The sequence below is a fragment of the Nelumbo lutea genome, chromosome 1 (assembly GCF_056320005.1).
Source record: "Nelumbo lutea isolate HS-2025 chromosome 1, American lotus-T2T, whole genome shotgun sequence".
NCBI lineage: Eukaryota > Viridiplantae > Streptophyta > Magnoliopsida > Proteales > Nelumbonaceae > Nelumbo > Nelumbo lutea.
This window is the reverse complement of record NC_142684.1, coordinates 190,846,798-190,990,976: the sequence shown is the minus strand read 5'-3', so window position 1 is coordinate 190,990,976 and position 144,179 is coordinate 190,846,798. Positions and strand designations below refer to the sequence as shown.

At 37.6% G+C, this 144,179-nt stretch overlaps 7 protein-coding genes and 1 long non-coding RNA gene across 8 annotated transcripts; 4 read left to right on the top strand and 4 right to left on the bottom strand.

The window, feature by feature from the left end:
• Positions 1-3,767: 3,767 nt before the first annotated feature.
• Positions 3,768-7,676, bottom strand: LOC148880025 (large ribosomal subunit protein eL24-like). The gene is made up of 5 exons (XM_088961821.1): positions 7,587-7,676; positions 5,755-5,830; positions 5,498-5,599; positions 5,219-5,367; positions 3,768-4,105 (listed from the first exon to the last, which is right to left on the bottom strand). Exons 1-5 carry the CDS (start codon positions 7,595-7,597, stop codon positions 3,952-3,954), a joined length of 492 nt encoding a protein of 163 aa, XP_088817947.1. The 5' UTR covers positions 7,598-7,676; the 3' UTR covers positions 3,768-3,951.
• Positions 7,677-22,899: 15,223 nt separating this feature from the next.
• On the top strand, positions 22,900-29,689 carry LOC148880024 (homeobox-leucine zipper protein ANTHOCYANINLESS 2-like). Its single transcript, XM_088961820.1, has 9 exons — positions 22,900-23,821; positions 23,998-24,209; positions 24,313-24,430; positions 24,542-25,219; positions 25,384-25,485; positions 25,580-25,795; positions 27,337-27,511; positions 27,598-27,965; positions 28,558-29,689. Exons 1-9 carry the CDS (start codon positions 23,654-23,656, stop codon positions 28,957-28,959), a joined length of 2,439 nt encoding a protein of 812 aa, XP_088817946.1. The 5' UTR covers positions 22,900-23,653; the 3' UTR covers positions 28,960-29,689.
• A 28,697-nt stretch (positions 29,690-58,386) lies between these two features.
• On the top strand, positions 58,387-71,560 carry LOC148880023 (shaggy-related protein kinase epsilon-like). Its single transcript, XM_088961819.1, has 13 exons — positions 58,387-59,026; positions 61,886-62,140; positions 62,261-62,353; positions 63,940-63,999; positions 64,104-64,376; positions 64,514-64,588; positions 66,677-66,733; positions 66,804-66,944; positions 69,230-69,280; positions 69,362-69,457; positions 69,665-69,748; positions 70,771-70,873; positions 70,971-71,560. The coding sequence occupies exons 1-13, from the start codon at positions 58,967-58,969 to the stop codon at positions 71,030-71,032; spliced, it is 1,410 nt and encodes a 469-aa protein (XP_088817945.1). The 5' UTR covers positions 58,387-58,966; the 3' UTR covers positions 71,033-71,560.
• Positions 71,561-74,137: 2,577 nt separating this feature from the next.
• LOC148880022 (Tetratricopeptide repeat (TPR)-like superfamily protein) lies at positions 74,138-77,296 on the bottom strand. Its single transcript, XM_088961818.1, has one exon. It carries the CDS (start codon positions 77,002-77,004, stop codon positions 74,476-74,478), a length of 2,529 nt encoding a protein of 842 aa, XP_088817944.1. The 5' UTR covers positions 77,005-77,296; the 3' UTR covers positions 74,138-74,475.
• Positions 77,297-87,339: 10,043 nt separating this feature from the next.
• Positions 87,340-97,804, top strand: LOC148880021 (E3 ubiquitin-protein ligase XBAT33-like). Its single transcript, XM_088961817.1, has 10 exons — positions 87,340-88,857; positions 88,951-89,010; positions 89,288-89,359; positions 89,515-89,699; positions 89,969-90,129; positions 90,222-90,280; positions 90,371-90,417; positions 90,523-90,666; positions 94,253-94,344; positions 96,913-97,804. The coding sequence occupies exons 1-10, from the start codon at positions 88,681-88,683 to the stop codon at positions 97,452-97,454; spliced, it is 1,539 nt and encodes a 512-aa protein (XP_088817943.1). The 5' UTR covers positions 87,340-88,680; the 3' UTR covers positions 97,455-97,804.
• A 4,339-nt stretch (positions 97,805-102,143) lies between these two features.
• Positions 102,144-103,801, bottom strand: LOC148880020 (CEN-like protein 1). Its single transcript, XM_088966651.1, has 4 exons — positions 103,276-103,801; positions 103,063-103,124; positions 102,892-102,932; positions 102,144-102,761 (listed from the first exon to the last, which is right to left on the bottom strand). The coding sequence occupies exons 1-4, from the start codon at positions 103,660-103,662 to the stop codon at positions 102,544-102,546; spliced, it is 708 nt and encodes a 235-aa protein (XP_088822777.1). The 5' UTR covers positions 103,663-103,801; the 3' UTR covers positions 102,144-102,543.
• A 12,773-nt stretch (positions 103,802-116,574) lies between these two features.
• On the bottom strand, positions 116,575-117,846 carry LOC148880019 (uncharacterized). The gene is made up of 3 exons (XM_088975829.1): positions 117,618-117,846; positions 117,295-117,512; positions 116,575-117,003 (listed from the first exon to the last, which is right to left on the bottom strand). Exons 1-3 carry the CDS (start codon positions 117,844-117,846, stop codon positions 116,575-116,577), a joined length of 876 nt encoding a protein of 291 aa, XP_088831955.1.
• A 4,042-nt stretch (positions 117,847-121,888) lies between these two features.
• LOC148880018 (uncharacterized) lies at positions 121,889-123,227 on the top strand. Its single transcript, XR_016105845.1, has 2 exons — positions 121,889-122,417; positions 122,508-123,227. It is a non-coding gene; the product is annotated as an uncharacterized LOC148880018 (long non-coding RNA).
• Positions 123,228-144,179: the final 20,952 nt, after the last annotated feature.

Here is a 144,179-nt window from a genome sequence, read left to right as displayed (position 1 = left end):
CGCTGCACCAATGAGTTCCACCATCCTCTGAGTTGCAGGCCGCCCAGGAGCAGGTCAAATGACGAGTCCACCAGGCAGTTCTCCCCCAGGCAGTTCGCCACTAGGCAGTTCACCACCAGGGAGTTCACCACTAGGCAGTTCTCCACCAGGCAGTTCTCCCCCATGCAGTTCGCCACCAGGGAGTTCGCCACCAGGCAGTTCGCCACTAGGGAGTTTGCCACCAGGCTGTTCGCCACCAGACAGTTCTCCCCCAAGGAGTTTGCCACCAAGTATCTCTCCACCGGGAAGCTCGCCACCAGGGCGCTCGCCACCAAGCAGTTCTCCACCAGGGAGTTCGCCACCAAGCAGTTCATCACCAAGTAGCCCTCCACCAGGGAGCTCGCCACCAAGTAGTTCTCCACCAAGGAGTTCCCCACCAAGTAGCTCATCACCAAGGCACGTCACCATTGGGTCAAATAACGAGGTACTTAGCCAAAAAAATTTATACATCACAAAAAATTGGTACGTAAACAGAAACGGTTACATCAATTGGCGCCGCCTGTGGGAACACACTACAAAAAACTAAGTTCTCATCCTACTAAAGCTAAGTTCTCATTTTACCAAAGCTAAGTCCTCACTTTTTAGAAATTGAAGCTATCGCTTTATAGTTTACATTTTTTATGAGCTCGAAGACTATGCAGGGAGCTAACAGACTAAGTAGCTCTACCAATTCAGATAATGCCTCATCAGTCCTCTCCGCAAGGTCCCCCCTACAAAGATGAAGCTCTTCGTGGCTTCTGCGGGAGTTGGTGGCCAACAGACTACATAGGCGCCCTTACCGGTCAAGCCTTCCAAGGCACCCGTGTGAGCTGGCGACCTAAAGTTAGTAGTGCTGCCCCCGAAGATCGATCTCCTGGTAGCTTCTTGTAGGAGTGGGTGACCGGCATTACGAAGCTAATGCAGCACAATCATAGCTTGACACCTCACAGGCAAAGCTTACGGGCCACATTACTGCTTAAGACCCGGTCGCCTCTCCGGAGCGGGCAAAGTCAAAAAGGAGTAGACTATGAGTCACTCCCAAAGCCTACGGGCCACATTACTGCTTAAGACCCAGTCGCCTCTCCGGCATGGGCAAAAGTCAAAGAAGAGTAGACTACGAGTCACTCCCAAAGCCTACGGGCCACACTATTACTAAATATCCAGTCACTTCCTCAGCAAGAGCAAAATCAGCAAAAGTGAACTATATGTTGCCCTAGAGCCTAAGGGCTACACTACTGAACTGGAGGAGACCCCCTCGCCTTACTGGCAGCTTACCACATACAGGCAGCTCCTGAAGCCTAAGGAATTGGATCAGCACTTACTAGCTCGTCGGCTTACGGGCCAAAAGAAATATACTCCCTTCGCTAAGTTACTCTCAGCTCGGGAGTGGGGACAATTGATGAGGACAGATTTGGCCCTCCAGTGAAATTGCGACACGTGGCACCTCGTGGCAACAAGGCAAACACTCAAGCAACAACTTACCAAGTTGGTGTCCCACCCGGGCACCGGTCTGGCTGGCATGGCGCGACCTGCATGCAGCCTACGGGCGACCTAGCACGGCCCGCACGCAACCTTCGCGTGACCTGGCCGGATCAGCCTGGCACATGTTCCGACCTGGCAACCCGTAAGATGCCCACCGATGAACCATAACGGCATACCCTACGAGCTCGGTAGCTCACCAAGGAGCTCGCCAAGGAGCTCGGTAACTCACCAAAGAGCTCGCCAAGGAGCTAGGCAGCTCTCCAAGGAGCTCGCCACCAAGGAACCAGGTAGCTCGACATAGCTCCCTCGGGCAGCTCGCCACTTGTAGGGTAGCTCGGTACAGAATAATAGTTTGGCATATCGTAGGAAGATCTCTTGCTTAACAACCTGGCCTAAACACCGACCGCCGACTGACACAGGCGCCGACCTGACAACCTGGCACAGACACCGACCCGCCGCCTGACACAGACGCCAACCTAACAACCTAGCCCAGGCGTCGACCTGGCGTCTAACAACCTGGCCCAGGCGCCGACCTGGCTGCCTGACATAAGCGCCAGCCTGACAACCTCGAGGAGTTCACCACCGTACCCCGGTTCTGACGGGATATGATGAGTCTTACCGTTTGAAGGCTTTTCACCCACCTAACCCGCGAGAACACCACTATATAAGGACTCCGACCCCCAAAGCCAAAAGGGGGGGAGGGGGGGAAAGGATGGTAACCCCTGCTCTCTAGCTCTCTCATTTCTCTCCAAGCTCTTTGTAATCAGAATGCTAACTTAGGCATCGGAGAGTCCCCGCTGGGAAAATACCCCCGGGTCCTCTGATTCAATTCTCGCAGATCCCTCAGCTCCCGCCGCCTACAAAGGAGAGGAAATCACCTCATGCAGAGGGCAGTCGGGTTGCGCTGCACCAGGGAGCTCCACCATCCTCTGAGTTGCAGGCCGCCTAGGAGCAGGTCAAATGACGAGTCCACTAGGTAGTTCGCCCCCAAGTAGTTCGCCACCAGGGAGTTCGCCACCAGGTAGTTCTTCCCCAGGCAGTTCTCCCCCAGGGAGTTTGCCACCAGGTAGCTCTCCACCAGGGAGTTCTCCACCAGGGAGTCCACCAGGGAGCTCGCCACCAAGGAGCTCGCCACCAGGCAGTTCTCCACCAGGGAGTTTGCCACCAAGCAATTCGTCACTAAGTAGCTCTCCACCAGGGAGCTCGCCACCAGGTAGTTCTCCACCAGGGAGTTCGCCACCAAGTAGCTCATCACCAAGGCACGTCACCATCGGATCAAATAACGAGGTACTTAGCCAAAAAAAATTATACATCACAAAAAATTGGTACGTGACCAGAAACGGTTACATCAAAAAATGTGGTCACTTTCGCACTTACGTGTTCATATATTCTACCACATGGAAAACTCAACTCTAGCCCGCTGTCACTTTTGAGATGCACTGATTTATTCATCATCATCATCAATTCTACGAACTAGATTATTGGTTCAGCTTGGTAGATCAATTTGATGGCTTAAATTAGTTGAAATCGCCAATCGGGAGGTGATTCAGTGGGCACGTTAGATGTATTTTTTCAGTAGAGAAGTGAATTCAATTCTCACAACCACCGAACTTTGAAAAAGAGAGATTATTAGTGTGGTGTGCACTATTCAAATATCCCCCCATGGGGATCCCTATCACCAAAATACCAAAGGAGACAATATTTGAAATCTTGTTAAATCAATTAAATGATCTAGGAATCCCTTTTACTGGCGCCTCGGAAATTAAGCTTGGTTTGGAATGCTGTTTGGATAGACTATATCAGTAGAAATCCAGGTTATCATTTGTTTGAATCAACTTATTCTTGCCCTTATTTCTCTGTCCATTTCCATTTAAAAGCCCCACCCTCAGCCATTCCCCATGTCATCAATACTTTGACACAAGTAGTCTAAGCCTGCAAGGAGTTAATTTCTTTGGAATACACGCAGTAGCTCACTGCGGAAATATGAAATTACAGCCCCCCTAATTTATTAATAGCTCCCCATATAAACCGCATCGGTTGACCAATTCCTATACGTCGGGGACCTAGAGCTCGAGGCCCAAATGAATGATGAAGAAAAACTCCTCATCAATTATGACTCGCAACAATTCTCACCTTTCACTATCATTCTCACCAGATATATTTCTTGCATTATAAATATTAGTTTCTCACTTCACCTATCAGAAAAAAATGAATATTTCTTTCAAAGAACTCAAACAAAAGCATTTTGTTTCTCTCATAACACCATGTTTTCGACCTACTTGACTGATCCCCATTAATGTATAACTTAAACAACAAAGTTAATAGCAACTCGATTCAATTTGCAGGATTTAAGGAACAACAAGAACTCAAACATTTTACCAAAATCTATCAATCCCTACAAAGCCTTAAAAACATAGATGTGCCTAATTCTCTACAACATCTGCAATATGTTCAACGCTTTCCACCACCACCTCCAAGTTTGGGGCCCTTAGGTCCAGCACCCTTGGGCATACCCTTGCTTTGAGTCTTCTGCGTCTTTGACATTATTTCTGCTTTCTTTGCCTTCTTTTCATCCTTGGTCTTCTTGATCCTCTCCTTGATTTCCCTGGCATAACATCAAAGCATTCAGTGGCAATAAAAAATAGTTCGGATTTGACACATGCCCACCTTGCTTACTGCCGACTGCTACTGGCAAATAAAAAAATGAAGCCCTTGTACACATGGCAAACACCCTATTAAAAAACTGATTAAGATACTTCTAGTTAGAAACAAAAAAAAAAAAATGTGTTGATCACTGTTTTTAAAACCGGACCAGACGGCCAGACTGGAAAAACCGAGAACCGGTCCATTTTCCTCTAAAATCACTTTTTCCTCCAAAACCGTTGATTTTGGTCAGCAAACTGCTGAACCGACCGGTTAACCATTTGAAACGTTTTGACCGTTTTCCAATTTTTTTAATTTTTTAATTTTTAAATTTTTTATTTTTTGGTCAGAACAGGTTAGCCTTTCGGGTCGAATAGTCAGACCACTCGAAATGGTAAACGGACCCCTGACCGGCTCGGTCTCTGGTTCGTTTTTAAAAACCATGGTGTTGATAGAGATACCCATCCTAAAAGTTCTAACTGAAACCAAAAGTTACCATCAATAAATTTGGGCCCCATGCTAAATCTCATAAAGAAGCAAAACTGATTAAGATACTTCTAATTCGAAAGCAAAAAAAAAATGTATTGATATATATATATCATCCTAAAAGTTCTAACCGAAACCAAAAGTTGCCATCAATGAATTTGGGCCCCATGCCAAATCTCATAAAGAAGCAATATTTATCCTACACAAGCCCCTCTCTTTATATAACTCCTCAACCCAAAAGAAGAGGGTGTTATTTCCTATCAGATACAAAAAAAAAAAAAGAATTGGGAATGTGGAATCAGGGTTAAGGCCGTCAATGGGTCGAGATCTGACAGAACAGAACCGACCAAACCCATTAAACCCATTATATCATCTCTGGTTCTGCTCTTTTATCTTTGATTAACCATTGGGGAGGCTAGTTCTAATTAAAAGAACGTAACAACAAAAAAACGGTTAAAAATATTCAGTTGTTTTTTATCAGAGGCTGATAATATCTTTGGGTGCTGAGCACAAGATCATTTGCTAGTAGTGGAATGAAATTTTAGGGGAAAACCCCAAACAGTGAATAACAGCAGAATACTAAGCATACCGCAGGGCAGCCTCCCTCGCAGCATCTCGGACCTCAGCCTTTTCAGTTCTCCTCTTCTGGATCACCTCCAAGGTTGCACCCACAATGGACCTTGAGTAAGGTTTTTTAGTGGTCCGACGCCTCTTCTTTACAGCCTCAGCAGCAATGTCCTGTGAGTACAAAAGGAATTGAATTCAGGTTAACTACAACGAACCAAATAAACAATAAAGTGAATAGCAGCAAAGATGAGTTTGCTAACAAGAGAAAAAAAATGAACTTGCATTTCAATAATACAGTTACCTTCTTATGCTGCTTCCTGTACATGGCTGTCCAGGTAAGCTTCGATGGCTTCAGTCGGTTGTGGAAGTACCTCTTGCACTTTGAATTGGCAAAGAGGAAAACCTATGTTGAAAAATCAAGAAAGTCACAGTATGAAATTGGTCACACACAGAAATGCATTCTGACAAAAACAAGAAATAACTATGAAGTGAGTGCACTAGTCAATACATACCAAAGAAAAGGAGAAAAAACAAAAAAAAATGGCAGTAAAATCTTACCTGCGAATCTGAACGAACAAATCTGATACCCTTACCAGGATATATCTTGGCACCGCTGAAGCGGCAGAGTTCAGTCCTGAAATGCCACAAGTGCAGAATATAAGATCTAGCAATTATAGGTGCCGTTTTACTTTGTAATCACATCTAACTATATGGGCGCTCAAGCACCAACCCAGAAAGCCATATGGACACACAGTAATTCGTGTGACAATCTGCATGGTGCTCCATGCTCCATTAAATTATTCATCTAGTTATTTGTAGTTTGTCATTAAATCAAAACTCGGATGCTAGTTCCCCATTATTGAACACTAACACCAAAATCCAGAGTTATTGAAAGGCAGCATCATGCATGTTGCACTAGTTGATCACCCCCAAAAGAGCTATACCAGAAATCCATAGTCTTACAAGTAATAACTTGTGCAATGGTGAAGATCTAGCAATGCCCCTTTCCTTCTCTGGTGACAATTAACACATATAGTGTGGATGTTTGAGATTTAGAAGACATAACATCAACAGTAAGACCAATTTTAAGTTTGAGTAACAAACAAGTGCTTGTACATTCTGACTACAATGATAAATAACTAATTTAACTACTTGTATGGATTGAATAAACAATGTGACCTTAAGGCTGTGTTTGTTTGTGATACAAACGCAAATATGTTCTATGCATAAATACCCTTTTTTCGGTTCAAGGATGCAAAGTAGGTTTTAAATTCTAACCCATTTTTGTCCTCTTCCTGTTTGTTTTAAATTGATGCAAAAGGCTGTACAGTGGTCTATCTCCAATTCAATCAGCTCAAGATTCAAAAAATACAAATTTGTACCCAAAAAGTAGGTACAGTAATGCATTCTCACGCTACGAAAATGTCAAAAAATATATTTTTCCTCTCCTGACCGTTGCATTTTTGTATTTCAAACAAACACTCAAAAATCTGAACCGGGGCGCATGAATACCCAGGTTCTGTGTTTGTATCACAAACAAATACAGCATAAAAAGATAACATTTACAGAACCAATTAAGGATAAAATAATAACCAAACAACCTATTGATATCATCATCAAGGATAACTAAAATCACCACAAAGTTATGATTGAATTTAATTAACTTTAAATTAGTTCAGTTATCCAGATCCCTGTGTCAAGCCACAAACAGTCAGCAATAGGAAACATCATCAAGGTTTTGGTATGGTAATCTATTAGGAAATCTTAACTGAAATGGAAATAAACACAATTTCAAAATATAAGTTATTGATTAAATCTAAAAGGTCGTTAAATCGAAACAAGATTACGATTAAGAGTGAATCTTAAATTCTTATATCAGTTCGATTATCTAGATTTATGTGGTGACCCACTAGTTTTTTAGCGAAGATACCATTGTAAGGATCTTAATACAGTAATGGATGCAATTATAAAATAGAAGTGATTGGTAAACGATTCAATCTAATAATATCCTAAACATTATCAAATATTCAGACTTTGAGAGAAAAAGGCACCAGACAAAATCAATAGCTGACTCACAAAATTCATAAACCTCAAAGCTCATCCCCAATGAACGAGACAAAGTTCAGAAAGAAACCCCATTTGAGTACATATCTAGAAGATGTATTCATGAAATACAGTTCGCATTAAAGACCCAGTCCTAAACCTATGACGTTTGATATCATGTAATCGGTTTCTGGAGATTCCTAACTTCATCCGAACCATCCCAACAAGAAATTCAAAAATAAAATATGAGCGAAAGAGGGAGATAACAATCATCAGAATAATCGATTAGTCGAAAGAGAATGATTTTAACGGAGGATGAAACTTAAGGAAAAGGAAGGAGAACGCACTTCAGAACCATGACTGCTGCTGCTGTTGCTTCTCTACCTCTTCACTCGTTGCAGCAACCCTAAGAGCCAAAACCCTAAATGCGCCGAACTGATGAGGGATAGGACTGAACAACCTAAAACCTTATGATGGAATAGAATAGGATCCACATTGCAGTTTTTAGATCTCTATCACAAAGCTTTGGATTGGAATCTTTGTACAGAACGCAATAAATTGTATAGGGGATCTGCTGGAGTAAATCGAATCTGCATACATCATTTACACATTTTATTTTAAAACGTTGGATTATAATCTATTCACATGGATATGAAGAAATATGATCAACTCGCGATTAAAAATAGACAAAATGCAATCTACCGGAGGCATCGCACGAGCTGGGCTTGGGTTTTTCGAATGAAGGCTGGGCTCATTGAGCTTGAGTTGGAGCATGAGAAGGTACGAGGTAGGTCTAAGCTAAAATCGAGCCAAGCCCAACCCAACCCATAAATGCAATCTTTTATTTAATATATTTATCCCATATATGTACTTATTTAAATATATAAAATACCTCACTTGAGGAATCAAAATGACAAATGAAGCTAGGCCTAAACTATGCCCAAAGCTTGAGGACAAGGTTTCGTGTAGTGATCAGGTTGGGTTTGGTTTGGGTTCAGGTTGGCCCCATTTATTTTCATTTTTTTATGGTTATAATGTACTTGTTTCTTAGATTGAAGATTAGTGCTCATGGGCAACTGATTTAGAATATTATGTCTACAATATCAAAGTTATGGTGCTCTTGGGTAGAGTGTCAATTGGACTGCATTTCGTCCAATCCTATCCGGTCAAATGAGAGTCCATTATAAAGGACCAAGTTCAAACCAATTTAACGAATGTTTTAGATCATTTCAGATTGGTTTATAATGTTTGGACTGTCCAATCTGTTTAAATTTGTTTTAATTTAGATTAACTAGCAGAGGGGTTCACTCATAAACTATCATGCTCGAGCTCGATTTGAATTAATGACTTGAGCATGGTTCGAGTAAAAAGCTCGAAAGTTCGAGTTCGGCTATCATTGGCTACAAGTCTCTCAACCAGTCGAGGTGTCGAGCTAAGGTTTTCAACCGAGGTCTCCTTCAATTGTCGACTTGCCAAACCGAGGTCTCCATCCATTGCTAAAGTGTCGAACTAAGGTTTTTCTATCAGGCAAGGTGTTGAGCTAAGGTCTCCCTTAGTTGACAAGGGGTCGAGCTAAGGTCTCCCTTATTTGTCGAGGTGTTGCACCGAGATCTCCCTCACTGACCGAGGTGCTGAGCCAAGGTTTCCCTCAGTGATCGAGGTATTGTCTAGCTCGAGCTTGATTTGAATTAGAGACTTAAGCTTGAGCTCAGAAGTTCGAGCTCGGCTCAACTTGAACTCGACTACCTTTGGTTGCAGGTCCCCTAGTAGCCGAGATGCCGAGATGAGGTCTCCCTTAATTGGAGAGAGAGTGGCATTCTTGTAATTTATAAGGAGAGAGATGACAGGAGAGAGAGAGAGAGAGAGTGTTGGTAGGAGCATGATTTTCAAAATCGGACGGGACCAAATGATCGGGCTGGAAAAATCGATAACTGGTCAGTCATCCAAGTTCGGTTTTACTAGAAACACAAAAATTGAAATAAATGTTGAAAAGTCAAAAAACTGTTGACCTGGGCGATCTGATTGATAAATCGTTAGACCCGGGCAGTTGTTCGTGGGTTAAATTTTTAATTTTACTTTTTAAATAATAAAACAAAAAATACCCATTATATCCCAACCAGTTCGAATCCTTATTTGATTTCCCTTTAGCTTTAGGGTTATTTCCCATTTTCCTGAGTTCCCTCCTCACTCCTCTCAATCCTCACACCCTACCGACTGATCACATGCGGCGGCCATCACCTTCGGCGATACACATTGATGGCAACCAACAAGCTTGCAGTGGCAAAAAGTAACCCTCACCCCAGCATTTGCAGCAGCATCCAACAACGAGAAGATCCAACACTTGCAGCGGCAGACGGCGAGCTTGTAGTGGTAGACAGTGAGCTTGCAGCGGCACTCAGCACTCGGCACTTGCACTGGCAAGCCTAACCCCAACTTGTAGGCTTGCAGCGATAGTGAGTCCACTAGGCACTCAGCACTTTAGGCTTGTAGTGGCAACTTGCCTACGACCAAGCCTGACTGCTCGAGCCCACCGGCGACAAATCCACTATCACACCACCATTACCAGCACTCGGCAGTGAAACCCTAAAGGTATAAATTTTTTAATTTTTTGTGATTTAATTGATTTTTTGAATTTTTTTATTCATTTGGTTCATTAGCCCCATTTGTTCTTCATTTGGTTCATCATTTTGCTTTGGAACTGCTAGGTAGAGGCTTTTAGTGAATACTTTATAGTTTATAACTAGGAGCAGCAAACAATAAGTTAATAGATTTATTAGCAGAAATTTGTTGCTTGTATTTTTTTATCAGTTTCTTGTTGATTATATGCCTCGTTAAACCCTCAAACTTCGTTTGATGATCAGCAAACTTCGTTTGCTTAAATTTTTGCAAGCAATTTACTCTCATTTCTAATGGAGTGATTTTACATTTTTGGTTAATTATTTGCTTAAGTATATGCTTAACTATTTTTTGCTTATATGGAGCGATTTTACATTTTGGTTGGTTCTTTTAGTCAATGCAAGGTTTTAAATTTTATATTTTGTATTTGTATGAAGGGATTTATTTTTTAGTTGGGCTTCTTTGATCGAACTAAGATGATGGAACCTCAAAGTCCAAATGCTAATACATCTGATCGAACTCCATCACAAGAGCCCATTTCATCAAATGTTAGGGGAAAAACTTATTCTTCTTGGGAGCATGTTTCCCTTAAATTTGACCCTCTTAATGGATCAAAGTCAATGACATGTCTTTATTTTCAAAAGACTTTTAAAGGGGGAGGGATTAATATGATGAAACAACATCTTGCCCAAAGGAAATGTGAGATTGCAATTTGTCATAAAATACTCCATGATTTCAGGTTCAAAATGGAGCAATCGTTGAATGAAATCAATGACAAAAAAAGAAAGTGAAAAGCAACCGATGAATTTTGTTGACACTAGAGCACAATGTGGAGGGAAAGATAATAATGATATTGAGATTAGAGAAATAGATACACCTAGTACACATGATACCAATCATGGGAAAAAACCAACTACTTCATCAGGAAAGGGGAAAGCATTTTCACGGTTAAAAAAAAACAAAAAATTGGTTGTTTCAAAAATTACATGGAATAAAAAAAATTCAAAAAAAGGAGAAAATTTATTGGTCACTTTTTTAATATATATATATATATATTACATCATTTCATTATTAATTTTATAATATATTAAATTATTAATAATTTGAATATAATGTTTTAATTATTTTTCTACTTTGAAGAATTTTTTTTAATTTATTATATAATCGTTTTTTTAACTATTTAAATCTAGTTATGATAAATATTTAGTTATTTAAATATTTAAATAATCTATAAAATATTTACCTAATTAATATTTTATTTATTTAAATTGATAATTAGTAAAAAAATAATTTAAATTTTTAGTACATAATTTCGTGATGTATTTTGTAAAAATATAATTTTTGTGTTTTTAATAAATAGTTTTAAAGTTATTATATAATTTTGTTAGAATATTTAAATAATTGTTAATTTTTTAATCCAAACTTTTTTTAGATAGATATAGATAAAAAGTAGGGGAGATGATAAAAAGGAATTAGAGATAATTTAGGAGAAAAACTCCCTACTAAATTAGAGATAATTTTGGAGATAAATAGGAATTAGAGATAATTTAGAAGATAAGTTGATTTGGTTGAGTCGTAGGCTATTTGGCTAACGAAATTGACCTGGTCAAGTTAGAGAGTTGGTCAACTAAAACCGGCTAACCTTTTGTGAAAACCAACCCACTCAAGTTGTATCGGTTTCGGTCATTTTTTTTGTTTGATCAATCTGTTCAAAAGATTTAACTTAAAATTTTAATTTAGTTTTAAAAATTATAGTGCAATTATTAAATAATAATTTTATAAATTAGAATTATGATATAAAACATTTTAGACTAAGAAATTTGAGAAAATTCCCTCTTTTCCATAAAAATTATATTTAAAATATAAAATATTAATATATATCAATGATTAGGCTGCTCGATTTTGGTAGGTTTACCAATGGCCAAAGTAAAACTAATCAAACTTGGTCGAATTGGGAAATTTTTTAACCAAAGCCAACATAAAATACTAGAAAATCGATCAACTTGGGTTGAGTTAATCGGGTTGGCTGGTTTTATTAGTTTGATAAATAAACCTAACTAAAATTAATTATTGTTACTTTTATATTAAAAAAAAATTATTAAAAATAGTATATAAAATATGAATAATTATTAATTATTTAAAAGTTTGAAAATATAAAATAATTTTATACACTTGTGTGTTTCTATTAGGGTCATTTATTATAACACACATTTTAGGGATGGCAATTTTCTCCATCCCAAACCGGGACCTAACTTCCCTAACCTGATGGGGCTAGGGGTGGAGATTGTTTTGGTGGAGCGGGGCGGGGACAGGGATTAATAGGAATCCCCGATCGAGGTCGGCGATGGGGATTGAGGTACCCGCTCCACCCCGACCCCAATTATATATATATATATATATATATATATATATATATATATATATTAAATATACTATTATGTTATTTATATTATATATATTTATATATAATATAAATATATCAAGACATATTTAAAACATTATTTATAATTTAAAAGTTTGATTTATTTTAAAAAATACTATTATTTGAAAACATTTTAGGGATTCGGGTCCCCACGGGAACCCATAACCAGAGGGACCGGAGATAGAGGTTAATTTTAGAATCGGGGTCAGGGACGGGGAATATGATCTCCACCCTTTTGCCATTCCTACACACCTTATAGTCTTACATATTTATTTAAACCTATCTTATAGTTTTCATTTTACTAAAACATCCCATATATTATACAACTTATTTACTTAACCAACATTTCATTAAGGAGTATTTGTTTTGTCATTAGGCCCATGCTTTTTATTCCAAAAACACCCCTAACACTTTTTGGTATTGAAAACAAAATTAGCCAAATTTAGCAAATAGAGTGGTTGCCCGTGTTTCCCCTTGTTCGTGTCATTTCTCAAACCGTCTATTCTCAATCAGTAAAATAGATTTGTAGTAACAACAACCCCTCCAATCCATGTGGTAGTGGAGTTTGATGAGGTCGAAAGAGCCCTTGTACTTGTTAGGGGAGGAGAGTACATGGGCTTGGAGTTGTAGACTGTAGAGGGGGCAGAGGAGATGAACATGCAACGATCATGCTCTTGGGTCGGTCGAGAATGGGACTCTAGGGAGCATAAAGACCGATGCCTCTGCGAACAAACCAATTATGTGACCAGTAAGCCACGAACTGCCCCCAATTCATATCTTAGTTGACTCCTATCTTCTGTGGAGCAATAATCTTCTCTACCTTCACTTTATTCCCAACTATTTGATCATAACTTGTCATCGAAGATACAACCTCAATTTTGGCGAGTAAAATGTAGAGTATTGACAAAAAAAAACTCCTCCATCCAACATGTCATTGCCAATGTGGTTAAATTTGCACCCTTTCCCCATCTGTCTGTTCACGAAATGGAACTAACATGACACAATGCAGCAGTGGCCCAATGCCTTCACATCTCCAATCATGTTCAACACAATTAGAAGCAAAGAATCTAGTTAGTAATCGACCTCCATCGTGGATGGCTATAGCTACATTTTCCCATTGAGATCCAATCGGTGACAGGCCATCACAAAACCGGAAGACAAATAGACTTTTCCGTGCTAGATCTAGCCAGAGATGTAACATCGCCTAATCATATAACAAAACCAAGTGAGGGAAAGAGAGGGATAACGTCATTTTTTGTGTTGCTTACCTAAAATCAATTGGCAACAAAATCTTTTTTTTTTTTGCTTCCCTTATCGTCACTCAGTGATCGGTGATTTCATCCGTATATCACACAGATTTCAGGGTATTTATGGGTGAAATTCTTCAACGGTCTCCCTAATTCACAACCATCTCTCTCTCTCTCTCTCTCTCTCTCTCTCTCTCATCTATCTATCTATCTGTTCGGGTGGAATTCTTCAACGACCTCCCTAATTCACAACCATCTCCTTCTTATGAAAAGTGAAGAGAATAGGCAGTCTGAGAATGACACAAGGTCAATTTGCAGTTGATTTCTCGTAATCCATTAACATTGGCCTTATGACAAGAAAGGAAGATGGAAGTAAAGAGGAGAGGAAAGAAAGGGAAAGATGGAGACATTGAGAGGACAGAGAGGAATGGGAAGTAAAAGGGTAGTTTAGGAATTTGAAAAAAAATTACAGTCACATGATGTCACATGAGAACGAAGTATGACGAAAAATTAATAGCAAGGGAGGCTTTAGACAATTGTTAGAAATAGTAGGGGTAGTTTGAGATAATATGTAAACAGTAAGGGTGAGTTAATCAATTAGTTTATATATATATATATATATATATATATATATATATATATATATATTTATTTATTTATTTATTTATTTATATATATACACACAAATACACACATATATAGGTGCCAGGTGTGAGGAGCAATGTGAGAATGAAGTATGATGGAAAGTTAATGGTATATTTATATATATATATATATAATTGGATAGGGTGACCCGGATCTTATTATCCAAATTCGAATCTCGACATAGGTTGATCTGAATCTAACAAAAAATAAATTTGGATTCGAATAGGATCAAATCATGATCCAGTACATTTGCACCCCGAGGCTCAATCCAATATAATTTCATTACGAATGGACCAGTTCTAGTCCAATCCAATAAATGCTTTGGACTGTTAACTCTGCATTGGTCCAATTCAATATTTCTTGTTAGTCCGTCCAATCCGTCCAAACTGGTTTTGGTTTGGATGGGGTCCTATCCAAAACCGGACCATTAACATCCCTACTCTTGGGTAGGTTGCTCAAAATATTGTATTATTGTTAATAATGAAATAAAATGATCAAAATACTTATATAATATTAGCAATCTGAATTTCCTTCTCATGGAATAGTTCCACTGCATGGCTGGAAGTGTTGTAAGGAGAGTGTGAAGAGGAAATCCAAACCCCCCAATCCAGCTTGTGCAGGTGAGATTCAAACCCAAGTTGCTATTACAATCAATAGGAGACCTTACCAACTAACCAATTGACAAATTGCTTATAAATAAAATAACTTCAACTGTAAAACATTATAATTTAATAAATATGCCTTTGATTTGTATTTGGGGTGAATGCATATTTCTTTCAAGGGAAAATCTATGATACGAGAAAGACATGGTACTAGAAAAACTTTCACCAATTAAAGCATCTTATGAAGTTATAATACTGGTTTATTGGCTATAAGTTTTCTGGTATCATGTCTTTACAGTATCATAGTCGAACTCTTCTTCCAATTCGAGTGCACTGCACCTTTGAAGTTTTAATACCTTCCATCCCTCCTTGACACAAGAAATCCTGTGCAATAAGGTTAGAAATTAACACTCCTTTTCTTTTCTTCTTTTTTTTTTTTCATCTTTGCATTACTCCCTTCATTTTTTCCTTTATCTCATCTTACTAACCGCATTTGCTATTGTGTCAATGGCTTCATTGTTTTAAAACCCGACCCAAAGATTGTGTTGTTTTTCCCTAGTTCAATATGACAAGAATTCAACCATCAAGCTTAACAAGTCAACCCATGATGCCAATATGATAAAGTTTTCAAAATTCAGTGTTAAAAAAAAAAACCATTTTAATGGGTTTGATGAATCGATGGTTCAACCGTTCAGGTTTATTGGTCATTGATTGCCCCCCTTTGGTGCGTCTTTCCATGCGGTCTTTTGGATGTTTACAAGCCGGGCACATCGCACGCGGTCTTTTTCCATTTGGTTTGTAAGAGAACTAACTGCCAAAACCATATCTTTCATTTAATAATTGCACTATAACCATATCTATTGTCGTGGCCTCACCTTAACTTCTCTTTCATTTAATTCAAGATGAAACCATAACAATACATCGAAGACTGAGATTTTATGGTTTCGGCCTAGAGCAAAAATCATATCCTAACAAAAGTGATTTGTATGCATGCATGAATAATATGTATAATTAGGCAAATAATTTGACAAAACTTTTTGACTATTTTAAATTATTTGAGCAATTACTCAAACACCTTGTAGGCATAAGTGGTTCATGTGTACCTAAAGATATTTGTGGAGCTAACTACCCACTAACCAAACACACGCTATTTAAATGCTTTGCATGGAATTGGTTAGATGAGAACCTTGACCCCATCACCATGATATAACAATTAAATATGCTTGAATTGCTCTTAAGTCTTTCCATGCTTTAAATGAAAAATCATGACAAACTATTATGAGTTTTATGTCGTTTTAATCTATTCATGTGTTTAATGATAGACCACCATAAATAGTGGCAAATATGAAATAACTCCACTCGTGCACATGGGTCTAAGTATTTGAAACATCTTTTTACAATAATAAAGAGCTGCAACAAAATTTCCCTACTTGGTAGAACTTTCATTACCGACAATATCATACAATTTACATTTTTCAGCTTTAATATAAGCAATGTTAAACTACATTATTTGATACACAATTTCTACATATCTTGCACAAAGGGGTGATACTTCTTCTTAATAATGTTTTTCTTTCTGGCCTCAAACCAACTGAAGATAGGCTCGTTGGTGTGTTAGTTGGGTTGCTACAGTATTGACGCAGAATCAAGTCCTATAACCAACACTTTGGGGGGGAAAAAGGCATAAAGGAGAAAGTTATGGGTGAAAAAATCTTCATTTAAGGTAGAAGAGCAACCACCTTAAAATTTTATTACAATAATATAAGAGAACATAGCCTGCCTTGCCCATAACCTGAGAATATAAAACATTAAAACTCTCATTCCTAACCCACCCAAAGACAACAAAAATATAGAAGAGAACAAGGAAAATAAGATGGCATGTCCTAATTTGTAGTATTTAGGCCCCATTTGCTTTTCGATAAGTTAATTACCTGGATAGCCCATGCTTTTTTATTTCACAAGTAATAAGACAATAATTGTTTTAGTGATAAAAGTCCATTATTAAAAGGGGCCTTTTTGTCCCATTCAACTGTTGGCAACTTTCCCCATGTCAGAAAGTTATTTACCTGTCTAGGAGATAGATATCACTTATCCATAAGTGCTACCCAAAAAAATAATAAACTTTTCATGTTTCCACATAAATCTGAAAAAAGAACATGGATTTCTTAGTCAATGAGAACCAAAATTATTCATTGAAAGAATAAGAAATTCATGGATGGGTTTGATCAACTTTATTTCTTATTCAATGAAGAACCAAATGGTAAGAAATTCATATTTAGTCAAATTCAAAAAAGTCATTGATCAACAATCAATGATGGATCTTAAAATAGTTACATACTTATTGGTGCTCTATATCAGTACTCTTCCAGTATTTAGTCATACTAAACCCAAAGCTATTGCATCAATTCTTTCACTCAACAAACCACTTGGACCCATGACAGATGCCTTTGTATGGTAAGAACTTTAATCACAACCTCCATCCCTCAATTTGGGAAGAGTGCAAATACAAGGCTTAGAAATCCAAAATAAAATTGAGCAAGTTTAAATACCAGTCTGATCCAAAATTCAGAATATCAAACTTAAATAAGATATTCTATTTGAAATTTCAATAAATGGATTGGATATGGATGTAGCGAAATCAGATCTAAATCAGCTCCACTCAAGAGCATATTATAGAGATCTTAAATTTGTCTTAAATGACAGTTTCATCATATTTGTTACCACTTCCTTAGTGATCTAGTGTACGTGTACGCACGGGCCAAGTCGGCACACAGGTACGTGTACGTGTACGCACGCGCAATACACCGAATCATTTTGTTTTAATTGAATTATACCTTTTATTTTAAATTGTGTCTTCAATTTTGAATTTAGTTTTAAATTTAAATGTTTTTTCATATTACACATTATAGAGAGATAAATGGGTGAGGATAAAGCAAGGTGAACAAACAAAAGGTCCACTAACCCATACCACAAAGTGCCTACAATTCCATAGGTCTGGTTGGTAAGGTTTCAATATTAGATTAGGGTTTCATTATACATATATAGATAGATAGATAGATAGATAGATAGATAAATAGATAGATAGATAGAGAGAGAGAGATTAGAAAATAAGGAAGGTTATGTTGTGCAGTGTGATGGTGGAATCGGCCATTAAGTAAAACAACTTTTCATAATAACTAATGTAAGGACACAAATAACGAAGGCATCTATTTTTACAAAGCACTAAACATAGAGAGTGATAATTGTGTGTTCGAATGCAAAGAATGTTTTGATGCTCTTTTGGGTCGGGCAATGTAATGGATGGTTTTGTGGACCTATTAACGTTAATTATTAAAAGGGTAAATTTCTTAAATTACCCTCAAGGTTTACATAATTGACTAAGAATTGATTAAGTGTACTCTTATTGTTTAAAATAGTCTTTAATATAAAAAGACTATTTTAACCTTTAGATATATTTTTTGTAATATGCGTAAGAATCAGCCCTCTCGATGATCGAAGGCCGGCGACAGTTTGATGGAGATTTCAGGCATCAGTTCTCTTGGTCGTTGGAAGCATACCTGCCAATGATACCCCATCTCTCTCTCTCTCTCTCTCTCCATGCCATAACCCCATCGACAACTACTTGCCGTCAATGCCCCATCTCTCATCTCCATTTTCATTTTCATTTTTTGTTCCCTTCTCTGCATTCAAGAGATTCACTATTCTCACGCTCCATGACTCCAGTTCCGATGTTCCAATGATCAAGGCCCTGAACCGCTCGAACCCATCAAACCTCTACCTTCAATTTTCGTGAGCATCAGCTGAAAATTTTTGAGGGGGGGGAAGATTCATGTCAAGAAAAGCATCAATTGGCTCAATGAAGAGGAAGTGGAGAGAACCCTCACAGGTGGATGCTGCGACTAAGGGTTTTTGAGGGATTTGAGCTGAGGGTCAAGCCCAATAAAGGGCGCTCATAGAACTATTTAGAGAGGTGAAGCATTAATCGATCGTAAGTCCTGTACTGCCAAAGAGAAGCTATGCAATCGCTCTTCTCTAGCATAATAGAAGGACGCCGTGCTGGGATAAGCAAGCGGTGACAACTAGGTTCGTCTTCAGGGATTGATAGCTCTTCTCTAGCAGAATGAAAGGGATGTCATGCTGGGATAAGCAAATGGTGACAACTAGGTTCATCTTCAGGGATTGACAAGTGGGTCAAAATGGCTGAATCTAGGACAAGGTGGTGGGCCAACACCTGTCAAATTTACACATAAGCAGTGTTGAATATTTTGCAATCCATGGGGCAATCAGTGGCTGTATAGCATCCGAACTTTGTAGTTCTGATGGTTTCGGAGAAGAAGAGAACGAGAGGAAAAAGGAAGAGGGGAAAGGTCATAACTGTGATTCCCCTATAGCATTTGATCTTTGCAGTTCATAGTTCTTGAGAAGAGAATGAGTGCAAAAGGGAGAAATCTACAATTAAAGAGGGGAAGGCCAGAGGTGGAGGGTAAAATGAAAGAGGGAGAGGTCAGAGGTGAAGGTTAAAATTGGGATTTAAAAAAAATTGTGTTTATGAGTTTTAACGGAATATTAATGGAACCTAACAGTAAGGGTAGAGTTAGTCAATTATTTGAAATAGTAGGGGTTGTGTTAGTCAGTTTTTAAATAGTAAGGGTACACTTTGACAATTAACTAAACCATAAGGGTAGTTTAAGAAATTTACCCCTATTAAAAATCTTGATTACATTGGCAAGTGCGCTCATACTTTGTCTGTGGCAAATTTTTACGATAATGGTGATAATAAATAATATATTTCCAACATCTTCTACATTTTTTTAATATTTATATGCCTATAAAAATTATTCTTATTTGTCACACTTTTTTTTGTTTAATATGATGAATATACAATATTAGAGACATGCTTAAATATTTTCTACAAATTTTGTTGTAATCTTCTACGTTTTTTTTTTATATTTATATGTCTATAAAAGTTATTCTTATTTTTTCACACCTATTTTTGTTTAATATGATGAACATACAATATTAGAGACGTACCTAAATGTTTTCTACAAATTTTGTGAAACTTTGTACCCTTATTATTAGGAAGAGACCAAATTCATAAACATGAGTATTCTAGTCAATAATAAGATTCAATAAATATTCATGTGAACTAATACCTTAAATATAAGACCTAATGTGGAGATTTTGAACAAGGAAAAAAGTGATTTAGATTACATATCCCACCTTACGATTAGAGAGAGACGAATTTTAAAAATTGGAATAGTTTAATAAAAAAATAGTTACACTATCACTCATACTTTTAATAATAACTAGAAAGTGTGCACACGTGGTAATTCTAGATAATGATAATAATAATAATGTATTCAAAATTTTCTATGAACTTTATATGTTTTTTTTTGTTTTTTTGTTTTATTAATCAGATGTGGATTTCAAATCTAAATTTAATACATAAACACCTCATCTACATATGTGATAATTGGATCGAGTTGTAAAATTTTAAATATCATTGATAGGCCACTTGCTTGGCTAGATTCTTCTTTTAGTAATATTTAATCTTTTTAGTTTATCTTTTTTTTTTCGTTCATTTATCAAAAAAATGTAAGATTTAAATGGGGTAAAAAGTACTAGTTCAATTTATAATTTAGACATCATAATTAAATAGGGACTAAATTAAAAAATGAGTATTGATGAGCGGTGATTTGGCTCGACTTTCTAAATAGTGAACACGTGGATGCGACCTATTGATTGGACATTGACTTAGTATTTCCTATCACCTCAGAAGGTCAAGCCACCTTGGATGTCTCGGTCACCTCGGCCATGACCAAGATCCGAGTAGCTTGGGATAGTCAAACCTACCGAGGTGACACGTAGCAGACTTTTAGAAGCATGCCAGCTGTCTCGAAGCTCTTCGGGATCACGCCGCATGACTATGGATCTTATCCTCATCCCTCTCGGATCGAACAAACATGATAAGCCTTATCGGCTAGCATGATATCCACCTCCCAGTGTGGAACATACTCCTAACAGTGTGGGCTGAGGATCTCGAAAGTGTTTAGTGAGACCCATGACAACTCACCTATATAAGGGCACCTACCTTGGTGGTACAAGGTATGTGCTGTTTAGTGCATTATAGCTTTCTTACTCTCAAGCTTTCAGCTTCACAACTAGATACTAATTTAAGCATAAGAGCAACCATGCCGAGTGAGCCACCCCGGGTTCTCTGGACTTTAATGTTTTGCAGTTCAACCGGCCAACTAAGCAACCGGTGTTTAAGTTGTCATCTAGCTAGGAGCAACCAGATCGTGCACCATCAAGCATTTTAGTCACAAGAAAGTTTCACAATATTATTCATATTTTTAATAGTAGTGTAAATATAAAATAATTTCATTTTTGGTCAGTTTTAGATTATGTATTTTATTTTCATTACCAATAAAAAATAATTATTGTTTATTACACTTATTTATAATTTGATTAATAAAAGCATCATAAAAATATCTAACTTTTTTACATTTTTTTGTAAGTTTCTATATTTATTTATATTTAAAAATTTTATTATCTAACTATAACTACACAAATCTAATTTAATAATAAAAAATGGGAGTTAATAATTTAAGTATAAGACTTAAATGAGAGGGGATTAAATAGGGTAAGAAATAATAATTAAATTATATTTTCAACATTATCATTAGAAAATGACTAAATACACAATTATAGGTATTTTAATAGCCATTAAAACTGTAATAAATTGACTTTTATACCTTTTATAAAAAAAAAATAAAAGGTAATTTTAATAAAAAAATTCACAATCAATTTAAACTTTTATATTCAATATGGATATAGATTAGATTTTATATCGTATATATCTAAAAATTGCAATTATGGTGGTCATATTTTTGCCCCAGGGCAAAATCTTTTGATAACGTCTGTTAGTGGTGCAATTCTACTCCCGAATGTATTAATTTAAACTTTTCTTCAGTTCATTGCTACAAAATAGAACGAAATTTGACTAGATTAGATACGTATGTCATTAACTAGATTGGCTACGTATCAGGGGCTCTGTAACCATGCAATTATGTTATAAGGTAAAGGTTAAACTGGTCTTTTTCGCCGTTCTGTTCCTTGTGATGTGATTGTGGTTTCGCGCGCGAGAAATCCCAATTGCACACTGGACGCCGTAAATAAAGATTTTTATTTTTGTTTTAGTTTTTTTACATATTTATTTCTCTCTCAGAAATTCTGACGTATATAGACCGTTTTATTTATCAAGGACTGATGTAGTGTGAATTTGTATAGTATAAGGCGGTATTTATTGCTTAACCGACTAGAGGGTTGCAGACAGGTGCCATGTTTGTCTAATAAGATTTAGTCGGATTACAATCTGACGGTTGAGATTTCGAGTTCAGGTTACAAAACCATGAGCAAAAGAAGTATGCAACACATCCTTAATACAATAGTAAATGGTCGATTTCCTCGAAAAACGATTAGAAAACAACCTGTCTATCTCTTTCGGGTAGCTAGAAAATATTGCGAAACTGTACGGGCGCTACTGTAGTAGGTTGGCGAGAGTGAAGCCGGTGAAAGGACGGCGCAATTGCCGGGATTCCGTAACCTTTTTCCGGCAAACGGCGAGATATGTCAGTTACTTTGTTTGTCTGAGCAAAAGAAGGGTAGAGAGAGAGAGAGAGGGGGGGGGGGGCAGGGAGGGAGTAACAGGGCCATTGACTAACGAGGGCTATGTGGTTATGTGCAGACGTTTGTAACTTGTAAGTCAGCTTCGGATCTATTTTTTTGCTATTTAATATAATGCTGTTTACTTCTGTTTTTATAATTCTCATTTTGGTACAGATCCCCACGTCTGTCAAGGAGGAAAGATGAGGGAAGGAGAAGGATCAAAGGTCCACGGATTTATCTCTCTCGGAATTTTTTTACATAGAGTGGATATAATAAAAATATAAAAGAAAAGGGTTATTCTTACTCTTACTTGCAGTGAAAAAGGGACTCTTTTTTTTCACCATCACTGGAGAAAGAAAGTTGTTACTCAGAGGGAGAGAGAGAGAGAGAGAGTCAACCGACCCATTTCTTTGCCTTGGCTTTTATGTATTTGTAAGGCTTCGAAGAGTCCACATAGGCGTTTATCTATTTTGTTTCTCTCTGTGCTATCTTTAGGCCTTTCATTTTCTCTCTCCATCTCTCCGACTCATTTTTAATTTCTAGTCGTCAGTCATGGAAGCTTAGATAGTCAAGCATGCAGAAGAGGAAAATATAGGAGAGCAGCAAGCTAGGGTTTTCCTTGTTCGCCTGATATTTTAACGGTTAATTTATTTTATGGTTGGTTCTACAGACCGATAGGGTAAAGGGGGAGAGCGGGAGACGGGGAGAGAACGAAGTGTTAAGCAGCAATAAGGTCTCTTTGCTAACCTTCTTTCTCTTTCTTTCTCTCTGGAGCAACCTTTCTGCAGAGGAATTTGGAGACACTTGGCCTACCCTTTTGTCTTCTCTCTCTCTCTCTCTTGTTGGTTTACTTTGAGCTTCTTTCTTTCTTTCTTTCTTCTTCTTCTTCTTCTTCTTCTTCTTCTTCTTCTTCTTCTTCTTCTATCTGTTAACATATCTTCTTAGGGAGTCTTCTCGAGCTACCTCCCTCGCTAATTTCCATTTTGTTTTGGCTTTGCCCTTTTGTCTTGGGCGTGGTTTGCTGAGTTAATGAATTGAAGCATGTTTTCCGGGCGGGAAGAGTCATTTATCGGGGACGGTGGTGAATCGACGAATGTGGTTGCCGTTTCAGCCTAGAACCTAGTGCCTTCATTAGACCCTAATAACTAAATAAAAGAGGAGACTTTGAGGGGGAACTAGAAGACAAGGTAAGATAGGAACGGAGGCATATTTTCATGAGTTTTGGGGGTTTTCTTGATAGTAGTTCTGGTGGTGGTGGTGCAAGAGTCGTGGCCGATATACCTTACAGCAACATGCCTGCTGGTGCGATCGCTCAGCCACGCCTCGTCGCTCCGTCTCTGGCTAAGTCTATGTTCAGTTCTCCGGGCCTCTCTCTCGCTCTTGTACGAACCCTATATTCGCCTTTCACACATACATATATGTATATGTATATATATATATATCTTCTCAATTCTTTATGCGATATATCTTGGGCCTTAGTTGATTATCTGTGTATCTCATTTGCTTTGTTTTGTACGTCGGAACTAATCTCCTTCTTCATTACCGAATTTACGAGCAGCAAACTGGCATGGAAGGACAGGGCGAGGCAGGTCAGATTGGGGAAAAATTGGATTCTACCGTAGTGGGGAGGAACAGGGAAGACGAATATGAGAGCAGATCTGGAAGCGATAACATGGAGGGCGCTTCCGGTGATGATCAGGACGGGGACAATCCACCAAGGAAGAAGAGATACCATCGACACACCCCACAGCAAATCCAAGAGCTCGAGGCGTAAGATTTGCTTCGTTTATGCAATATCCATTTCTGTTGCTTCCCTTAATCTCGAAAATTTCGCGACTGAACTTTTCTTTTGTCTGTTGTTTGCTACTTTTAGTCTTTTCAAGGAGTGTCCGCATCCAGATGAGAAACAAAGGATGGAACTCAGCAAGAGACTTTGTTTGGAAAGTAGGCAGGTCAAGTTCTGGTTTCAGAATCGACGAACACAGATGAAGGCAAGCTTTCACTTCTCTCTCTCTCTCTCTCTATCACTTTTCCCTGTTCTTCACTGGAGTTGAGTTATTGAGTATTGATATCGAGACTCTTTATATGTTTGCTTAAACCAGACCCAACTGGAGCGCCATGAAAACACAATACTTCGACAAGAGAACGATAAGCTTCGAGCTGAGAACATGTCAATTAGGGAAGCGATGAGGAACCCTATATGCAGCAACTGCGGTGGCCCGGCAATGCTTGGTGACATATCTTTAGAAGAACAGCATCTTAGGATTGAGAATGCCCGGTTGAAGGATGAGCTTGACCGGGTCTGCGCCCTTGCCGGAAAGTTCTTAGGCAGGCCGGTATCATCCTTGGCTACTCCCATGCCAAGTTCCAGTTTGGAACTCGCCGTCGGCAGCAATGGTTTTGGTGTCATGAACCCTGTTGCCACAACATTGCCTCTGGTGAGCGATTTTGTAGGGGGAGTTTCTAATACGTTGCCTGTTGTGCCTCAAACCCGGCCAACACCTGGTTTGACGATTCTTGATAGGTCACTGGAGAGATCCATGTTTCTGGACCTTGCATTGGCTGCCATGGATGAGTTGGTTAAGATGGCTCAAAGCGATAAATCTCTTTGGCTCCCAGGTCTGGAAGGAGGGAAGGAAACACTGAACCAGGAGGAGTACATGCAGACTTTCCCTCCCTGTATCGGAATGAAACCTGCTGGTTTTGTGACCGAGGCCACAAGAGAGACTGGTATTGTGATCATCAACGGCTTGGCTCTTGTTGAGACGCTAATGGATGCGGTAATCTTCCAAACTTTCTCTCTCCATTGTTTCTGAAGGAATTATCCATATCTGGGTCATTTCTTTCATTATCTTTTAGAAATTAAAATTAGAGCACTGTATGCATAGCAGGTTCTAAATATTTGTTGTTGGTCGTTGTGTTTTTATTATTTCTCCTGGAATAGAACCGATGGGCAGAAATGTTTCCATGTATGATCGCGAGAACCTCCACCACCGAAGTATTATCAAGTGGGATGGGCGGAACCAGAAATTGTGCACTTCAGTTGGTAAGTCATCTGTGGGTTTTCCGGTCTATACTTTGTCCTTGCACCAATTAATCTCATTTGAATGAATCAGAGCAATCTGCATTTGTGACTGCAGATGTATGCGGAGCTCCAAGTTCTATCGCCGCTTGTCCCAATTCGCGAGGTCAAATTTCTTAGGTTCTGCAAGCAGCATGCCGAGGGGGTGTGGGCTGTGGTGGACGTGTCCATCGACCACATCCTTCGAGAAACTTCAAACGATCCCACTTTTGCGAGCTGCAGGAGGCTTCCATCCGGCTGTGTTGTGCAGGATATGCCCAATGGGTACTCCAAGGTGATTAAAAGTCCTGACTGAACTTTTCTCTAGCCCCTCCTCAGCTCTGATCTCTCCACTCTCGTTCTCCACAAATATATTATTACTCTATTGCAGAAGCTGAGCTTTTTAATTTAATAAGCTTACCCAAGTGGGCATTTCTCCTCCTTTAAGCCTTTAATGAGGTCCCTGATCTAACTCCCACTTCGGGTCTTAGTTGATGAGCACATTTAATTCATCTACATGAGGTATTGAGGTGAGTGAGGTAAAAGAGAATCCATGAGCCTTCTCACTCCCCGTGTTTCTTCGGCTCATGCTTCTAAGAATTTTGTTGGGTCTATTGTATTGCTCGCTTCACTCTTGTCAATCCGAAGTCCTTAATTTTTTTTCCGAAGAATCTGGACCTTCCCGCTGTTCCAACTTTTTTTTAGTCATCTAAATGCTGCATCTTCCGAGATAATAATCCAATAAGTTTCAAACTTCCACACCAAGGTTCATCACTCATCAGTGCAGTACTGTCTTTTTCCCCAATTTAATTTGTTACTTGCTTCGTACACCATCAAATCGAGGTTTCTCACATTTTTATATTAATCGAAGCCTCTACTACTCCTGTTTCTGCACCTCGAACACATTAATTTCATAGCCTTTATATCTAGGTAAAGCCTTGTAATCTTCAACTTGGTTAATTAAATATATATTTGATGTTTCTATTCCGATCTTCGATTCTCTCTGTCTCTTCTTAACCCTCCTCGATCCTCTCCTCATTATTTTTATGATTAAATTAAATCGTCACAGATACCATGCCATGAGACCATGAGACTGAGCATGATCTGGTTCCAGCCCATGTATATATTGTATTGTTTTCTTACTGCCGGGAGACCTTCAGTCAAGCTTCAAGACCCAGTCCATCCTGTATTTATGCCTATTTATTATTATTATTATGTATATTATTATTAGTTTAATTTTTCCAATTATCTGATTATCATAATCAAACTGTTCAAATCTCGATATCTTGCTGCCTTACTCCTAGAACCATCCACATCATCGCTCGCCCAGTCGCCCGTTCCCAAGGGATACTTTATTTTGTTTTCTTTTTCTTTTCTAATATTTATATACGTGTGTTAAAAATTTAAATAGCTCCTCCTGATTTTTATTGTTGAGACTTGAGACTTGTTTGGTGCAATGATAATTGATCGACTCTGATACTTGTCTAGATTACGTGATCATCTATACACAATTAGAAATCCATGTCTAAAAAAAGAAAAAAGTCGTCTTTGTCTCTCAGTCCTCTCTTTCTGGCTTTTTGTTTTGTTTGTTGAGACGTTTCAATGAAAATCGGTTCTGAGCAAAGTGTACAATGCAACGTTGACCAACCCATTTCTTTTCCTCGTTAGATGGGAGTTTCGTATTTTACTGGGATTGCCCTGTGGCATGAAAAGTTTCTTCTTTTTCAGTTTTTCTTTTATATGATTCTAGTCGAGTTTGCGTAATGCTGGAAATGGTGGTGCACCCATATTGGTTGCATGTCAGTGCGGATGGTTAACCTGTTGAGCTTAACGCAGGTGATTTGGGTCGAACATGCGGAGTACGACGAGAGTGCAATTCACCAGCTTTACCGCCCCTTGCTGAGAGCAGGTATGGGCTTTGGCGCCCAGAGGTGGGTGGCCACCCTACAGAGGCAGTGCGAGTGCTTGGCTATTCTGATGTCTTCTACCGTCCCGGCTAGGGATCATACCGGTACGTATTTTATGCTTTGATCAACAACTGGTTGATCCCGATTTGAGGCTGGTCTGATGATATTGTCAATGCATGTTGTGGTGCAGCCATAACTCCCAGCGGTCGGAGAAGTATGCTGAAGTTAGCACAGCGGATGACGGATAATTTCTGTGCTGGTGTGTGTGCGTCGGCCGTTCACAAGTGGAATAAGCTGTGTACAGGGAACGTGGACGAGGACGTGAGGGTGATGACCAGGAAGAGCGTGGACGACCCGGGCGAGCCACCAGGCGTGGTTCTGAGTGCGGCGACGTCGGTGTGGCTGCCGGTATCGCCCCAGCGGCTGTTTGATTTCCTGAGGGACGAACGTCTGAGGAGCGAGTGGGACATACTATCTAATGGAGGGCCCATGCAGGAGATGGCCCACATCGCCAAAGGACAGGATCCTGGAAATTGCGTCTCCCTTCTTCGTGCCAGCGTAAGTATTTTTCATTCATATATTATGTATTTGGTCTATTAAAATTGAACGCCCGCATTTGTTATCTCTCCACGGGTAACAGTTTCCGGCCGGCAGTGATGTGTATATCTTTCTGCCATGTCCCTTTATCCATAGCCAGAGGTAAGGGTAGTTCTCTTGTCCTTGGTGGGTCCACTTGCGTGTGTGAATTTTAGAAAGTTGGGGCATGGATTTATCTACACAAACACAACGCAGTGACGTGGCATGGACTCGGTTTTTCTTTTCTTTTTAACCCTTCTATCTGTCATCGCCTGAAAAGTCAAAGTAAAGGGGGACGCCTGTCACCTATCTGATTTATTTCTCACGTCAGATGGATGAAAGTTCCCTTCTTCTCTCTCTTCTGCCCGGTGCAACTCTGACTTTGTTTTTCTTCGCTGTAACGAAACCGACTGATTTCTCCGTATAAATGCTTCCCTGGAAAGGTCAGGTCCTCACCTGAAAATTAATTACATTATTGAAAGCTGAAAGCAAGCTGAGGGAATTTACTTAAGCTGTAATTAGTTAATTAATTTGATTTATCAATGTTTTTTATATATATTTCGAACTGTTGCAGGCGATGAATGCCAATCAGAGCAACATGCTGATACTGCAGGAGACGTGCTTCGACGCATCGGGGTCCCTGGTGGTGTACGCCCCGGTTGACATTCCGGCCATGCATGTAGTGATGAACGGTGGCGATTCCGCATACGTTGCTCTGCTACCGTCGGGATTTTCCATCGTACCAGATGGTCCGGGATCACGTGGTCCCACCAGCAACCACCACCACGGCCCCCTCGCGAATGGCAACGGAAGCTCGCAGCAGAGGGTAGGTGGGTCACTGTTGACGGTGGCGTTCCAGATCCTGGTGAATAATCTGCCTACAGCGAAGCTCACAGTGGAGTCGGTTGACACAGTGAACAACCTCATATCCTGCACCGTACAAAAGATTAAAGCTGCTTTGCACTGCGAAAGCTGAGGAGAGCCAAAGGGCAATCTTCGTCCCGTTCACACTACTAATAGCGGGAGGACTCTCTCTCTCTCTCTCTCTCTATATATATATATATATATATATATTAATCATATAGAGGTAGTTAGTGTAGGTAGAAAGGGAAAGAGAAAGGGGGGTGAGGCACTGAGGTGAATGAATGACAATGACCCCTTTTCAATCTTTCTTCAATCAAATTAAAGAGAAGCATAGTGTGGTGTGGGGGTGGGGTGGGGTCGGGGTGTCACTCACTCTCCTTGGGACAATGCTCACAACGGGGGTTTGAGTCAAGAACGAACCGCGCGCTGAGAATCCTTGCTGGGTGGTGAGACCGTGAGAACACAAGCAAGGTCAGGGCCAGGCCAAGTACGTGACTGTTTTTCCATCTCTCTCTCTCTCTCTCTGAAAACTGTCTCATAGCATCCATGTTCTTAACCCAACCCAAGGGTGGTGGTTCGGGTATTGACTCGTAGACCCGCGAGGAGGGTGTCTCGAGAAGAAATTTAATGTGAAAAAGAAAAGTAGACGTGTCTGTCTGGTGTTGTTTTGTCTTATTTTATTAATTTATTTTTCTTGAATTAGTGCTTGGGAGTCCTTAGAGATGGACGGATAGTGCTGGGTAATCGGCAGCATTTTGTTTTAATCTAATTAAAACTTGTTTTGTTTTGTTTCGGAATTAATGGAAATGTGTGCAAGTGTCGGGCTGTCTTATTGTTGTTAATTTCACTTCCATTTACATGTAGAAAAATTGTACGTCTGTCTTTCTTTGCCGTCGCTAGATCTCAAGGTGGTTGAAATCTTTGCTTTGCAGTAAGTGGTAAAAATGGTTGAGGGTTGAGAGTTGAGAGTGGAGTTGGGCGGTTGGCGGGAGAGGTGACTGTGTCTGGGCGGGTGGTGGCCTGGGGCCCGGGGAAGAGGGCAGTGTGTGTGGTGATATGATGAGGAGCGCTGGGGGCTGGGCCTATTTGCATTAAATGCGATCGTCTATTACGCCCGTGGAGCAGTATATCTCATTAAATTTTCATTGTCATGATCTGCGTGTACAAGTACTAATACTACCCAAGAAAATAACGCTGCGTGTCGTGTAAACTGTAAACCCACCCCCCCATTGTAATATTGCACCGCTGGGCAGTTGGCATTCAGATGAGGCAAATAAATCTCCATTCAAATTTATCAGATTGTGAGATAAGGTGCTGTTTGGCATGGGCATGCGATATATGTTTGTACATAGGGACGGTGGTGGATGGATCATGGATGTTATAATGTTACTAGGCCCATCTGGTTGACTTCAAACTTCCATGCCTAATTTGTGGGCCAGATGGTGACATTGTTACTTGCCGACCCAACCAGAGCGGTGGAGCCTCGAACCAAATCCATGGTTTCAGTAGCGGTTATCCTCTAACTAACTATTTAATTATTTAGGAAAGAGAAAGACTTGACTGGACTTGGGCCTTAGAAGTCGGAAAGATAACTCTAAGACGCCCACGTCGATATATGAACGGTTCTTATTAACCCAGCGGCTTCTGCCGACAATAAATTACTGTATAGAGCGAACGTTCACATTTGTTGCAACCTACTCGACCACTCGACTTTCAAGAGTAGCGCCGCGCTAAAACCATGAAACCACGGCCTTTATTAATGCATTACTATAACCCACCCCATTCCACGTCATTTCATCTGTGAGCCGCATCAATAAATCCAACGGCAGCGCTACTCCACCCGGAATAGCTGATTCCACGTCATTTCATCTCATTTCTTTCTCTTAAATGATTCTAACTTTTACGTTTTTAATATTTGAATAATCCAATGAAAATGTGACACATGGATATGTCATAAACTTTATTCCATGAAAAATGGGTTCAGTCTAGTACCCCCAAAAAAAAAAAAAATCAGTCCTCACAAAATTATACTCTTAGCCCCTTGACAGTCTGTGTATTGGAAATATTTTCTTATGAATAAAAATATATAAGTATGGAAATAAACAGTGCGAAGACGCTTTTAGGAGGACTAAATCCAAATTCTTAATCCATTGTGTTCTCTCTATAAATTCAGCACCTCTATTTTGAGGAAATTTCATCATAACAGGAGGAAATCTCCATAAGTTCCAGCACAATTTCCATATTTATTATTACGACAAAAAATCAACGATCAAAATATCAATAAGCCTGATACCATCAATGGTGTGTATTTATATGATTGATATATTTATTTTATCAGCTTTTTATAGAGATGTAAACCATCATCCAAAAGTTTTCAAGACCTGTATGAATTGATGTTTTTGATCTCTATCCAAAAACGTGGTAAATTAAGGTAATTGAAAAATGAGAGAGAAAAGTTGTAAGTGTAATTATAAAAGGGAGAAAAATCCAAAAAGACCGTAATTTGTTTGGTAGAAAAAGGGACGGATAATTAAGAAGGTATTTTTGGCTTTTTATGACAGAAGTGGATTTTGGTAATAAATCATTGAAGCTCTCTTATTAAAGACTTGTGCCAGGTTGGTCTGACAGCTAAGGAAGAGTTCACTTCATCTTTTATCAAACAAAAAAGAAGGTAAATTACTTATACCACCTTATGACTTGGGTGAAATACAAACACATGCCATCTGGTTTACTTCTTCTTCTTTTTAAGACTCACATGTTATTTATTCCATCCCTCCGTTAAATGATGCCAATTACTCTAAATTTCTAATATTGTGAAAGCATTTATTAAAGAAATTTATTGTGTAAATCAGGCAAAGAGAAAAAGAACAAAAGCAACTCTTTTTCATCCCTTGTGTAAATGAACTTTTGTTCAAAGCAGGGTGATTGAATTTCAAATATATATATATATGACTATTCAAAAAGTTTTACCTCTAGAACATGTTTTTCTTTTAATAATTTGGAATTACCAAAGTTCTGTTCTAAAAGTAAAAAAACACAAGTAATATACAAAATAAGATGTATGATAATTTTCTTTTCTAATAAAAAAGGAGAAAATTTGTCCCAAAATCAAAACCGGTTTGTTTTGCTCCATGCATGAAAATTTGTACCTCACTATCTCTTCAATTTTAAAGAGTTGTAGCTTCCATGTTCAGTTCAGACCAAAGTGACCTCTCTTTCTAGCATTAAAATGAACTTCAGAGGGAATACTACTAATACTATAACCATTGGTTAACTAAAGAAATATACATGTTTCATGCTTCAAAAAATCAAATGGACCCAGGAGATGATGAGGACTGATTTGGCCCTCTAGTGACAATGCATTATGTGGCGATCTCAAAATCTTTGCATGACGCCTGTTACTATGTAGGCGGTGACTTGTCTTAGGCAAAATAACGGAGACCTATTCAGAATCATGTCAGATGTGCTTTGCACGCCCCGAGGGCACTTTGCCGTCACTTCGCCATGGCCAACCTGTAGACACCTCGTCAAGATTGGGACGACCACCTTAGGACCGAGCTTGAGACCTTAGCATGAAGGGAGACCTCTCGTCAAGGTCTCACCGACCAGACTAAGGTCTAGGTAGCAACCTACATGACGCGGTGGTCAACCTGCCTACCTCTGCCAACCTGACAAAGACCCAGGTGGTGACCTACCTCCACCGGCTTGATGGCATAAGATCTCGACAGGAATAGGACGACGAAAGAGGTGACCTACCTCTATTGGCCTAACGGTATAAGATCTTGTCAGGACTAGGTTGGTAGAGGAGGCAACCTACCTCCACTGACCTAATGAAGACTTAGGTGGCAACCTCATCACGACCGATCTAGGGACCTTGGCATTAGAGGCGACCTCCCCCGAACCTTATTGACCTAACTTGGACCCAGTTGGCGACCTGCCTGACACGTTGGGCAACCTACTCCTTAAGCAGGCTATCATCTCCGATTCCCCAAAATCATGACGCCACATCGGAAGAGCTGGTTATCACTTCTCTTGCTTTAGGTGCAATTGGATAAATACTATCCACTTACATGGAGTCTACCTCCAAGCGTGAAACCACCTCCGAACAAAACGGATTGGAGATCTTGGATGCAATTCGTGAGCCTCACGACAACTTGCCTATATAAAGGTGTCCCCTTCCTCAGAATAAGTGCGCGATTTAACATTCACAACTCTCGCGCTTTTTAACTCTCTTAAAACTCTTCACTAATTTAAGTATCGGAATGCCCATACCAAAAATGCATAAATGAAGTAAAAATGCAAATATGATAAACTTTGGGCTTTTAATGAGTTGGGTTAGTGGGTGGGAAGCCGGTGGATTTCTTTCCACTTCAGAAAGATAAATAGATAACTGGGTGGTCGAAACGGAAACCCTTCAACGTGCATAGACTAGCTAGGGTTCTATTTTCTATAGTCCCCATGGCCCCCCTCAGTCTCAGCTCCCTCTGTAAGTGGAAGATTAACCTTTCTCTTCGGTTGGCATATTATCTGAACCCTGAGGCCTGAACAACAGAAACAAGAGAATAGCGCCTAGATTTGATCATCTAGTTGCTCAGCTTCCTTCAACCAAAAACCCTGCATTGATGAGTTAAGCACACGTGACTGAGGTACTCTAACCAAGATAAAGTTGGTTTCAGCAAAAGCCAAGGCAAGATGGTGATAGAAAGACTTGACTGATTCTAGTGAAGATTTGAAGTTATCACCAAGCTTTTTTGATTCTGCATGGCTTGAGGGAAAATCAGGGAGGATTATCAACATGACATGCAATGATGTTGATGTTTTCTTTCTATTTGTTGGTTAAGTAAGTTGACGATGATTTTTGAAAAATATCATCTCGATACATTCCATCCTCCCCCTCTCTCATGTATTGTGGTTACGGCAAAAGTGAAGTAAAAATCTAGAAGGAAATCTGATTGAAGGATACTCGCTATTACATCACCATGTCGTAAGTCGTAATTAACCATGGTCTACTGCCATTGTTGATTAAGGTAGTGTTTGAGAACATACATTAACTGATTTTTAAGTATTTATGGGTGTTTGGTAAAAAAGTGGGGAAAATAAGTAATTCTTTGAAAAAGTGACTTTAATTTGGCTTTTCTTTAAGTACTTCTTGAAAAAATACTCTAAAATAATAGGACGAACCAGTCCTTGACAAATTTGTATAATAACTAAAATACCCCCGCGAGGTTATACCTCCCCCTTTTCCACTCATTCGACCCCCAAACCCTAACAGCAGCGGTGCATCAATTGCAGGTCCACCGGCGATGATCGGCGGTGAGAAACCGTGGCCGGCGGACTTGCCGTTTGGCCTCTTTCCTCTATGTTTTGAAGTTTTTCTTTCATTTAATCATTCTTTTTTTTTTTTTTTTTTTGTTTTTCTAACATGAACTCTATTCTTTGTAGATCTACTATGAAATCTACTATTCGAACAACGACCACCGACAATAGGTTAGTTCTCTATATATAAATCTATTACCGTGAAATCTATTGTTGGTTGCCTGAAGTCTGAAATCCAAAACAGAACTTGATTTCAGATCTCTAAAACAGAGCTCGTTCTCAGATCTAAACAGTATAGGCACTCAACTCACTGATATATTTTTTATATTCGGGATATGGATTGATTGATATGTAGTGCAAATATTTTGCTTGATCTCAGATCTCTGAAACTTCTTTTGGGGTGCATGGGTTTTCTGATTTCATCACATGAAATGAACTTGTCAAACGTTTATGGTAAAGTATTTATTTTACCTTGTTTAATGATCAAAATAAGTACTTCTTTTAACAAGTACATAGGCATCAAACAATGCCTAATTAAGCTAATGACTAATAGGCAAGGATTAAAATATGGTGCATTCAGATATCCATGTACATCACTTCAATGTTTTTTTTTTTTTTTTTTTTTTTTTTTTTTTTTTTTTTTAAGATTAAGGCCCTGTTTGGTTCACAAGAATATGGGTCTTGAATCGGTATCAGTGTGGGCTATTTAGATTTTAATTGTTTCCTTGGGGAATCTGAATCTCATTTCCATTTCCAGTGGAATGATATTTCCCTATTTGAAGGAATGGTCATTCCCACCATCTCCCTTGGGAATGAAATCTCATTCCTGTTGATTCTAATTTCATTTCCATTCTTATCTGAATCAATCAAACTATGGGAATAGACCATTTTGATTCTTACTTGACTGCAAACCAAACTAACCCTAAAACTCTCTTACCTATATAATTAAAAAATAAGAAAATAAAAATAAGATGATATGAATAAACATCAATACACAGTAAAGCTCGCATGAGGGTATTGGGTGTATCAATATATTTTAATCCTTGCTAGAAAGATAACACATAAATGACTTGCTCATTGTGGATTTGGACGTATGATAATAAACCCAGATTTCCTATTCACTTTTTCTATATGCACTCTACCCGCTATGAATTGCAGCCATACATCTTATAATTCAATAGCGATAGTGATATATGACTGCAATTCACAGTTGATAGAATGTGAGTAGAGAGTAGTGTGCAGGAATTCCGATTCACATTGTGTTTTGTTATTTGGAACGTAAGCATCTGCTACATACAAGACTAATGGGAGGGCCAAATTGCCATGCGAACGGCCAATAAGGCTCGAAACCTCTAGCACACGGCTCAACCCATCTCAGCCCGGCCGTATTGCCGCCCCTTGAAATTCACGAACAATGAAAGCCTGAAATCTGAATGTGATCTGAAAGCTCTACACTGTTTCTTTGAATTTTCCTTGGTTGAGGTTGAAGTCATGGTGGCATGTGAATCATGTAGGTGTTATACGTTGACGGTTTGAATGGTCCCACCACCCGATAGTAACATCTCATCTGCTTGGGGAGTTTGATGAAGTTCGAAAAGAGGGTTCCATGCATCATCTTCTCTACCTTGATCCTTGAAAAAGGAAAAAGACAGCATGTGTATCGGTCCAATGCTTTGCTTTTCTCTTCTTTTCCCTCCTAACCTTGTTTTCACACAAACAAAGCATTCGACTGAATGCATGTTTTCCAACTGTTGGGTTGGTACTTTTGGGTTCACATGCTGCTGTTCTTTTCTGAGAGGGAAGGTTCTATCCTTGTTGGGACTTGAGAGACGATGTGGCTAATCTATACAACATAATCAATATACTAGTAGAAAAAACCCTATTAACTTTTATAGTCTATTTCAGCCCATTTGGCAGATTTAAAATTTTCAAATAAAAAGGTCAGCCTGAAAAAATCTGATACAATTCCCAAGGCACAGTTGCAAGGGGTGTGAGGACTGAATCCAAATTCTTCAAAAGAGTGGATGGATGAATGAAAAAATGAAACCCACAAAGAATTATGGCCTTACATGCGTAATTGGTACCAAATAACATTATAAAATGTACAAAGAACCTAAAATGTCAATAATATCAAACAAGTTGCCAGATAGGCAAAAAGAAAAACTTGTTTCTTTCATTGTAAGAAACGTCAAAATTACATTTTTTTTTTAGAAATTACTTTGACAGAACTCAATGTCACGAGTGTTGCTTGAAACGATTTGAAAATACTTAAAAAATACGAATAAAATATAAAAACCTCCCCTGTAAGTTTATTACCAAAAACCTGCAAATTACCTCCCTTCCATCTTTGTTCCAACAATGAAGATGAACACTTCAAAGTTATGAAATTGCCCTTACAATTTATTAGGTAATCTTTCAATATAATTTAAAATGACACATTTGTCCTTCTAAACTTCATTAGACCTAATATCTTTATAGAGTAAAATTATTTTATTCTCTTAGGGGTATTGTAATAAATTTTCATGTAGATTGATAGATGTAAGTGTAAATAGATATTTTTTAAAAAAGAAGGGAGGTAACTGCAGGTTTTCTCAATGCTACAAGTCTACAAGAGAGGCTTTTGTGAAAATGAAATCATAGACCTTGTAGGTCCATGTGTTTACCAGTACAGATGCGTACTATGTCCCCGTTATGAGTCAGGCCTTCTTGGTCTATGTGTTTACCACACCATACCATTACACATGGATGGAACTAGAATGCTTCTTGTGGGCCTAGGCCAAGTCCAGTCGTTTCTTTCAGCCTTAGCGTGTCAAAACGTTGGCCGGCTTGAGCAGGCCCATAAAACGCTGGAACCTAGTCTCTTGTTGACTTGTTCCAAGTATTATATCCAGATATGTGTGTGTTTGGACGGTGATGGCGGTGTCCGTGGCCGTTTAGTGGGCGATATGTCTAAAATTGTTCAGTCAATTCGTTTCATGTCAACCTCAAGGAAGACTTGGACCAAGTGACCCACTCTCAACATTCTTGAATCAGCTGACACTATATTCACATTTTTTGTTAGAGAAAGGGGTCACTGTAATTTTGGAGGAGAGGTTTTGAGATGCGTTTAAAGACATCGTCTTTAGAATGTTATTTGCCCCCACTCTGTTTTATTGAGTTTGTTGTTGGGTTATAGGCAAATCCGTTCTCAGGATACAACATAGCCTTGGGCGAGAATATTCAACCAGCAAAGTTGAAGAATCTCCAAAGAAACATTCTATGAGACTGTAACAGACCGGACTATGTGTGAGTGAGAGAGAGAGAGAGAGAGAGAGAGATAAAGTGATCTCGAAAATGTGTGTATTTTCATGCTCTTTAAATAGTTTATGAAGATGTATGAAGAAAAGGTAGGTGTCGGTTTAGAGAAGATACCTTGAACAGTTAATGACTGTTAACTTTGAATTGTGCCTCTTGATCACACCTAATCGAATTGTGACCATTGATCTTATCAACGGTGATCAATAGTCAGCATCACACCAAAACCAAAGCCGTTGTGTGAGCAAAGTGTGCTTCTAAAGTACCTCATTGTGCCACACACATGCACGCGTTATACAATATCAAACCCCCATACTCTCTTCTACTATTTCTAAAGAATGTAAATCAGCTCCTATTAAAATACTGAAAACAAAGCTTATAACTTTCTAATGCGGGACAAGTTCAAAACTAGATTTTATAAGAGAAAAGCTAATTTTTCAACCAAATGTGCAGGTGCAATTTCTCATGTAATTGACCAATCAACCCATTAGATTTAATCTCTTATGAGATTAAAATCCAACATTTTTTACATCCTTGCTCTTGAGGACTGAAAACTTTTGTCTTGGCTTGATCACCATTGATCTTCTTTAGTTCTATTGGAGTCGGCTCACATAATGCCTATAAACAAAATGTGCTTCTTTTTCTGTGAGTTAGGACTTGCTAGAAAGAAAGAAGGAAAGAATGTTGAATTATTTGTAAGAACGGATTTGAATTGAGTCGAATCGAATACCTGGTTTTATACGAGTCGAATTCAAATAGCTTGTGAAAAATTCGGCTCATCGCCACGCTTATACACTTGATATACAATTAACAATTAATTTAAAGGACATTGACCATAAAAAATTGCAGGTCAAATCTCAATCAATTCATTTATTTTTGAACAACATAATCCTTTTTTGGTTTAAAACAAAAAGAAATTCAAGTGTTACATTAAAAGTCAAGGCCGTGCTCGGAATCATGGTGTTATGTTGTCACATTGATTACAAGATAATTTGACCTTAACATACGAAAACCATATTTAATTGGGTTTCTGGCTGGTTTTAGTGGGAGACTTGGGATCAAAGCTCTCTGCTACTAGGGTTGGAGGGTTATAGGTAGGGCTACAAACCTACAACTAGGAGATCATTACTGCTTGGCCTAGCCCAGAAATTCTGGGTTTGGGCCTAGGTTTTTGTTTTCAAGTTGGGCCCGTGCCTGGGTTGGGCTTGCATCAGACCTGCCTATCTTTAAATATTTGTATATATAATATATATACATTATAGATTTATAGGTGGGATTCAACCTGAAATCAAGTTTGGTTTGGATTGGATTAGGTTAGGGTTGAGGGACTTTGGTTTAAGTTAAGGTTAAAGTTGATTAGGTTGGGTTGGGTTAGGGTTAAGGTAAATGTCCAAAGGGAGAAATTTCATTTGGGGGATGTATGGTGTGAAATGGTACTAAACATGTTACTTTACCATGTGAAGGCAATGCTGCAGCAGATGTTGTTAGCAAACAAAGGTAAAGAGCAGGATGAGTTGTTTTCTTATTCTTTTCCGTGTGATCTTAGTTGTATAAGCTATGTTTGGTTTGAAGGAGTGGGGAAAGCTATACAAAATCTGTAAAGGTTACCCTACCTTTTCCTACGTTTTTCTTCAAGCCAAACACAGTCATAGTTGTTTTCTTCCGTGTGATCTTGATTCTGCTGGAAGGGCTCTCCCATCAAGTTATAACACATGTCCAAGTTACCATCCTTATCTCCCTAAACTCTTAAAATATTGTGCACTGACCTAGATTGAGGATTGACAGTATACCTTTTTCTTATATACACACACAAAAGGCAGAATAACCAGAGGGGCCAATTATACAATTTTTACAAGGGTGTTTTTGTTTTTGCATGGGGTATCTTTTTGGCAAGAAAATACAAAAGATTTTTAAATAAAAAATAAATACTTCTTTTCATTTTAGGACATTAAATGGAGGAGTGTTAGAGAATGAGACATTAAGTGGGTTAGACCTTAGCATTCTAATGAGAATGACACATGTTATATGATGATAACATGCAATGTTATCATTTTAACATTTTAACATTTGCTACTTATTTATATTATTATTAAAAGTGTAAATGAAAGTGTGCAACTTTTGTTTGATTGAAGTATCCTAATTTTTGAATTTGGTTATTCTTTAATTGTAAGGTTAAAATGTAATTCAAGCAATCACTTTTTTCATCATTGAATATCTCTTAAATCTTATATTTAAGGATTTTATTTCTTAACTAGAATGCCTCTATTTTTGAATTTAATCTCTTTAAAATTGTGAGGGTACAAAATGTAATTTGAACTACTACATTTCTTCTTATTCAATGCCTACTCATTAAGTCTTACTTTTAGGGTATTAACTCTCACACTTTCATTGAATCCTATAAAATAAGTGTGATAAAGAATAATTGCTTTTATTGATGATAAAAATTATATACAAATTCGAAACCAATACAAAAAATGGAGTTGTTTTCCTATTTGGTGGTGAGTCAACAATTCAACCTTTTGGGGACACATGTGTAAACCCTTGATAGCCTAACAATGATACCTGAAACTCCACCGTCCAATCTGACCTCCAATCTAATAATCCAAGATTTGGATGATGTATTTACATAATCATATTGGATTTAGATTTCACTTAACCCAATTCGATTAAAATCCAAATCTGATTATATTGTAAAATTTATTGGCTTTAATATATAAAATTTATATAATTATACTTAAAATTATAAAAATAATATATTGTATTATATATAATAAACTTGGTATGTTATATTTATATTAATTTATTACATATAAAAGTTAAGAAGTAATTAACTTTTATTTTTTGGTATTTTAAAAAAAATCAATCCAGAGTTAGGCTAAATCTGCTCCAATTGAGTCTGTTAGAATTCAAATTCGAATATAAGGTCTTCAAATTCGATTGGATTCAGATGCAAGTTTTCAATAATTGAATTTGATTTGGTTTTTGCTGAATCTAAATTGAATCCAGTCCATTTATAACCCTAATCCTTGATGTCATAATTAAATAATAATAATAAATAAATAAAGATAAAACAGATAAAAATATAAAAAAGTTGTAAAAAACATTCGGAGACATTTCTAATATCATATATTCATCATATTAAACAAAAATAAGAATTTATAGACATAAAAACAAAAAGAAATTATAGAAAATTTTGAAAACATATTATTATCATCATCATTGTCAAAAATTGCCATGTACAAAGCACATACACACTTACTAGTATCATAAAAAATATTTAACCAAAATGTCCTTGCACCAATTTATTCAATTTTTTATTTTTTCGTAAAAGATTATTACAAAAAAATATCAACATATATTCTATACAAGCCCTATTAAAAGCTAAGATCTTAACATGTATGTGCTTTCTACCAAAAACGCCACAGAATCTTTATATAAAGGATACTTGTGGCTTTTGATGAGCTTGATATCTTGAAATTGGCATTAGAAATGAACATTAAATTTATCCTTGTTAAAAGGAGAATTATGGAGAACCAGCTACAACTTGAGTCAAGTTGTCGCTAACTGATTACAAATTCTAGAAACGAGACCAAAGTTTGACTTGGCTTATTGAGAAGTGAAGCAAATTCATAATTCAAATAATTTAGGAAAAATACAAATTCTAAGAACCACATTACACCTTAAAAACGAGCTAAGCAGTACTACAATGAAAATGGGAAATCAAATCTAGCGAGAAACGATAAATCCAGTAAGTTTTTGGCATCTATGCCGTTATTTGATAGATGTTTTCTTAGAAAGCGGTATTGTATGTATCTGTGAGGTTTAAGCACTGTTTTCTGAGAAAACTGTGTTGCCAATTAAGATGTTTTCTGGGGAAGCAACATCGCCATCTGTTTGGTACTAGTGCAACTGGTATATTATCTAATGCCACATCATTGTCATGACATGTTACCATTGGAAGCAAGTGCAAGAATCTCAGAAAATGTTGTATCTGACTTTCCTTAGACCACGCCTTCCCAATTTTGAAGGCATGGTTGTTTTCTTTCAGTGTTTTGGAAAAACGAAACCAAACAGCAATCCTTTTTTTACAGTAGCGCTTTTTCTGATGTGGCACCGTTTTTTGGGGCAACGGCAACGGCATTGATGCCAAATACCGCCTCAGACTTTCGTTTGTTGAAATCATGAACCACCTAACTTCCTTCGATCAAATAAAATAATCCATGAAAGCAGAGGAGAGGAAGGTATGACTTTGCGATCTACTTGGCTTGGGGGAAAAGAATTGGGTACTAGTGGAGCAGGAGCATCCCAACTCCAGCCGGTGCTTGAACGAGAGATGGAGCCAAACAATCAAACCATCATACAAAACTAATCGGGTTTTGTATGCATAATCACCAATTTCGAACTCAAGACATCCGTCCATATTCCAATGGGGCTAGAAATCCCAATCCCATTCCCATTTTGCCCCACCTTGTCTTACTTACAAATTGTTTTTTTTTTTTTTTATAATTTTTTTGAAATCTATCTAGAACTATATATTATATCATATATGTAACTTAGGCTAAAATTCTTGCTTTCACCCATGTTGGTTCAGTTCTCTCACATGTTAAGAGAAGGAAATAAATGTTTTGATTTTTGGCCAATAAAAGTATCAACGAAGCCAGATACATCCAATTAAAATCGATTTGTAACTCTAAGGTTATGTTTGGTTTAAAGGAAAATGTAAAAAAAGCAAGGAAAATGTAGGTAAACCTATACAAACCAAATATAGCCTAACGGATTTTCATGGTTTTGTTTTTTCTATTTTTTTTTTTTTGAGGATTTTCATAATTTTCCATTCAGCAGTCAAAAAATTGCCCCAATGGAGGCAAGGCAAATAAATGCATAGAAGGACAAGTCAAATTGTTCTCTCTACTAATTACGTGGCTCTGTCCCTACGCCTAATAAACATAGGCCTTAATTATTTGTTTCCTCTTCCCTCTATCATACGTCAAAGTATATTAGGTTTGGTGAACATTCTTTGTTTTGGATTTTGAATGCAGAGAATGTTGGTTTTATATCTGAATGTGAATGTTGAGTTTTGAAAATTGTCAATTGACCATTTTAACCCTAATTATGAGAGTATTTGTTTATCTATCTAATTCAATAACGAATAATTTATAAAATTATCATATAATTATCAATCAATAGTGCCATTGATTAAAATATAGTCTAAAATAATTAATTATTATTAATCACATATTAGTTATCATTATATTATATAGTTAATTAGAAGTCAGGTTAAAACCCCCTATTTCTAGATTTGAAATATGGTTAGATTTATGTGCTTTATTCAAATAGTTATACTTTCTTAATTTTTGGTTAACTCTCCTCCAACTCAATCAAATCTGTAAAAATTATATTTACTGGGTGTTAACCAGAGTTTTCATTGCTGATAAGCATTTGAAATCAAACATTTTCAACTTTCTTACAAAAATCAAATTAATCTTAATGTTTTTCCTTGATTCATCGTAAACATATTTCAAATAGTACATGGTAATACAAATATTTTGGCAAGGGGCCAGGGTGGGGTCGGGTTTTGTGTTGAAAAGGCTAAAAGTATTGAAATAATGCTGTCACTTTTATTCAAAAAATGGCAAAAATAAAAATTCTCAAAACTTTAAAAGTTAAGAAAAATAATCTTAATAAATTATTACCATTGCTAAATATTAATTATTTAGTAATTAACTACTTAATAAAATCTTAATAAATTAGTAATTAATTACTTAATCATTAAATAATAATAAATTATTAATAATGTATTAATTAGGTAACTATTGAAAATTAAGAAATAAAATATTGAATAGCTAATATTTTGTGAAAAATATTAATTATATAATAAATAACTAATAAATTAAGGTAATTAAATAATTATTATATGAGTAATAACCAAATAAATGATCTAATAGTTAATATAAAATATTAGTTAATTAGTTTTAGCTATCAATAATAAAATATTGATAAACAATAAATTAATGATTTCATTAAACATGAATTCATGAAATAATAAATAATTATACATTAATTACTAATTATTGAAGTATTAATTAATTAAAGATATGATCATTGGCTGAGGTCAAAATGGTCACACAAAAATTCAGATAAAAGTGGTAAGGGATGCATTATGAGGATGCAACCGAACAAAATTAGTTCTAAAAAATTAATATATTAAGGGATAATAGGTCCATTAGGAGTTGTGCGAACGAGTCCTATGTAGATAATGAAATAGTAACATTCTTAATAATTCCCAAAATTTAAGGAAATAAAAATGTATAAAAATTCTTAAATAAATAAATAAATATTTATTATCATTTCAATAAGGCCCATGCCCAAGTGTTTGTGAGCTTGGGCATGCGTCTATTGGATGGACCCGGTGGATAGTCTTTGTCTATGAGGTAATTCATTTGATGTAGGAGAAATCTATGATGCGGAAAAGACATGGTATCCAAAGAGTTTTGACCGACCAAAATTCATATCATAGTGGAACCCTTTGATATAATCATATAATATCTAATTATCTTTGATATAATGTAGCAAGGAGCACATAGTAATCTAGTATCCTAATATTTAGGCTATGTTTGGTTGTGCAAATTATCTTTGATATAAAGCTCGACATACCGAGCCACTACAAGCAGAAAATAAGGGAAAAACGGAGAAAATCTCGTGGCAACTTATTCTTCAGCAGCTTCTTCTCCTTCCTCGCCCTCCTCATCCTCATCTCCCTCATCAACAACAAGATTGTCCACGGTGGGTGGGGTCTCGTCATCATACACACCCCAAGTCTGCGCAATATCAACTAGCTCTAGACAGTGACGCAACACCCTCCTCCGGATGACGTTGAACCCTGCCTCATAGGAGCTTGAGGCGTACTCATCCGTCTCCCATCGGTATTCAATCGAGCCCTTGAACTGAGTCACCGCCGCTTCAATGGCCTCCTGCTTCAGCCGCTCCCTCTCAGGCTTCAACTCGGTGATCTGCTGCTTCAGGCTACGAACAACGTTCGTCTGCTTGGCTATCTGGCCCTTCAGCTCAGCCACCTCCGCTTCCAACGCGGTTGTCCACTCCCCAGCCGTTCAAAGCTCGACCAGTTGAGCCTTTAGGTTCAAATATTCGGAGTGCTCCCTCTCATACATCCCCCACAAGTCCCGAAGGTGGTCAATCAGAGCAATTGTTGAGCACGCATTCTACAGACATGAAACAGTTTTAGCATGGAGAAACTTAGTTAAAACAATAGAAACAAGTACGGACTTACCTGAGCCGCTGCTCGGATGAGTGAGCATTCCAAGGCACCACTTCCAGTTTCCCTGACCTCCCAAGTGATGGATGCCATCATGATTCCGCGGAGAAGCTGCTCGGGCACCCCCACCGTCTCAAGCCCATCCTCGGGATGGACCGTCCACTGCGACATATGGTAGGCCAAGCTACTACCCCCCGAGAAGGAGGAACGGAAGCCCAATGGACTTCTGGTTCTACCACCACCACATCTTCATCATCACCCCATTGCGAAGCCCTTTTTTGCTGACAGGATGCCCTCTCAGAAGACCTCGGTGGCAGGATCACTTCTAGACGCGACCGAGACCACACATCCCCCCTTCGCCTCTACTTTTCCTTCATTTAGTGGACGATCTCTTCCTCGCTCGTTGTTTCCACACCTCCACCACAGAATTGTAACAAAGTAAGCATAAGATCGAAAAAAGGACTCCACAAGTAAACCGAAGCAATAAAATAGACCGACCACCCTATGCATTAGTCTGGAAAGCATCAACATCTCAAAGCACGTATATGCCACCACATCTATCTCACCAATCATGCTTAGGGCTGACCTCTCCTTCCAAGTAAGCATATGCCACTTGGGCTGCTGCTCCTTCATCCTCGGCTTTTGCAGTACGGTCGGGAAAGTTATGCCCCAAGGACAGTGCATAAAGAAAAACTCCTCATTCCAATGCTTCACAAAGGATGGGGCCCCAACCAACACTCTGATGTTCTTCCTGGCTGAGAAATAATAGTAGCCCTGCTGGTGAAGCTTCAGCTGGAGGAGATAGCTCACCATGCCCAGGGTCAACTCTATGTCACGAACCATGCAATAAGACATAAGGCCAAACAAAATCTAAAAGAGTTCGACATCAGTTGCACCGACAACACTCGGTACCATTCAAACACCCTAGCTACCCCTTCATTCAGAGGAAACCTTAGCCCGACTTCCAAGCTGCTTTCGTACACGCACCACTCACCTGGCCAAGCATCCGTTGGCCTCTCCCCAACCTGTGGACACCTCATCCCGAGCTCCTCGAGGATGCCATACATGGCCCGGATCTTAGCCATGTCCTTGGGAGCCAAAATGCAGGGGGTGGTCCTGAATTAATGGCCAACCCACGCAGGAAGCTCTATCTCCACTCTAGAAGGGCCAACCTTGGCCTCCTCGACCTCGACAGCCTCAAAGTCCCCGACCTCAGACTCATAGTTGGAGCCACTTCAATTGGAAGAGGAACCAGAAGAAGAAGAAGAGGAACGGGAAGGCGAGGAAGACATCTTACCGAGCTTGAAGCCGCAAAATCAATGAAAGTCGAGCAATACCAACAACCCCTTGCCGAGCTATCTAGGTAGTTCCTCTCGCAAATGGCGAAGGAGAAATGCCCTTCCACCCCTTCTTATAACCTCCATAAGCGCGAATCGAATCCAGATCAACGGTGGAAATCAAGCACCACTCTGATGAAGCTCTGGAAGACCAATCGACGTGATTGTCACCGCACGCAAGAAGCCTTTGAAACCGAAGCGACGATCTTGACAAGCAACAGTAAAGACATTAATTGCACTAGTCCGCCCTGAAGCGCCGGTCCAACAAACTTTGTGGACTCCCACGGTCCACCCAGGACCATCGGTCCAACTAACCCCTCGGGTCTCCTTAAGATGCCCAACGACGGACCCTAACCAAAGGAGTCTGTGCTGCACCCCAACTGAGCACTCTACTCTTTGACTTTGAAATTGGGTGAGTGGTGTTCGGATTTCAAAATTTCAAGCACAAGTTCCTCAGTCGAAGAACGAAGAGCCCTTTCGCCGCATAGCACAACCGAGCATTAGAGAGGCCCAGACTTTGAAGCTCAACTTAACTCCTTGGCGCCTGGCCGGAGTAAATGACTATGCAATACCTCGACTGAGCACTCCCTCTCCTCGACTTTAGAACTGGGGGAGTGGTGTTCGGATTTTGAAGCTAGAATTCTTGGAATCTTGTAGCTCATGATCAAAGAACTCCTTAGCCATGACCCACATTACGTGGATCTCAAATTTTGGCAAGCACTAAGGAATACTAAGTGGACTAGACTCTCAACCAAATTTCAACTTAGAGTTCCTTAGCCGAGAAATAAAGCACCCTACCACACTATACCTCGGTCGAACACTTCATTCCTTGACTTCAGAACTAGAGGAGCAGTGTTTAGGTCATGGTTAAATTGGCCTTAGGTGACATGTGGCTACCCAATCATCGCCTGGTCACCCCGGCCACGTCGGCATGGCCCGACCAGCTCCATGGCATACACCGACTCCGTGACCCCAGGTGTGCTACGCTATTACCATAGCCCCCCATCTCATCTTCTCGGCCATGTCAGCTACACGTCACGTGGATAAGCATGACCAAGGATAGGAGGAGGGATGATGACAACTCTATTGGGGAATAAGACTCTATCCCAGATACCTCAACAGTCAACCTCATCCCGGTAACCCCGGAAGCCCAATTCGACTAGGACACGGATCTTTAGCTATAAAAAGGTATCCCTCACTCAAGTTAAGGGATTTTGATTTCTAGCACTCATACTATTACTCTGCTCGGTCCAGCACCCTTATTGCTCGGGCCGAACATACACCACCTCCTATTGACTTGGGCGTTAGAGTATCTACCCGGGGATAACTCCTTGGGCCTCTGACCCCCTTTCTTGATTACAAGTCTTGAAACGCCGCTTCGTCCTACCACCTCGCCCCTGCCTTGTTGGCAATGACTATTTGATTGTGACCTCGATTCTTGCACCACCTCATTGGTTGTTTAAAAAATGGCATGGAATAAAAAAAAATTCAAAAAAGGAGAAAATTTTCTTCACCGTTTTGTTATAATATATATATACAAATATATAGATAGATAGATAGATATCTGGTACAAAACTATAAGAATAAATTCACTTTTTTTTTTTATAAAAATGAATGAATTAAGTTGAGTAGATAGTTCATCACATTACGCATCACAAATCAAGTTGTTGTGATTACCCTTTAAGGATAGAACGGGTTAATCCCTCTAGAAATCACTGTTCGATACTAGTATCCAATGTTTTTCATCTACCGTTGACTCGGATGGTTGGACCATTCGGCCTGGGAATTGTCCAGGAAATTGGCTTCATTCTACCCCAAACCTGGTCCGTGGCCAAAACGGTTAAATTGGTCAATGATCCATTGACCTAGGCAGTCAAACTGCCGATTTGTTCAACCCACTCAACGGTTTTGACCATTTTTTATTTTAATTTTTCTTTATCATTAGGTCATCTTTTTGAATCGGATGGTTGAACCATCAACCCAGAAACCAATAGCCAAAATTATTCCAATTCTAGCTCATTTTTTAAAACCTTGGTAGCACTCTCTCTCTCTCTCTCCATTCTCTCTAGCTATTTAAGTTGATTATATTGAATATTGAATACAAAATCAACCATACCTCTGGGAAAGAAGTATTGATATAAAACATATTAGGTTCTCTTTTAAAATAATAGTAAATTAGAAAAAAAAAATGTTAATTAGTTTATCCCACCTCATAGATTTTTATTTCACCATGACAAATTGCTAATACAATTGGGGGGGGGGGTGGCTTGATGGGTGTATGCTAATTACACCCATCAACCACAATGAGGGAAGAATGTATGCTAATTACTAATCTATGGATTCTTCTTTATTGAGTGTTCCATATAAAACGTAGGCAACTCCAAGGAGATTTACTTGGCCTTATTAAATCTTTGGATTATGATCTTGGATTTCTTTTTTACATATTTCTAGTAACCTTTTGTACATTTGAATATGTCTTGCTTTAGTTGGAATTTTGGCTTCATTAAAACTTTCCTCATAAGGAAGATCAACAATATGCTTTTCTTATGCCAGAAAGCACTTGGTGTTTCTACACATATCTCCTTTTCTATTTTAGTTTGAAGATTGTGTATTTCCACTAGGTTTTTTGAATCACTCAAAGTTTTAGAAAGTTGTTCTCATTTTATTTCTAGTTGTAATTCAAGAATAAGTTTAACCTTGTTTTTTCGGCTTTCTTTAAGCATATTCAATGTTGTTACTTTAGGTTTTTGGTAAAATTCGTAGATGACCTATATTCTCATATATTGGTTGTAATTCCTAAAGAATCTATTTGACAAGGTAATATTGATAGTAAAAAAGGAGTTCCAAGAATTACATCTTACTTTAAATCCTTAACTATAAGGAAAGTAATTTTTAGGTAGGTTCCTTTATTGCATATGTGCATAATAGGGATCTTGTATTTGATTCCCAATTTTCTACCATCTACAGGCATTGCATATGAGAACACAACATACAAAAGATTATAAATGGAGGTTTTCGAAGCTCACAACACTCAACGAGAAACTTATACAAGAAAACTCTTAAAGAGAAAACTATACTTCAAGTCTTAAGGCCCAGTTTGGAACGATTACAAATACAAATATGTAGAGTGCAAAACCTTGTATTTTGTATGTTTGCATTGTACATATTTGTATTTATGCTCCTTCCAAATTAAGCCTAAAGAGAAATCTTATACTTCAATTTCTACACAATCCTATCACCTCCCCCTCACTCCCTACTAAACTAAGACTTGAGTCTTATTTATAGACAGAATGGACTACAATCTTTTTAAATTCTTTCTTATCTTCGATTTCTCTTATTGAGATGCCTTTTATCTACGATTTGATATTTAGATTTCAATTATCATCAGACTCCATTATGGAGTATGAAAGATGTCTTCTTATCCCCCTTTTACTGTTAAGGAGGAGGAATCTCTTTCTTTTTCAACATTATAGTCCTTACTAATAACTAGCCGACATCATGCTTTCAGAGTCACAATCTTTAGTGGCACCTTTACTTTTCTCTTTCATTTTCTTGACAAGTTGGAGAGACATTTCTTCCAGTTGGATGTGGTTTAGGTCAAGAAATTTGTTCCAAAGTTGCTGCTGATATGATTCGAAAAGTGATTGAAAGATGTCATCTTGTGGGATGGGCTTGAATATTGACGAGAGGTTGAATTTATCCCACCACTTAATCTCCATCTCTTGCTTTTGCAAATGCCATCCAAGAATTATATAGATGATAGGAGCACCGCAAAATCTAGGGGAGCTTATATGTTTTGAAGAATTCAAATTGCTCTACATGCTTATAAGCAAATTTAATTCATCATTAACTAAAATTTGTGAATTTATCTAATAATTCCTTTTGGGGGGAAATATCTTCAAAAGTTCCCTAATAGGACCATGAAACACACACCTAATTGGGGTAAGGTCCTTGGAATTCTTTAGAAAATCTGATAAACCATGAGTGACAAAATACCATGTTCTAGATTAAGAATGCTTTATACCAAGCATCTTAGTAATCACAGTAATTGAATAATCGGGTCTCCTATCAATTTGCCTAAAATTAAATTTAGGCTTGTTAAATTCTCCCAACGTTTCTTTAATAAGGAATTTAATAATCATTACCTTTGAATTAGCTACATCTGTCTTTTTTTGGGTCTCTGTAATAATTCCAACTGATCTTGTTTGGATAAGAATCTCTTCATACTATTTTTAGTCTTTATTTAGACCACATACAATAAAATGGGGTCCCTCAAGATATGTAGAGGCGAGGGCATTTATTGCTCCACCAGGATTTACGAAGAATAAAATCATTGAAGCTTCTTCATTTGCTCCCACAAATTTTGCATGTTCTATATTTTTTGCTTCTTATAACTCTAGGGACATTTCCTAAATAATTGGGTCTTTATATGATTCTAATTACTCCACTCTTAATTTTAGCAATTTTACTTCTTTTTTGAGGTCTTGAACCTCTTGCCTAAGATCTATTAGAGTAGGAGGGCAAGATGTACTCTCTCTAGCTCTTCTCATAATCTCCTCATATGAGATTTTATTTTCAGCTTTAAGGAGTTTTTTTTTTTCTTTTTCAGATTTTAATCTTCTATCCCTTTCTTGATTTCCTTTGATTGTTTTAAGCAGATGCTTCCTTTTACTCTCCTCATCTAGAATGTATAGAAATTGGTTTTCCTCCATTGAAGGTATATTAATGCTATCTGATCCTTCCTTTGTACTTGTTTCATCTTTACAAGTTGTTCTTCCTCGATTGAATGCATATTAATGCTAATTTGTTAAGCTTTTTAGGATTTTTGCTAAAACACTTATTAGCATAATGACCATCTTTCCCACATTTATAACAAGTAGGTATCTTTTTGTTTTCTTGTTATTAGAATTTTTTTTTTTGTTTATTATACTTCTTAACACAATATTTTGATTTATGCTTTTGCTTTTTATGTAGTGATTTTGGACTAGGATTGCTGGTCTTACTCCAAATTGATAACAGAAGTCTCCTAATTCTTTTCTAGAACCATCTTTTTCTCTTTTAATTGCCCATTAAGGCATACATCTTTATACAAATCTAGTGCCACTTGTTTAATGACTTGTACCAAATATCCAAATGGATAATGAGGATATAATGATCTTTCTCCACCTATGCTTCTTAGGTGGTTTCTAACTCTTTTGGCAAACAAAGGGAGAAGTCTTGAAATAAATTATTCTTTCCAATAATCTTCCCTTGCATTATCCAATCTATGGACTTTTAATAAGAATACATTCTTATACCATCAAATCATATAGTATTTCACACTTTAGGTTTATAAGTTGTTCGCTTATCCTCTCTTTCGTGCCATTTGAATTTCCTATAAAGCAACCAAGGATGTTCAAAATTAAGGTAGTAACAATATATTGGATTGGATGACCTTGTGTATCTACCATAACTTCCATGCCCTCATCTCTTTTGATGGCATTGAGAATGTAATCTCTCTCTTTATCTCTCTCTCTCTAATTGAGATAATTATGCCACCATCGTTTAAGTTGTCTTGTAAAGGATTCAGTTATTACCATGGCATTTACTCTTTCCTTATTTCCTACTAGTTTACTAGCACTAGCATACATAGACAAGTGATGTATAGGCTCATGAATTTGATACTCAGATTTTCCATATAGGTTCCACTCATAAAAGGTATTTCCATCATAACTTACTTGGCTTTTGACCAACTCCTCAAATAATAAAGTCTACTGGGGTGTGCCTTGGGTAATAAGGCTTCTGGATCCTATATGAAAGCTTGTTTAGCTCCATTTGAGATTGGGGTTGCCCTCTTGACTGTTTCTGATACCTCACTTAATAAGTTAAGAGAATGCTAGTCAGGAGTCCTAGATAGTTTCTGACTAATGTGCTTCTCTTCCTCTTTACTTTTGAGATGAGTGGTAGAAGATTTTCCTTTTCCCCATTTAGAGTAGGGATGGCAATTTTCCCTATTTCCCTGATCCCCGTGGGGATCCGCCTCAAATGGGCCAATGATGGGGATGATTATTCCCCCACAGGGATGGGGATGGGGAAATTTTCATCCTCGTTAGCGGGAATGGGGCAGGGACGGGGAGAGCACTCCCCACCCCGCGGGGACCTCGATCCTCGCTTCGTGGGATCCCCACTTATATAAATGTATATATGTATGCATATGTTATATATGTTAATATGTAAACATACATCTATATAATAATATTTTTAAATATATGTTTGAATATTTTTAATACAATTGTAAATGTTAGTTATTTTATTTTTATTTTTTAAATAAAATAAAAAACAAAAATAAAATGGTTAGCATTATAAAGAATCACGGGGATAGGGATCCCTGTGGAGATGAGGATGGGGAGAAGCTCCCTGTCCCCGCCCCGCCCCATTGCCATTCCTAATTTAGAGTGACCATGAAAAGAAAATAATTTTGATATTAATTCTTTGTAGTTTAATTTAGACAAATTTAAAGGATTTTTCTTTAGTTTTATGTTCAATGGAAATTCTCTCATGATTCCCATGGGTTTTTCTTTCTTGATAATGGTAGTTTTCTTATGGGATACTTATAAGGAGTTTAATAGAGTTCTTGTTCTATTTGTCTATTTCCCTATAGTTTGTAAACAAACATTAGTATAGTTCTGGGGTAACCTTTCCGACTTCTTTTATGATTATAAAGTTTTTAATAGGCTAGCTATTAGCTTATCTTTGCCTATTTTTATGGCTTCTATTGGAGGATGCACTAATTCTATTATTTCCCAGTAGAGGCGGTCTTCCATTGAAGGATGCACTATTCTCTAGAGAATTTAGTAAAAAACCATTGTTTTCTCTTTAGTTTAGAATTAAAATATAGTTTAAAAAATGTTTTGTTATCTGAAATTCCTCTTTAATTTCTAAAATATTTATTTCAAATTTGCCCTAGTTGGTTTATAAGACTTTACTGAGGATACAACTAGTTTTGGTGTTGTATGATACATCGATGGTAGAGTACTTTGTATTGGAGTATCATAAGTAGCGTAAATAATTCCCGGATGTGGAGCTGGCACTGATAAGTCCATAGATCTCCTATAAGGGATTGACCTTGCTTCTATTGGTTCAAAATATGAAGGTCTAGATGAGATAGATGCCCTTTTGAATCTTAGTTTTATTGATCCATCATTTCACTGATTATAGAATCTAATTCTATGGATTCTGTCGATTTAGGTGGCTCTACATTAGCTATAATCCATATTTTTGGCAATTGTACACCTTCCTACATAATTGGTTTTGGAACAGTAACATTATTCCTAACATTGGTTTGGAACATGGTTGTTATTCCCTTTATTCCTGTGATCCTAATATTATGACATATAATATTCATAGTCTTAAAGTAAACTCTATATACTAAAGCAACATTCTCTGGTCCTAGTTTCATATCAAAACCTTGGGTTTGTAGTCCTAAGGTTAATGCCTCATGAATCCCTAGGTATGTGATTGAGACTGTAAAGCTAAGAAATGCATTAAAATAAATAGGTCATTGGTGTAGACTTTCTTCTATTATTCCTATTAAGGAATCATTGAACTTGTTATGATTGGTATCTCTAAAACAAGCTAGGGCTGCAATTTGGAGTCCTAGTCTGATTAGTGGTTTTATGGCTACTTGAACAAGTCCAAAATGAATAAAATTATTATCAACTTTCCTTTTGTATGCCTCTATCATTCTTTTATCTATTAGATGAAAGTCTTTGCATTCATTTCCCAGGGCTATAGTTCTTATATTAAAATTTGTGTTTTGGAGTGCTTTCCTATATTATTATAATTTATTTCTTCCATATTTTTCAGAGACGTAGATTTAAATGGAGAAGAGCTTGAGCTACCTTCTTTAGATGTACTTTTTCTATTAGACCCATATTTAAACAACTTATTCATTATATTTGTTCTCCACTCCACCAATACAAAGCCAATCAATGTCAAACAAATCTTCATACCTTATCACAACTTCAACCTTAGTTCAAGGGTTATAGCCTTGGTCAATAGATAGGATTCTAGCTTAGCAATACTCTATGCATGTTTTAAATCTTTGTAAGACAAAGATTATACTTCTAGGTTCAATCTGGCTCTGATACCAAATTAATAGAAGGAAACTAGAACAATTACTGAAGATCTATATAGAACACATAGATTATTGACAAAACTTTGATAGTTATAATGAGAAAAAAAATAAAAGGAGAATTAAACCAGAGATGAGAATACAACATACACAATATATTTATTGTTGTAGTAAAGTACTTACAGAGAGTTCTTTAGCCTTGCTTACACTAGTTTTTCAGGACAAAGATTACAAAAGGAGATTTCGAAACTTACAACACTCAACGAAATACTTATACAAGAAAACTCTTAAAGAGAAAGCTATACTTCAAGTTCTACCAACACCTTCCCCCCTCCCCCTCTCCCCTCACTAAACTGACACTTGAGTCTTATTTATGGATAGAATGGGCTATTTTCTGGAAAGACTACAATGTTTTTAGATTCTTTCTTATAGGTTCTATTGTTGAGATGCCTTCTTATCTACGATCTAATTTTTAGATTTCAATTATCACCAGACTCCATATGGAGTACGAAATATGCTTTCTTGTCCTCCTTTTGGTGTTAAGGACATGGGAATCTCTTTGGTAATTAATTTTCCACTTGGGATGAAAAAATTAATAAATTCGAAAAAAAATAATGCTAGTTTACCCCACCTCATAGATTTTTATTTCACCTTATGTTGGTAATAGTGACAATAGAGAAATTGATGCCAATTTGCTAATACAAATTGGGGGGGGGGATGGCCTGATGGGTGTACTTGGTTGTAACGACACTGGGGAAGAATGTATGCTACTTGTAACCATTGGTGGCTGATGACAGTGGAATGTGGATCGGGTTGCAGTGACAGAACTTAGAGGATAATGGTCAAATGATAATGGAAGAAGAAGAAAAATCAAAGAGAGTGGGAAAGAGGTGGAGACAGAAGGTTTTGCTCTCTTTCCATTGGAGGGTGGAAGATGGTGGCTCAATGCTCTCTCATGATGTCTGATGGGGTTTGGACTTAGGTTAGATGAAGAAATGGAAAGGTAGGAAGAGAGAGAGCGAGAGAGAGGTCTTGTTTTGCTGATGGTGATAGTGGTGTTCAAAGGAGGGAGAGGATAAACAATGGTCTTAGGATTTGGTACAATGAAGAGGAATGTAAGAAAAGACAATTCAAGTTAAAACATTATTTTTTGTATTTGGTTACAAACTATCTGATTTTATCAATTCATAAAACTTTATTATTATTATTATTTATTTTTTTAAAGCCTGAAATACTAGAAAGGATTATAATTGGGAGGAATCCGGATCTGGTGCAATCTTTTCCCCTCTAACTTGAGGACGTCCTTAACATCTCAAGAACTTGTCATGGCGCCATCACAAAGCATATTCATTTGTAAAGAATACAAAATACAAATGTGTAACATGGTTTTTAAAAATAAACCGGTCACCAAACTGGTCAGGGGTCCGGTTACTGATTCAAACGTTCCGACCGTTCGACTCGAATGGTTGGCTCGTTCTGACAAAAAATAAAAAAAATAAAAAAAATTAAAACAAATTGGAAAACGGTCAAAACTGTTTGAACAGTTTGAATGGTTAACCGGCCAGTTCAGTGGTTTGCTGACCAAAATCAACGGTTTTGAGGGAAAAAGTGGTTTTGGAGGAAAACGGAACCGATCAAGTGACTGGTTCCCGATTTTTCTGGTCCAGTCCAGTTTTGAAAACAATGATGTGTACAGTGCAAATACATACAAAATAATAGAAAAACAAGGTTTCACACTCTACATATTTGTATTTGTACTCCTCCCAAACTGAGAGCCCTATCATTTTTTTTGTTGGGTGCAAAGATTCTATAAGCTTAGAAGATGGAGAACAAGAACAATGTCAATTTTTTGCATTTAGACTATTCATCAAAAGAAAAAAAACACTTTGTATCTAGGGCCATTAAGCACTTATTATGTTTGGGAAATAAGCCCGAAATAAGTGCTTGTTTTAAAAATAATGGCTTTTTTTTAAGCCTAAATTTCCAGCTTTTTTTAAGTGCTCATACAATAAGCACCTATTCAAATAATTTCTTCCATAATTGTCCCCGATAAATTTTTAGAATACCAATTATACCCTTTTATAAAAGCACTTTTACACACTTTTATAAAAGTAATTTTATGAAAAGTACTTTTATGAAAGTAAAGTATTTTTACAAAAGCACTTATATGAAAGTACTTTTATGAAAGCACTGTTAGAAAAGTAGTTTTAGGAAAGCACTTTTATAAAAAGTACTTTTTATGAAAGCACTTTTATCAAAGTACTTTTATGAAAGCACTTTTATCAAAGTACTTTTATTCATTCAATTTGGATTGGGTATTTTGAAAATTTGAAAGAAAATGAAGGATAAATGTGCCAAATTGCTTATTTAAGTGCTTATTGGAGAAAAAGACCACCAAACGCCCAATATGAAATAAATGCTTATTTTTTAAAATAAACACTTGAAAAAGCTGGGTGCCAAATGCAAATAAGTGCTTATTCGAATAATCACTTATTTAATAAGCACTTATTTTTAATTTAAGCACTCCCAAACATTAGGGGTGCTCATGGTTTTGTTAACCAAATATTGGGCATTTTTTTTTGTAACCAAATCGGTGCTATCGGTTTTTGGAAAATTGGTAGCCGAAATCGAATCAAAGCCAATTAGTTAACCGGTTGGCTGATTCGGTTAATCATCGGTTTGGTTCACCAATTTTTTGATTTTTGTAATTTTTATAATATATTATAATATATTATAATATATATATATATATATAAATAATAAAAAGCTATAAATATATATAAAATATTATATTTTAAATAATAAATAATATATCATATATTATAAATATATATTTATATATAATGCATATTTATTAATTTATAATATATAAAAATGTAATATATATATATATATATGTATACTGGTCGATTCAATTAACTATCAGTTTTCTATATTAGTTAACCAAAACAGAATAGATACTTTTGGTTTTTGGTTTTTTAAAAACAACAAACCAATCAATTCGATTAACCAATTTCTCAGTTCGATTTTGATCAATATTTTTGGACGATTCAATTTTTTTGTTTTTTTTTTCTCACCCCTACTAAACATGGCTTATGGTATATTGCTAAGAGCCTATAAGGTCTCGTTAGTCTTCACAAGGTGAATAATTGCATCAAGCTTGTGCTGAAGCGCATGACCGGATATATAGAAAGCTAGATTCTGTTAATATTGTTCACCCTATGCCCCCTTCGTAGCGAGTTTGTTTTCAGATACTTCCCTCTTGTATAGGAATATTATTACCAACACAAAAAAAAAAAAAAAACAGAGAAACAGCTGCGCATGCCCGTTCGACAGCTTTGCCCTGCATCGGGAACATTTTCGTACATTTATATTTTATTTTATGGGAAGATATTCCCAATGCAAGGCTACGATGGTTATTTGAAGGGCTTTGCACTGACTGAATCCCATTTCGTCCTGCAGATATTGCTCTGATTTAATTCACATGATCACAACCCATTGCATGATAACATGACAGATGACACAAGAAATTGATAGTTGCACTCGAAAAAAAAAAAATCTGAGCCATATCTTTTTAGTTTAATTGTTAGTTTATTTTTGAACGATGTTTTTTTGAGCTTTTTTTTTGGAACGATGCTAATTGTTACTCGGTTCAATCGAACATATTTGGAGGACATTTGGTTGGATTTGAATCATTACTTAAATATTTTCACCAAAAAATAAGAAAAGATAACGACGCCTCAACAGTCAACACCAACCAAGGTTTGGAGAAGAGGAAGAAGACGCGTTATCCACATTTGGCCAAGTGGGGTTTTATGGTAAATTTATACCCATAATCATCGAATTTGTGGTCTTCTGGTCTTCTGGGAGCTAAGCTAACATCGTGTCATTGCAATTGGAATTTGCCAACAGGCCCCACACACCTCCAGATAGGCCCACCCCAGGGATCAAATCCTGTACGTGGCAGATTTTCAACATTTTTCTTTCTTTATTATTTCGTGAATACTATTTAATCATTCTTCTACTATTAATTAATTAATTAATTAATCAAATCTCAAATCAATCAGTCGGCATTAATTAAGCTACAGGCATCAGATTAACCGCTTGATTGAATATTGATTTGTCTCCGAGAAGTTCAATATCAATGGATAATGACCGATTCGTACGCGCTTAATGAGGCAATAAATAATTAAATATTTAAAACTGTGAGAGAGGGTGGGTTGGGGCCGTGGGGGGGACAATGCTCCCGGATGTTCCGGTCACACACCGAGCCCGCAGCTGCCATTCTCGTAAACCATTCGACCATCGGAGGGTAATTTCGGAATATCATCTCGTTGGATTCACCAACTGAGCTCGGTTATTCACCGTTGGATGTCGCATTATAGCAAATCCACGGCTATCAAACAAAGTTCGACTGGTGTACCTTCCAAGGGAATGATTGGGTTGGAGCAGATTTTGACCGCAAAGGGAAAAAAGAAGAAAAATCTGAAAGTGAAACACATTATTGTTTTGGATTGTGGGTGGATTTGGAAGGGCTAGAACCTAGAACTTAGTTTTTTTCCTTTTCCTTTTCCTTTTCCTTTTTTTTTTTTTAATTCCTTTTCTCTCCCCTGTTTGTTTCTCTCTGCAAAACAGGGAGGAGAGAGAAAAGGAGAGGCCTCTCTTTGGGGTTGTTTGTTTTGGTCTGTTTTTGTTCTCTGGAGCTGCGCAGAATCAGAAGAGTGGGATAGCAGGAGAAGAAAAAGAAAACATAGGGAAGAGAAGCTAGGGTTTTGGTTGGATAGCCATGCATGTTATGCGTCGCCTCAAAAGTATTGCCTCTGGTCGCTCTTCCGTTTCTGATCCTGTAAGTCCCGCTCCTTTTTGTTTTTGTTTTTGTTTTTTTTTTTCTTTTTTACGCTTAATGCTTTTATCCTTGGTTTGTGTTTCTTTGTTTCCTTACCTCCGTTTTTCCCCTTTTTGTGATATATCGTTTTATTACTATCCTTCTTTGTTTCTCTGTAAATCGATGAAGTTTGAAGTAACATTCGATTGATGTCAGACTTTAGGGTTTATATGTTTACGTATTCTTGCTTTAGGGGGTTTTGGGCTTACATTAATTACCTTTCTATCTGCATTTATTGATTATTTTGGAGATATTTTTTTGTTTATTTGTTTGTCTTTAATTTTCTTTTGTTTTGCGATGGACCTTAGAGTGCCGATTCCCTCTCTCTCTCTCTCTCTGGCTGCTTGATTTATGTTTTTGTTTGTCTGTTTTTGGAATATTAGTTATGTTGGATTTCTCTAGCTCCCTGGATCAGTTGGGGTCTTGGCAGTCTTGCATTTCATTTGATAGCTACAGAGAAATTTTCTTTTGCTTTTCTAATATTAACTGGAATATTGTTTATCAAATGGTGGGTAAACTGAACTCAAAGCCCTAATCTCATGGACATGACTTAGTATGTCGACCTATTGGTTGAATTGAAATGCTCGACGTTGGGACCATGCATATGGGTATTTGCTTGGGAAGCACTTATGACAACTTCGTTTCGGATTTTATGTTGTATATTTGTATTCAATTATTTAATGATGGACCACCATAAGCCAACAAGTGCAGAAAGTTGATGGTGATCTCTTACTTTACAGTGGGGCAATTTGAATTGCACGGGATGGTATTGGGGAACCTTTTTACTTTTAATTTAATTTTCTTATTTTTTAACTTCATTCAGAGACGCAAGTTTATTTTATTTTATTTATAAACAAAATGAAAGAGCATTCAAATTGCATTTGATATAGGCCATTTGGATGCTTTGAAATATATTCCTACACATAGTTGCATCATAGTGTAGATTTTTTTTTTTTTTAAATTATTATGTAAGCTTAAAAAAAGCTAATCTCCTCAAGCTGCTAAAAAGTAAGCACATAGTTTTGAATGATATATACCTTTTCTCATATTGAGCAAAAAGGAAGACATTATTTCCTCTCTTTTGAAGCATTTTGATAATGTTTATCACTATTTTCCCTCAGTTTTGATTTTCTATGTGATTTCTTCATCTCTCGTCTGACCTGAAGTCCTATCCCCATTCCAGGTGCATCATAGGAAATAAACTCATCACTTCGATTGAACTACTACTATATCATCTAAAAAGAAGTGCTATTCATAATCTAGAATTAGGTAAAGTTTGCATCGTATAAAGAATACCAACTGAAATTCTAAAATACTTAGTAAATTACATGATACTAGCTGCTTACTGCTTGAGTGACTTAAATTCAGTGGTTTTGCAATGTGAAATGTGTGCAAGGCCACTTCTCATCTAGTTTGTTTCCTATTGGGAAATTGGCGTGTATCAATGTCAGTGCTATATGCTGGAACTAATTGTTACTGCTACTTGCACTCTACACCTTGTGCAAGGGTGGATTTTGTTTTTTTTGTTTTTCCCTCTTCATGGGGATACACAACGGGAGGTAGCCCTTCCCGACCCATGCCCCCCAACCCTGGTGACAGTGGGTTTTGATCCCAAGTCTCTGCTACAACCAACCAATGACCTTGCCAACTGAGCCAATTGGCACCATCGTGCAAGGGTGGATTAGTTGTTCAGACTTTGAATGCTTTTCTGGTCCTTCAAAAAAAATCAGAATTGATATTTGGCCTAAAATTTGGATATTTGCAATGCCATTCTGATATGAAGGTATACTGTCCTTTTGGTTGTGGAATCAAGTGGTTCGGTTTGGTTCATTGCAATTGGGGGAATGTTGTGATCAGAAAAAGGCAGAGGAAACACTTTTCCTGGTTTTTCTTTTCTATGAATAACTCTTTTCTTCATTTGTATTTTCTTTTTTTTACTCAGTAATTTCATTAGCTACAAGAATAAGGATGGTATTTCTTTTAATTAGGAAGAAATTCACAAGGTTCTAAGTTATTAGATGTCCCAGGGAGGTACTAAGCAAGATGCCCAAGCATCTCTCTGCACATTTGTCCATGGTTGTTTTAAGCTCAACAGGTTTGAGAAGCCTGCTATGTATCAATGTAAATTCATTGGAGATGTTCTGCATCAGACACAGCCAATAGAAAACAAGTTCACTTTAGATATTTTGTGTCAGGCTGTCATCTAGTGCAGGAATAGCTTAGTTTTATATAGTTCATAATTTGTGAAGTATCCTTTCCCTTAAGTGAAAGAGATCATGCCAAAACTTGAAAAAAAACTCACTGTTACCTCTTATGCATCTTGTTTTTAGCTGCCATCTGTATTCTATTTTTGTGTTATTTCTACTTAAAGTAGTGCCCATTTATTGCACACCAGCAATAATTGTTTTAGCATCAGAGCTTGTAAGACTTCCGATCAATTTTATGGGTGTACCAATTATAAAGCTTGTCAGTAAGGAACTAAGAATGTCTATCTGAGTATCTAAGCCACACATACACTTCCAGAATTGATCAAACTACACATACACTTCCAATAAAAAAAGGCTTATGGTGTTATGGTTTGGTTGTATATGCCAAACCCCTGAGATTTGGCAATTTCCACTCTTAACTATGAAGCCTTTCTTTGATTTCTTTATATTTAATTCTGATTGGTGAAATACCTGATGAGTCTTCCCAGGATTTGGAATCAAGATGAACCCACACTGACTTGTTGCAGCTAGATCCTTTGAGAAAACTTTGGTGATGCATTTTTACCTATTTAGTTATCTTTTTGTAACAATTTTCTAATGTATTTATTGTTAGGGTGGGGATTCTGGATCAAAAAGGGCAAAGGTTGATCAGGAAATGGAACAGAATGCTACCAATGAGACTCATTTAATGGAGAAAACCAGTATAGGCCTAGAACAACATGTGGCTTCTACTTCTATTGAAACTGATGTGAGCACATCCAATATTTCTATTACCTCCAAAGTTGAAAAGTCTGGTTATGACCAGCTTCCAAAGGAAATGCATGAAATGAAAATCAGAGATGACAAAACCGAGAACCATGATGATAAGGTAGTCATCATCTGTTCAGAATCCTGTTTCTGTGGATATCATTGAATCAAAATTTTTCCTTTACCAATTCTGTTTTATTTATAAAAAAATTGGTCCTGATTGTATTATTTGATTTTGCAGGATGCAGAGGCAACAATTGTAAATGGTAATGGGACAGAGGCAGGTCAAATTATTGCAACAACAATAGGTGGTCGAAATGGTCAGCCAAAACAGGTAATTCTTTAAACCACACATGTGAACTTGTTTCATTTGTTATAAATCATGCCTCTTGTCTTCTTCAGTATCATCTTCCATACATCAATTAGTAAGTAGATTTGGGCTTTTCCTTGTCCTACCTCTATCATGTTGCATGATGGTCGATTATCAATGAGGTATGAAATGTTGCTGTAAGCAAATCAATCAGAAGGAGCACAAGGATGAAAAACAGAGGGCTTCAAACTTGCTTGTTTGTGAATTGGTTTAAGCATGGCAAGCACAAGTGATTGAACAGAACTTAAAAGTTTCTCAAAAAGAAATAAGAAATAAAAAGTAAGAAAAATAAAACAAAGGTGAACAGATATAATCCGGGTGTACCTTTGTTCTCAAAAAAATGTGTTAGTTCATGTTCTACTGAAACTTAATAACTGAAACAGTTGGAGAGTGGTAATTTAGCAATTAAGAAAGAAAAATCAATTAGAAAAATAAGTCTAAAAATAGTAATAGGAATTTAATAAGCTGATGTTCAATTAATAAATGAAATATGTACTATGAACAACGTATAGATTTTACCAATCAAAAGAAAGGAAAAAAAAAACTAGAGGTAGATCCCAATGGAGTCTGCACCACTAGGTTCCTTTAGGAATCAGCATCTAGAGATTCATGAGACAACAGCTTCGTAAGTTAGGAATTAGGACTCAGGACCAAATACATAAATAAAAAAAATCTTCATCCTTTGTTCAATGGATGGCTTAAATGAACTAGTAGGTGGAGTATTTATTGACAAACAATATAAGTTTTTTATGATCAGAACTCACGAGGCATAAGCCTATTTAAGAGGAGGAGGAGACAGATCTCATCATGTTTTTTCTTGTTTCTTTTTTTATGAGAGATGTCTTGTATTAGGAAGAATGAAAATGTATAACACTACTTGAAAGGGGGGGGGGGTGCAAAACTCTCTTTCCCTTCTCTTTCCTTTCCTTTCTTTCTGTATGAGGTGTGTGTGCATGAGGCACATGAGGCATACGCCTCTAGCAAGGCTCATGGAAAAGGTGTTTGAGGCATATGCCTCAGAAGCATCAATGCCTCTGGCATACGCCTCAGGGTGTTTTGGGGGCACCTTGCCTGGAGGCATACGCTTTCCACACCTTTTAACATTGATTCAAAATGTCTTGAATCAAAGATTTGGACCATTTGGTTGGGAGAATCAAATCCAAATGATATGGGGTCCACTTGAGTTGACGTCAACTTATTGGGCTTTCTAGAATGGACTGAACTTTCTGGGCCTTGGGTTCAATCTAGAATGGACTGACTACTGCTGCAGCTTTTTAGGCCCATGGAATTGGTTGGGTTCATGTGGATTTATAAAAATCAAATTGCTTTCCCATTTTACAGATAAATGAGTGTAACTGAGAGAAAAAGATGGACCTTGCTTTCCTTTTTTAGATGTTGGCCTGCATCAACATATTTGGCCTTGTATGCAACCTTCATCATAGTTTGATCTCTGATTGTCCTAATTGGTTAGTTGGGTATAAAATTTGTGCTGTACTTACTTGGGGGCTACTGAAAAATAATTAAACTGTTTTTTATGTAATTGATTACAGACAATCTCATACATGGCAGAGCGTGTGGTTGGCACTGGTTCATTCGGAGTTGTCTTTCAGGTATACAGGTTTGATTTTATTGTGTGTGTAATCAAACTTTTATTTGGTCACATGCTGTATAGATCTTGGTAATGTTGTTAAATTTAGCAATTTATTCATCTCAGGCCAAGTGTGTGGAAACAGGGGAAGCAGTTGCCATCAAGAAAGTGCTCCAGGATAAGAGATACAAGAACAGAGAACTGCAAATTATGCGGTTACTTGACCATCCTAATGTAGTTCAACTAAAGCATTGTTTCTTTTCAACTACTGACAAAGATGAGCTCTACCTTAACCTTGTATTGGAGTATGTCTCCGAGACTGTTTACAGAGTTACGAGGCACTATAGCAGGATGAACCAACAGATGCCTCTGATCTATGTGAAACTTTATACTTATCAGGTGAGCTGTGTGTGTGTGTGTGTGCGTGTGCACTGCTGTCTGGTACATTTGGGTCTTACTCTCTTACCATATTTATATTGATCTTTCAAAGTTCTTTCTTCATTTCCTAAACCCTTTTTTATCCATTCATGTTATAGATTTGTCGTGCACTTAACTACATACACGGTGTCATTGGTGTGTGCCATCGTGACATTAAACCTCAGAATCTGTTGGTAAGAAATTCTTCCATGCTACGTCTTTGGCATTTATGAATGTGATTGTTATGTTTAGCACTTCTGATAAATTGTTTAAGTGTGGATCTGGATTAGGCATCGTTTTAGATCTGTCATTGAACAATTCTGAGTTTGAAATTGTCATGCCTACCAAATTTTACATGACTAGAAATTACTCAATGATCATGGTCAACCTCAGCAGGCATTTGACTTGCTGCTTTAAAGGAGTATATGTTAACTGGATATCATGAACCTGAAGGTGGTTGACATTACATTCTGTTGCTTGGAACATTATGATCAGATGCTATTAAAATATTTATCCATCTCAAAAAAACCTTCATACTGTTTAAAAAATATTAATCTTTTTCCATCTCAAGAAGTGAGTATGGTTGTTGTAAAGCTAAGAAGTTTTTATGCTTAACAGTGGACACAAATTTGTCCGATAGGTTTCAGTTAGCCATCACTTAATATCTAGAAACTTGGAGATATAGTTCTAAAAGGAGATTTTATTTCCTTGATAGCAAGCTTGACAATTTTTTGCTGCATTTTAAAATAGAGCTTTTGTTCTTCAAGGCATTATGCTTATTTTCATATTAATTAGTCGAGTACTTTGTGAAATAAGAAAGGGTAAAATACAGAGAACTACCTTGTACTTTAGGAGTAGTGACATTTAAGTCCCCAAACTTTCATTTGTGACATAGAGTTACCCTGTACTTTAAGGGCCTGTTTGTTTGCTCTGACATCTGACATCTGAAAGTGCAATAATTACATTAAGAGGTATATTGGTATTGGTGAACTTTTCTTTCCTCTGAACTACGAGTGAAGAGAATGTTGTTTTGATTTTTGAATTCTGAATTCTGAAATTTGTCAAATATTCCTTTTAACCCCATGTATGAGAATTTTTGTTTGTGTGTTTGGGGGTATCATTGGAAAACAAAAATTTGTAAGATTTTTATTTAAGAGATAAAAGATAAGAGGAAACGAACACCCATTTTCCTCCTAAAGTTGTAAGATTCCTCTTAAGAGATAAGAGTTAAGAGGAAATGAGCAGGCCCTAAGATTCCAACACTCTGCTAATGCCATTGGCATTCTGTCAGTTTTGAACTTTTATGAGCTACCCTGTACCTTTTTCAACTCTCCTTTGTTTCTCTCTTAAACAAATGAAACGTAGAAAAGAAATAGTTTGGAAAGTTCAAAGCTTGGGTCATGGAGAATGGAGATGCAATAAGGGAGAGTTAAATGGTCTCATTAAAGTTCAAAACTGCTAATGGCAGCAGCAGTGTGTTGGAATCTGAAAGTACAAGGTAGCATGTTCATGAATATAATAAGGTGTTGATGCTATTTCTAAGAATTGAAAATTCCCAATTTACTGTCAGTTATTATTATTATTATTATTATTATTATTATATTACATGCACACATGCATATGTTTATTGTAGGTCTTACTGGGGGAACTCCATGAACATTAGAGATTTCACTGAATTTAGTATGATTGTAAGTACTGAAGTATAATGCTAGCGCACTGCATTGGATGCTTGCACCAATATCCATATCCTGGATTTTGATACATAATGGTCCTTTTTTTTGTTCTTGCTATCAATGTGCATGTCTTATGCATCCACCTTAGCTGATGTAAGACAAGATTAAGAGACCCATTTTCTTGAATCTATCTACTGCCACTTGAATTTGGGATTAATGGATTTGTAAAATCATATTTTCTTTTTTACAAAAAAAGGCTGGTATTTTCAAGTGCTTTTGAAATATTTTGTTATTCTTGGATGCAATTATTATTCCAAAATGAAACATGATTCTACCAAGTCAATTACCGAGGAATTAAATAGAACTTCAAATGTTTATTTTAAGTTGTAAATCATCTCAATTATTGGGGTCTCCATCAAGAGAAACACACCCAAGGGTTAAAACAGCCAAATTGGCTGGATATGTAATTATGGGTGAGAGCACTATAAACCATTTTGAAATAGTGATGTCAGTCTGTTGTGTTTGTAACATAATTGAAACTATTATTTGGTACTTGTGCTGTTTTTTGACCTTGGGAAAGTTAAGTTGAAAATTTGATGCATGTTGCAGGTTAATCCTCACACTCATCAGCTAAAGATTTGTGATTTTGGAAGTGCGAAAATGTTGGTGAGTCTTTATTTTCCTGGCATTGGATTTTTTTTTCATCCCAAGATAATTTTTATTTGTTTAATTTCAGGTGCCAGGAGAACCAAATATATCATACATTTGTTCACGATATTATAGGGCTCCAGAATTGATATTTGGAGCTACCGAATACACAACAGCAATTGATATGTGGTCTGCTGGTTGTGTCATGGCTGAGCTTCTCCTAGGACAGGTGGGTGTGCTTTTGTAAGTTATTCCCAGTAATGGTTTTTGTTGAAATTGAGTCATCAAGTGCAATTTTCCTTTGACTTAGCATTTTGGTCTTTCTTTATTAGAAGTAGTTGCTGATAATATTGTCTTTGCAGCATGCGGAACATTTTAAGTTAACCCATGCTGCTCTCTTCACAATTGTCTGGAATTAGTTTAGTTGATCTGCATGGGATAAAGCTGTTGAAGCATTGTACATGGCTTCAAATAATAATTGAGCATTGGTAACATGATTTATGATCCAACTTTAAAATTTCCTTTATAGTCCAAGAGTGGAGTTTGTTCATCTGATACAAGGTTTAAAATTTCGATACGATATGCCCGATATGGGGTGTATTGTATTGTATCTTTTGAAAACAGATACGGGATACACATGGAAATTGGACGTCTAGTCTTTTTTTTTCCATGTGTATCGGACCGTAGCGGGGTGTATTGAGGGTGTATCGGTAGCGTATTGACAAAAAAGATACGGCCAAAAACTGAAAAAAAAATAAAGGGAAAAAACAAGCTTATTTTCCCTGAAATAAGCCTTCTTTTACCCCCAAATGACTCTAAAACTCCAAACCACATTCCTAGAGTGCTAGGTTTGCAAAAATTTGCAAGAAACAAGTGTGAATCGTTAATTTTTTTGAAAAATTTTCAAATTTAAAAAAAAATATGGCAAAAATAGTTAAGTTTTTTCAAATTTTTATAATATCTTGTGATTTCGTTTTTTTCTTGAATGTTTAAATTTATGTTGATCTACATTTCTTACATTCAAAATCATAATTTTTTGTGTTATTAATAAATTTATGGAAATTTCATGAAGATATTTGGGGAAAATAAAAATTAATAAAAAATTTGAAAATGTTATTTTTCTCTGCCTATAAAGACTAAATATGTTGTAGATCTATGGATTTATCTATCATATCCATAGAGCAATTGAATTTCTTCTTTAGTAATTTTTTTATTTCTTTATATTTTAGAATAAAAAATAAATAATAATTAATTATATTTTATCATTTTATCACAACAATTGAATATATTATAATTCTATGGATGATCTATCATATACACAAATCAATTGAATTTATTATTTAATAATTTATTATTTTTATATTTTTAGAATTAACAAATAAATACATAATTAATTATATTTTATCATTTGATCACAATGATTGAATATATTATAATTCTATGGATGATCTATCATATCTACAAAGCAATTGGAATTTCTTCTTTAAAAACTATTTTTTGAATATATTATATAATGTTTATTTATTTTTTATATTTTTGGAAATAAATAATAAATAATTATTGTTTTTATTTTCACTTAGAAGTGACAATGCATGTTTTTGTTTGGATAGGAGAGTTGGGTTTTTCCCATCTCAAAAACATTAAAACTTAAAAATTATAATTTATAAATTATAGTTAAGCATAGGATTTTTAATGAAATTATAATTAACTATAATATATTTCTTCATAAACCATTAAAATATATTAATTTAATGTATATACACCTCATTGAGGTCTTATATTTAGTGTTATTGATGTATTTTTATGATTTATTAAAGTATTTATAGTGTTTCCACGCGTATCTATGCGTATCTTAGTTTTTCTTCGATAAGCATGCGTATACAAGGTGTATCCCGTTACGTCTCTTAAAATTGCCTTTCTGATACACTTGGTGTTTCCGATACTTTGAACCTTGATCTGAGATGCATATTAGGATTTCTCTTGGAAGAAATTGTATTTTTTATTGTTTGGGTTTGCTATGATTTCCCTATTTCATGTTTATCTGAGATGTATACTCTATTTCCTTCTGAATAATATTTAATATTATTTTTTGATGAGTAACATAGCAAGTTTTATTAATGAAACAAGCAAAAATATGCAATAGATCAGACATCCTAGAGGTTGAGATGATCTATCTCAGAAGAAATACGTTAATGGGAGCACCCATCCCCCCAAATAAATTCTCTCTACCCCTTGTTTTGCCACGTGCCAACCCATCTGCCAGCCAATTTGCAGACTTATAGACCCAATGTACTGTATCACTCTTTTCCTTTTAAGTTTTATTTTCTCAGCAAGTGTTTCTATTGCCAAGGACATCTTTCTTACATCACTGAAAAGTAGATCTCTGCAATCTTGTTATAACTTGCCCTGATAATAATAAGCACATTTATGGTCCTCCAAACATTTTTGTGGATCATTTTTTCCGCTATGAAGATCTCATATGACTGCTGATCATATTTAGTACAATGTTTTCAGCCATTATTTCCTGGAGAAAGTGGTGTTGATCAGCTGGTGGAAATCATTAAGGTGTGGTACTATTTGGTTTATTTTTATGCTTGTTTACTTGTTACAGATGTAGGTCTCATGAATGAATTTGTTACACACCAGGTTCTGGGGACGCCTACAAGAGAGGAGATTAAGTGCATGAATCCAACTTATACAGAGTTCAAGTTCCCTCAAATCAAAGTTCACCCATGGCATAAGGTCTGTTAACAATTCAGTTAGATTGGAATTGATAGAAATTAACCCATGGTTAGTGGCAGTTGTTAAATTGTTTTCAGTGGGTTTTTCCATACATCTTGACCTTTGGAAGAAAACTAAGTCAAGTGGGGTGTGTGTTATTTGATATCTGGAAATTGTTATCTTGATCCATTTCCAGTTGGAAACTCCACTAACTCTTAAATCTTGCAGGTTTTTAACAAGCGATTGCCTCCTGAAGCAGTAGATCTTGTGTCAAGGCTGCTCCAATACTCACCAAATTTGCGTTACACTGCTGTAAGAATTTTAAATACCTTAAATGAATTCATAATTTGTCTCGATATTTTTGTTTGATGGACCAGATCTCTTTCTTTTGTCTCATAGTACTGCAACAATTTCTTTTCTAAGTTGCTGGTTTCTTCACTAACTTCAGCTACAAAGTTAATTCTTAGGGCTGTCAACCAAGGTTTTCAACCTGTCATCAACCCAGCTGGTCAGACTAGTGGACCCGTCACCAGCTGAGAATTTGGGTCCTTTTAACTCCCGACCTGCTTACTTGCCAAAACTGGAGTGATTTTAGTAATTGCATTAAACCCCAAGGGAAAATTTTTAGAGGTTTGAGAATGTTATAAATTTGTAAAACTGTGGATTAATTGGTGAAGTTTCAAAGTCCTAACCTCTTTGAAAGAAGTTCAAGCAGTGTTCTAGGAATGAGAGCAAAGGACATGGGACACACATTATTAGTTTATTACCATTAAAAAATGGGAGATCCTATGATATTTGTAACTTTTTTTGGTGAATAATTTGCTCGGTACACTTATCTATACCAGAAGGTGAAACTATGATGTATGCTTGAACCTTTGTGTTCTTTGATGTCTGTAGGATAATCGAGTGTTAAGTGTGTTGAGAACCTGTTGGTGTCAAAATCCATGTGTGTCCAATTCATTTATGTTGTAGAGACTGTATGCGGTTGGCAGAATTCATCAAGCTGAACTTTATATTCCATGGACGATTAGAATAAACAAAATGAAACACGATGAAGTTGTCAGAAGCTAAACTTTATATTCTATAAAGGATTAGAATAAACAATATGAAACTTGTGTTCTTCTGTCGTATAAATCTTCAAGTCTATAGCCAATGACAGACACAATGAAGTTGTCACAAGTTGTAACTCTTTCCATATACTCATCAGTCATTTACTAAAGCTATCGAAAAAAGACCAATAGGGCGGCCAAGAAAAGAAGATGTTGTTTGGAAGCTTCCATCAGTTTTCATGAATCATCAACTTATAGTTTTGTTTTTGCCCTGGGCTCCTGCAGTTGGAGGCATGCGCACACTCCTTCTTTGATGAGTTGAGGGACCCTAATGCACGTTTGCCTAATGGACGGCCCCTTCCACCATTGTTCAATTTCACAGCTCAAGGTAAAGTAGAATACTCTATCCTTGCTCTTCTTGACAGTTGACAATTGACATTATTCCACTTTGGCTGATCTTTTCTTGTATGGGTAACCTTTCACAGAGCTAGCAGGTGCATCTCCTGAACTGCTTCAGCGTCTCATCCCTGAGAACGTGAAGAAGTAAATTTGTCAGGCATTGTGGTTTTGGCGGTAGTTGTTAATATATAGGGGCTCCGATGCAGCAGCGTAGCCTATATTGGGCTGCCAGCTTGCCCTGTCAAGCCTAGAGCTCACCATCCACTTGGTGCTTAGAGGTCAAGATGGCAAAGCAAGGCCAGATAACAAAGAGGAGGGTTTATACTTTATAGGCGATGGAAGGTGACCAATTTGGTATGGGAGGATGATGGTTAAACACTAGGCGGGTGACGGAGGAAAGGCTTTGTGCAGCATTGCCATTATGAGGCGCACCGAATGCAGTTTTGGAAGATCGCAAGCAGCAGGCATTATATCTATGACAATGTAATACTTTTGATGTTATATATATAATCAACTATTACAGATCAGTAGTAGCCATCAGGCATTTTAGTTTTCTCTTTTGTGATAAAATTGACTTCCCACCAACTGTAGTTATACTGTAGTGAACTAGTGATCTATGATCTGAGGATTTGTAGACATTTATGTCGTTCCCAAGAAGTAAGACCTTTTTGATGAACCTGGTTTGTGTTTGTGATAAAATTCCGCAGTTGAAGCTAGCCTTTAAAATTGAAATACATGCGCTGAGATGGATTTAAGTATATATTTGAGTTCAAAATCTGCAGATCGAAAGCTTAATAATCGGGCCAGAAGTCACGAGTATCGGCTACTCATTAGGTAGTCTAAAATTAAGCTGGCTCGTGTTGAGCATTTGTTGAATTTCGAAGGGTCCAGGCCGATGGCCTAAGTACCCCTAGGCCCTAGTAGATCAGTAAATGGTAACAAGCTGTTTTGTTGGGTTTGATCTGATATAGGTGATGTTTGGCATCGATGATGATTACTCATTATTTAGAAATTGGTGATTTTTGAAAAATCATCAAAAAATTGTTGTTTAGTGTCATTTATGCTATGTAAGTTGATTTTTGAGAAACCAGCTTTGAGTCTATTTGGTATTGATTTTTAAGGGCTGATTATTTTTGTATTAGAGTTATTATTCAATGTCATGTCATCCTCAAAAAATCATAATCAGTTAGAAATCAGGAAATCACCAAAACAAGGCAATTCTTAAAAAGGGCTGATTTCAATAATCGATTTTGATTGATTTTCTGAAAATCATCAAAATTGACTAACCAAACAGAAATTTCAACGTCGATTCTTCATGTGAGCCATGTGGCTCTAACTGTTCATTTTGTGCTAATTTATGGGATGAATACAAACCATTTTTTGCTGATTTTTGGGATGAATACAAACCATACACAAACCAATATATTTATGGATGCTTTTTTGTGCTGATTTTGGTGATAATGCAAACCAATTTTGGGATGAATTTTGTTGATAACAGGGTATACACAACTGAGTTTATAGGATTAATAGGGGTAAGCTCATTTAAAAGTGGACAAATGAAATTGATGAGCACCATGGTGTTGTACTATTATTATCACCACAAAATAAGAAAGGTTGTTGGAATGGGTTAAAAGGATTTAACTATTATTATGAATAATTGCTATTTTGTCTTCTCTTTGTAAACACATACTAGGCCTACAACTTATTATATGGTGTTGTTTATGTATAATTGCCATACTAAAAAAAATCTTTACCATTGGGTGGCTTGGTAACCGAATTTGATCAGGGAACTCAATCATATGGTGTTGTCTAGAATCACAGAAATTCATGTTATAACTGAAGATTTCAGATTTGAAATCTCTCTTTGTATATATGTAACACTCAAGATTTCAGATTTGGGATCTCTTCTCTCTCTCAAGATTTTAGTCTTGAAATCTATTTACAGTCCACAAATCTATCTATCTATATATATATACATGCACACAGTCCACAAAACCTTATTTCTCTCTTACTCAAGATTTCAGTTTTGAAATCTCTCTCCTAATGAAATGTCAACTTGCATGGATGATGATGGACAAGTTTCTTGTTAGCCAGATTAGGTATATGGATGATGTTTGACAGGCTTTCTTGTTGGAATAAATGTTGGATAGGATTTCTCAATGAAATGGAGGACAGGTTTTCTTATTCCATTCTAATGTGAATGGGGTTAAAGGAGTTTCAGGATGCATATGACTAGTTTATTTTGAATGATGTTTGACATGTTTTCTTGTTGGACAGGTTTTCCTAAGCTTTTTGGATATGGGTTGATCAGATCTTTAGCATGTTTTAATGCCCATTGTTATCTTAACTACAGGTTTTAATGGCCACATACTATGTTGTCAACAAAGGTCATTGCCCTGGGGTATACTTGACAATAGGCAGATGTACGAAGAAGCCGTACATCAATTTCACATGTACTATGGTAGAAATTCTACACCGTATGGCACACATCAGCTTAAACTCTAAGAAGAATGTTCTTTCACGCAAGAAAATGATGCGAACAAGGAATCTTCGAGAGAACAAATTCGGATGGAATGGTTGATCATTAGTTGCCTCGTGGTCAGCCTACTAGCCATGATTATATTATACTGTATGAAATGAAGAGAAGATTTTTTAACCCATTTCCCAAGAACTGTAGTTTTGTCAATTTTGATTGCCACGTGGAAAAGCACACGTCCATGTCAGCAAACATAGCATATTATCGCATGTGTTGGTGTGAACAATGTCAAGCAATTGAAAATATCACATTGCAAAACTGATCGATTTTCTCAGTAAACAAACTCAGGAAAATGAATCTCACTATTGGGTGTTCTGACCTGCAAAATGCAAATGACTAAACACAACCCAAGCTGTAATAGATGAGTTAAGAATTGCCACCCCTACCATCATCTCAATAAAAAAAATCATCTAAAAAATAATGCAAAATGATTAATTCTAAATTTACCATCATCTTGGTGATAACTACTATGACTGATATGGCTGTGCATTCAGATGCTTTGAAATTGTGTACCATTTTAGATGAAGCTGTATATGTCCAAATCCCTCCCCACCCCCAAATAAAACTTGTACCATTCTCCCCTCTCACTACATGACAGGGCTGTCTTTTTCTGTTGCCTTCAACACATTTGTTTTGCAACCAGCACTTTTATTTAGATATGTGACCATAACTGCATTGAGTAATTATTTTATCTCTAAAACGAGGAGAACTAGGAACTGGTGGATCATAAGCCACTTGGCTGAACTTTTCACTGTATATTATGTTACTTCTGGACCAATTTTATCCAGGTCAGACAGGTTTCAGTCTGCATTGTATCTCTCTTTAGGTTGGTACATCAAAGAGAGAGAGCACTTAATTTTGTACAAAATTAGAATGCTGAATAACAAATGAAAAAGGAGAATGGTGTTTCAAATAATGAATTACTTCAACCACTAGAGACTGGCCACTCAAACTCTAATTTAGCAGGAATTAACTTGAATATATTTTCATAACCATGGCATGACTACCAAAATAGCTTGAAGATCACTGGTGGAAGGGGTAACCATTTGACAATTCTACCAATAATCCCTGCAAGAACATCTGCCCTCACTAAAGTGATGAAAGCAGTTTGAATCTCTCAAGATAATATGCCGTTGAAAGACTCTTGATATGAACTTTATAGCAGTGTGACAGTCCCCACAGACACGGAGGTTCTTGAAAATCCGAATAGGTGCTCCAGGAGGCACACTGAGAAGCCCAAAAGCAACAGCCAACTTCTCACTGTGGTAGGTGAGGCCAAGCTCCTTACCCTCCTCATCCATGTCATGGAGTGCAAAGTTCATGTCTGGCACATATCCAGCTTCCTTAATTAAGCTCATGATCTCATCAACTTTGGAGTATATCTCTGACATCCTTGAATGGCTCCTATCTTCAGCTGTAAAGGTATGCACTTTGCTGTTGATCTCCATCCAACTACATCCTGGCTCTTTACAAATTCCTCTTGACTTCATCAGTTTCCGTATGCTTGCAGCATCATCCCATCTACCAGCTGCAGAAAACATATTACATAGAAGCACATAAGGCACAGCATTTGCAGGTTCCAATTCAAAAAGGTTCATTGCTGCCCTCTCGCCCAGTTCCAAGTTTCCATGGATTCTACATGCTGCCAGCATTGCCTTCCATACTGTTGCATCAGGTCTGATGGTCATTTTTTCAAGAATCTCCTTTGCTTTGGCAATTTTTCCAGATCTTCCAAGAAGGTCAATCATACAGGCATAGTGTTCGGGTCCTGGTGTAATGCCATGAACATCACCCATGGATTCAAAGTAACGGCAACCATCCTCCACAAGGCCTGCATGGCTGCAGGCAAATAGCAAGCCAATGAAAGTAACATAATCAGGTCTTATTCCATTTAGGATCATCCGATCATAGAGCTTTAAAGAGTGTTCACCCCTACCATTCTGTGCATGGCCAACAATCAAAGCCGTCCAAGAAACCACATCCCGCATCAGCATCGAATCAAAGACTTGATGAGCATCCTCTATGCACCCACATTTTGCATACATGGTAACAAGTGAATTATCTACTGACAAAGAAGACTTGAGGCCACATCTAATAAAGTTTGCGTGAACTTGCCGTCCAAACTCCAAAATTGTTAGTTCAGCACAGGCACTTAAAATACTGGCAATGACAAATTGGTCTGGATCAATGCCCACAATTCTCATGTTACAGAACAGCTTGAGTGCATTTTCATAGAAGCCATGGTGTGCATAGCCAGTGATGAGTGAAGTCCATGAGACAACATCTTGTTCAGGCATTCTGTGGAACACACTGAAAGCGCAATTTAAGTTACCTTGCTTTGCATACACATCAATGAGAGCATTGCTCACATGTTTGTAAGCCTCAAAACCAGTTTTTACAATCAAACAATGAACGCACTTGGCATGTTCTACATCCATAACGGAAGCAAGTGAGTTCAGTACAGATGGATACGTGAAATCATCAATCTTCATATTTCTCATGTGCATTTTCTTAAACAAGGATATAGCTTCTCTTTCAAACCCCTGCCTCACACACCCAACAATCAAAGAGTTCCAAGAAACAATATCTTCGACCTCCATACTTTCCAACACTCTCCTTGCACTATTCAAGTCTCCACATTTTGCATACATGTCAAGCAATGCACTTTCAACAAATACGTTGACCCCAAAACCAGTCCGAATTATGCAACCATGCACCTGCATTCCAAACCAACGTTCCAAAAGTGCCGCACAAGCGGTCAATACACTCGGAAAGGTAAACTGGTTTGACCTAACACCTTCTGCTCTCATGTCTCGAAAACACCGCATTGCTCTAAGCTCATAGTTGTTTTGTGAGTACCCAGTAACCATAGCAGTCCAGAAAACATGGTTTTTTTTATCAGGCATCATGTTGAATAGATACTCTGCATCCAAAATTTGCTGACACTTGGCATACATGTCGACAAGCCCTGTGACAACAAAAATGTCTAAATCAAATCGAGTCTTTATCGCATGGGCATGAATCTGTTCCCCTCTTCGAAGCATAAAAGAGACTGAACATGCACGAAGGATGCTGCCCAGCGTATACTGATTCGGCTGCAGCCCATCTGACCGCATTTGGCAAAATAATTCAAGCGCTCCCAGCCCATCCCCCTGACGAGCATGACCAGAAATGAGGGAGGACCAAGTGATTGAAGTCTGGGTTGGAGTTTGATCGAAGAGCTGTCGCGCCTCGGTTAGTCGACCCAATCTGGCATACGCGGAGATCATGGTGTTCCAAGAGAAATCATCCCGACATGGCATTTGGTCAAACAATTGGCGAGCTTCATCAACCCGCCCCGATTTAGACAAATCATCCAAAAGTCGATTTGAAACAAAAATGGAGGGAAAGGAAGCAGCAGTAGAGTGGAGAGGGAATTGAGTTTGTTGGACTGAATCTAGGTGGATGCGTTGGAGACATGATTTGAGAGGAGAGCACAACGGTCGACAACGCAATCTGTTCATAACCCCCTTTCCCGCCTTTTCTGTTCCTAGCGCTGAGGGAGTAGAGTTCCAACTTCCAACTTCCAAGCTAAGTGAGCCCATTAAAATTGGACACACGCACAATTGTTGACCGTCTGATCTCAACTGCCTTTGAAAATCGTAATCCTCATCCTACTCGTCGTCTTTATCATATAATTTTGAGTTCATCAATCATATAATGCCGATCCGATGCTTGGTCTGGCCTCACGTCAACGCGACAATCATATAATTTTCTTAGTTTTCATAATTTCTAAAAATTAAAAAATGATACATAAACATAAATTAAATCTAAAATAAAAATATACTATATAGTAAATAGACATGTAAACACAAAATATAGTTACGTGATGAACCATTCGACCCAAACGGATGAACCACTGACCGCCACCGAGAGGAAAAAACGGGTCAACCTCCGCCTCAGTAGCATTTTGTTTAAATAATTTATTGGGTAAATTATTGCATGCAAGGGCTTGGCAGTTGGCACGAACATGTCCAACTTGGCGTCTTTAGGAGGGCAGTGACGCACATGCGGTCAAGGTTTTTCATTCTTTTTATTTTTTAATTAGTAATTAATTAGGAACATAGATATAAATACATAATTAGGTTAATTAATGGAGAAAACGTGACGCATCTTACAATCCTTCCTCTAATGGCAACCACATATATATTGCCATGATTTGGACTTAATGACGGCCATTTTACCATTTTATTTATTTTTTCGGATAGGCAATAGCCATTTTAGCTGACGCATCAGCGATCTTTGTGTTTGTTTGAAAGAGTTTGTAAGGAATTGTTTTCAAAATCGGATTGGATCGGAAAAATCAGGAATCGGTTATTTGATTGGTTCCGTTTCACTCGAAAATTGTTTGTCGACAAAAAAACCATTGATTTTGGTTAGTGAATCGCTGACCCAGCCAAAAATTGTTCTTGAAGATATCATCGGCAAATAGCAAATGATTTAGTCTAGGTCTGGTTCTGTCGAATTTACTGCCATGTAGTTCCCTTGTATGCAATTTGTGTATGCAATTTGAGAGAGAGAGAGAGAGCGCCTCAGTGCAAAGAATGAAAAGATATGGTGATGATAATGGGCAGTTTGCTGAGGTCAAGCTTTAGCATGAAGTAATATATCTTCCCCTTTTGCCTTTTCATGTCAAACCACTCAGTTGTTAGTGTAAAAGCTGATTGGTAGGGAGAGATAAGTTTAGGAAGTAAAGCCCAGAGCGCCACAATGCATAAACCAAACATAACCTCTCATAAGGAGATTTAAAATAATTATCCAGATTTTGTCAATACACCACCCTATGCTAGTTTTTTTTATGCCTGTATGTGTGTGAAGTCAAAAAGCAAAAACAAGTTCATTGCATCAAGATAGTAATACGGAGGACAGGGAGATGTGGCTCCAAGGGTTGGAGATGCCCATCATTTTACTAGAAAATGCTGCAAACATTGAAAGAAGAGTACCCACACTGTAATAAACTATAAGCCCTTAAACAAGGCATTAAGGTGGATGAGGTATCCCATTCCTAATAAACAGGACCTAATAAATTGATTATATGATGCAGAAATATTCTCTAGGTTTGACTTAAAGTCAAGATACTGGCAAATTATAATCAATGAAAATGACAGATATGAAACGGCGTTTACAATTCCCTTCGGACATTACGAATGTAATGTAATGCCTTTTGGTCTAAAAAATGCCCTTTCAGAATTTCAGAAAATTATGAATGAAATCTTTACTCCATACACTCAATTTACCATAGTGTATATAGATGATGTGCTGATTTATTCTCCATCCTTGAAATCCCATTGGAAACATCTGAACATCTTCCTACGAGTGATGAGGGAAAACGGTTATATATATATATATATATATATATATATATATATATATATATATATATATATATATATATATATATATATATAAATACGATTGGGATGCTCTCTCTCTCAAGCAAATAATAGATTCCCACGTGAGAGCACCCCTATCTTACTAATTACAATAACAGTAGTTACTGTTATTAATTATTGTAATTACTATTATTATTATAACAATTATTAATTACTGTTATTATTAAAATAGTAATTACTGTTACTGATTATTATAGTAATTTAATAAATATATAATTAGTGATTATAATTAATAATTACTATTATTATAAATATTGTTAATAAATATATATTTACTTTAAATTAAAATTATAAATATTGTTAATAAATTTAGTAATTATTGTTATATTAAAAATAATTAAAAATGTTATTAAAAGTATAGTTATTGATTATTTAATAAAATATTATAATTACTATTATTGATAAATACTGTTAATTTAATTTAATTTTGGTAATTATTAATTTACTGAATGTTGTTAATAAATCCTATTCGTAAATTTAATATTTACTTTTATATTAAAAATAACTAAATAATATTATTAAAACTATCATTAATGATTATTTATTTAAATAGTATAATTACTTACTATTATTGATAAATGTTGTTAATAACGTTCTGACAACCAACAGTTCGACCATCCAGTTCGAATGGATGGCCCGTTCTGACAACAAAAAATTACATGAAAAAAATTACAGAACCATTATGGCCACCGGTTTTTGGGTCGACAATTTGATCATCCTATTCGAATGAATGGCCCATTCTAACAACAAAAAATACAGGCAAAAAATTGAGTGTGTGAGGTCCATTAAGCAGTACCATACGTGTTATGTCATTCGAGCATGTGACTCATATGACCCGAAATTGGAACCATTCTGGCCATTCGTTTTCAGGTTGACGTTTGGTCGTCTGGTTCGAACGGATGGCCTGTTCTGACTACAAAAATAAAAAAAATAAAAAATGGCAAAAAACGATTGAATGAGTCAACAGGTTAATGGTTCGACCACTTGGGTCAATGGGTTATTGACTGATTCAACGGTTTTTGGCCAGGGACCGGGATTGGGGTAAAATGGAACTAGTTGCCTGGACGGTACCATACATGTTATGTCATTTGAGTGTGTGACTTATACGACCTGAAGACGAAACTGTTCTGCCCACCGGTTTTTCGGCTGATAGTTTGACTGTTCAGTTTGAACAGATGGCCTGTTCTGACAACAAAAAGAAAAAAAAGACCAAAACCATTGAACGGGTCAATGGTTCGACCGCCTGGGTCAATGGGTTGTTGACCGATTCAACGATTTTTGGTTAGGGACCGAGATTAAGATAAAACGGAACCAGTCGCTTGGATGGTTCCCAATGAAAAAAATAAAAAAAGGCCAAAAATCATTGAACGGGTCAACAGATCGACGGTTCAACCACTTGAGTCAATAAATTATTGACCGATTCAACAGTTTTGACCAAAAACTAGGTCAATAAATCAACGGGTTGATGATTCGATTCCAGCCCCTGCGAAGCAAGGTCCCTCCACTAATTAAGCATTTAAGGCATTTGCCATTTAAAAGTGTATGTATCATATAATAACCAGCTACAATTATTTTATCATTGTAATAAAATAATCCATTCTTGCATTGTTAATGCATATTTTATTTGTTGATATAAAGTTTTTGGCCTTTTGTGATTAATATCCCAAGGGATTGATGGTATGGTAGACTTGGTTTAGTTTAGGCAATAATTTATAATTTTATATTATAGCTCTAACCTTAAGCTGATATAGATGATATTATGAAAAACGATTTGATCAATGACTTATGTTGCCCATTTATGTTGCCTTAGGAATGAGCTTTAGGGTTTGTGGTTTCAAAATAAAAAGTGCAAAACAAGTATTTTTCCTTTAAATATTGTGTTTTTAAAATCAATTTTTGCCATACCAAACATTCAAAATATTTTTTGATTTGCGATTTGGTCGCTACTTGTTAGAAGGCAGTTCGGACGTCGGACTACTATGTGGTTGGGTCAAACTGCAAAGAGATTGTAGAGAGCTGATAGCTTTGAATATAATAGCAAGTGAGAGCTAACTAGTGCGTACCTTTTGAGGTTGGAAATGATACTTTTATATAGGCATTGTTTGGCGTGGACTTCACGTACCACGTCCGAGATTTCCAGGAAAACGTGGCTGGCCGATTCGAAGTCCTCGAAGGTTGTGGCGCACGTAGACTAGGCTTTGTACCTTATTTGGTTTCCTTCAAAACATTTGGTGTGGGAGCTAACTTCCAGAAGACCCGGGAGTGACGGGATGCATACACGGAGGAGGTTGGTGAGCATGTCTCGCAGGTCACCACCTGGATCTCAATCGAGTCAATAAGTCCTTGAGGGAGGTCGCTCCTCGTGCCGAGGTCCCATGGATAGGTAACGATGAGGTACCCCAAGTTGGCCCTGGACAAGGTGCTCCTAGCTGCCCTATCGAGGTGCCTGAGTTGTGTATGAGGTCGCCAACTAGGACTTCATTAGGTCGGCGGAGGTAGATCACCAGTTGGGTCTCCAATATGTCAGCAGCTGGGTTTCCATCGTTTTGGCTAAGGCAAGTTGATGGAGGGTGATTTGGCTCGACCTCATAGCACGGGGACACGTGGGTACAACCTGGCAAAAGTGACAACTCAGCGTGGCAGCCTGGCCATAACTCGGCGTACTAAACTCACTGAAGCCCAGCAATACAACTCGGCGGACGTAGCAGCTCGCCGAGAAGAAACATCTAGCATACTCTGAATTCTCCCTAACAGAGGACTCCCGAGCTCCTCCTAGTGGGCCCCGAACTCTTCCTTCCTGAGAAGGGAACACCCCGATCTACGAGAAGTATTCCGAAGTGGGGACACTTTGGGATAGCCCCATTAACGCTCTTGCCCATACTTGCCTAAGGCTCACCTCAAGCACTCGCACCTCGGCTACCCCAGCACCCCGGTGTAGGGTAGCTCGGACCAAGGCAGCTTGGTGCAAAGTAGCTCAGCAACTTGTAGAAAAGATCTACCTGACAATAGTACCTACCGAATCTTGAGGCTGCGCCCACGTCTCTTGTCAGGCGGCGTCGTGCCTGCCACTTCTGCCAGATGTGGCACGCCTGATAGGTCTGTACCCTGCAACGGCTGCCCACATCCGCCACCTCGACTCTAGAAATAACGGCTGTGGCAGAGGCGATTATGCCTGACTTGAGAGATCTTCAATATAAAAAGACCTCGACCCTCGAAGAGAAGAGGTATTGAACTTGCGCCATTTGCACACTCAGCTCTTTGTTTGTATTCTTCAGTTTTCTTAAAATTCTAACTTAAGCATCAGAGTGTTCTCGCCGGGTGAGCTTCCCGGGAATTCTTCACCTTCCTCTTCGCCTCAGGTTCCGTCTGCCACCAGCTAGGAGCCAGGTTTCCGCCAGCTAGGAGTGTTTGGATCGCGCAACATCATTTGGCGCTGTCTGTGGGAACACTTCAAAAAGCCTTCCTCTAATCTCCACAACTCCCTCTCTAAAAATTCAGCATTCATGGCTTCTTCCAGCAATGCCGGACGAGGTGCAAACTGAAACACCTCTGAGGAACAACCCCAACTTCCCACTGTCTGCATCAGATAGTTCACCATCCCCCTCTCTGCGGATGGAGTTCCTAGTCTGAATGTGCCTCAAACAGTGGCACCCGTGAATGTTCCACTTCCCCCTACGATTGGAGCAACCTTCCCAAAACCCTTCGTCATCCCTCTGGTGGCTAGCCAAAGCTAGCTTGAGGACCTGATGAAGTACATGCGAGCTATGCAAGCTCAAATGCAACAGTTCCAACAACTTCAACTTTATCAGTAGCAAGTGCTGCACCAAGTTTTCCAGTATCAGTATCAACAGCAGTTTACCCCACTGCCTCAGGCCCAGCAGTCACTCCCTCTTCAGCATCCGGTCACGCAGCAAGCTAAGCCCCACCACCAAAACGGACTTCCTTCTCGCCGAGGAGAGACCTCAGCATCGTCTCGTGGCGGAAAAAAGAGACCAGCTACCCCTGCCTTGCAGCCTGTAGTCAGGTCGAGGGCCTCCCAGCTAGTTAGGCCCGCGTCGCCTCAGCATTCGTAGTTCGAGCTCCCACTTGCAAAAAACCAGTTCGAGATACTGGCCGCAGACTTGAGGCATGGCCCCTCAGTTCGCAGCTACCAACAGTAGTCCAAGCCCCTCCCTGGGCCCATTGAGCTCGGTAATACCGAAGCCAACATCACCAACGCTGAGCTAGCAAGGAAGCAGCGGAGGCGCCGTCGAGCTCGCCAAGCTCCCACTCATGATCTGCCCAAGCTCCGGGGTAAGCTCGGGTGAAGTAAAAGTTACCCCACTTCTTTAAGTTCCTTCTCCTCTGTCGCCAGAACTTCTTGTTGTTCCTATGCAAAAGGATTTCAAGCTTCCCCCACTGGATAAGTATGATGGATCCTTTGACCCGAACGACCATGTGGATGCCTTCCAGTCCCAGATGCACCTGGCAAGGGCTAGTGAATTGTGTATGTGCGTGGCTTTCTCCACCACCTTCAAAGGGGTAGCCTGTACATGGTACTGGAACCTTGCACCTGGATTGATCAGGAGCTGGGCGCAGTTCGTGCAAGTCTTTGTTTCCCACTTTGTCACTAGCAAGAGATGCCTAAGAACTCAAGAGAGCCTCCTGGGCATAGTCCAGAAGGAAGGGGAGTCCATTCAAAACTATATCAAGCGATTCAACGACGCTTGTTTGCAAATACCCGACTTGGACCCCGCAGTTCGGCTCACTGCGGACAAGTGATGCATCACCCATAAAGAATTCAAGTCGCATGTGGTTGTTAATCAGCCCAAGACTGTGACTGAGTTTCTCAAGCTCGCGGATCAGTTTATAGGAATGGAGGAGGAGATCAACTAGAAAGGTGAACAAGCCCTTGAGAAAAGAAAAAGGGAGACAAAGCCCTCAACCCAGAGTGATAGTAAGAAGAAGAAGGACCAAGCTCGAGGGGCAAGGCCAGGACAACCTTTTCGAGCTCCGACAGCAGAAAGGGCGAACTACACGCCCTTGAACACGAAGCGGGTCGAGATCCTTATGGCCATCAAGGGCGCCCCGTATGTGAAGTGGCCACCTCGGTTGAAGGTAGACCCTAATGTAAGGAATAAAAAGTTGTATTGTAATTTCCATAAAGACCACGATCATTATACCGAAAATTGTAAAAACCTTTGCGACGAGATAGAGGAGCTCATTCATCGCGGATACCTGAGGAATTTTGTATAGAATAATAATAATAAAGTAGGTTAGCAGGGGAGCAGAGTAGAGACGCTCCCGAACCCAGCAGGCAGGCAGAGCAACCGCATAGGTAGCCCCTGGAAGAGAGACCAGTTCGGGGGACTATCCACGTGATCGTTGGAGGTTCATTTATCGCGGAATGCACTTCGGTAGCAGCTTGGGAATCAGCTCGCGAGGCCGCTAGGGAAGAGCATAATCCCCTGAAGCGGCCAAGGATGGATGACCCGATCTTCTTCACAGAGGACGGTGCACACGGGGTCCACTACCACCATGATGACGCGCTCATCATAAAGATAAAGATTAACGACTTTGAAGTCAGGCGTGTCATCGTCGACTTGGGCAACTCGATGGATATCCTTTTCAAAGCAGCATTCGATCGGCTCCAGCTCCAAGAAAGTGACCTGAAGCCCGCAAATACTCCCCTCGTAGGCTTCAGCGGAGAGGATGTCAGACCCCTAGGAAGGATTACACTACTTGTGGAAGTCGGCACTTGGACTAGCATAGTGAGGCTCAACCATGACTTCTTGGTGGTCGCAACCCCCTCCTCGTACAATGCCATAGTAGGTTGGCCGATCATCCATGCCTTACGTGCTGGTCTCCACTGACTATCTGGCAATGAAGTTCCCCACAGACTTCAGAATCGGGATAGCGCAGGGTGACAAACTTGAGTCTCGCAAGTGCTACGTTGCCGCCCTCAAAGGGAAAGCTAAGGTGGCCGATGACCTCGAGTTGGAACGACCTACGGAGCAATGCGAGGAATGAGTTGCACCAATAGAAGAGACAGTCTCCATCTCGGCATCGTTAGAGGACCCAGCTCAGACACTTCAGATCGACGCTTCTATTGAGGAGCCTCTGTTATCCCAATTGGTAAGTTTTTACTTAAAAATTTAGATGTTTTTGCGTGGTCCGTGGCAGAGATGCCTGGCATAGACCCTAGCATTATGACTCACAAGCTGAATACTGATCCTGTAGTTAGGCCCGTTAGACAGAAGAAACGCAACTTAGCCCAGAGCGGTGGAGGGCAGTCGACGAGGAGGTCGGGAAGCTGCTCGCAACCGGTTTTATCAGGAAAGTTCATTACCCGAGCTGGGCGGCCAACCCCGTTCTGGTAAAAAAGGCTAACGGGCACATGTGCGTTGACTACACCGACCTAAACCGAGCTTGCCCAAAGGATTGCTTCCCACTCCCCAGGATTGACCGTCTGGTGGACACGACCTCAGGGGCATGAGTTACTGAGCTTTTTAGATGTCTATTCGAGCTACAACCAGATCAGGATGGATCCAACTGATGAAGAAAAGACTGCCTTTATAACCGAGCTCGGACTGTACTATTACAAGGTCATGCCCTTTGGGTTGAAAAATGTTGAGGCAACCTTTCAGAGACTTGTAAATAAATTATTTGAGCCACTGATTGGTAGAAAAATAGAATGTTATGTAGACGACATGGTCGTCAAAACCCAATTTTCACATGATTTAATACAAGGTTTGCATTTGATTTTTGAAATTCTGTGTAAGTTTAACATGAAATTGAACATGAATAAGTGTGTCTTCGGTGTCACCTCGGGTAAATTCCTAGTAAGTGAGAGCTAAATCATGCGGACCTTCTGAGGTTGGAAATGAGACCTTTATATAGGCATCGTTTGGCATGGGTTTTACATACCATGTCCGAGATCTCTAGGAAGACGTGGCTGGCCGATCTAAAGTTCTCGGAGATTGTGACACACGTAGACTAGGCTTTGTGCCTTATTTGGTTTCCTTTGAAACATTCGATGTAGGAGTTGGCTTCTAGAAGACCTAGGAGTGACAGGATGCACACACGAAGCAGATCGCCACTAGACCTCAATCGAGTCGACAAGTCCTCGAGGGAGGTCGCTCCTCGCACCGGGGTCCTTTGGACCATTAATGACGAGGTACCACAAGTCAGTCCTGGATGAGGTGCTCCTAGCCGCCCTGTCGAGGTGCCTGAGTTGTGTATGAGGTTGCCAGCTGGGACTCCATTAGGTCGGCGGAGGTAGGTCGCTAGCTGGGTCTTAAGTTGGCAATTGGATTTCCATCATTTTTGCTAAAGCAAGTCATCGCTCTTGTGGTACCGGGGTGTCGTCCAACTATTTTGAGATACCACGTGTCATGATGTCAGTGGAGGGCCAAATCTGCCCTCATCAATTTCTTTTTTGTATTTTACAGCTCAAACCCCAAAAGAAAAAGCTTGTCAAAAGGGAGAGAGCCCTAGATTACTTATTATAAGTATTCCTTCCATTGATAATTAAAAAGTTTATATAGGACTTTAGCTAATCAACAATCATTTTGATGGGTTGGACCCAATTTGATGCTTTCCTTGCCATGCGAGGTATAACGTAACAATTTTTTTTTTAAGGAAAACAGCACCCGCCTTTAAAAGAATAGAAGCCTAGAAGGCCCAATCAATTGATCAGCATCTACCCAATTCATCTCCATGCATCCAAGTCATTATGCCCTTGAAATAGAATTGGGATATGCTACTCACACATCTCACATTAACCTCACAGCCACATCTTATCATGCATTGAAAACATTTTCTATGAATAATAAGATATAAGTATGGGAGATGTTCCCAATGCATGGTGGCATGCGCCCATGAGGTCGATGTAAAGAGCCTTGTGTGATGAACAGATCCAATAGATTCCAAGAATTTAAAACTTGGTTCAAGATTTCATTATTTCAGATTTGGATGTTAAAACTTGCGTCTATTTAATAATAAGATTTGATGTAGATTTGATCACATTTGATCCAATTAAAATCCAAATTTAAATAAAATTTATTATCTCTATTTACATATAATAATGTTTGATTTAATTATTTCAGATTTGGATGTTAAAACTTGCATCTATTTAATAATCAGATCTGATATGGATTTAATCACATATAATCCAATTAAAATATAATTCAAGTCTAAATAAAATTTATTATCTCTATTTACATATGTAATATAATAACGTGTCTACATAATTATATAAAGTTTATAATTAATAAATTTAATATTATTATTATATGAGATTTCCTATAATTTTATTTAATTTTATAATTTCACGTAATTTGGATTTAAAATTTCAAATATTCAATAATCAGATATAATTTGGGTAACCGGTTCATATCCTTAACCCGACGTGATCACGATCCAAGAATTGGGTTAGTTGCAGACTTTCAGTTTCAGTTCATACGTGATATCAGGTACATAAATTATCATCAAGCTTATTGTTATTGTATTGTTTTATAAAATGAGAAGGATAAGAAAAGAAAGAGATGAGAAGAAAAGGAGAGTGAGAGAGAGAAGTGGCTGGTACTTTTCTTTCATCGATTGTTTGTTTGTTTGTTGGGTAGGTTTGGTTGTCGAATCAAACTTTCTGTCTTTGGTGCTGTTCCTCCATTTTGCTTTATGGATTTTTTTCCTAAAGTGCCAAATTTACACACAATCGTCGGCGGACCCTCGAAATGAAAGATGACAGAAGAAGAGGTTACCAACTCCCATCCCCACCACATCAAGCTTCGAACCCGTTTGACCATCTCTGTCATTGACGAACCCAGAAGCCAGAACCAAGCCGTATGGCCTCGGGTTTCAGTTCAACAACAGTCACAGACAAAACCAAAGTCATACACGTTTTTACTGATCTCAGAGAGAGAGAGAGAGAGAGAGAATCCCGTAGCGTAAAGAGATTATCTTTAGTAACCGACACACATGAAGATTTTGATTAGTACAGGAGGAGGTAGTGTGGCTTTTTGCTTTCGGTTGGTTGGAACCGGAAGGAGCGGGTGGAAGGAAATAACAAACAAGAGATGCTTCCTTATAGGAAGAGGTAAATTCATCCTCCCTATCTGTTTTGATTATAAACGCCTTTCTTCTTTCATCTCGTCTCTCCCACTCAGACCCAAGACCCTGCAATTTATTTCTCTTCTGTTTCCCTCAAACGGGAAAGCCGAGAGCAGAGTTGGATTCAGACAGAGAGAGATGTGTATTTTTAAAGTAGAAAACCAATCAGAGAACTAACGACTGAAATGGGGAAGATATAAAATATCGAGAAAAGGTAGGAGCATGAAAACACGTCACTCTCTTCACCACCACCCTTCCTCTCCCTTCTTTCGTCGTCTTTGTTCGTAGTTGTTAATTGTTGGGGGTTGTTTTATTATTCTCTTCTCACGTTTTCTGCACTCGAAATGGCCCAGAGCAGTTTATCTAAGTTTGGCAAACAAAACTAACCAAAAAAACTAGACCTCTGTTCTATACTCTTTTGCTTCTCCTTTCGTTTTTTTTTTTTTTTTTTGTTTCAGATTTAGTCAGAGGGAGATAGAGGCAACGCTCAGAAGTCCTTTCTCCTTCTTCCCTCCCCTTTATTTATTTTTTTACCTTTACCTTTCCTTTTCTTATTTTCCATTTTCTCCCTTCTGTGAATGTTTTCATGAGGTGGGTGTGGGGAGCTTTCTGTCAATGTTGGTGTGCAATTTGTATGACAAATGAGCCACTGAGAAAACTAACTACAGAGAGACCCATCCAAACAACCCAAAAATAACCAATAAAGAACCAACAAAAAAACAAGAAAGAAAGAAGCAAATGGGAAATTCGTTTGGATGCTCGGCGTCAGGGGAGAGATTGGTATCGGCGGCAAGAGATGGGGACTTGGTGGAAGCGAAGATGCTGCTCGAGTTCAATCCTTGTCTCGCCAGGTACTCCACCTTCGGCGGCCTTAATTCCCCTCTTCATTTCGCTGCCGCCAAGGGACACAACGAGGTATCAATTCTCTCATTCCTTCCCATCCTTTTTGTAGTCTCCACCTCTATTTCTTCTAATTTTGTGCACTCCATTTATCTGGTTCTGCCTTAGATTGCTTCATTATTGCTCGAGAATGGTGCAGATGCCAATTCCAGGAATTACTGTGGTCAGGTAAACTGAGATCCTTTGAAAAAAAAAAGAATGTTTGTCCTATTCTGCTTGGTTCGTAATTTTTCTGATTCAATTTGTTCCTGTTCAATCATAAGTAAATGAAAACTTTGAGTATCAATTCAATTGTTCAAATTGTATGTATAATTTTGTATTAAAGTTTGTCTGGCATAGATTCGGGTTTAATTAAATGTGTTAGAGTTGGATTGGTTCTTAATAAACAAGACTTAAACAAGCTATTGCTGAACCTAGTTGTTCATTCTTTTTTTCCCCATGTAAGACGGCCTTGATGCAAGCCTGCCGGTATGGGCACTGGGAAGTTGTACAGACTCTTCTTTTGTACAGAAGCAATGTGAGTTATCTTTCCTCAAGTTCTTCCCCCAGGCCTTTCTTTAAAAGAAATCATGTGGATAATTTGGGATCTTTTGCTTTTCAGAATTATCTATTCTTTTGCTTATTTAGTTATTTATTTACTTATATGTGCCTGCGTTTTTACTCATGTAATAGGTTACAAGAGCAGACTACCTCAGCGGTAGGACGGCTCTTCATTTTGCAGCTGTTAATGGGCATGCTAGATGTATAAGACTTGTGGTGGCCGACTTTGTTCCAAGTGTTCCTTATGAAGTCGTCATTTCTCAGATCACTGGTGATAGAGGTGATGGTTCTAATTTGAGGAACAAATATGATCAAAAGTATGTCGTTTGTTTCTGTTCCATTCCTTTTCCTTACACTTGGTTATCTATAGCCTAATATAAGAAAATAACATTCACAACTAGGGTTGGAATGTTGGATGACTGTTTTTACTTTTATTTTGTTCCAACTTGAAGGCTTGCTTGCTTTGTGATCTGCCCTCATTCAATCTTTGCAGTTCAGAAACATCTATCCTTTATCTGTATTCATTCTAATATCTTATTTTTCTCCAAAATTGTTGCCATTAAATAATTATATTTGTTCAATGCAGTGTTCTTTCCAAGTTTGTTAATAAAGCTGCTGATGGTGGTATAACTGCTCTTCATATGGCTGCACTGAATGGGTATTTTGATTGCGTTCAGCTCTTGCTTGACATTCATGCGAGTGTCTCTACTGTGACATTTCATTATGGAACATCAATGGATTTAATAGGTATTTTGTTGTTTGAATTTTGATTACTTCTGTTTCCTTTGTCAAAATGGTTGCTTTTGTCCTATTTTTTCAGCACATTGATTTATTTGTAGGAGCTGGAAGCACTCCTTTGCATTATGCTGCTTGTGGAGGAAATCTGAAATGTTGCCAGGTAACTACTTTTTGCATTATTACTTTTCTTACTTCTTTTTTTTTTTTTCTGAATTTGAAAGGACATTATTTTTAATTTTTTTTTCTATAGATCCTTCTTGCAAGAGGTGCCAGTCGGTTGACATTGAACTGCAATGGGTAACAACTTGTCTAGAATGGATATAGTGCTACTATGCTAATAGTGATTGTTAGCTGCATAGGGGGCTTGTGCCATGTATTAAAGGAATTCCTATGTTCTTTCAGTTGGTTGCCTCTTGATGTAGCAAGGATATGGGGGCGTCATTGGCTTGAACTGCTGTTAGCACCAAATTCTGACTTGGTAGTACCGGCATTTCCTCCATCCAAATATCTATCCTTGCCTCTCATGAGTGTGCTTAACATAGCAAGGTAAGTATAGCGCTAATTATCTAAAGCTTTGAACAGTTTCTTACTGAAACACCATTTGAGAAATCCTTGAAATACAAGCACTTGGGGGATCCCTGTGGGGGTGTGTGGATTATTTTGCCACTTCTCATGCATTTCCTTGATGCTTTTCTTTACCATTTACTGGTTATATTTTTTCGCCAACTGCTTACAATTTTGCATATAAACTTACCTTTTTTATGGTCTTAATCTAATTTGCAATTCCATTCAACAAGAAAAATAATTTCTCTGAAGATAAAGCTTACCTTGTTTTTTTGGTAAGTCATGGGCATTACTGTTCACAAAAGTTATTTCTTAAACCATTTTTATCAAAGCCTTGAAATTGGGAAACTAGATATGCTTTGTTCTTTAAAACAGCATCCTACAACTGTGGAGGCTGAAAGGAGAAATGAAGTACAAATAAAAAAGAAGGGGAAGAGATTTACTCAGCAATGTATCTATAAAAAAAAGATTTACATAGCAAGGGCCTCAAAAACAAGGGGTTCCGTGATTCTAAGCTTTGGTGAATATTGATTGTGAAAACTGATTAAAAAACCATCTTTATATTTTAAATCAATTCATTTAGTTTTTTTTTTCAGAAAAAAAAAATGTATAGCTGAAATGAAGAAAATACTGGACTATTGGAAAATCTATGATTTTGGACCAAAGGCTGAGAAAAGGAATCCAGTCCAAACTGCTGCCCTTCTCTATGTCTACATGGGACTTCATGAAGCCCTTGTTATGGTTTAGCAAATTTGGTGTTCATAAATCCAAGTGAATGCTATCCAATTCCATGGCCTAATGAGTTGCACCGGCAAGAGAGGCGCAGTTTGATAATTGGCTTAAGTAGCTGAATAGAATGACTTGCTGCTATAGTTTTTGGTGTACAAAGTAGTAATATAATAAAAAATTTATGGCTCTAGTAATCAATCCAATATGCTGTTCAGCTATTAAGGAACTCACAACTTACTTAATGACATTCACTAAAAGACAAAGTACTAAACCATTAATTGTATTGATATAAAAAAGGATCACTATATATGGATACATGGACTCTTCGCATTGCATGATAGACCCCTTAGTCTTACTCTTCTCCAACAAAGGGAAAGTAAGATAGGTTCTTCTTGACGAAGATGCTAGATTTGGTTTTTAGTGTGTCCAAATCTTTTCCTTGAATTCAAGTATTGATCTTGATATCACCCTCTTGTAATTTACTCCATACTTGAAAGCATTTTTCCATCCCACCCTTCAGTCAGTTTAGCTGTTTATTTATATTTTGATTTCCCAAATTACCTAGTTGGTTCAGATATATGGTTGGAAAATTCGTTTCCATTGGCTTTGGTTGATGCCTTGCATTATACAAGTCTTTGTTTATGAAACCTATACGTAAGAGCATTGTGCATGTTCACTTGTAAACATGCTAAGAACAAATTTGGGTGGGTATATGTGTATGTGTACACCATGATTTTGATAAATGGAGCATCCTTGTTACATGACCATAATAAATGCAATTACTTCACCATAATTCTAGTTGCACCAGGGGAGATTTCTGAACCATTCCATAAGTTCAATAGTTGGAGTGAGGTGGGAATTAGTTTTAGTGGCTCTTATTACAAAACCTTGAATTGGTAAATCCTCTATTATATTGATGTCACAGGTCTGTTTCAAATTTTCATTTTCCTCTACTAGGTGATTAATCCACTAGTTTCTGCCCATATGCTCATGCTGAAGCAGCACATCAGACTATAATTATAACTTAGAATTCGGTTGGCTTTCCATAAAATATTTCTTCACTTCTTTTGTATTCCTTCTAGTTGAAAATGGAAATAATCCTATGAAGCTGAAAAAAAAATTATCGTATTTGTTATGGGCCCGAGAATAGGATCTCGTCACGGGTCGGTCCACGGGGAAAACCTCCGGTTTTCCCTTGTTCCTCCCTTTTCTTGAGGAACCTATTTTGGCGTCTTAATGGTGATTTGTTCAAGAGATCACCAACTCTCCTCACTCTTTTCTTGACTGAAATTTTCAATGCCTTTATTGAATAATATCAGCTCCTTAAATAGGAGATTACAAGAGATAAGAGTCTTACTTTTAGGAAGACTCCTTGCTAATTAGGAAGACTTCCTACTAATCTATTATACTGAACTGATAAGATAAGATAAGACTCCCTTAATCTATCCTACTGAACTGATAAGATAAGAACTGTATCTAGCTAGAATTAGATAAGATGAGAAGCAGCAACTCTTGCTCCCTTTACTGCTGCTGCCGGCTGTGATATGTTTTCCCAATAAAAGTGTCCACATCAGTATTACTTTATTACTACCACAGAACCTCTTAATGATCAACAGAGAGTCTCAAAAATAACAGAAGTGATGTGTTGCAAGTGGAAGGGGCTAGAAGAGCTAGGGGCAGACCAAAAAGAGCATGGGTTGAGGTAGTAAGAATTATTTTAATGGGATTATATAATTTAACAATGGATATGGCAATGAATGGAATGGAATGGAAAACCAGGATTTATGTTGCTTACCCCACATAATTGGGACAGTTATATGGGACAACCCCATATAATTGTTATTCTACATTAAGTTGATAGCATTAGCTGATTTTGCTTCATTGGGTAAATTTCTAAGTTGAAGGATAAAATATCTTTGGATTAATAGGCCCAAGATGTTTTTCCAAACTAAAATATTTTTTGAACTCATATCTAGTTATATTGTCCAGTATTTGTCTACTACTAATGCACTTGTGACAGATTCTTCATTACATGGGTTTTGTCATACTTTTTATGGAAACAAGCAAATGCTTTTTGTTCATTTTGTATTATGTTGTGTCTTAGGGTTTTCTTGGGGGAGGGGACTTCTTTTGGATGTCTTCTTAGTATTTTCTGTTTGTGGATGTAATATGATCAATGGAGTAGAAAAGGGCAAAAATTCTGTTTTGATATAAAATCTGTGAAAGAGAGAAAGAAGGAAAGAAAGAAAGAAAGAAAGAAAAAAGAAGGTTTGTGCAGAGAAGAGAAGAGAAGAGTTGAAGAGAATGGGGAGAAGCCAAAAAATCAGGTCTGGCCGCCCCTTTCATTGGCTTATATACTCATAAATAAAACTGAATACAAAGACTGTAAAAACTAAGTAAACACTCAGTCTAAAACACAAACTAATGGGCCTTGGGCCCAGTAACTCTTTAACTATGCTTTGTAAATAAAAACAAATGTTATCAGCCCAAAACTCAACAAACGGGCATGCTTCTCCTATTGCTCTAGATATAATCATATAATTATTTCCATGCAAGTTAATCATAACAATTATATCTTAATTCAAATCTATATTTTATTTGGTTCATGGTTTTTATCCTTGCAAGTTTGTCAGGAAATTATTGCATACTATGAAAGGTACTAAAAATTAAGTTCAAATGCTTCTTCTCATTTTCTTGTTTGACAAAATTGAAAATTTTTACTCTGAGTTATCATATGGAATCAGTCCTTTTTCTGAGTTTATCATTTAAAAGCAATGTTTCAGAACCATATGACTGTTACATCTAAAGACAGAATTTGTTTCATGGCAATTCTCTGCAGAGAATGTGGATTGCAGTCCTCAGCAGCCTCCTCTGATGACAGTGATACTTGTGCTGTTTGCCTAGAGAGAGCATGTAGTGTATCTGCTGAAGGTTTGTACCTTTCTTTTCTAGTACTTCTTGTCAGATTTTTGTTAAGTAAGTTCCTTCTCTTGATGTTTGTAAGTCAGATGATGGAAATAGAGAAAGTGATATGTAATTTTCTATGCAAACTGCAAGAAATGGTGCTATTTTGGTTACAGAGTCTCCACAATAATTCCCCAAAGTTGGGTAACTCAACATCAAAATTGGAAGTTCTCATGCTTGCATTTGTTTTAGATAAGAGGTAAATTTTATAAAGACTAAAAACAAATATGTACAAAATGCCAAGCATCCCCATAGTGGGGAGAGGCTCCCCATATCTAGAAGATATGAAGAAAAAGATAAAGCACTATAATATCAAACCATTGCATTCAAGTCCCCCAACAAACCCCAAAAGAGTTCATTCCTGTCCACCCCTTGCTTTGCCAATGAATCAGCAAGCCCCTTTGCTTATATATGCACCCATCTCACTTCTATAATTCTGTCCCTCATCAACAACTTGATCTCCTTCATTACATTCCCATGTCTCCATGGTACCAAACCTTGATTTTTTAACCACTGTACCACTATTTTAGAATCACCTTCTAAAATCAGATTGTGTAGATTGCATCTGTTTGCCACCCTAACGCTATTTAAAACTGCACTTGTCTCTGCCTCTATGGAATTATCAATTAAAAAAATTATTTGTTTCCTGTTTCATGTTTTGGGGCTTCAAGGAGTAGGACCAAATATGAAGATAAAGTTGGAGTCATTCCCCTTGCTTTGGTCAAAGGGCTTGGTGTTCTCAGAGTAGTGTAGCAAATAACAGAAAAATAAGAGGTAGTTATTGTGGATTGACAACGTAAAGGAAAATTTTACTGAGCGCAAGACTACAGTTTTTGGATGGGTGGATAAGGTAAAAAAGAAGAAATGACCAAAAAAGATTGATCTAGGTTGCTCAGTTATGTAAGCTTCACAAGGCAAACAGCATAACATTAGCCATTTAATTGTTTTGACCATTCTTGAGTTTGTATCACTACCATTCACCCTCAATCAAGACAGCTCTTTTATATATGTGGTCATTCCTCAAACTTTCAAATGTAATATTCATCTCTATGACAAGGGGGCCTTACCTTATAGAAACTCCTATCTAAATGATCTGTTGTTGCTACTTAAAAAAAATCATTTATCAGCATGCAGACCCAGAGAGTTCCATAAGCATCTCTAAACTCATCAATCGAGAATGAGTATTGAACAAGTATGGTTCCATCTCAGATATTTCTAAAACATCTGGTCAGAAGGGGAAAGGAGGAATACACCTTCGAGCAGATTCCATAGAGTTTCTAAAAAGGAGAAAAAGGTGGAACTACTTGAAGAGTGGTTGTTTTCGTAGTGGAGTAGAACTCAATGAAGGAGGCCTGAAGAAAGTGGGAAATGATAAATCTTATTGCTTTTCATCTGCTCATTGAGTGGAAGAATGAAATATACCTAGAAATTTCATGATGTGCAAAAACAATGGGGTATGTATGCATCATGCTTAGCTTCCAAGGACCATTTTTCCCCTTGCAAGTAGCTTTTAATAACGCGGGGTAGTTGCAATCCTCTGTGCTTTCTGATACTATCGTTTTCAATTCATGTTTTGCTTCATTACTCCAGAAATCTCTACTTGATTTAATAATCGTAGTTGCAAAAAGGGGCGTCAGTTGTGGTTCTGCCCCCACCCCCACTCGTATGTTTTGCAGTATTGCGGCTATTGCCTTTCCCCCCCTTCTCTTTTAGCATCTGGCAAATTGATTCTCTGAAGTGTATATTCTAATTATGTTTTCTTCCCTCTAGTATTTGTAATGTTTGAGTCTTAGAAAATATAAGTTCCATTAAAAAACTTTCTTCATACATTTTGTCCTCTTGGTTATGCAATCTGGAAGAAAAAAAATCAACCAATAAACCTTTAAATGGGAAAATTTATTTTCTCTGCTAGAAATATGCCCATTGTTATATTTTTCCCCTATTATATCCTTGTTTACTTTTAGTACAAATCATAAACTACCTTTAAGGAAATTATATTATATGTACATTATGTTGGAAAGAAAAAAATTAGCCTGGCAACTATTTTAAGCATTTTTCTATAATTCTCAAATTAAAACCTTTTTGGTAAATTGGGACATAATAAATCGAATTTCATGTACAATCACTATTTTGAAATATTTTGATATTGACAATTTATAATGATTAATATTTTATATTAAAATAAATTACTTATATGTTGTAAAAAATATTTTTTAACACTAGGTTTTCACACGCAAAAAATGTTAATGAATGTAATTTATAAAAAAAAAGAAAATGTAGTGTTTATTTATTTTTGGTGCTGGAAGGAAATTCAGTTATATGTACATTTAGAGGAGAGAATAAAATTTGCCCTTTTGTATTTCTTTTTCTCTCAATAGCTAATGAATATTGTTACCTATCAAAATAATTTCTTGGTTGCAAGTTAATGTCTGGTGTTGTTTTGTCTAACCTGACTTGTTATGCAAGTGATGTCTACTGAATTGAATTGGTGAAGTAGGTGCACCATCATTTTTGTTGTTTTATTTCTACTTGCAGGTTGTGGGCATGAGCTTTGCGTAAGATGTGCTCTCTATCTCTGCTCGACAAGCAACATCCCATCTGAACCGGTTGGCCCACCTGGGTCTATTCCATGCCCTCTTTGCAGACATGGCATAATTTCTTTTCTGAAATTGCCTGGTTCCCCAGCAAAGGAGCTCAAACTACATCTATCTCTTGGCCTCTGTACCCCGTGCATTCTCCACTCTCGTGATCCAGACACTCCACCAGCTGCTTGTGCATCAGAGATCCGCAAGAATCGTGTCACAACAGTTTCTTCAGGTCTTATCTGTCCTGTTTCCTGCAGTCCATTCCATTCTGTTGCAATTCCCTTGTGCACATGTAATGTTGAGTCATGCCCATCTCTTGAGCCCCAAGAGAGAGAAATGCAAGATGAATCTCCTAGTCACTCACATGGCACATCAGTGGAGCAGGATAAAATTGATGGGCCAAGACTTGAGAGAGTGAGCTGTTCAAATATGTTCTGGAACAAAAGAAGCTGCCACAGAGAACATCAGTGCAATTCAGAAACAAATACATGAGGGGTGTGTTTACCAGACGCTCTCATTCTTGAGAATTATTGAAAGAATGTACAGTAAATAGTTGAGGTTGCTCTGCTCAGTTGTAGAGATTGGTTGTCTGAAGTTTTTGCCTCCGCCGCTGATTACACTTGGACTGACCACTCAGTGATCCTCTCAGATCAATGGTTTGAACCACGTTTGGAGTAAGTTTTAACATTATGTAGTGAATTAATATTTTTGTGTTTGGGGTACAGTAGATTCTATGTAATAGGAAGGTCAGAAATGCCAGATAAGATGACCTATGAATGATCGATTTTATTTTCTTTATTCAAGTTGGTTTTGAATAATGCTGATACCAGTTTTTAGTTGTATATAGCAAAATGTCTCCTATGTAGTTCTATCTAATTGATTCTAGTTGATTAAGGATTAACTAATAAGTACTTGTTTATTCAGCAAGAATTCATCTCAAATTAATTTCTAAAGAGGGGGGGCAGCAGTAGATTATCACCACCCACAACTAGTTGATGCCCAAATCTATGCGACCAAGAAGAAAGCTTCATTTTGGACTGGTCATGGCCAAAATAATCCCATCCTGCTATATGTAATGTTAAGTACTTAACTACTTGGCAACACAACCAATAAGCATTTTGGACCATGGTTTCATGATATGCCTAGTCTCAGAACTTACAGGATTTGATTTTATAGGTGGATGAAGTGCAATAATCTAGAGAGAACAATTTATAGATCAAAGACCAGAATTATGAAGCGAGAACGAGAAACACTGAAGCTCGTCCTCGATGTCTCTGTGCAACAATGACCCTAGTATCTAAAATCAAAGTAAAGTGGTAAACCAACCGAAAGAAATCAAAATATATCTGAAATTGAAAGTGGTAAAGACCACTTGCATTGTCATACCATACAAAACAGTAAGTTACCAATAATTTACTGTTAGATTGCCCATGGACACCCTGAAGTCCTTGCAACTTTCCGGGTCTGTAGTCTGGAGTCTGGACTGGATTGATCCCAGGGTTCTTTCTTCCACAGTTCCATCCAGATTTCAAACATCAAACAGGTAAGTCGGGTTTGAAAACAGGTAAATTGGAATTCTTATTTCCGAACTTTGACTGATAGAGGAGACTCCGGGCTCTCTATGCATTAGACCAGTCCCAACTCCCTTCCGATCACAACCACTGTTTTTTATTTTTACTGTGACAGAAAGGGCTGGCACCTGGCAGTGGGTTGGATTGTTGGGCTGACCCGATTGATCCAAACCGATCCGACCTGATCTTAGACACGGTCTGAGTTAGGGGTGTTCACATTAAATGTCAAACTGATTAAACCGACCAAACCGGCCCAATCCAAACCGAGTTTGTTGGTTTTTCAAAGTCATTGGTCAGTTTCGGTTTGTAAGAAAAAATAAATCGACAACTTGGTTCAATTTCAGTATTCATTTATGAAAACCAAAGCCAAATCCAATTGAACTCATCCTATATTTTTAAGTAATTATTAATTAGTCCCTACCTTATATGTTAAATGCTGATATATTTTATTTGTGTTTTGTTTGAATTTTGAAAAAAAATAGTTATTTATGATAAAAACTAAAAACGTTAAACCAATATAAATATAATACAATGGTACAATATTTAATTCAGTTTTGTATAAATTTAAATATATATTAACAAAAATAAATATATATTTTGGTTTGCATAAAAACTAAAAAGAAATAAACTTAAATATAAATACACATTTACATATAGATGTTTTAATTTAAAAATATATAAAAACCAAATAAACCGATAAAACGGCCCTTCATGTTTGGGTCAGTTTGGCTTCAGAGCCAGTTACTTTCAGTTTAGCTAATAAGTAAATCGACAAGGTCAGTTTGGCTGAAAAAAATGACTCAAACCAACCCAATCCGACCTGTAAACACCCCTAGTCTGAATCTGCATTTAATTATCAATAGGATCAGGATTACATATATCTCGAGTCCTAACCGTATAATAAGGATCAAGAGTGATTTTAAGTGACGTGTCTGGATTTAAAAAAACAAATGTTATTGAGATATGCTTTGTAAAGGCATGGATACATATTTAGATACACTGAAAGTTTGATTAATTATAGGGTCCAATCAGGAAACACACTCCAACACCCTCTCATCATCATCCGATACCACACATCTCATACATTAGTGGGTCCCATTTTTATAGTGGGCTCTAATTTCATAATAAGATTTGTGATGTTAGGTCATGTTGGGAGAGTGTTGAAACGTATTTTAATTTGTTGGCAGGTGATCTGGACTCCCATGACTTGTACATTTTATAGTCTATAGGTGTTGTTGGAAGGGAATGGAATGAGCAATCAGGAATGAACATATTCGGTATTTCATGGTGTGGGCTTCGTGTGTACGTAACACTAGCATGTTCCTTCCCTCTTAATCAATTTCATGGCCAGCTGTACACATTGTTTGTAAGTAGCTCAACCCGGATTGCTGACCACAAGACGCTGTGCACAGGAAACTAGAATTGCACATAGGAACATCTTTCCAATGTGTCTCTATCTTGTGCACATGATGTGATTAGTCCTTTGTGGTTAGATTCATCCAGTGTGACAGGTCTCGCTTGATCGAATCCTAAAATCATGGATAGGGGTGTAAAAGGATTGAACTTAAATCGGATCAAGCAATATCCGAATTTGAATCTAATTAGAAAATCTGATATCTGAATTTGATTCGATATCCATTGGATATTGAAAATTAATTTCCAAATTTGGATCCGATTAAATATTTGAATATTCAATTTGAATTCGATTAATTAATTATTTTAGATAATTAGAAATATATAAAACAAATATTTTATTGATATAAAGTATATAAATATATAAATTATTTATATAATTTAATTATTATTATATATATATATATATAAATTATATAAAATACTTTATATATTGTATATAAAAATTAAATAATCAATTGAATTTGGATACTTATCGAATTGAATCAGGTCATATCCAAATTCAAATATGATTAACTATTCAGTATGAATATGATATCCGAATTCGATCGATCAAATATTCGAATTATCCGAATTTGTTACGATTATATCAAACATAAAATTTGAAATCAGATTTTCAAACACGATTGACACCCCTAATCAACCTACTATGGCCTGGCCCCTTGTGGGTTAGATACTCCGGAGAGGGATGTAAATAGCAAATCCATTGGGTTGGATCAAATTTGGCTGTTGACAAGATAATACGTCATATGGGGGAAAACCCTGCAACAAATGTAGATGGCCAAACTTATTCTCCTGCAATAGAGATCGAATTCAGTGCTAACAAGACCATGTTCACAACCGTTCTCACAGCCTTTTACAGCTGTGTAGTGAATATCTCCATACTTGTATATTGTTTTTTTGTGGGGATATATTCCCAATGCAGTATGAACAGTGTGAACATGGTATTGTGAGGACTAAATCCAATTTCCCTAATGACACATTCGTTAGTTGCTGCATGAAAGTCAAAATTTTCTTGAGCAAAAGTTCAATAATCTTTTGTCCTGAAATATTGACAATTAATACCAATTATTTTTTCTTATTTATTAAACCAATACAACATGCTTTTGGTCTAAATTTGTGAACATTTACTCTTCTTTGTGGCACATTAATGGGGAACAAAGGGGCGGGGTGAGGGAGAGAGTAGGATGCACGTGAGATTCTTACCATGGAAAGTGTTTACATTTGAAGGTATGCCGAGTGGTCATCTTAGCTGTCTGTTCATTGGTGAACAGTTTGTTTGAATTTTACAAAATTTACTTTTAAGGCTATGTTTGGTTTGAAGGGAAAGGTAAGGAAACAAACCTATACAAGTCTGTTCCTATAGGTTTTACTACTTTTTCCTTCAAACCAAGTACAACCTTAGACTCTGTTTGAAAGGAGTAAGCATATAAATATTTAGAGTGCAAAACATTGTATTTATACTAAATTTGGAAAGAGTATAAATGCAAATATGCAAGAGTTCAAATCCTTGTATGTATTTGCACTATAATATTTATATTTGCATTCTTTCCAAATTTAACAATCCCTTTACTCTCTTAATGATGTGAATCCCCTTGTAGTCTTTGGATAAGGCTCAAAGTACTGATACTCTGAATAGCAAAAATCATGAAGTTGAAATCAGCCCCCCACAAGATAATTTCCCACAACGTCCTACAGTACGTTCCCGCTGTATATTGGAAAAACCTCCCGATGATGCCTCATTAGTTCTGATACTATTATCAGAAGATATTCCCAATACTTAATGGGGATGTGCTGTGGGTTTGAACTCAAAATCGTGCATTCAAAGCGTTTAACAATCTATAATCTATACTCTTCTTTTTATCGTTTTATTAATTTTTTCAGTTTGACATGAAAAAATGCATATATGAGGATAAATATTAATGTTTAAAACGTTAAATCCATTAACAGCTCTAACTCTCAGTATTTAGCGATAACTCTGAAAGTTGATGAATATTATGCGATACATATTGATACATGGCAATATTTTGAAATTTGTTTTTATTAAATCGAAAACAACACATATATTAGAGATAAAGTTTGATTATATTATATTATTAACGGTATTTGAATGGCGTATTCTTAATTCTATCTCTGCTAAACAAATCTTCAGTAATTTTGTGATAAAAGAAGGTGAACTTGCATGATGGAGAAGACGTCAACGAAGGCAAATCAGGCATTAACAATTTATTCCAATAGAAATCCAAACGGGAACAAGACCAACTGACCGCAAGTACATATATAGGAGTAGGACACTATATATAGTAAACACTCCACAATAGACTAGTAGTATACTCTAGTAGACTAGTACACAGACTTACCGAGGATCCTTAGCTTGCCACGTGGCTAATAAAAAGAAGAGACCTATGAAAAGTGGGATCCACGACAAACACACCATACTGTTTACTATCCATCCTACGTTGCCAAACCCTAGACACAGAAGAGAAACTAAAATAAGTGCTGACACTCCCCGTGAAGGAGAATCAGTTTGATGGATTGAAATTTGAAAGAGGCCGTCAAAAGTCTCCCCCTGCAGGAACTCGCTTTGTCTGTCTTCCTTATCTTCGTCTAGCAGCAGTTTCTCTCTGTGCGTTGAAGTAAACTGCAGCTACTGGGAGTCCTAAACCATTCTCTTCCGAGAACTTTCTTGTGCTGAACTGGTCTCTTGATGCCGGTGGCTTCACTGTTTTCCTTCCCTTCTGCTTGAATAAAATGAATACAAACCTATGGATACCAATTACAGGCTTCGGAGTCTCATATCCCACTATTTCTCTGCCTGTTTTTAAGACAAAACAAATCCGTGTCAGTACGACATCAAAGTTAGAACTGTATATAGATCAGGCTTATTCTATTTCTAGCTAAGCTCAGTTAAGCAGAACAAAATAAGCCTTTTTAGGGATACCCACCAAAGGATGCATCAGTGGTGCCAGGAATGTCCGTAACAATCCTGAAAGTGAAGTTCAGAAGAAGATTAACCAAATTAAAACATATCTTAGCTAGAGCTAGAGAGAGAAAAAAAAAAAAAAAACAACTGATCGATTTAGAGGGTTGTGAAGTCTATGGTGCAAAGCACAAACCAGTGAAGGTGTTCTCTCAAGTATGGATCACTTGGGCTTGGAGCATCTGGGTCTGTCATGATCTTCAAAGGTAGCAACAGAGAAAAGATTAGCGAGGAATGAATGAGGTACAGTGGTAGTACCAGAAGATTAATTTAACTAAAATAATGGTGTAAGTGCAACATCTCTCTCTCTCTCTCTCTCTCTCTCTCTCTCTCTCTCGGTTAGACTTACAAGTGTAAATGCAGCCCTCAAGTCCTCTCCACCGATCTCGACGCGAGGTCTGGAGGTGATTACTGAAGGCATGAACTCATGGCCATTGTAGACTTGCTTGTTGAAGTTGTAAGTGACGTTCATCTTCACGCTGGGAGTGAAGGCATCCACAACTTCACCCACTACTCTCCCCACAGTCAAGGGTTCTAAATTCCTTTCCATGATGGCGTAACGGTTAATATGATATATAGCTAGAGGGGGAAGAGGGAGGAGGGAGGGCGGGGTTGATGCCTCTGATCGATGGGCTGTTTGTGTATGACCAGTGCGTGTGTGTGGGTGCTTGGTGAATTGGATGTAAGAAACACGAGGCCTTTTATAAGCAGAAAGAGACATGAAGCTTATGTACATACCAAAATTCTCCAATATGCTTCATGACAGGATATCTCTATTTACGGAAAGAGCTTCTTTCAAGTTGAAAGCTTTCAGACTGAGCTGCCCCTTTAATAAAAATATGGCACGAGTCACTACAGTGATGGGCTATTAATTCAAGTTTCTTCCCAGCTTGTCTGCTGCTATATATAATTACTTAGTGCTAGAACACGCTTTAATTATATTATACGGCAATCCAGCTACACATCTGGGTCATACATCTCCCCTTGAATGACAAGGTTTAAAGTTAGAAGAGAGTTTAAATTCAATAAGGTCTTGGCTTGCTGGGTAGGGCTCTCTCCTTCTCTCTCTCAGTGAGAAGTGATAATGGAGAATACAACTTTGTTACTAAATTTAAATTATAATAGGGATAATATCTCTTGTCAAATGGACAACTCGGCTTTTAAGATGCTTCTCTCCATAGTCCATACATATTCTCTTAGACCAAAAGACGTCTTATCAACAACCTGGGGAATGTGTTTTTTTATTCATCTATTTATTTTTGTAAGCTAGACTAAGAAAGAACCAGATATCTTAATTTGTTTTTTCTTTTTTTTTTTCACATCGTATTCCCTAATGAAGAGAAGTAAAGGGAAATTCGTTGTTTCAATAATAGCCCTTGGTATGTGAATCTGAGTCAAATTACTGTGTGTGTGTGTGTGAGAGAGAGAGAGACGAGGGATTCCCCTCTTACAGCTTATAACCTACATTATGACTCTAGGAGGAACAGAGTACTGTTTTCCTGTAAGTGTAATCATACGCTATTCGGGTATTTTCATTGTAAGGCCCGAGATGAGTAGAATTTGGTGAAGGGCGGTGGATCCTCCACGTTTATACTTTATAGGGTCATCATTAACCCATTAGACGATGATTCTCCTTATGTGCTGTAATAGTGTAGAAAATGCAGTAATGATATTGCCCCTCCAGGCTCCCCACCTTTTTTCATCTCTCATTAACCCTTATAATAGTGTGGAAGTGCCGTAAGAAGATTAGAAGAAGGTGCAATAAGCTGACAAAGCCTCCTTATCCTAAACGCTACGCTTCTCCAGTCCAGACTCCAGAATCCAGAGCCATCACAGACGACTATGAAGAAGAGCTAGAGTTGGGAAATAGCTCTAGGCCTGCAACTAATAAGTCACCCATTGGGAATTCTGGGTATGTTACTGTTAACCCTAGACTAGAGGGAAGGGGTTAAAGCCTTAAAGGGGTCCTATTACAGGGTAAGAATCTAGCACAGGCAGTCCTCTGATCCTCTCCTCTCTCGAAGTGAAGGTCTAGAACTACCAAGTAGTAGAAGTCGTCATTGGAGCTTTTAAACCGTACGTGGTTATACATGGTCGTCTAGTAAACACTACAGGTGTTCGGCGGTAGGCCCTTCAGTCCTTTCTCTTTCTCCATTGGCTAGGATTAATAATGGAACATGTTACGTTGGATTTGGATTTCTCGAGTTCCGCTGCCTGCCACTTCCACGTCCTAGAGTTGGGAATGGAATCAACGTTTTTGAGCTCGACACGTCTTTCATCGTAAACCAAGAACCGAAGAATAAAATTTAGCTGCACAACTGGTTCTCATCTTTTTCCCATCTCCATCTTCTACAGTGAGTCCTTTCCTCTACAGTGCTATTGTTGGTCTATATTTTGATAACCCGAGTCCAGTTGAACTCGTCAAAACTATATATGGTATAGGTGGGTTAATCAGTTACCAGCCAAGTTATTTAAACTATAAAGACTCTCCTTATGGTCATTACTATTGAGTTCGTACCCCCTACGGTTGTACTCGTAATAGTTGGTCAATCATCGTTTACCTATACAGTTCTACTGTTTCCCATGATAAAGAAGTGTTTGGTACGGTTGCATTGCCTTGCAAATTGCAATAATTTTGAGTTCATTTATGTGTTATTATGTTATATATGAGCATTTCAATAAGAAATTAATTAAAATGCATGTGCGTATAGAGAAACATAATTTAATGTTTTATGTAGAAATAGCAAATTGTATTGATGTGCAACACCAATGTACATAGTAAACACCCCCAAGGATAATGGCAACAAACACAACTGGCAATATGGAAGCATCTATTTCAAAATTCATGAACATATTATGAGATGTTCCCAATACATGGTGATAATGTCTTGTGGGTATGGATGTGAGAAGAGTTTGTTGGAAGAAGATCCAGAACAGGTAGTTGAAGCATTAATCTGGGAAAAACGCAAATAGAGTATAAATACAAATATGTAGAGTGCATTCTAGTCCATATGCAAAGTTTATAATTTTTTTTATTATAAACTTTGCTCTCATTTTTAATGCAAATATGTCTTGAAATTTGTAAAAACGGCCGCTTTCAATATATAAATAAATGTATTCTTATCAAACACCAGCAAAACTGAACCAGAATGTATATATGCACTGAACCAGTATCTTCAATCTTCTCAAACCAAGTTTAATGGAGAAAAATAAAATAAACTTTATATCGTATGATAAAGCTTTGAGGTAATAATCTTTACCCTCCACAAGGTGGGGGTGGGGACCATGAAAACATACATCCAACTTTGTCTTTTAGAGTGTTTTTCAAGGTTTGTGGTTTAACAAGTATTCCACGTAAATAATAATTTAAAGGGAAATTGTCAAAAACCCACCATGAGTTTTCAACATTTCTCTTAAATTCACCACAAGTTTTCAAAATGTCTAAAACTCACAATGTCACTAACTTGAGGTTAAAGAGACCAACGACCGTTAATACATTACCATTTTAACCTTCATAGAAAAATATAAAATACATACATATACAAAACATATACATATATTTTAATATTTAGATATGGAAAAAAGGAAAATGTTCAAAAAATATTTTCAAATACAAATTACATAAAAATACAGAAATTGCAAAAATATATAAAAAATTATAGAAATTCACACAAAATAAAAAATTATTTTCAAATTATAGAAATTGTAGAAATTGAAAAACAAAATCAGAAAATAAAAATTGTAGAAAAACACCAAAAATTATAGAAAAACACAGCAATTTCAAATAAATAACAAAAAATACAGGAAACTTTATAGATTGTAGAAAATAGAAAAAACAAAAATTATAAAAAACATTAGAAATTATAACAAAAGACTAAAAATAAAAAAAAAGAGAATTGAAAATTAAAAAAGACCCTTTTCCTCTTAATCACCATTCAAGGGTCATTTGGTCATAAAAAATATTATTTATGCTGACGTGGACACCTCTGTTAAGTAACATTAATGGTGCACTAACAGAATGTGATTTTGGGAAAATAAAAACTTACTGACAAGGTGAGTTTTAGATGTTTTGAAAAGTTGTGGTGAGTTTAAGAGATGCTGAAAACTCATGGTGAGTTTTAGACAATTTCCCTAATTTAAAATGTCATTGCTTCATGGTTTAACCTTAAATGTTGAGTAGATTATGACTCATCGAAATGCTGAATGCAGTACTTTTAAATTTGGAATCTTTCTCACATTATGCATCCATCCCCTATTTTAACAGTTGATAAACGCGTTTTAGTTCTCTACTTTGAATAATCAATTATGAAAAGATCGCTTTTTATATATATATGAAGATAAGGGAAATTGTCTAAAACTCATCATGAGTTTTCAGCATTTCTCTTAAACTCGCAACTTTTCAAAATGTCTAAAACTAACCATGTCATTAACTTGACGTTAAATAGATTAATGGGTGTTAATATATTACCATTTTAACCTTCATAGAAAAATATAAAATACATACAAAATAAATTAGCGGGTGTTAATATATTACCATTTTAATATTTAGACATGAAAAAAAGGAAAAAAGTTCAAAACAATATTTTCAAATATAAAATACATAAAACATAGGAATTACAAAAAAAATATAAAAATTATTTTCAAATTATAGAAACTATAGAAATTGAAAAACAAAATCAGAAAATAAAAATTATATAAAAACACCAAAAATTATAGAAAAACACAAAAATTACAAATAAATAACAAAAATGAGAGAAAAATTATAGATTGTAGAAAATAGAAAAATGTAAAAAAAGAAATTATAAAAAACATTTGAAATTATAAAAAAACACTGAAAATGCAAAAAGAAAAAAAGAAAAATTTTCTCTAACTCACTATTCAAGGGTAATTTGGTCATGAAAGTTGTTATTTATGCAGACATGGACACCTCTGTTAAAAAGCATTAACAGTGCACTAACGGAAGGTGAGTTTTGGAAAATAAAAACTTACTGACATGGTGATTTTAGATATTTTGAAAAGTTGTACATGGTGAGTTTAAGAGAAATGTTGAAAACTCATGGTGATAGTTTTAGGCAATTTCCCTAAAGATAAAAGACAAGGTGTAGGGATGTCAATGGGTCGGGTTAAATGGTAACTCCAGCTTGAGGGTTAGGGTTTTGATTATTTGATTCGAATTAGGTTCGGGTTTTGGCTGACCCGCCTTGTCGGGTCATGACACCTTGCATATATACCAAGTATTCGTGCAATTTTTTGACTTCTAACTTTATAGGCTTAAAGTTTATAATTTATTTATATGTTGATTTTAATTTTCTTCTTTTTTAAAATGGAAAAAATAACTCTTTAAAATCTATAAAATAATTTCATTATTTGAACTAATGTATTTTAAGTCTTCAAAATATGTTAAAAAATACATTTAAAATTATATGAGCCAAGTCGGGTCAGAACTGGGTTATAGGGCCTATATGGTCATGTCGGGTTCAAGAATCATGTATTTTTAAGCTGGGTCAGATTGGGTTTGGGTTTGAGTGCTGGAGGGCCGGGTTAGGCTTGACGCAAACCCGTACCAAACCCGACCCGTTGACATTCCTGTCAACATGGATGTCTTGTCTGCATGACACCTGGCAAAAACTTTTAAGATGAATTCCGCCTAGTCGAATTTAGTCGCGCGTTTTGGTATCGGCCACAATGGCATCTCACAGCCTCAAAGCAAACAAGAATCCATATTTTATGTAGGTCTTGATGTGTTTTCAATCATGTGGTCAAAGAGGGTTTTGTTTGTGTCACGGGGGAATTAGAATATCACTAACTCCTTGCTCGATTTCGATATCAAAAAATAAAAAAGAAAAAAACAGCCGTCTAAGATTGAATAAACTAATTTGTTAAAATATAAGTAGTGACTCTGTCACTTGAATTGTTTAGAACTCTACCGGCCCAACTCTGAAAAGGTTGGGTTGAGGATTGGGTTGAGTAACATCAACCTTATCTAAAATTGATTGGGTTACATATTACTTTACCTCACAAATTTTTATTTATTTTCTGATTTTATTTTTCAAAACCTCCATTGATATAGTACCGTTGTATGAATATATAGATTTATGTATGTTATATTGTTGTGACAGGCAACATGATAATATTAGGGGCATTCTGCATTCTAGAATATGCCACACTAGAAAAAAAAAAAAAAAGTATGTTCTTGAACTTTTTTTTTAATTTTTGAAAAACAAAAAAGGTTGATTTGATTTCCAAAAATAATACATGTCTTTGAAGCCATCGAGATGGTTTTTAAAATAACAAAATAGTTTGTAATATAGAAATTACATGGTTTATGAAACATGATATTAAAAAGGGGTAATTTGAGTTCAGTCCACCTCAGAATTCATAATGCAATCCTAGTTCGGTTTAGTGTCGAGGGGAAGATTCCTAATTCATAGGGAGGCTGGGAATAAATATAATTGGGAAATTAATTTATGAATTCTAAGGTGGAATAAATTATAAAAAAAAGCCTATTAAAAATAGTTAAAACATATTTTTTTTTGTCTCAATTTTGTAAAACAAAAAAAATTATGTTTTCAAGAATCAATTTGTTTTCAAACTAGCAGTTTTTGAAATTTGCAACAAGAAAAACAAGTTATTTTGGAGAAACACCACATTGTAACTCAAGATAAAGTTCAATTTACCAAAAGATAAGCTACCTATTTAAATATTATATATATTGATCAGTCCCAACATAATAGCTTTTCTATTGAAGCTTTTCGCATTACATTTCCGAGAAAGCTAACCCAATCCAATCAAAAGTTAATAAAAAGAAATTGTTTTATCCTTGTTAGATTAGGGTTAAGAAGTTCCTTGACTCTGGGTGGGCTCCAATTGGGCCCGACCCAATCAATTAGCACTTTTTAGGCTGGATAGCTAAAGCCTAAAGCCTAAGGACCACCGTAAGCCCTAACTAAAGCCTGCACCTAGGGTAGCTCTTGACTCTTGTAGGCAATAAGAACACATGCGAAGCATCTTTCAAATTATTCCATTAAGATTTCTTCTGGTACGCTAAGCATGAAACGGCATATCACGCTTCACTTTTGCTCCCTTTGTAAAGGAGGAAAGTGTTCCTTTTATCAGGTGGATTTTGAAACCACGTCGCCATTATTATCACCAATTGGAGGCCGAGGGTAAAAAGGATATTTCGTTGATGTCTAAGACCAATAGGTCCGATTTGTGAATAACAAAAGAGTATACGTCACGGGCCTCGGGTGTAATCTCGGGGGTGGAGATTTGACAGTTAAGTTAGTTAAATGCTTAAAAGGGGTCAGACCAGGTAAGATATGAGGGCTCAGAGTTTAGTCCTTAATAATCAGGAATAATTCTCTTGGGATTCTGAATATGTTTACCTTGACATAAACACCCCTTCTTATAACTAACCTTACCTTAGGAGTCATTGGAAGTAATTGGTGATGGACGAACAGAATTTTATCTGGCCGATGCCATGTGACGCGATTTGAGACCCGCCAAATATCCCTACATTATCCACCATGAATAAATCTATCCAAAAAAATCATCATCATCATCTAAACATTGTCCCAAAAAATACGGGGTTGGTTATCTAATTCTTACTTCATAATTTCATTTTGGTTAATATCATATATTTATCTTAAGTAATGGGTGCTTAAATCATTTCTGAGGGTCCTATCCATGTCTTTATTAGTCTTTCCCTAATTCTTTTGACTCTTTCAATTTTTAAGATATTACTTTTTCTAATACATTCTCTAAATGGTTCTTTATGTCATGATCAAATCATCCCAATTTATATTTTCTCATTTTATCATTTATTAGAGCTATTGCAAAATTCCTTTCTATTAATAAAATTAGATGAAAGCATAAAGGAACATGTAATCATATGATGATTCTTTACACAGACATCTCATATGTAGGAACCATCAAACGTATATAAATCTCGATCATCCGAATATGGGATAGCATTCTAGAATTTGGGTTCTAATCAGAATCAGATTCTAGAAAGAACGGAAGCTAATGCCTCCGTTGCAACGTGCAGTTACGCATGGAATCAATTCTATAAATCGGTTAGTCATACAATCCAGAACCATTCAGAGGTTATGGAGCTTTGGCTTTTGAGAATAATCACAAGTCATGGCAATTCTACATTAGAATAAAATTTTATAATCTTACCCAAATGGCCTCTAAGAACTATAATAAAGTGACAATAGTACGTATCAATGTGAAATTATAGAAATGGAGCTGCATTTGGTTGCACATAACATTAAAAAAGTAAAAGAAAACAATAAATCCAGAATCGTCGAAAAACATTGATTTTACACTTATTAACCGATCATTGTTATTAGGTGAAGTCCTTTTAGGTTCTGTTTGGGAATGATGCAAATGGAGTGTAAATGTCGGTTCAGGGTAAGTGTGTACTGTAATTCAGTTTTGTTAGTATTTGGCAAGAATTATTTAATTATGCATTGACAAATGACAGAAATTAAAACACATTTTTTAATGCATATTTATATCCAAAATGAGATGCAAATGTACATAGATAAAAAGAAAGTAAATTTGCATTCAATGTGGGTTTTTATTAAAAAAAATATATATTTTATTGACATTCATATTTACACCCATTAAAGCTAAAAATCTATTTGATAAAAAGATAAACTTGTCAATGCAAAATCAACCCAACTTTATATTTATATGAATCATTTTGAACTCTAAATATCCTTCTCAAATAGAGCCTTAATTAGTTAACCTGCAAAACAAGCTGGATCTTTGGATCTTGGACATGAAAGGCTCAAACTGAGCCCTATCTACGTTCCTGCCTATCACTCCCATCCTTCCAATTGATTCTTCTTTCTATGCATGTATATATTGCTGATATTATTGTTCTGTGCTTCCATGTCAACAGCTTTTTTACTGTCCCTATTGCTGATATTATTGTTCTTTCTGTATGAAAGAACCGTGATTACACTAGAGAGAATTGAAATGAAAGAGTGTTCAAAATTCAGATTTCAGGGTACAAGTGTACAACACAACACCCCAATCCAAACAAGGAAGACTAGACTAGCCTCCAAAGAAAAGGGTGCTGAGTACTACAATGTACCAGCTAATAATTGTAAGACACGCAACCATCTGATAAGTCTGTACAAAGTGGTTCTATACCGTAAAAAAGCACTTCCAGAAATATGGAATTCAACTTAAAGCAAAAATAGTAAAACAGAAAAAGTAGCTACACCTTCACGCCATGCATGATCCATATCCTGTCCCCGTCCACCGAAACTAGGGGTGTAAACGGATCTAATTCGAACCGGAACAGACAATATTTGAATTCGAATCCGATTAAAAAATTCGGTATTCGAAATTGATTAAATATTTGAATATTCAATTCGATTAATTAATTATTTTAGATAATTAAAAATATATATATAAAATAATTATTTTATTGATATAAAGTATATAAATTATTTTTTAACTTAATTATTATATATAAATTATATAAAATATTTTATATATTATATATAAGAATTAAATAATCGATCGAATTTGGATATTTATCAAATCGAATCAGGTCATTTCTGAATTCAAATCCAATTAACTATTCAATATGAATAGAATATCTGGATTCAACCAATTAGATATCTAAATTATCCAAATTCAATTCGATTATGGAAAATATCGAATTCGAAATCGTATTTTTGAATACCGTTTACACCCCTAACTGGAACCAATCATTGGACACGAGTTTCAAAAATTCAGGCACCATGGAGATGTAGATGCATGGCAAGGTCGCTAAGACTAGCATTGTCTTTGTTTTTTCTATAGCTCAATTTTGGAAGGAGTACACAAATATGTAGAGTGTAAAATCTTATATTTTGTATGTATTTGTATTGTACATATTTGTATTTGTACTCTTTTCAAATTAAGCCTTAGGCTGCGCTTGGAATCAGTGTAAAACGTCATTGGTGTAAAAGTATACCGATGATGTTTTATACTGAATTGTAAAAGTGACCATTGCTTTTTGAAAAACACAATAGGTGAAGAGTGTAAAGTTTTACATCGATTATCGATGTAAAACTTTACGTTTGATAGGTTTTACATTGACTATTGACGTAAAACTCCACTCCATCCAAATGTATGTAAAACTGAACCGAAGTGGAGTTTTATATCAATCATGATTACATTTTCCTTCCAAATACGGAAAAAATTGAACCAGTGTAAAATTTTACATCGTTCTTAATTTACACTGATTCCAAATGCAACCTTAAGACTCCATTTGGAAGGAATACAAATACAAATATGTAGAGCACAAAACCTTTTATTTTATATTATTTTGTATGTATTTGTATAGACTTGAGTCTAATGGGCCGCAGAGTAAGTAAATGGGTAATGTTAATTTGTCTTTCCCACTATGGCAAGGCTACAATTACTATCATTCATGTTCAAGGAAAGTACTTGGCTCCTAAACATGCATCGTTCTATATCCATTTTATACATTGATTTTAGGTTGTGTTTGGTTTGAAGGAAATTAAAAGACAGGAAAAGGAAGGGAAATGTAATTCCCTACTTTTTTCCTTCAAACCACATGCCGCTTTAAGAATTAGAAGTCTGTTTGGGTATAGGATTTAATAATTTAGATTTTAGAATTTTAGGGTTAGGATTTATAGTTTACATTTTAGGGTTTAGGGTTTAAAAATTTAGGTTAGACTTAAAAATTAGGAGGTGGTAAGACGCATGTACTCCAACACAGTAAGGACCAAGTATTGCCCTCATGCTCACATACTGCCCAATGGTATTTCAGTATTTCCACTCGTTGGCAAAGAGATATACAATGGAGGGAGGCTAGCTAAAAGAAGAAAAAGTATATTACGCAATTCTCTCTACTTGTTCAAACATGCAACTTATTTATCTATTTTATACTTAAATTATGCAGATATATATTTTTAATTTGTTGATTTACAATGGCTGCTCTCGTCTGATGGTCAAAATAGGAAAAACTTTGGCTGTTGGGGGCCAACAGCCTTTCCTGTTGAGAGAGTTTCTGGATTGGGCATGTAATCATGAGAGCGGATAAATTAGTAATTTCTCATTGATTTATTTTGAGTAAAAACAAAAGCATGCCCATGAATTGGTGAACTGCCGTGAACGTGCCCAACCCAAAAACCCTCTCAACAGGAAAAACTGTTGACCCCCAACAGCCAAAGTTAACTAAACATGCTAAAGAATGGGCTAGCTATCAAGTTAGGGGTCGGAATTGGATTGGGCCAAGGTCCCGACCATGAGAACATCGGGCATGGAATGCTAAGTTCGAAAATTGGTTCAAGGTGCTAAGGGCAAAACACAACCCATCTTAGTATATGAAGTTAGAACAGAGAAATAAACTGACAAGGCCAACAGGGCTTGGGCCTCTAGCTTGGTATATGAAGTTCAATGCTCAGCCCTAGTTGGAGGGATGCCACCAGGCCATTTGAAAATTTTCGGAAGCCCCAAGCATCTGCCTTTCCATTGATATCTTATGATATATATATACAAATTCGACCGGAAAACCAACTCCTAATCCAAAAGGAAATACAGAACTTCTAAAACTTCTAAATCCTAATTGTATAAGGAATATACAAATCCAGGATGAGGATGAGCCTTCAAATCCGGAATGAGTCTTATCTTCGTCTAATACTCCCCCTCAAGGTGGTGCATGAGGATTGCAAATGCCCATCTTGGGAAGGAAAAAATCAAATTGTTTTTGTCTGAGAGCCTTTGTGAAAATGTCGGCAACTTGTTCACCGGTACGGACATAGGAAGGCGCAATGGTGCCGGCTTGGAGCTCATTGCGAATGAAATGACAATCAACTTCAATATGTTTGGTTCTCTCATGGAAGACAGGGTTTGTAGTAATGTGCAGAGCAGCTTGATTGTCACAAAACAAGCGTATAATTTGAGGAAGAGATATACCCAAAGACGACAGCAGACCTTTCAGCCACTTCAACTCACAACTGGCAGTAGCCATTGATTGGTATTCAGCCTCGGCAGAGGACCGGGAGACAGTATGTTGTTTCTTAGTTTTCCAAGAGATGGGGGAATGTCCTAACATGACAAAATACCCAGTAAGAGAGCGACGCGTTAGAGGGCAACTCGCCCAGTCGGAATCACAATAGGCATACAATTGCAGATCACTATCAGAACGCAAAAATATTCCTTGACCAGGACGTCCTTTCAGATAATGAACCACACATAATGCCGCATTCCAATGATCAACACGAGGACACTACATAAATTGAGCCAAGACATGGATGCAATAATTGAGCTCCGGCCGTGTAATGGTTAAATAAATCAAATGACCCACAAGACGTCGATGTCGTTCAGGGTCATCCAGGAGTGCTCTGTCAGCAAGGGCAAGTTTATGATTCTGAGTAATAGGGAAGGGAGTAGGTTTGGACCCCAATAAGCTAGTTTTTGTAATAATATCAAGTGCATATTTTCGTTGGCAAAGAAATATCCCCAATGATCCGCGAGTCACTTCAATGCCCAAAAAATATTTAAGAACACCCAAGTCCTTCATGTGAAAACACCGGTTCAAACCCAAAATAATCGGGAATAGGACTGTTCAAACCCAAAAGTTTTCAAGGCAGCACCTAACTTAGAGAACCAGTTCCGGGGGGCTTGCCACAGACCATACAAAGATTTCTGGAGTTTGCATACCTTTCCAGTCCTGGAGGTCGAAAAACCTGGAGAAGGTTTCATATAGACCTCCTCATGGAGACCACCGTGCAGAAAAGCATTGTGGACATCCATCTGATGCAATTCCCAATGTTGGGCCACAGCAACTACTAAGAAGGTTCGAACTATGACCATTTTAGCCATAGGGGCAAAGGTCTCGTTGTAATCAAGACCTTCAAGTTGAGTGTTTCCCAGGACTACCAACCGTGCTTTAAATCTTTCAATGGATCCATCAGAGTTGTACTTGATTCTGTAGACCCATTTACACTCAGATTGCCTTTTTTCCAGGTGGGAGGTCTTCCAAGGTCCATGTCCCATTGTCTTCCAAAGCCTATATACCTTGGCGCATAGCCTCGCGTCACCGAGCATCAGTCATTGCGTCAAAGAAATGAGTAGGTTCTCGGCCTGCAGTAACAATTGCCAAGAAATGCTTATGTTTCACAGAAAAATTATCATACGTCATATCATGAGTTATGGGATAAGGAGTACCTGAGGACTGAGATGATGCAGGAGAAACATCAGAGGGGTCTAAACGACGAGCTGAGTGTGTGACAAAGTCCTGTAAATAGATGGGGGTCCGATTTTCTCGATGTCCACGGCCTAATACCTTCGTGGTGGGCTGAGGAGCAGTTGGAGTTTCATTATCTCTGTAATCTGTATGGCTCCTTGTCTCATCAAGAGGATCTGCCTCCTCATCATTACCCATGTTCAGATGTCCTTCTTCATCAATCGTGTCGCTCCCCCTGACTTCTATATGAGGTGGCTCAGATACCATGTCAAGAGGAGTGGCCCAAGGCAACCCAATATTTTCTTTGGCTATGGGAGGATTGGTTACAAAGGGTTGATGTTTCGAAGTGGCAAAGGGAAACTCGGCCTCGCTAAACGCTACGTCTCGTGAGACGAAGTAATCACCAGACTCAAGGTCGTACAATTTTCACCCCTTTTTCCCAAAAGGGTACCCAATAAAGACACATTTCCTACTCATAGCGGCAAACTTGTCACGGTCTCGAGTATGCAAGAAACATAAGCAACCAAAAACTCTGAGATGTTTATAAGAAGGACTTTGTCCAAATAGCATCTCGTAAGGTGTTTTACCACCAAGAAGGGTCGAAGGTGTCTGGTTAATCAAGTACTCTGCGGTTAAAACACACTCACCCCAGAAATTGATCGGAAGATGTGCTTGAAACCTGGGCGCTCTGGCCACATTCAAAATATGACGATGCTTTCTCTCCACACGACCATTTTGTTGTGGTGTCCCAATGCAGGAAGTTTGAAATAAAATTCCTTGCTCGTCAAAATACGACTTCAAGGATTTAAACTCTATTCCATTATCACTTCTCACCACCTTAACCTTTTTATTAAACTGTCGTTCAATCATGACACAGAAATTTTAGAGTGTTCTACTAACTTCACTTTTTTCAGCCAACAAATAAATCCAAACTGCTTGAGAATAATCATCAATAATTGTTAGAAAATCTACCACACCACAAGATGCAGGTACTCCTTAAGCACCCCATAAGTCACAATGAATTAATGCAAAACAATCAGTCACGTTATTGTTGCTTTGAATAAAAACATCTCTAGTCTGTTTTGCCTTCAAACAAACATCACAGGTTTTGTTCTTACTATTATTGATATTAAGAAGTAAGCTAACCATTTGATAAGAAGGGTGTCCCGATATCTGATGCCACAAATCGCATGACCCAATTCCATCTGTCTTGTAAGCTCGAATCGGTGCCACACCCTTGAAGACATAGACCCCATCAAGCTGTTCACCCGCACCAATCAGAGTCCTCGAGATGCGGTCTTGTATCACACACAACTTATTAGTAAACGTCACAATATAATCTATGTCACGAAGTAACCGACATACTAACAATAAATTACAATTAAGTTTTGGGACATATAATACGAGCAACAATTTAAATTTATTTCCAAGTTCAACGGTGCCTTCTTTCACGGCCTTGGTGTGCGCACCGTTGGGTAACCTAACAGGACAAGGTGCAACATCATAGGTGTCGACGAGCACATTTAAATTCCCTGTCATGTGATGTGATGCTCTAGAGTCAACAATCCATTCAGTGGAGTAATTCTTACTAGAGAGTTTTTCATTAGTCCTAGTTTTGTAAGCATTAAGCATGCTTACAAGACTTTGCCATTGCTCGTCATTAAGCCCGTTCAGTCCGGTCTTGTCTCCGTCAGTCATGGCTGCATTAGCAGCCACCTCACGCCCTACTAATGACTGAGCAGCATGAGCCTTTGCCGTACCTCAGCCACATCCGCCAGAGGGTCCACCCCCTTCTCCTCGTCCTACTCCACGCCCGGTTGACATATCGCGGGGTCTGTCTCCCCACCAATCAGGGTATCCAATTAATTGGAAGCAATTCTTTGCTTCATGGCCAGATCGGCCACAATTGTTACATACATTTGTTTTGTCTTTTGAAGCAGCACTATTGTCTCGCAATGTTTGTGAGGCTTGTGCTGCAAAACTAACCGGACTGATAATAGCTCTAGGATTATTTGATGGATGCAAATAGAAAGGAGAAGCCAGTCTAACAGACTTACTCAAGCTCTCACCGTTCCTCTCGGTGTTGGCAGCCATGGTGACCGATCAGCAAGATTCGTCCGAGCAAGAAACACGTCGAGATGGATGATCCTAACGAGGCTCATGAAGAAATTAGAACAAGCAAGCCCGCCGATTCCGAGTCAAACCTGAGCTCCTTCCTGTTCAGCTCTTCCTTCTCCTTGAAGGCATACGACAAGCTCTTACCTCTCTATAAAATTTTAGGATGAAGATGTGGGAATGGCAAGTACATACTGTGGACAACGATCTTGAGGTTGTGCATCATGTCGGGGATCTTGATCCGAACATAGTTGATCCTCATTGGAGCTGGTCCTCCTCTGGCAGTTGTAACCACCAAATTTTGACCATGCTGCAGTGAAGGCAACAACGTTCCTGCCGGAAGCTTAGAAAGGCCGATAGATACTACAAACCACTTCTATGATGGAACACCTTAATAGCATTAGAGGGAAGAAGATCAAGCTTCACAGACTATGATGATCATCGATTTCCATTGTCGTTTTGATTTTCGGCATGGGAGGAACTGCACAACTATCGTCCTTCTCCAAAGTGTCGCAAGAACCAGACGTTCTCACACTTTCACCAACATTTCTTGCTGGAAACATCCCACTGTCGCCAATCACTGCTGTCGAGTCCCATTCTCTGATACCATGAAAAATTTCGGAAGCCCCAAGTTTCTACCTTTCCATTGATATCTTATGATATATATATATATATACAAATTCGATTGGAAAACCAACTCCTAATCCAAAAGGAAATACAAAACTTCTAAAACTTCTAAATCCTAATTGTATGGGGAATATACAAATCCGGGATGAGCCTTATCTTCGTCCAATACCATTTAAACAATAGTTTCACATGCTAATCACTGCCCTCCCAGATTGAGTGATTGGATAATTTACATATGTACTCAGGATCCTCGACTCATACAATGCTTTAACATGTGTTGTTAACGGGTTGTCACTAGATCTATGTGTATGAAGTTATGCTTACTTGTATTTAGAAAGCTATGAAAATTGAAATGAATTGTGCAAATCTTAATGGGTGATTTTAAAATGACTACTCCCTAAGGGTCTGTTTGATTGCTGAGAAAGGATGGGATGAGAAATGTTGGGATGAGAAGAGGAAATTTTATTTTCTCAGTTAGTTATAATGTGTTTGTTTGCTAAGAAAATTTTTGTTAGAAAATCCATTTTCTAGTGTTTGTTTTGCAAGAAAATTTATAGGAGAACCACCCCATGGTGGTTCTAAACAAACTACACAAACAAACTACCAATATCTAATTACATAATTAATCCAAAATTTACTTACAAAATACGATTTTAACTGAAAACAAGAGCATATATCAGACATTAGCAAATTTAAAGACAGAAGCATAGAAATGGAATAAGACCTATGATGAATAGATTTTATTCAACTAGAATGAAAATTGTACTGAACTGTAGTACTAGATTATGAATATAATTTCAAAATCCTTTCTTTCAGAGTCATAAATTGTGAAAATTTATATCCAAAACAGTAATTAGAAGAGACATAACAAAAGAAATCAGAACAATTAGATATTGACTTCCTAATACAGAGTTTTGCTTAAATCCTGTCTACCATGGACAACCATTAATTGCTACCCAGCTGCAAATAAAATTTTAATCAATTTTCACTACGAACATTAGTACTCACGCTTACAACAACTAAATAACTTCACAGCCTGATGGTAACAACACAAAATTATTTGTCATGCACAAGAAACAAACGATAACATAGCAAGGAAAAGGCGATGGGATTAAAACCTTTAACATTTGCCCGGAGATAAACCTCATCGCTATTTAGGATAAGATCAACTTCCTCTACAGGCTTGTAGATGACACGTTAGGTCTTAAAGAACCACCCCATGGTAGAAAAAGCATAGACCTTTCAAAGCCCCGACCCTAAAACACTCAAAACAGAGGAGAGAATGAAGCAGATAAATCAGAGGGAGATGAACAAGCTTAAAGGGGAAGGTAAAGAGAAATCCCAATTGAAAGATTTAAGAAGTTGGGGGAGAGCGCCAGAAATTGAAGAAATTAAATGAAAGTCCAACTGAAAATGCTGGCTTCTAATTAAGGAACGAAAAGTGAACAAGCAGAGAAGAGGGAACAGGGAAGTGGTCGACTAGTCGCTTTCCAGTGCAATCGAGAAAAGGAGGAGGATAGCGAAGAGATGCATCTTTCTTCCTTGTGGCTCGCGGGCTTCTCATCAATTTATGGATTTGAGACTGAGAAAAAGGGCTGAAGCATTGTTGGCCACTTACGCCATTGCATGGCGGGCTGTGTCGAGACCCTCTTCTCTTTGCTTTTGATTTTGGTAAGGTCGGTCGCTCGCGTTCGCGTCCGAAGGTGATTGGGAGGAGTAAGGTCTGTCTCCCTCTTCTGTTATGCTCAACAATGGTAATTTAGGGTTGGGACGCGGGCGTGGTGCATTAAGGTCTCGACGGAGGGCATGGAGTGGGGGTTCAATACAAAGGCGACGCTTCCAGTGGTGATGCTCAGCAACAGCCTCCTCCGCTGAGGAGTGGGCGAATGAGCAAACAAAGAGGAGGTTATGGTTGGGATGCTGGAGGAGGATGTGGTGATGATCGGCAGTGGTGGAGGTGTTGATAACAGGAAGATGATTAGTGGTGGAGAGAGAGAGAGAGGAGATAATCGACTTCTTCCTCTAACAAAGCCCGTATAATTTTCTTAGCATTTTCTTTTTTCATCGGGGTCGCACTGTTTTGATGATCTGATTAATTTTATTATCTGGTCCAATCTGATTTTTGATTTCTGATCAAGTCTTATTATTCGGTCCAATCAGAAGTGATCCAGATTGATTTTGGATCGAATTGGATCATGATCTGATTTATTTACACTCGTAGGAGGAGTTTGGGAGTCTCAAGAAAGGGGCAGTGAAATTAACCTTTTTATAAAAATGATAAAAATACAGGATTATCAAAACTCAACTGCCACTAGCCAAGCCAATCAGCTAAGATGCATAATTGGTGTGGCAATTGGATGGGTTGGGTGCGAGTTAAAGATCCACCCACCCACTACACCACCCATACCTATTATCGACCATAATGAGTAGGGATGGCAATTTCCGTCCGAACCCATCCAACCGATTTATGGCGTCCAAATCTAACCCATTTATTTAGTGGATTAGGTTAACTTAAATGGGTTTCGCCGGGTTCGACTGTGGGTATCTAATCGGTTAACCGCATGTGAATAATACAAGTTTAAGATAGCCATATTATCATTAATTTCCCTTTGCCCCTTCCTTTACGCTGTATTTGGTGTTAATGCAAATAAATTTGTATTGATGAAAAATTATGGCAGTTCAAATAATTTGAGTGTAAATCCTGGCTTATTTTTGTTTTAAATTTTAGTTTATTTTGTTTGATTGCAGTACAAATGAAATAAATTAAGAAATAAAGCAGAATAAATTAAATCCAAAACAAAATTGAATGAGAATTTACATTTTTTACATTTATATTAATACAAATAAAATTTCACTGTAACCAAACACAGCCTTAAATTCAAATAGCTAATTGACATTACTCATAATGGAGTGCTATAATCTATTAATCATCTACGTCCATAATGAACCTATTGTAGTTGGAATCCAAGCAAGGTGAGAAGCTAAGGAGCTAGAAATTGGACGAACCAAGGAGGTTGATCAAATTGAGCTATATTCGGAAGCATATGCAAGAGGTAGAAAGCCCAAAGGTGTGTTCGGAGAAAGAATAATCCTCAGTAAGTGAACTCAGCTGAGGAGGCTGATTGATGAGAAAAATAAGGGTACAAGTAAAGGTAAGAAGAGGGTGTGTATACCTTTTAGGTGACAACTTTCAAGCCTGGATCGAGCTCTTTGATGGTTGTCCTTATTGTGATCTAGGTGTACTAGAGGCATCGAATCCGCGTTCTATGCACCCGTGGGTGCACTGGACACGTGAACCCGCGAATGGGAGAATGACATGTCTACAAGGCCAACGTTAACGTGCATTTGAGCGTTTACGTCTAGTCGATTAAATCGAACATGAACCGATTACGACAAAAGCGATTTTAAATCTCATTTCTTCATTTTCTTCCCTATTTCATCAACGGCGGCAAGGAGACCTCCGACGGCGACAAGGAAAACCTGTTCTTCTTCTCCTCTTCATTCTTCTTCTTCAAGTGGCTCCGGTGGTAGGGTTCCTCTTCCATTCTTCTTCTTCTTCTCCTCTTCTTCTTCGTCTTCTCCTTATTCTTCTTCTTACAAGTGTTCGTGTCTTGTAGATCCACCTGGAAAGAGGATCCACCTGTTCTTCTTCTCCTCTTCATGCTGCGACCACAGCATCCACCGACTTGGACAACCACCAGCAGAAATAGGTCCGATTTGAAGGACGAATAGATATGACCGTGTTCTTGTCCACCAACTTGGACAACCACTGGCGTGTGGACGGCGGTGCTCAGACTTAACATTTATTGGCCTTCCATCAATTGATAGCTGAGGGGAAGACCCCTTCCCGAATCCTTTCACTCTAGATTTCAGTTCTTTAAAATATGATATAGCTTCTTCAAGAAAAAGAATAGCTTCTTTCATCTGTTCCAAATCACATTCCAATTCACAGAGAAGATAAAGTTCATCCACAGCTCTATTAAAATTCTCAAAGAGAAAGCACCAAGGCTACTGCCTAAACCTTATTCTGCTTTCACCCAATTCACCTTCTCCAAGGGCAGTCATTATTGGGCCTGTGACAGATCATCATCTACTGCATCATCCTTCTTAGCACTGCAGTCTTCAATAGCTTCTCTGACCAAAGCATCACCTGAAGTTTCAGGAACATTTTTTTCTTTTGCACACCGCCAAATTATCAACCACAATATCACCAAACTTGATTTCAGTTCTATCTGTAATATCATGATGCAGCACCAGAGCATCATCCTCTAGATCACCCTACTTAATTTGGGGAATCATATCCAGCTTTTCCTTTTGAATAAATTCTTGATTATTTGAATTTGTAGTGCTTATGGATCTAAAGTGTGATGGTTTGGGAAGTCCAAAATCTTGATTTGCGGTACATTTAACAAGGTCATGTGCAGTCTTCTCTGCTTCTTTGGATGCAAAAAACAAGAATATTCACCGCCCAACTTGGACATGAAGTGAAACATCTTCCCCACCTTTAGAAGACTGAGATTTTTGCCTGGTCATGTGCAGTCTTATCTGGTTCAGGACACCATCCAAACTATATTTGGTTTCTTTGGGTCAAGATGCTCATTGGTCCTCTGTAAACGAAGAAGAGAATTCATTTTTGTTAAATTGAAGCAAGTTGACAACAGGACTTCACCACAAACTCCACGCACATTCACCACGCCCAACCTTCCGATCGGACCTACCATCAGAGAAGACGAAGAAGAAGAGGAGAAAACAAGAAGAACATGGGTTCTCATCATCGCGGTCGATGAACTGCCGAAGCTTTATCACCGTCAATGGATGAAGGGTTTGATGTATGGGTAGGGTTCGGTGGAAGGAGCTCTCCAAGAGAAATGAGGCCCTTTTATCTGTATTCCTAACCGATTGGCAAGGTCGACGTGTCATTCTCTCATTCGCGGATATACACGTTCAATGCACCCACAGGTGCATACAACACAGGCTCAGAGGCATTGGACAAGTTGGTTGGTTGGGCTTGTCAGTAATTAATAACACCTTAGGATTAGGCCTTGGACATGTAACACAGGCTCAGAGGCATTGGACATGTAACACCTTAGGATTAGGCCTCATGAACCCCTATGAATGTCAATGACAGTCATGCATATAATTAATAACTAATTCAGCCTAACCCACCTATGACCCAACCTCAACGTAAGCCCACCAGAAATCGACAGATACTGTTTGGATCAAGGTTTTTAAAACTTGACCAAACAAGAAATCGTTACGGGGACTGGTTTCTGTGTTGAACAGTTCAATCGTCTGGTTAAAATGGATAATCTGTTATGATAAAAAATAAAAAATAATAATAAAATAATAAATAATAAAAAAAATATTGTCTAGATCAATGGTTTAACCACCCAAGTCAGTGATTCACTGACCAAATCAACGGTTTTAGCTAAAAAATGATTTTAGGATAAAACATAACTAATCAAGTGACTGACTCCCATTTTTCTGGTCTAGTCAGATTTTGAAAACATTGGTTTGGATCATTTGACCTAACCCAGCTAAACCCAACCCATCCACCAAAATTCAATCTAAATGGATTGTTAGCCAATATTCAACCCTCCAGGTAAATGAATGGGTTTGGATGAGTTGTAAGTGGATAGGTTGGTTGGGTTGGGGTCAGAAATTGCGATTCCTGCCAAACTAATGTATATCGGGTGGCTAACAAGATGGTTTGGATAAGATACGCATAGTTTTTGAATTTGATGTGATTACAAAAATGATTTTTACATTGGATTCAAATCATAAATCATATTGAATTAATCGGCGCCCCAATATGCCTAATAGGATTAAATTGAAAATGACTTCTGTGAATAAGCTTTGATATAAATTAAGATAAATTAGACTAGAGGAATCAATTAGACAAACAAATGCATGTTAATTATATGTATATAGATCTATATCTATACTGCAACAAAGAACATCTGATAATGCATCTCCTCTCCTCATGTTGATGATTATCGTGGGCTCATTGTTGTATTGTAGTGCATTTAGTATGCTTGTAAATCAGTGAGCTCTAGGACCAAAATATATTGATTGTGGAGTGATGCATGATGTTTAGCTGAGGCTTGAGGGGCGGTATTGCATCATCTAGTTCTCTCATTTGGATGTTTGATAATGCATCAACGGGAGAATTCGATGGTTTGCTTTTTTATGCAGTGAGTGTAAATCATAGAGTGGTTATGTGTGTTGGGTGTGTTGTTGATGGTAAGGGAGGTTTGTTAGTTACAGAAATGATTTCTAAACATAAAAGAAGCACCACAGGAGCATTCTTAGCTCTAAAAACGAACTAAAATGAAGAGATACCGACCTTGAGCTATTGAGGTAAGGTTAGTGTCCATTGCTCTATTCCAGCGTTAGAGACTTTCAGAAACACCTCTTTGGCTTTGCCACATTCTCTTCTACTTTTCTCTACAAGAAATCAAACCTGAGAACACCTTTCTCCTTGCTAAACTGTAAAACTGAAAATAGAGCACAAGGGAGACTCTTCTCTCTAGTCACGGTTGCTCTCAACCGATGGATGGATTGTGTGTGTGTGTGTGTATGCGTGTGTGGTTCTATTTATAGAACCCAAACCACTTAGAAAGAGGCATTCCTTGATGGTTAAGGAACTGCAAAAGCTAGAGGCTCCACCAACCTTTGTTTTACAAACTATTATATCTGAAACCATGCACTCCCTCTCTCAGTGGGAGCCTTAGGTGGGCTTCTAGAATAGCTTGCCATTTCAGTAGCTAGCTCTAGACACTACTGGATCCCTAGTGTTTGATTCACCTCAAGCCACTATGAACTCTTGAATGAGTTCTAGCAAAATTTTCTTCTTCTTCTTATCATCATCATCGTCATAATCATCATCATCATCATTATTGTTATTATTATTATTATTATTATTATTATTATTATTATTATTATTATTATTATTAAAGTTAGGTAGGAAAAGTTTTCTTCAAGCAAGATGTATGAAGACTACTTCACTGTTTGTTGAGGTAATTGAAGTGTTGGGGTATTTGAAGCTTCTAAAATGTATAAAATGTAGGTTTTAAATAATAATTCGCTTAATTACTATTAGTAACAAGTAACCAATTTAAGTATTTAAACATCTAAATCAAATGAGTCAATTCACAATGTCATAGTTAAATAATAAAATTTTTAAAATATAACTAAATGCAAAAAATTCAAACACTAAAAATAGTTTAGAAAATTTTTGGCACATCTCTAATATTTTATAGGGCAAATTTCTTAAAGTACCCCTAAATTTTAGGAAACTAAGTAATACCCCTATTGTTTACATATTGTCTTAAAGTACCCTTAGGGTTTTTGACAATTAACTAAATCTTCCCCTACTGTTCATGTTCATTAATGGAAATATTGAAAAGACTATTTTACCCATCATTCTTCTTTAATTTTTCAAAATGAAACATTTGAATAATACCTTGTTGGTCTTCTCCATTTTCTCAAAAGAAAAAACCCCCAAAACTAGAACAACCTCCCCACTCTGACAACCCATGCACCCTTCCAAACGAATAACAACCCGGTATGATCTCTCTTTGATGAGATGAAAGAGCCAAAACAACTGAGATTACGGTGCTGCTTCCTTTCCGAGATTCTGATTTTTGGATGCTAGAAAAAGAGATGTTTTAATATTTCATTACCCAGATTTTATATTTTCTCTTGCCTTTTATTTTTCTCCCATAATTATTGTTACTGATGTAACTTGATCCATTGGCAACGGGTTTGGAGAAAATGCAAGGGAGATTACAAAAGATGTCTTTGCAGCTGTAGGGCATTGTGCTGGCCCTGCTTGGAACATATTCAAAATTTGGAAGGCCATCAATCTTGCTTCTTTTGTTCCCTTAGCAATACTAAAGAGTGAAGCAACAAAGAGGAGATAGTAGATTGTTCAAACAATCCAACCTATTCTATCTGATGTACCCCATCTAATTGCACCATCCAAATAGATATCGGTCTCACTTGCATCACCATAGTTGGTGGTATAAACTCCATGAATCAGTTATGTGTAATAGCATTTAAGTAAAGAAAATAATTGTTGTTTCATGTGTTCCTCTGGATTTACCAAAATAACTAGGTGTTTCCCTGGCCACAATTCCATTTGTCTATACTTATTACTTTAGTTCCTAATGATATAAGTTTAAATGTGCTTGCATATTTTTTATTAGGTATTTCACTAAACCATAGTTGGAATAAGGCTTGGATGATGATGATGATGATTATGTCACTAAATCCCATACCTTGGTAACCAGGAATAAGCATGAAACAGGAGGTTATTATAGCTTGTAGCAGCTGAGTCCGATAGGTGTTGAGTTCTATTTTGAAAATCTGAACAATAAATGGGGCAAAATCGACCATAAAAGGGTAATATTGGATTTTAAAAAAAGTATACATCACGTGGTGTTACATGTGAATGGATGTGATGGAATGTTAACGGACATTAATGGCATGGGAGGATTTAGTCAATTGTCAAAAAACTTAGGGGTACTTTAAGACAATATGTAAACAATAGGGGTAGAGTTGATCAATTTCCTAAAACTTAGAGGTACTTTAAGAAATTTGCCCTATTTTAGATTAAGCATATTAAAGAAAAATAAGTGTGATAAAAAAGATTTATTTTTATCGATGATAGAAATGTAATACACAATTTAAAACTAAGCCAAAAATAAAATTATTTTTCTATTTGGTGGTAAGTCAATAATCCAACCTTTTGGCTCATTTGGAAGGAGTACAAATGCAAATATGTAGAGTGCAAAGCTTTGTATTTTTGTATTATTTGGTATGTATTTTCATTTGTACTCTTTCCAAACTAAGCCTTTGGATCAAATGTATCAATTCTTAATGTCATAATTAAATAATAAAAATTAGAAAGATAAAACAAAAAAACATGAAAAATATAAAACTTTTATAAAAAACACTTGAACACATTTAGAATATTATATTTCATATTAAACAGAAGTAAGTTTGATAAACAAGAGTTATTTTTTACACAAAAATATAGAAATTGTGGAAAATTTTGAACACATAATTTTATTACTGTTATTATTTTTACCATGATCATAATTTAAAATTGCCACATACAAAAAGCACATGAACATTTTCTAGTGTCCAAAAAATGAGCATACCTAAAATGTGTATGCTAAGATGGATGAGTAGAAAAACTAAGAAAAAAAAATGGTCAAAACTGAAGTCATTCAAAGAAACTTAGGAATAGCTCTAATAGGTGATAAAGTGAAAGAAAGTAGATTATGATGGTTTAGTCACACATATAGAAGGTTATTGGCTACACTGGGAATTAGGGTTGTGGTGAATCATGAGAAATACTTTGCTTCTTTCTTTGACATTAACTAACATAGTAGGGAGAATTGGTAAATGATATTAGGGATCTGTAGTAGACTTCAAAAATAGAAGTCAAATTTACCATCTCAAGTGGGTAGGGGAGTTCTCTTCAAAAGTGTTACTGAAGCAATTCCTAATTACTTGTTCTCCACCTCACTAATTAACCACAGGATAAATTCCCTTTATCGGGATTTTTTGTGGGGCTGCATAGATAAGGAGAAAAATATGTATAGGAAAAGTTGGGAGTATAATTTACAAATAAGGAGATAGTTGGTTAGGTTTCTGTGATGTGGCTATCACTAGTAAAGGCTGCTATCATGAAGTTATTATGGAGGTTTCTAATAATCATGAAGTTATTATGTATAAAAAATGGTTTATATATCTTGGGCCATTGGTTCAGGTTGGAAAATGAATGTGTTGGATGAATATCGTTGGGTCGAGGGGTGGGAGCTCGAAAGATCTTCGTGAGGCTGGCATCACTTATAGGCCCCGTTTGCTTTTTGGTAAGTTACTTACCCAAGTAAGTGTTTCCTAGGAAAGACTTGCCCGGGTAACTGCATTTACCTATGTTCTTTTATTTCCTATGTAAATTACCTATGTTCTTTTATTTCATATGTAAATAAGGCAATGACCATTTTATCCATAAAAATACATTATTTAAAGGGGCCTTTTTGTCCCATTCAAGTGTTGAAAACTTTCCCCCAAGTGGGAAAGTTATTTTCCCACCTAGGAGATGGGTATCACTTACCCCCAAGTAGGGGTGGATTCGAGGCGAGTCGAGCCGAATAGTACTAGGCTCGAGCTTGGCTCGAGACTATTCTATAAGGCTCGAGCTCGGTTCGAGCCAGAACCTTGAGCTCGAGCTCAGCACAGCTCGGCTCGTTTTATATTTTATAAAAATATTTATTATAAAAATAAAAAATTATATATATATAAATATTTTATATTTAAAAATTAAGAATTATAATAATTTTATTATATATTATATATTATATATTTTTGAGCCAGCTCGCAAGCCTCACGAGTCAAGCTCTAGTAGGCTCAAACTCGGCTCGTTTATTAATCGAGCCATTGAATTGGGCTTGAGCTTGAGCTCTACTGAAACTAAGCCGAGCCGAGCTCGAGCAGCTCGTGAAAAGCTCGGCTCGTTGCCACCCCTACCCCCAATAAAATAAACTTTCCCTAGTCCCCACATAAATCTGAAAAAAACAACATAGGATTCTTGGTCAATAGGAATCAAAATCCATTGACCAACTTTCTCCCCTCTCAAAATCCAAAAAAAGAACACCCCATAAAGGCAAAGTTACTAGTATAATTAATTTGGATATGCATGATTGGGATAGGATTGATATTCATTCTCTCTTTCCTAAATATTGGGATAGAACCTCCCCTATTATGACAAACCTCATGATGTGCTAATCAACTGAATTCAGATCTCCTACCCACATGGCAACACTATAAGTGTACATTGGGAACATCTCCCATAAATGATAGCATGCAAATACGGGAGATGTTCTCAATGTACAGCTGTAGTGAGACGTGGGGAGGGTTTTGTGGTTAGGAAATCCAAACTCTAATCAACCATTGCTTTTGCTTGTAAATTTATTTATTAAGATGCTTTCTTGGAAGTCCTTTTTGGTGGTTTATTGGCCTGCCTCTTGGTGCTTGTATGGGTTCATGTCTTTGTCTTGAGGAGTTCGGCTTTGGTTAATGCAACGCCCCTTCAAATAGCATTTACAACCTTGCATTGAAAATATTTTTGTACTTATATGTTTTACTTCATGGGAAGATATAAAGTCTGTTTGAACGATGTAAGCACATGCCTCCACTAGCCGAACTCTGTTTAGAGATGCATTAATGGGTGGGTCTTGTGTGGGGAAAAGATTTAGAACTATTTGTTGAGTTTCAGTTCCATGATGTGCTTATTGAGGGATGAAAGATGCAATAGCTATCATCAAGTCCCTAGTTGAGAATACTACGTCGTCTCCTTGGTATACGTATTTGACCAATCGTTGCTGATTGCATGTATTAATTAATGAATAAGATTTTTCATTGCTTAGTTCAATTTTCCAACTAATCTTGCAACCAAGTGACTCATTTATTTGCTAAGCAAGCTCTCACTATTGCTAGAGTGTTTACTTGGTATGTGGTTCCTCGATTCCTACATTCTATTGTATTAATACATTGTAATTTAGGCAATTAAATGAATCAGACTCTGCCTTTTTAAAGTGAACGGATTGGATAATGATATTTAATATTTTATAAATAAGAATCATAGGCCCGGAAACTAGGCTTGGACCAACCTGGGATGGTCCAAGTTGAGTTCACATTGTCTGCATCAACTTTTTACATCCATGAATGAGTATTCACCATGTCATTTTTATATTTTAAGACTAACGGAGTCCAGACGAGTTAAAAGTTAACGACGTCCAGACTCTAAATGATTTTAATATTTGTTAAAAATTAAAACCCGCCCAATCCCTTATTTTGTTAGGACTCGAGAGGCCTCTTCCCCTTTCTTTTTCTCGCTTTCTCCTAGTCTCCCAGCCTCCGCTCTCCCTTGTCACGAGTTGCCATCGTCCATCGGTGACGATTGTGCCACTGGTACTCTATCTCTCTCTCTTCCTCTCTTCCCTCCCTCTTCCTCTTTTCCATTTCTTCTTCTTATCTCTTCCTCTCTTCCTCCAAATTGGCAACCCAACACTCCGATTGGTGCCACCACTACAATCTTCGACACCCCTACAACCACAGGGCACAAAAAATAGGTTACCGCTATCCACCAGTGATGGTTGCACCGCCAGTACTCTCTCTCTCTCTCCAACCATCAAACTGCCCATCACCTCTCATTTTTCTGCAACTGCATCTACCGCTGCAACCATAAAGCACCACCATTGTCAATTCTTTTGCCAGAGTTCAATTGCTAGTTGTTCTCACAGTGTCATTCTTCATCAGTTGTTGTAATTGCACTGCTTTAGTCTTTGACTGACTTGTAGTTGCAACCGAAGAGGAAGGATAATGGTGTGAAAATAGCAATTGGGGAAGGAATGACAGTCTTTGATTGATATAAATAAGTCAATGATTTTTAGAATTTGCTCTCCCTAATCAAATAAACGAGTGAAAACACTGGTGCATGGCATAATGGTTTTGCATCCACTTGCATTTACTATGATGCATTGGCGCCTGGTATAAAAAATCAAGAATGAATTCAATAAGTAAAGTTTATTATGCTTGAAATTGGTACAACTTACATAATGAAGAAGATTTACCCAATATTTTTATAAGAACCTAGAGATGAATTACGGAACTTTTACACGTTAAGCTATACAAAGAAAAGAGGAGTCCATATGTAGTTGATGGAGCGCAATCCGGCCGGTCTTAGCTGCCAACGAATTCGTCTCTGAGCTGGAGCGTCGGGGGACCTGAAACGGGGAAGATGAGAACTCCGGGGGGAACCTGGTGTGATAACTCCAAAGCTCAAGTCAGTAATCTCTCAAAGGAAAATTGTAGACCAGATAGCGCAAAGTTCACATACCTTGTTTGTTGGGGGCAGGGGGTTTTATAATCACTTCGCGCACTCGCTCCGAGGCCCTTGTCAGGTCGGGTATGATTACCCTTGTGTTTGTCAATTCGGCCGCCGTCCTTTCTGCTGGGACAGAACCGTCACTGCCTAACTGTCTCTCTAACTGGAGATGGTGGTGTCGGGTGTCGGGTGGCGGTGGCAGGTGGCCGTTTAGAGTGCGGCCATCAAGCGTCAGATCCCAAGTTAGTCCGGTGCGGTGCCCTCGGGTACAGACTTCCTCAGTGTCAGGCATGGTACGATTTGTTTGGTTTTGGTGCTCGGAAGGTGACGCGGAGTGGTGAGCGAGGCGAAGTCTTGAGTTCGGAGGTATGTATAGGGTGGGCCAGTTCGGCGAGGTGTACCCCGAACTGTTACAAGGTTGGCCAGTTCGGCGAGGTGAATCCCGAACTGTTGCAAGGTTGGCCAGCTCGGTGAAGTGTATCCCGAACTATTACAAGGTTGGCCAGTTCGGTGAAGTGTATCCCGAACTGTTACAAGGTAGGCCAGTTCGGACTACTTTCTGGTTTGGGGCCAAGGGTGAGTTTGGGCCCCCAGTAGGGAGTTCGGTCCGCTGGTGTCTCCCCTTGGTGTTCGCGCCTTAGGCTCACTTTCGTGTCGAGCTGTTGTTTTTGCCACGTGTCGCATAACTGTGAGGTCGGGCCAAATCTTCCTTCATCAATTGCCCCCCACTCCTCGTGCAAGGGTCTTGCCCTGGCGCGGGGAGTTTTGCGAGGTAGTAGGTGGATTTGTCCCGTCCTTTGAACCTTGAATGCGCGAGTTGCTTTTGCGAGGGTTCTTCAGTTTCCGAGAAGGCGGGAAACGTGCCTAATAAATGTTGATGGTTGACCGCGCACGTTTTGAATTTCAAAAATTTGCGCCGCTGGGACGTGACAGCGAGTCATTCAAACTTGAAAAAAGCGTGCCACTGCTGGACATGCGCTGGCATTTGTCAGGGAGACGTGCGGCGCGGTCAATTTCAGAAAGAGGTGTATCAGCGCGACATCGGTTTCAAAAAGACGTGCGCCGACGTTTCACTTTTTTCGGAAGGACGTGCGCCAATCACGTCTCGACCTCAGGGGACGTGCGGCCAGCGCAAATGTGGGTCGTCGGATCATCTTTGATCTGTACGATCGGTTCTTGGTTACTGTAGCTATAAATAGTGGGGGACCCCAGTCGATTTGTCACTTCTGCGGTTTGCCTATTGAGCTCGCGTCCAACTTTTCAGCTCGTGTCCAAGTTTTTTTTTTTTTTTCCGAGCTGATAATATGCCCTTTTCTTTGCTTGTTTACGCTGAGGTTCTTGGCTTGCACTGTGTCCCATAGGACCTGATTTCGTCCACCTCGCTTGGCGGTTTATAGGTAGTATCGCCTTAGGTTCACGATGTTCCACGCTCGAGGTACTTGTTTGTCTTCCAAAGTTTCGAGTTCGTATGCCCCCCTGAGCGCTCTCTTTACTTTATAGGGCCCTTCCCAGTTTGGTCCAAGTTTGCCCACGCCGAGTTCGGACACCATAATCTTACGAAGGACCAGGTCGCCAACTCGGAAGCTTCGTTGCTTTACTCTGGCATTGTAGTAGCGAGCTACCTGCTACTAGTAAGCTGCAATTCGGATGTGCGCGAGGTCCCTTACCTCGTCCAGTAGGTCAAGGTTGGTGCGTAACTCATCTTCGTTTGTCCGATCGTCGTATGTTTCTAGTCGCAATGTTGGTACTTTGATTTCTGCCAGGATCACTACTTCAGTGCTGTAGGTGAGGTTGAAGGGGGTTTCTCCCGTGGCGGTTTTTTTCTATAGTTCGGTGAGCCCACAAGACACTTGGTAGCTCTTCAGTCCACAATCCCTTAGCTCGATCCAGACGTGCTTTCAGTCCGCGCAGGATGGCTCTGTTCATTACTTCCGTGTGACCATTTGCCTGCGGGTGCGCGACTGATGCGAAGTTTTGTCGAATCCCCATGTTTTGGCACCACTCTTGGAACTTGATATCCTCGAACTGCTTGCCGTTGTCAGAAATTAGTACCCGAGGTGACCCGAAATGACATACTATATTCTTCCAAAAGAAGTTCTGTATGTTTCGGGCCGTAACAGTTGCCAGAGATTCGGCTTCTATCCACTTCGTAAAGTAGTCTATTGCAACAACTAGGAATTTTCTTCCGCCTGTTGCTGGTGGGAATGGCCCCAGGAGGTCGATGCCCCATTGGCGTGCTTTTGACACTTGTCGCATTTTCTGACGAGCTCGACAGCTTCTGCCTTCATCGTTGGCCAGTAGTATCCTTGTCGGAGTGCTTTTTGGGCGAGTGCTCTGCCCCCCAAGTGTCCGCCGCACAGGCCTACATGAGTGTCATGGAGTACGAACTCGGCTTCGGCAGGTCACAGGCAACACAAGTAGGGGAGCGTGTAGGATCGTCGGTATAACCGTTCGTCTATTTTGACGTATTTGGCTGCCTGGCGCTGCACCCTCTTGGCCGCATTGCGTTCTGCAGGGAGGGTTCCGTCTATCAAGAAGCTCATGAGTGGGTCGATCCAGCTCGGCTCTGCTTCCAGGACAGGAGCGACCTCCTCTGCCCCCCCCCCCCCCCCCCCCCCCCCCGAGAATACTAGGCCAAGGTAAGTCCTCTATGTACATAGTTCTCATGTTGTTGTGACTTGTGCTGGCTAATCGGGACAGAGCGTCAGCCTCAGTGTTCTCTGACCTCGGGATTTGCTTGATGAAGTGTGACTGGAAGTTGAGCAGGGCCTCTTTTACTTTCGCCAAATATGCGATCATGGAGAACTTGCGTGCTTCATACTCGCCCGTAACTTGGTTGACCACGAGTTGGGAATCACCGTAGATGACCAGTTGCTTTGCCTTCACCTTTCGCGCTAGGTACAGCCCAGCTATCAGTGCTTCGTACTCTGCCTCGTTGTTGGATGCCGCGAACTCAAAGCGTAGTGCGTACTCTAATTTTGTGCCGCCCGGGCCTTATAAGACTATTCCAGCCCCGCTGCCTTGCTAGTTCGAGGAACCATCCACGTGAAGGATCTAGGGCTCCTCATCCCAGTTCGCGTTTCGCCTGACTAGGAGAGAAGCCACACTTGCTGCTACTTCATGGGGTTCAGACTCTATTGGCTCGGGAGCTCTGGGTTCACCCGAACTGGGGACCTTGGGCTCGATCTGTAGGGCTTCGTGGCTGAAAGTGCACTCGACGATAAAATCTACCAAAGCTTGGGCCTTAATTGCGGTCCGGGGTTTGTATTGGAGATCATACTCGCTGAGTTCGATGGCCCATTTCGTCAGCCTACTGGAGACCTCGGGCTTCAGCAAAACTTGTCTTAGGGGTTTGTCAGTTAAGACAACGACGGTGTGAGCTTGGAAGTATGGGCGGAGTTTCCGAGCTGATATCACCAGTGCGTAGGCAATTTTTTCAATTTGTGGGTACCTTGTTTCTGCTCCCTGCAGAATTTTACTAACATAATAGACGGGCCGCTGGACCCGATCTACTTGTTTTACTAATACAGAACTGACCACTTCGTCGTTCGTCAAGAGGTACAATTCTAGGACCTCGCCCTCCTCGGGTCTGGCTAAGGTCGGTACAGTGGCGAGGTAAGTCTTTAGCTCATCGAACGCGAGCTGGCAATCTCGGGTCCATTCGAACCCTTTGCCTTTGATTGCCTTGAAGAAAGGTAGGCAGCGGTCTGCCGACTTGGACATGAAGCGGCTCAGGGCGGCTATGCGGTCGTTTAGCCTTTGAACTTCTTTTACTTTCTGAGGTGGTCTCATATCAAGGATGGCCTTTATTTTGTCCGGGTTGGCCTCAATGCCACGCCGATTGACAATGTACCCTAGGAACTTACCCGAGGTGACACTGAATACACACTTGCTTGGTTTTAGTCTCATGTTATACTGACGCAGAATTTGGAAGACTGAATCCAAGTCTCTTATTAATTCTCGCAAAAACTGTGTTTTGATGACCATGTCGTCTACATAACATTCGATTTTCGTGCCAATTAAAGGCCGAAAAAGTTTATTTATAAGTCTTTGAAAGGTCGCGCCAGCATTCTTTAGTCCGAAGGGCATGACCTTGTAACAGTACAGGCCGAACTCATTAATGAAGCTAGTTTTTTCTTGGTCGGACTGGTCCATCTTAATCTGGTTGTAGCCTGAGTAGGCGTCCAGGAAGCTTAGCAGCTCGTGTCCCGAGGTCGCATCCATGAGGCGGTCAATTCGGGTAGGGGGAAGCAATCTTTTGGGCAAGCTCGGTTCAAATCGGTGTAGTCGACGCACATGCGCCACTTGCCGTTGGCTTTTTTCACCAGCACTGGGTTGGCTACCCAGCTCGGGTAATGAACTTCCCTTATGAAGTCCACTGCGATGAGCTTTTTGACTTTGTCGTCGACCGCCCTCCAGCGCTCCAGGGCTAAGTTGTGTTTCTTCTGTCTAATGGGTCTGACTACAGGGTAGGCCAGTTCGGACTACTTTCTGGTTTGGGGCCAAGGGTGAGTTCGGGCCCTCAGTAGGGAGTTCGGTCCGCTGGTGTCTCCCCTTGGTATTCGTGCCTTAGGCTCGCTTTCGTGCCGAGCTGTTGTTTTTGCCATGTATCGCATAACTGAAGGTCGGGCCAAATCTTCCTTCATCAGTAGTAAAGTCTTAAGGGAAGCTTCACAGAACAGTGATTTCTTATTCATGGTTTTCTTGTGATTCATGTGCAAGTTGAGCAAGCTTCTAGCTTGGGGATGAGACTATGCGAAGCATTTGCCAGCATCACTAATGTTTTCTATTCTTGGAAATGCACAATTTCTTTACTCATTAGCTGCACTGTCTCAAATCTTTTGATCACTTTCTCACCCTTTGCCTTTAACTACACCAGAAAGTCGATATCAACCAAATAGAACAAAGTCTTTAGTTGTTGCACTAGGGAATATATGTTGCATACACATTATAAACTTAAAGTTTACCTCCCTATATTCAATCTCAGCTTCTCCAACCTTACCTGATTGTGTTAGCATCAGTTTTTCACTATAAACAAATGAACATATACTAACGTCGGTACTCGGTAGGGGTAGCATCAGTTTGCATCCCTATTGCTTCTAGTTATAAATAATGGTTGTAAGGATTGGTGACCACCCAAGGTAGAAAATTCAGAGCATATATGTCATCAAGTAACACATGTTGCTATAGTACATTGTAGAACGGACTTTGGTTCCCATAAGGAAATACTTGGGTTGCCGATGTGGAGGAGGAGAGAAGAAGAAAGAGGAAGGGGAGGGGGAGGAGAGAGAGAGAGTGACAAACAGATAGAGAGTACAAGTCAAGAGAGTACCTGTAACACAACTGTCACCAGTGGATGGTGACAACTCTTTGTGAAGGGAGAGTAAAGGTTGGGAGAGAGTGAGAGAAAAAAAGGGAAAGAGGCTTCTCTAACCCTGACAAAATCTGGGATTGGGTGGGTGTTTAAAATTTTAACAATTATTATAATATTCAAAAGTGATAAATGCTCGTTAAAAGTTAATGGGAATGGACTCCCTTACATCCACTTTACTTTTTTTCCTACATTCAACACTAAAAAAAAAATCTCTCCATCTTCTTTATCATTGTTCTTGGCTAGGGTTGGAGCTTTTGGGGAAGAACCAAAGATTGAAGAAGGTGGACTCTTAACTCTAGAGCTATTAACACAAGAAAATGGAGGGAGTGATGATAGTTTGAGTTTTCTCAAATCTAAATCCGGTAGCTCCAGCCAATAATAGTCAACGCAGGTGAGTAGGGGAAGTGATGGTCTGTTTTTTCTCAAATATCAATCCAAAGATTAAATGAGTAGTATCTTGGCAAGGTTAGTGGTAATTTTTGAGTATCCATCTATATCTATATATTAAATTTAAGGTTAAATGGGTAGTATCTTGGCTTCTTTTTTTGAAAACTGAAATTTGAATCCGGTGTCTTGCTTGTTATTTTAAAATTTGCAATTTTTTTTTTTTTTTATGGTTGAAAGTTGAAACCTCATAACTTGTGAAGGATTGAAACAATGACTGATAGAATGTGCCAAGTGCGAATATTTTAACAATTATTTTTCTGTAATTTTTAGTAATAAATAATAATGAATATTTTCACAATAGAAGGGAGGTATTATATCATAGTTAGGAGATTTGAAAAAAAAATAAAATCAGAAAACAAATAAAAATTTATAAGATGGGGCAAAATAAAATCATTATTATTTTAGTACTAATCTATGTAAATAATAATGACATAACAGCCATATTTGAGACATTAGATCCATGTTTTACTATTTTTAATTATTTTATTTATAATGTAATGGGCTAATTCATTAATTCAATTTGGATGGTCGAGCCATTGACCAATGACTTGGAAGAAAAATTAGGTTTTTCTTCGAGTCGGTTTTTAAAACATTATTCAATATAATATATATTAAACTAGTCGGAACTCATACGATGCAAATTAGAGTTAATGGGCTTTTAAAGAGCCCTAGATACTTATAAACACCTTACCACAAAATTTCAGCACAGATATCCCCCATCTAACACTTCATCACACTAAGATTTTAATTTGGGCTATTTCATTGGCCAAGATATTCATTTCTTAAATGTCCTTGATCATACCATTTACGGACCAATCAAACCCCACCAAATGATACAAGAGACCAATACCTCTAGAAACCCCATAGTCAGCACTTGATTTTTTGCTCAATTTGCAGTCGAATCCCTAATTTACCCCGAACACCCGATCTGACCGTTCCGATCCTTCTGAAGTACTTAAAAATCCTCGAACACCACCATCAGACCTAGGACCTCCTAAAATATCTACCTTTAAAATTTCAACCCAAATTCCCCTTCATTTATTCTTTTATTAAACCAAGATTCCCTTTTGAACCTTCTCGTTAGCCTGAAGCACCCATAACCCAAATCTCCTTGATCCTAATACCTCTAAATCAATTAAACATACAATTGAACCCTAGACACACCAAACACATCTACCCATAAATTTTCAACCTAACATTCTCCCATTTGCCCCATCATCAAATAAATATTCTATTTTATATGCTCTCATTGACCCAAACTTATGTGATTTTGGCCCTCCAAAATCAATAAGTTGTTTTAACAAGATTCTAAACACCCTAAAAACCCTACCCACAAAAATTTAGCCCAAAATACCTTTGTTTGCCCCTCCATTGCACTAAGATTCTGTTTCAAAATTTCACATTGACTAGATCAAGTCGTTTTTTAATCTACCTGATCTCGGCATAACTGGGCCAATCTAACCTAACCCATAATGCTCAAAACACCACCTTGCCAAATTTCAACAAAAAATTCCTTCATTTTTCCTTCACCACACCAAGATTCTGTTTCAAAGTTAATAAATTAACTGAATCACTACACCTCTAGATTTGCCTAATCCGAGCTTATTTAGGCCAATCTAACCCCACCAATCAATTCAAAATGCCTAAAAAAAATCTACCCTATAAAATTTTAGTCAAAAATACCCTTGCTTACCCTCCATATAAGAAGATTCCATTTTGGTCAATCTTATTGGCCTATACACCCAAAACCACTGTATATACTCAAATCCATCTCCACCCTTCACTTTTTAATCCAAAATACCCACATTAGACTAGAGTTTTGTTTGGCCTCCTTATACCTGAATTGACTAAAATATCCCTAAGCTTACCAAAATTACTAAAATACCTAAAATAAATAAATAAATGCCATAATTAATTATAGTATTTTTAACGATATTTTTGTTATTAATCATGGTATTTATTTAATTATTTAATTTATTTAAATAGTATTTATAAAAATACTATTAATTAATTAATTGTATTTTGATATTATTAATTAGTAATTCATTAATTAACAATATTTTTATTAATTATGGTATTTATTTAATTGTTAAACAATATTAATGTATTTTTTGTAATTGTATTTTTTATAACTATGGTTTTTAATTAAATAAATACCATAATTAATTAATAAATATTGTTAAATAATGTATTGCTAATACTATTAATTAATTAAATAATTAAAAAGTATCATAAAATAATGTTAATTAATTTAATAAATTAAATAATTCATTATGAGAACAAAAAAAAAGAAGGCAACAACTCTTAGCCATTAAAGTCTGATCTAAAATTCAATTATTCAATCTCCCTATTTATATCTCTCCTTGAGCTCGTCGAAAGCGGTGGTGGCATGTAGGATTGCTCTGCGAGAGAGTTGGTGATCTAAACTCTGTAAGTGAGCAAAGGATCGAGACCTTTGAATCTGGTTTTCTACTTTTCTAGTGTTTGTTTATGCTTTTCTCTGGAATGAAGCTGCTGGGGAGGAGATAAAAATGGAAATTAAGGAAGTAGAAGAAATTGAGGAGCAGACTAAAATACTAATCAAAAACCCAGATAAGGAATGTGGTTTGTATGCAAAGGTGCTCTCAGATAAACCACTAAATGTCTTTGGTGTTATAGAGCAAATCAAGAATATGTGGTGGTGGGTGAAGGGAGATATAATCTTTGAAAGAGCTAGTGAGAATTTGTTGTGGATGTTCTTTACCAGAGAAAAAAACAGGAAACATGTGTTGAGGGATGAACCATGGATGGTGAAAGAATATCCCCTTATATTGAAAGAGTATCCAGATGATGTCTTACCTTCTGCAGTATAGTTGAACACCATCGAGACCTGTGGGTAAGAATTTTGGACATTCCCATAGGATATAGAACAAAGGAAACAGGAAGGCTATTGGCAGAGGAAGTAGGGGAAGTATTGGAAACAAGACCTGAAGAAGATAGAAAGAAAAAGAAGAAGGGTGAAACAAAGGACTGAGGGTTAGGGTGAGGGTAGATAATAGGAAACCATTAATGTTGGGTGCTAAAGGAGTTCTGGAAGATGGAAAAGAAAAATGGTTCCCCTTTCAATACGAGAATCTGCCAATCTTTTTCTACAAATGTGGAAGGCTTGGACATTTGGAAAGAGGATGCTCTGAAGACTTGGATAATTCCAAATCAATAGAGATGTTAAGTGCAAAGTTGGGGGAACAAAGCTTGGAGGCGTCTAAGGGTTTGATTGGCTATGGACCATGGTTGAGAGTCGAAGTTGGGCAAAAAGATGATCGGTTCTTAAATCTTGAAAAGAAAAAGGAAAGAAGAGAAGGAGAAGAAAACTGAGAATCAAGCCCAACAGGAAAAGGCACAAAACAGGGAGGCAAGTTTGATGAAGCCAAGAAATAAGACACCTGAAAATGGAGTGGCAATTGAGGGAAAAACTAGAACTCAAACCGGAGATGCAAAGGAAGATGGCTCAGCACTTCGGCAAAGGATCAAAACTCTAGTTAGAAGAAGATTGTTCACTGAAGATTTCGACAAAGAAGAGGGGATAACAATAATGAAAGAAGTCCACTTGAATCTCAACATATTACTGTTTCTGGCAAACCTATTTCTAGCGAGGAAGCTCGAGTAGAGGCAAGGAGGCATGGAGTAATAGAAACTATAGTCCTAGTCGAATAAGTCTTTCCTTTCCAAGATATTTTGCAGGGAATTGAAATCAATAGAAGAGGTAAGACGTGTCTAGCCTTACACGCATTACCTCATATTGAAAGGATGGAGGATGGTTGCGTAGAAAAGAAAGAGAAGCAGGTTTCCTATCGTGGAGAGCAGACAAATGGGGAAGCAAAGGTTTCGTATGAGAATAGAGGAACTTATGAAGGAAGAGAAGACAACCAAAGTGTACTAGAAGAAGGTATATGGAGAGACGTGGCAGATACGAGCAATCAAGAGGATCTGAATCACATGGATCCAAACCCGAATAAAAAAAGAGGGGAAATGCCCTAATTTCTCCCTTGTTCGCAGAAATCGGTAGAGAAAAGAGTAAACAGATGAATATGGAGGAAGAAGATGAGGGAGGAACAAAACACAAGAAATGAGAGCAAAAGGATGAAGAGCATGGACTAAAGGGTATAGAAGAGGAGATTCTCAGCTACTTCAAAGGGGACATTGAGTAGCAAACACAGTTGGATCTGGACGACAAACTGTGAGTAGGTATGCTAAACCCAGAAAGAAGATTATGTGCAATTTTTCTATTATCATAGTGATCAATCTATAGATATTTGGCCATATGTTCTTTATAATTTTGGTACAAAAAAAACTCTAAAAATACAGAAGCAAGCGTAGGTTTCAAACAAAAGAAAGAAAATGGATGGAAAAAATGTAGGAAAAAAAGAAAAAAAATATGAACATAGAATGAAAAATAGAAATCAGAAATATGTTGAGCATAGAGAAAAAAGAAAAAGGAGAGCAGTTTGTGATGGGAGAATGCAATAATAAGATGAATATATGGAAATCGATTTAGGAAATAAAAGTAAGGCATGGAGACCAAACTTAAAGAAATTCTTGCAAAATCAAAACAAAAATAAAATTGGCAAAAAATTTAAAACTAGAGAATAGGAGAATTACTTTTCTTGGAGCTGAAAATAAAAAACTTTTCCCCATCATTGGTTAGTAAATCAAAAAATAAAAATAAGAGAACAGAACATTAAAAAATTTCAAAAATGTAAAAAATTCTTGGTTTCTAAAGGATTAACAAAAGTGGACTTATTTGAGCTTGCGGGAGTTAACCCAGAATAACTCCCTCTGTGGAAATGAGAGTCCTCTGCTGGAACTGCTAGGGTGTGGGTTCTCCTTTGATAGTTCGATCAACAAAAGAGGGTCAGAGGAAGAATAAAGCCCAAATTATCTTTTTCTGTGAAACTAAATGTAGTCTATTAGATTGTAGGGAACAATTTAATTGCTGGAAAAATTGGAACTGCTGGGGTGTTGATACTAGAGGTTTAGCAGGAGGCCTAGCTCTTTTCTGGGATGAGAGCTTGAATATCCAAGTCTTAGCAATAGATAAAAACCTAATTCATACCAAAATTTCTGAAAATAGTAATAGTAAATAATGGAATTGTACCTTCATATATGGAGAGCCTGAAAGGAGCAAAAGAATGCAATTCATTGAAAAAATAAATAATTTAGTTGATAGAATAAGGGGATCTTGGTGTTGTATTGGAGATTTTAATATGCTGTTTAACTTGGATGATAAGATAGGGGGAAAAGCAATTAGGGTTGGTGAAGTTAGAAGAAACAGAGCTATTATGCATGATTGGAGTTTAGAAGAGATCCTAAGCTCAGGGCCGAAATATACTTGGAACAATAAAGGGGATAAGGAAGCAAATATAAAAGAAAAATTAGACAGAGAGCTTTGTAATCTAGAGTGGAAAGAAAACTTCCCTTATGCAAAAGTTATTGTTCTTACAAACCATGGCTCTGATCACCTTCCAAAATGCCTAGACACCAACCCAATAACTTTCAAAATCAGAAAGCCTTTCAGGTTTGAAGAAATGTGGCTTACTCATAAAACCTATGTAGATGTTATTAAGGAAGCTTGGACTGAAAAGCAAGGCAACCAAGTTGAGTTCATTGTTCTAAGAAAATGTGGACAACTAAGTAGAATTTTGAGGAAATGGAATAAAATAGATTTTGGGAAAGTCCAATGGTGGATTGAAAATCTAAGAGGAGAGCTTACCAGAGAGAGAAAAGAAAGGATCAAATTATGACCAAGAAAGGGTCAATCAAATTGAAAAGAGATTAAATGAATGGATAAGAAGATAAGAAATTATGTGGGCTCAAAAAGCTAGGGTAAACTGAATCAATTTCAGGGATAGAAGCACAAGGTTTTTCCATAACCAAACAATCAGAAGGAGAGCAAAAAATAGGATCTTAAAGCTGAAAAATGAAAAAGGAGAATGGTTTGAGGGTCAATAAAATATTCAGAATATTTTGAAAAATTATTTCCAACAAATTTATACATCCTCCTGTCCTATAGAAATTGGTATAGCCATGCAAGGAACCCAACAAATAATAAATGAAGAAACCAATGAAAGCCTAGAAAAAGTGATATCAGAAGAAGAGATTAAAGAAGCCTTGTTCCAAATGGCCCCAAGGAAAGCTTCGAGGCCAGGTGGATTCCCAAATCTCTTTTTCCAATCTTTTTGGGAACTTGTGAAGGAGGATGTGGTAAGGGATATTAAAAAATTCTTCAGCACGGGTGATATGAGTAGAAGCCTCAACTTAACCTTTATAGCACTAATCCCTAAAATAAAAAATCCAGAAAATGCATCCCAATTTAGGCCAATTAGTCTCTGTAATACTGTTTACAAGATAATTGAAAAGATTTTAGTAAACAGGTTGAAACCAATTTTGAAGAATATCATCTCAAAGTGCTTTCATTCCTGAGAGAGCCATTTCTGATAATATTTTAATTGCTTATGAAGTAATGCATTACATGAATCATACAAAAGGAAAATCTGGCTTCATGGCAATTAAACTGGATATGAGTAAAGC

Bases quoted from the DNA above. Each gene is read 5' to 3' on its own strand.
- LOC148880019 (XM_088975829.1), bottom strand. From the start codon at position 117,846: ATGACTGACGGAGACAAGACCGGACTGAACGGGCTTAATGACGAGCAA. The intron at 117,513-117,617 runs GTGCGCACACCA...ATTTATTGTTAG, and splicing joins TCCTGTTAGGTTACCCAACG to TATGTCGGTTACTTCGTGAC. The intron at 117,004-117,294 runs GTTAGCTTACTT...ATTGAACGACAG, and splicing joins GACACCCTTCTTATCAAATG to TTTAATAAAAAGGTTAAGGT.
- LOC148880022 (XM_088961818.1), bottom strand. From the start codon at position 77,004: ATGGGCTCACTTAGCTTGGAAGTTGGAAGTTGGAACTCTACTCCCTCA.
- LOC148880024 (XM_088961820.1), top strand. From the start codon at position 23,654: ATGAGTTTTGGGGGTTTTCTTGATAGTAGTTCTGGTGGTGGTGGTGCA. The intron at 25,796-27,336 runs GTGATTAAAAGT...AGCTTAACGCAG, and splicing joins TGCCCAATGGGTACTCCAAG to GTGATTTGGGTCGAACATGC. The intron at 27,512-27,597 runs GTACGTATTTTA...GTTGTGGTGCAG, and splicing joins CCCGGCTAGGGATCATACCG to CCATAACTCCCAGCGGTCGG.
- LOC148880021 (XM_088961817.1), top strand. From the start codon at position 88,681: ATGGGAAATTCGTTTGGATGCTCGGCGTCAGGGGAGAGATTGGTATCG. The intron at 88,858-88,950 runs GTATCAATTCTC...GTTCTGCCTTAG, and splicing joins CCGCCAAGGGACACAACGAG to ATTGCTTCATTATTGCTCGA. The intron at 90,667-94,252 runs GTAAGTATAGCG...AATTCTCTGCAG, and splicing joins AGTGTGCTTAACATAGCAAG to AGAATGTGGATTGCAGTCCT.
- LOC148880023 (XM_088961819.1), top strand. From the start codon at position 58,967: ATGCATGTTATGCGTCGCCTCAAAAGTATTGCCTCTGGTCGCTCTTCC. The intron at 66,734-66,803 runs GTGAGTCTTTAT...GTTTAATTTCAG, and splicing joins TTGGAAGTGCGAAAATGTTG to GTGCCAGGAGAACCAAATAT. The intron at 69,281-69,361 runs GTGTGGTACTAT...GTTACACACCAG, and splicing joins AGCTGGTGGAAATCATTAAG to GTTCTGGGGACGCCTACAAG.
- LOC148880020 (XM_088966651.1), bottom strand. From the start codon at position 103,662: ATGTACATAAGCTTCATGTCTCTTTCTGCTTATAAAAGGCCTCGTGTT. The intron at 102,933-103,062 runs GTTTGTGCTTTG...CTTCACTTTCAG, and splicing joins TTGAGAGAACACCTTCACTG to GATTGTTACGGACATTCCTG. The intron at 102,762-102,891 runs GTGGGTATCCCT...TCTTAAAAACAG, and splicing joins CACCACTGATGCATCCTTTG to GCAGAGAAATAGTGGGATAT.
- LOC148880025 (XM_088961821.1), bottom strand. The intron at 5,600-5,754 runs GTAAGATTTTAC...TTTTCAACATAG, and splicing joins TTGTTCGTTCAGATTCGCAG to GTTTTCCTCTTTGCCAATTC. The intron at 5,368-5,497 runs GTAACTGTATTA...TTGTACTCACAG, and splicing joins ACAGGAAGCAGCATAAGAAG to GACATTGCTGCTGAGGCTGT.